The sequence below is a fragment of the Arvicola amphibius genome, chromosome 11 (assembly GCF_903992535.2).
Source record: "Arvicola amphibius chromosome 11, mArvAmp1.2, whole genome shotgun sequence".
Taxonomy (NCBI): Eukaryota; Metazoa; Chordata; class Mammalia; order Rodentia; family Cricetidae; genus Arvicola; species Arvicola amphibius.
The window spans coordinates 119,280,036-119,424,214 of NC_052057.2; positions in this window are offsets into that span (position 1 = coordinate 119,280,036).

Consider the following 144,179-nt stretch of genomic DNA (forward strand, 5'->3'; position numbering starts at 1 on the left):
CATGTGTATTCCGGTATGCTTGTCTATGTGTACCTTGGGTGTAGGATTGAGAACAGCCTTGCATGTCTTCCTCTGCCTCTCTGTATCTTATTTTTTGAGACAGGGTCTCTAACTGAACTCATTGTTTAAGTTTGACTGTAGAGAAAAATCTCTTCCCTCCCATCGCTAAGATCACAGATGCTTACCACTATGCCTGGCTTTTACATGGATGCTGGGCTTCTTAACTCTGGACCCAATACTGTACATCAAGAACATTAGCACGGAGTTGGTCTTTATAGTTCCAAGGTTTTGAACTTCCCTGGGCTTTTTTGGGGTATGTTTTTTGTTTTTCATTTTTAAATTGGAGATAATGATAGATAATAATAATCACTACAGGCAGGAGAATTAAATGAAATGGGACATATGGAGTCCTTAGCAAAGTACAGTATTTACTGTTTCTATTGTTACATTTCCTGTTGCTACCTCTAGCCTACTATTTACACTGGCGATGTGTGTAAGAAGATTGGGGCAGACATTATGAAGCAATTGGTGAAGACCTCACAGGTTGTTTGGATATAGACCAGCTCTTAAGGAAATAAAGAACAATCTAAGCCAGTATGTCCTAAGTGCCAGTTCAGAGCCACAGATGGACAAGCTGCAGGAGCACAGCAGGGAAAGGCACCTTGGCCACATCCCCAGGAGCTCACGAGGGTAGAATGGGACATCCTATCATTTCCTTTGGGAACTCTTCTCTTAATAGGCTCTTCCAAATGCAGATTCCTGATTGCTGTTGTGACTCTCTCCCAGCTGCCTCTGTTTCCTCCAACTCTACCAGCAGCGCCTCCAGTCCGCTCACTAGCGAGCACAAATGTGCTCCCTGGGGTCGCCGATCCGATCGCCTTCTCCAGGTCATGTCAGAAAGCATCTTGCTTTCTGTGTCTTTCTGGACACATCTCGAGACTCTGTTGATCATGTGTGTATTCTTTTTTTCAGTATGTGGAAGTATGCACCTGCATAGCTCTCTCCTTTATGTTCTTGTGGATGTCAGTCCCGGGACTTCTCTTTCTGCTCCTTTTTTAAAACTCTGTTTTATACTCATTCTTTAGATCATTTGTAGGAATGTTTTTTGTTTATTCACCATAGATATTTTTGAACCCTTTAAAATAACTCCATCCCATAAATCATTAAAATAGGTTCATCTTTTATCATCATAATTAGCTATCACTGAGAGGTATAGCCTGTTAACGTTGTATACGGGTGAGAATATGGTAAGACTCTCACTGCATACTGCCAATGAATTAATAACTCTGAATCTAATGTCACACTTACATTGCAATGAACCAAGAGAAGGTTAAATCAAAGTAATGTTTTCAACTAATTGAATTATTTGGCAAGACCGTAGACGGAAGTTTCTGTCCCACCTGGTCCCTCAGTCATTCAGTTCCAAAGAAACACATAAAGACTTATATTAATTATAAGCTGTTTGACCTGTTAACTCAGGCTTATATTAACTAGCTCTCACATTTAAATTAACCCATAATTCTCTTCTATGTTTAGCCATGACTTGGTACCTTTGCTCAGTAAGGCATTCTCATCTTGCTTCCTCTGTGTCCGGATGGTGACTACTGACTCCGTCTTGCCTCTCCCCAGAATTCTCCTCTTCTCGTCATTCCACCTATACTTCCTGCCTGGAATTTTATTAAACCAATATGAGTGACAAATCTTTACAGTGTACAATAACATTATCCCACAGCACAAGACTTTTTGCTTGACCTATGATATAGGTCTCTCACTATTCCCCTGCCTATGTTATTAGAAAGTGTAAACTTTAGTAACAAGAATTGAAAAACTCTGTTTTTCTGTTCTCTTGGTTTTGTTAGAGTTACATCCGTTGGCCTGATCTTAACATTTGATGAAATAAATACATACAAGGAACTATACAGGAGAACAAGGCTGGGGATTTATAATTTGCTAGCATAAGAGTGCAGGGACATTCTCAAATAATATAGATAACCTTAACCATTTTGTAATAAGCAGGTATTCAGAAAGCCAAGGGCAAACAAACCTTTCTGAACCACCAAATACAGTTTCCTTTGCTGGGTGTTAAAATGACCAGGATGTACATCCTGGCCTTCATCCAAGTTTCATGTAGTATGAGAGTGTCTTCATGGTGTCAGGGTAATAAATGAGTCTACTAAAGCAAGAAACTTGTTTTGTGAAACAAGCAAATCATTAGAACTTAGGGGCTTAAGTAACAGGTTTTAGAAAAAAATATTAAAAATACAACTTGTGGGCTAGAGAGATGAGCTGGTGGGTCAGAGGGCTCATGCCTGATTCCTGGCATCTACGTAGGACAGTTTGTAACTGTACTCTGGCTCGGGGGAAGCCATGCCTGTGGTCTCCTCCAGCAGCTGCACTCTCCAGGAGCTGCTCTCCCACACAGACTCACACATACATACACAATTAAAAAGGAATCTTAAAAATAGCCAACAAGCAAAACACAGAGTTTGGTGCTCTGCCTGGGAGCACATATGACTTGAACATTGATGAACAATAAGATAAAGCCAACTGACAGCCAGTTGATTTGTTTTGGAATCAAGGCTAAAGGTGTATGTAGTTCATGAATTGCATTCCTGAGATGATTTCATTTCAGTGGGATCTTTACCAATAGGAATAAAATATACTGCAACTCATATGAAGTTTCTTCATTCTCCGAGCTTCTTGCTATGCGATGAGTAGGGTTGGGCCCAGGGGACTAGGGTGTCATGTCGGCCTTTCAAGGTCGCCAGTTCTTCCATATGCTAAAACATAAGGCCGACATCCTTCTATTGTCAATGTTGTGGTTTAGATTCATGTGGGTTTGCCTAACATATTCTACACATATAGATAAAAACCCATTATTTTAATTATCTAACTTTTATAAAATATCCAGCTTTGAAACAAAAAGTGAACTGTGTTCTCACATCTGCCTATCAATCAGAAATGTCTATTGATTACATATATATGTAACCATATATATGTATATGATTATATATGATACACACCCACACTATTTTGACAGGCCAACCACTAGTATGTGTTAATAGACTATAAGATGGCAATGAGGAATAGCATGAAGAGAAATATAAGCTATCCCACCATTATCTCTTGAGTTTTTATTTGCACTAAATAGATAGCAAAATTCACTTCTAAGCATTGTATCTGAATTACTGGTCCTCCAATGGGGGTGGGTGGGTATGTGCGTATACACGTGAGGATGACTTTCCTGTCTCTCGGGACCAACGTTTGCTATTGCTGGCCAATTTCTATGTCTCAATTATTAAATATTTTTAGGTTTACTTCTCCCTTTGTTCCTAATGATATTTCCCAAACTGTTAACCAGTACTTGACATGTCATCGATTTTCCCATACACTGTTATTTGTGTTTGCTATTTAACTATCTTGCACTATCTGTTATGCCTTCCATAAGCAGTATGCACAGCAAACTTGAAGAGTAGCAATGAGAATTCATGTCTCAAAATGCCAATGTTGTGTGTTTTTCTTGTTGTGTCTGCAAGTTACTAATCATCCGGATTAAAAACAAAACCACTAAACTGAAATTATTTAGAAGTATGGAAATCTGTTTTACCATTGCTTATTAGTATCCTATGTATTTGTGTTTAAAATGTGTGTTCACTTGTCAGCGAATACCAGTGTTAGCCAATATCAAGTCAGTTGTTCTTATCAACGAAGGGAACTTGCAGAGTGGCTCAGCACAGTCCTTAATCCTGCTCTGTTTTTGATTTTGATATTTTGGGAGATTTCGTCATATTTACTTAAATGGTGATAGATAGGTAGGCACATAGGTACGTGAGTAGAACCAAGAAAAGGGCAAATGTAAATATGCTCAAGAGATTAGTAAGTGTGCAAAAACTGGTCACTGAAGGAAGGTGATATTTCTGTTCAATGGTGCTAGAGCAATCAAACATCACTGGCACAAACACACACATGCACATATACATATCCAGACACATGTGAATTCACACCTACACACACACACACACACACACACACACACACACACACACGAATGTAGGCCCAAGCTTCATAGCTAAAGGAATTAACTCAAGATATAACTAAACCTGAAACCAAAGAAGAGTTTATATGAAAAATAGGTAAAATCTTGGGATCCAGAGCTGGAATCCTAAGAATTATTACAAATTACTAAATTTGACACCAAAAATATCTTTAAAACTGTAAGATTGCTAAATCAGACTTTGTCATAATTTATAACTGTGAGAGGTAAATTTAATTGTCAATTTGTCACAACCTAGAATTACCTGGAAAGAGCATCAGCCAGGGATCGTTTACATTGGGTTGGCCCGTAGGGCATGTCTGTGGAGGATGCCCTTAATTAAATGAGTTGATCTGGGGTGCCCCAGGCTCCAGCTGTGCCCACACCGTTTCCTGGGCAGGGGGTCCTGAACCTAGCCCCAGTGGAAACATCCAGCGGAGCACAAAGAAGTAAAGAAGTGGTTGTGCGTTCATTCCTCTGTGCTCTTGACTGGATGCAGCGTGACCAGCTACCTCAAGCTCTTGCTGTGACTTCCCCCAGTGAGGGACTGTGACCCGGAACTGTACTTAGTGAGGGACTGTACCCCGGAACTGTACTCGGTGAGGGACTGTGACCCGGAACTGTATTTTAAATAAAGCCTTTCTTCCCTAAGCTTCTTTTTGTTGGGACATTTTATCACAGCTACAGAAATGGGCATTAGACCAATAACTTTTTTTAAATGATATTGTGAATATGGAACTACAGGCTGGTTAATGTATGTGTGTATGCATTTACAAATTAAAACCATTTTCTAGAATATATAAAAATTCTCGAGACTTAACAGTGAACAAAGACAGGATTAAGAAGTAGCCAAAGACATTTTCTAAAGAGAACAGAAGGATGGCAGCTGAACACAGGAAAGTATCCTTAAGTCCTTAAGGAAACGGGAATTAAAATCACATAATTCCTTTGGGGAAGGCTTGGTTACAGAGGACCAAAGAGGATGGCCGGAGAATGGACAATCGCTACTCACACATTGCTGGTGGGATCCAAACGGCAAACCCGTCTTTTCATTTCATAAAGCAGAAAGTGGGAGCCATTGAGGTGGTCCAGCCTGCGCTGTGCTTGCCTGAGGGAATGAAGAGGGGAGTCATCATGGCATCCGTGTCAAAAGCCAAGTGTGGTGCTGTGTCTCCAGAATCCCAGCAGCTAAGAAGTGAAGGAAGAGGATGGTGATTCCATGGTCAGCCCGGGGTATGCAGCAAAAGCCCATCTCGAAATAAACAAAAATAAACAAACAAAAAAATAACACAGAAAAATCTATAGCTACCACCCTGCCCAGAAAGTGTGCACATAATCACTTAGCGTACAGAAATAAAAACTGTCACACAAGATTTCGTACATGGATGTTTCATGGTTTTTTTAGTGGCTCACAAACTGAAACAACGCAGTCCTTTGACAAGTGCATTAATAAGCAGCAACGATTCCTTCCTATCACAGAATATCCCTCCACAATGGAAAATAGTTGACTATTGATATATACGCAATGTGGTTGCGTCTCCACAGAATTATGCCAAGTTACTCGCTGAATAATTATATTTACATAGCATTCCCGTGTGTGTTGTATACACAAGTGTGCCTTTGTCTGTGTACATGTGCAGGAGCTAGAGAAGGGTACAAGGAGTCCCCAGAGACACGGCCTAACTAAACCGGGAGCTAAAGTGACTGCCAGCAGCCCCCTGTGATCCCCACTTCTGTCCCTTGCACAGTCCTGTGCTGGGGTCACAGGCCTACATGACCATGACCGTGCTTGGTGTTTTATGGGGCTTCTGTGGATATGAACTCATTTCAAGCACGCTTGCCCACCGTGTCATCTCTCCAGACTCTATATAATATCATAAGATGAAAAAGGTTATAGAAGAGAAGAGAAGATTAGCCGTCATATCATCTGAGATGGTCGGATGAAGTCGTTGTCGTTACAGAAAGGTAGCAGGAGGCATCCTGCGTGGAGGGAGGGTACAGACAGATGTTTCTGTGTCATGTTTTCCAACTGCATTTAAAACTTCAATATTTCAAAATTAAAATCTCCACAAAACTTCCCCGTCTCCTGGACTGCCGAACGCACCGTGATGTCTGAATGTACTTTGAAGGCAGTGCCCGCCCCGCTCAGTTGTCTCTAGTCTACCCTTGCTTTGGCACAGAAGTCAGCAGGAGGGGTTGGTGGCGTGGTCCTTGGAAGTCTTCCCTTGTCTATGGTTTCAGAGGAGACAGAGTTCTTCAAGATTTTATGCAAATGAGACAGCAAAGGCGATGGAGGAGAATGGAAATCAGGAAACTTGAAGAAAGGGTTGGGACTGAAAACTTAGGATCATAAATTTCTTCTCGGCTTTGTGGGGAAGCTGAAATGGACGACGTTATGCAAATATGGGTGTTTAGTGGAATCAAACAAAGCAAGATGTGTGTTTTCCTCTGTCACTGCCTCCCCAGGCTGTGATTCTGACCAGGAGGAGTCTGAACTGCTGATGTCTCAGGACCTGAGTCAGCAGTGATGATGGCACTAGTGGCCCCATTGGGTTCTGGCTCACCCCTTTGCAGCTCAGTCCTGTGACTCTCTGCTCCTTCCCAGCCTCCAGGAGCTGAGCTCAGCAACAGCCAGGGCCACCTTCAGCCATCAGATAATAAAACTCATGCTGCTTGAAATAAAATAATCAAGGAGCAGATGGCAAAAGGACAGGCCGTGGCGTGTTTAATCTGTCCGTGTTTGTGAGGAAGTGATTGTCTTCTCAGACCCTGAAAACTGTAAGGCAAATACTGCAGCTGCTGTTTCCACGGCACATATGACACTGTTTACATAGGTGAGTGGAGTTTGGTCTCACTGGACTCTTGCCTTGCTGATATCTCTCTCTTGTAACAGGGAAGGCGAGCTGACCTGTGTCTCTTGCAAGGCACCAATAAAGGGAGGAAGCTGGAGAAGCTTACTCAGTAAAAGCCAGTCAGCATAATGGTAAGAGCAGCATTGGACGCTGGGTGCCTCCCAAGACTGTGCGTGGTCGTTCATATCAAGAGCTGTCAGAGCAAATGGGCAGTCAGACTAGATGGCCACCACTGTGGAAACAGTGTAGTCAGAGTGTCATGGAGATTTTATTCCAAGCTGGTTGCCAAACTGCAGGACGGATACACAAATAATGACTTCGCCTCCTCTGAAAGGGTGCTTTGCCACCCAAAGCTGGAAGGTTGGCTAGAGTCTTTTGCCTGGAATTTATTCTTATTCCAGTTCCGATGGTGGTTGAGTAGATTTTAATGATGTGTCAACTACGGCCCACTGCAGACCGCCAGAATGGAAAAGTCGAGGAGGACTCTGTGCCTGGGAATGAAGCAGAGCTGGGCAGTCAGAATAAGACGTGTGAGGAAGGAGAGGCTGGGAGGCGTTGGAGATCACCTTGCACCGGCATCTGCTTCACCCTTTTCAGGTGTGGGAAGAGGAGAAGCACAGTCTGCACATCCTGCAAAGGAGTGCATTCAAGTAAAGGAGCTTGGGGACGGCCAAGAAAAGGAAACCAAGTCCAACTCTGTTCCCAGGGTCCTGTAAGGTTGAAGGCAGAAGTTCCAAGCAGAAAGAGACCAAGGGGGACATCAGGAAATGAAAGACTTTCCCTTTGGGTACATAACTGGGCTGCTACTATGAACGAAGAGCACAGTGAAGAAATGGGCTTATGCTACCTGTTAGACCCCTTTTCCTGAACACGCTAAGTCCTGACCCAGTGCAGCAACCTTGTTGTGAATTTATCCCACAGGAGACTGAGCACCTCCCTGGGAAGTGTCACACAGCTTTCTCCTGTTCTAATTGGCACAGGCGTCATTTGATCATCTGTATTTATTTTATGTCTTTGTGACAGAGCTTAGTATCAAGCAGGGGTACAGCTCTCTGCTAAAGGGCCTGAAAGACAAGGGCCCTTCCTCCATTCCATGATTTTTCAAAAACTTTGGGGTTATGTTTAGGCAACCTTGTTTTCAAATAAATGATCTCGGGCGTTCACTGAACTCTCCGGACTCCTACAGAAGCCTGTCCTCAATGAAACACTGGCAATGCTTATATGACTTGAACTGCTTCAGAGTATACATTGTCAGGCTTTTAAAATTAGGTTTATAGCAAACCCTATGACAGCATGGCCATTAAAAGTGAAATCACCACACGGTCTAATAAAAGTAAAGCTTGGAACGTATCTCTCCTGTGGTTCTCACTGAGATGGGTGGGGTGGAACGGAGGCGTCTGGTCTGGGTAGCGTAGGAAGGATGGTGTAGAAGCTGAGAAGAATGCTGGCCAATGGCACCACTTTGCTACCCTGAGGAGAGTCCAAGGATCCTGGACTCCAGTTGAAAGCAGGAGTAGTCGTGTTATCCATGGGGAGTTGGCTATGTTTCTAGGACTTCCTGGCCCCCCGCTGTCCCCCAGAGCTTCATTCTTGTCTGATTTCAGTCTGTCACTTCACTGAAAACACGGACCCTGACTGGTAGCAGCATTTTCCCCTTTAGCAGCAGCTCCGAGTCTCACGATGGCTCTCTGCGACAAAGGAGACGACACACCTGATTTCAACAGGAGCAGAAGCACACAGGAATTCTGGCACAGCTTCCCGTCTCAGACGGCTAAGGTGGTAAGCTCAACGCTGAGCCCTCCATCCCTGTCATAGAGCTGCGTTCTTCCAGGAAGCCTCCTGCCCAGTATGCCATGCTATTCGTACAAATGGACTGTGCGCTTCGCCGGGGCCCATCACGCAGCCTTCAGTTCTAAAGGGACTCACACCCCCTTCTCCTGTGCTGAATTCTGGGGCTGCATGCAGTTCGGATACTCAGCATGACGTCAGGCCCTGCTATCCTCTGTTACCCAGGCATGCCCTGATAGTATCACCACATCAGGAACTGAAAAATAAAAGGGCCCAGAACTCAATGATCCCCTTTGAGCTGTTGAGAGTATCTGCTCTAATCCCCAGGGCAGCTCTATTCCCCAGGGCAGGCTTTCAATTTTCTCTGCATGGGAAAAGGAACTTGACGTTTAGAGGTGACCAGGTGGCTTGTCAAGACAGACTAACTCTTACAGAGTGGAACCAGGGCTCGAATCCAGAGCCAGATTCCAAAGCCCATTTACTGAAAGCAGTTGGGAAATGAAGTATTTGGTTCACAGAGAGAACAAAGATCAATGGACAGGCTCTAGACTCTAGAAACAGAGAAAGCCCACGAGGATGGTCGCCGACTCTGGATGCTAAGTCTCAACATGACCCTATGCATACCATTCTGGGGCTGTGGAAATAGGGTGAATGCTTACACAAATGGTTCAAAATTCATTTGTACCCACTCTAAGATTTGCCCCTACATCTGTGCGGAAACCCTCAGGGTGGGTGTCCTCAGAAGGAAATAAAACGCTTCCAAAGGAAAGCAAAAAAAAAAAAAAAAAAAAAAAAAAAAAGAAAGAAAAAGCAAAGCAGAAAAGACTGTATGTATGTATTTTTCAAAATAGGAGTTTATTTTAAAATTATAAATATTGAAATCAATAGAAATTTAAATGCTTTGAAAATACAGATTAATAAAAGTCACTGTAAAAATTCAATCCAAAATACCTGCCCCAAATTGGCATTGTAAACGTTTTGTTATGTGTGCTTCCTTGTGACACACATACACAGATTCCTTTGGTGGTTGCTGCTGCAGCAAACAGTATAAAAATGGTTTTGCAGCCAGTGACTTTCTTCTTGACAATACGTTGTGCATATCCATCTGTGTTAAGGAACAACTGCATTTCTCTCCTAGCACAAAGAAGTAATCTCTGCACAGATCTAGAAGTTGTGTTTCTTATCTACTGTTTTCTCCTTACCTCCCCAACCCCCAACCCAGACCCATCCACGAGCAAAGCGGTACGTGATGAACTGGAGTATTTAGTGAGCTAATGTGCACTGTCCTCAGCAGGGGGCCGCACAGCTTGGCTGATGAGAAATGAACCGCCTGGAGCAATCTTTTAATGGCAACTAATTTCCCATATTTGATTCTCAGCTTAGCCAGATAATACGTAGTTCAAGCGTGACAAAGCATTCATGACACCCTTTGATAGTTTTCTGTCTGAGAAGCCAAACACAGTGTTCAGGGATCCAGTGACCCTCTGAGATCTTGCCTTGGTGACCTCAGATCCAACTTTGCTTGGCTAAGGTTAGTGATCTCATGAAAATCGAGTTTAAGGATAAGTGCCTTCAACTAGAGGTCTGTCTCATTTTAATTCCGTTTTTGGATATATTATTAATGAAAATTATTCAACAGCAAAATTTATAAATGGTAAAGAAGACTCTTTAGAGAAATTGTCTATCTTACCCTTAATATTTTCATTTTCTTTCTGTTTCCTCCCAAAGGTTTTGTATCCATTGATCTTTTAAATTCTTAATGCATTTAAGGTATCTAATGTGTATTAAGCTCTTCCATCTTTGCCTTAAACAAATCCTATTACTCTGTGATTCTATCCTATTACACAGTGATTACTGAACAGAGCTCAACTTAATTGGATATGATCATGTCCTGGTATGAAGAATTATCTGGGAAAGTTGCTATTTTTTGCTGCTGCCAGCAACTCTACTTTATATCTGATTTTTAAAATATCTGTAGATATTTTATGTTGTTTTAATAATAGTTGTAAAATGTCTCTAAGTTTTTCATAGCTGTAATAGATTCAACAGAGAATAGTTTCAAAGACCACGCGATTGCAAGTTATATATGCAGGGAGATGGATAGAAGGTGCCTTCTATTGCCCTGCTGTTCTCTGTTTATGACAAAGCATCAACGTGTGTGTGTGTGTGTGTGTGTGTGTGTGTGTGTGTGTGTGTGGTGTTTGTATACACTTGGACACACAGGTTAAAGACTTCTGTGTTATAGGAAAACACCTCCTTCCATCTATACCCCAACTTCCCACCTGTTTAACATCCTGTCTCTAGGAAACAGAATTGCAGATATGTTTACATTGTACTAGATTGCCATTTTTTTTTTTCAATTCTGAGACAGTCTTACCACTTGGGTCAGAATAAAAATCTTCAGAAAAGTTTGCAGAAGCCTGATCTGCTTTAGGAAGCATTTTAAAACTCAAAATAAAAAAATTCAATGGACTACTAGGGGCAGTACTAGCCCCCAAACCAATGCAACTTTGAGATGGACTTCAGCAGCTGATTTTCAAGCGTTATCCTTCACAGGGACCTAGACTTGAACGGTTTGTTCCTGCTCTGCAGAAAGACTTATGGCCAACCTTTGCTTAGAGAAAAGTCAGGTCGGATGAGCCGCTGCCTGTATCCTCTCCAGCATGGACCATGAGGCAGGCTCCCTGTCCTCAGACTCATTGCTACTGACTCTTTCAAAGAGTTAGTTGTCCTGTATCAAAACTTTTTCTCTCCCTTAAGAAATTGTAAGGTTTTTCTAGAATATCCCTAATTCTTCATGCTGTGGAGTCACGTTGACACATGACTGTGGGATTTCTGGAGTCCAGCATGTCTTGCTTTGAACCTCAGCCCTGTTCCATGTTCTTGTTGCAAACTTGGGCAAGTGCCTTTGGAAATCTGTTTTTTAAACCAGTAAAAGTGAATCATAAGAATAATAAGCATCACATAAAGCTGTTATGATGAATGAATACACAAACACTGTATTAGAAACATATTGTTTTATAGTTGGCTTTTCTTGTTTCTGTGTTATTTAGTTACTGTGTTATTCTCACACTTTCAAAGTTCAGTCAAATTAGGCATAATTTTAGGACAGAGTACTTAAGAAATTTGTCTAGGTTATTCTGGTGTTTCTTTTTCAACTAAGGCAGTTTTATATATAATTGTCACTAGAGAGCAGATGCAGGCATTATCAACTCTAAAACAGCTCTCCCACTTAGATATGTCAGATTGCAGGCATTATCAACTCTAGAACAGCTCTCCCACTTAGATATGTCAGATTGCAGGCATTACCAACTCTAGAACAGCTCTCCCACTTAGATATGTCAGATTGCAGGCATTACCAACTCTAGAACAGCTCTCCCACTTAGATATGTCAGATTGCAGGCATTACCAACTCTAGAACAGCTCTCCCACTTAGATATGTCAGATTGCAGGCATTACCAACTCTAGAACAGCTCTCCCACTTATATATGATGTCAGTGTTTCTTTGTTGTTTGCTATTGTTTTCCATTTGATTTTATGTAATTTTATTCATTATTGAATCTGTGTGGTTTTGTGACTTATTAATGATGACAAGAAACAGGCAAGATAATGATACAAAAAATGTCAAAGATTGCTGTAGCAAAGGAAGACTGACATTCAATATTTTTAAGGGGTAAGAATACGCAATTGTGAGCAGTAGATGACATTCATAGTCCATGAAGTTGAAATATTACTTCATAAACTGTTCAGGGTTTTCCCCATTATACTGACGAATGCCATGTATACCTATATGTTAATTATAGAACAAACATGCATATTTGACAACATAGGAATGGATATAGAAACTGGCACATATTTGCAATGGAATTTTTCAGCCATAAAAATGAATTAAATTGTGTGTAAAGAAAAGTGGGTGTTAATGATGATAATCATATTAAGTAAACTAAGCTAATACCAACAAGTCTACCATTGTAATTCTTAGGTTTCTCTATAGATATGCAAAATCATGACTGTACATAAGTCTTGAAGGTAAAGATGAAACAACTATCTAGGAAAACCAAGAAGACCAACAGAAGGGTGAGAAAGGTGCATGCTACAGGGGTACTGAGAATATGCTCAATATGTAATATATGTGGCATAGTTACTGTTCTATTGCTATGAGGACATACCATGACCAAGGCAACTTATAAAAGAAGGCATTTAATTGGGGGCTTGCTTATAGTTTCAGGGGGTGAGATCATCATGGCAGGAAGCATAGCAGGAGTTGGGCATCGTGCTTGAGGAGAGAAAGAGAGAGAGAGAGAGAGAGAGAGAGAGAGAGAGAGAGAGAGAGAGAGAGAGAGAGAGAGGGAGAGAGGGAGAGGGAGCGGGAGAGGGAGAGAGAAAGAGAGACAGCCTGATAATATATTTCTTAAACCTCAAAGTTCACTCCCGAGACACACCTCTTCCAACAAGGCCACACCTCCTAATCATTCCTAACTGTTTCACCAATTTTGAACCAAACTGTCAAATATATAAGCCTATGGGTGCATTCTTTTTCAGACCTCCACAATATGCATGTATGAAAATGCCCTTATGTAACATATACAATATACCATACACAATGAATACAACAATTTAACTAAAATTAACTAAACAATGAAATATCATTCCTGAATTCTCATCAACTATACTTGAAATGCTCAGTAACCACATATGGCTAGTAATAACCACGTTGGATGCTTCAGGTAATGGAATATTTCCACCATTACAGGAATTTCTACTATACAATGTGACTTCATAGAGTACAGGGGATGTTGGAACAAAATTATCTCAGGGCCTGTACCTCGAGGCCTGTAGGATAGAGAAAAGCCTGCTCAAGTTTGAAGGAACCTGGTGAGGATGAGACAGCAAAATCTAGGTAGATGCCCCTCTAGCTAGAGGGAGGGCTTGGCTGTCTCTCATTGGCTGGAGGTACCCTGACACTACATCAGCCCTTATGATGTCACTTAACCTATATAAACTGATGCTCACAGTAATAAACTAAGTTCTTGCTTTGACTCGACTCTCTATCATGTCGGGTTGTCCTGCGTCATGGGGCTGCAGAATGGGTAAATATTGCACTCACCGTTCCCTGGGGAGTAAGACTAGGGAAGCCCGGGAGGGGGAAATTGCCAGGTTCCCGGTGGGTGGTGCTAAATGTGCAAATCTTCTCCACCATCCAACAGTATTTACATGACCTAGACTAAAGTAGCTTGACCACTTTTCATATTTGGAAAACCAATTTTTGTCAAGTCTAAAGGAAGCCAGGTAATTTGGCCAAGATGACTTCAACTAAGTTGGGCTACCTTTCACCAGGTGATGGCAATAGTAGGGTCCAGGTTGTCTACCCTCCCTTGTGGAGGAAGGGACAAGGCTTAAACAGATGTCCCCAAGGGTTGGCCTTGATCTAGGAGAGACATCAGAATGGTTGACAGCTGGGCGGTGGTGGCACAAGCTTTTAAGTCTTTAATCCCAGCACTTGGGAGGCAGAGGCAGGAGGATCTCTATGAGTTCAAGACTCGCCTGGTCTACTATAAAAGCTAGTTCCAGGACAGGCTTCAGAGCTACAACAAAACCCTGTCTCAGAAACAAAAACAAAAATAGTTGACTTAGCATCCACACTTCTAACACAAGATACGTTAGTTAATAAACAGATTTTTATTGTTTATGTGAAGAATATCACTACCTTCATTTTGAAGAACTAGTTGGTATTTTTAACTGAAATGCACCAGTCTGCCTATCTAGGATTGAAAGAGTAGCTACACAGGATTTTGATACTGGTGTTCTTAGTACAAATGCTGGTTTTCTGTTTTTATAATTAGACATGTTATAGCTTAGTTTTTTGTTAGCTTGGTCTGAGAGGGTATTTTACTCTTGAACTAATGACTTGTGTTTCATTAGCATAAAAATGCAGTTCACACATCAACCCACAATTCTAATAAGGATAGCACACAATTATTTCATTTTTCAAGCCGGGGTGCAATGGCTACAAAGCAAATTGTGCATTTGTTTTGTTATCTCCCTAAAGCTCACCTGGCATATGCCAATCAGGTAATTGCTTGTGCAAACGGATCATTAGGTGCACAATTACCTCATTTGAAACCCAAATTCAGGACTGAGTGGAAGCAGCCCCTGCCTGTGCAATTTTGTGGGTGTACTGATCATTACACCCAACGCGGAAAAATTAGCCCTTGAAGTCTCTTCCCACCCATGGCTTCCTGTTGCCTTCACTGATGGTATCTATTAAAATCAAGCAAACCTGATGTGTTTTCTGGACATAAACAATTAGTTACTTTCAGTCATGGAAACAGAGTAAACATATACATAAAACCAAGTTGTATATGCAAGCTCCACCTCATTTAATCCAGGCAGGGTAGTTCTCCCCTTACCTCGGGCTTCCGCTGACATTCGATTTCATAACTGTTTGCATGTAAATGATGAAGGCTTTATTTTATTTTATTTTTTCCCTTTCCAAATACATTTGGCAAAATCTTCCAAGCTGTCTTCTTTACAGCAGAATATTGTCCCTGGCCCATTTATATGCTAATCACTGAAGTGTTACCTTTTACTGACAAGTATTTACATGTTAATTAACTTTGCAAGGATGGTTAGAAATACTAGTTTGCCCTGTTTAACGTGATAAAGGGGATGCTTTTTCCTTTCAAGAAGAGAACAAAGACAGTATCATAAAAGGAAATTATTTAATTACCTCCCCCTAAGAATGAGAAATATGTTTTCCAACCTTTTTCTCTGTAGAGAAATTCTCCAGATGTAACCGGGGCACAAAAGGAGCAGAGGGTGAAGAGTCTTCCTTTTAATCTGGGTTCCAGGTGAACCCATTTGGTGCAGGAATCTAAGTCAGTGAAGGATGGGAAGGCGGGAGAAGAACACAAGATGGGAAATCTGTGTGTTCATTGCAAATCCCTGAGAATGAACTGACTGAAAATCTGTATGAATGAGCTAGAAATAGTCTCTCGCTCTCACTGTCTTAGGTTAGTATGTTGTGGAATGTCCTCAGGTTCACTGAAGGGGAAACCTGAGATAATGTGATAAAAATACCGTAGGTTAATGTTAGGAATATTTCCTAACCGTGCCTCTCCACCGATGCAAAATAATCCTAACCAGACCAAATCAGACCAAATTAAAAGATATCCAGGTTTAATTAGACACCTGCGCTCTCTGGTGACCCCGAGGAAACGGAAAGTCACCAACACAACCGCGACCACTGGAGAGAAAGAGGGAAAACCATGTGTTATTTTCTGGGGAGCAGTTTAAATAATCTGTCAGAGTGGTCTTGACCTTTCCTGGAGAGGGGCCAAGGTTTGCTGGGCACAGGGGAGGGGCCTCCAAAGATGCAGGCTGGAGGCTGGGATTACAGTTAAAATAAACAAACAAAGCAACTAAAGTAGGAGTAAATGTTGTTAAAAGAAAACAAGAGTATTTAAAATTTAATGAGCAGAAGCCATCTTCACTGTCACTTGAAGCCTATTAAATAATGAGTGTATTATTTAAGATACAGCAAAGTATATCCCTTGTTACCATAAAGATTCTTGTAGAAACAGATGGTTTAGTGATGGCCAGCTCTAATGTTACAGTAACTTTACTAGCTATTGCTGGGAATCTCCAGCTTGGGCCCATTCCACACTGGGCCCTCAGAAAATCTGCCAAGCAGTGGGTCCTCCCCTCGTCGCTGCTCAAGGTTGCTCTTTCCTGGAGCTGGCACCTGATTTCACTCCCGCTTCCCCCGAGAATCACCCAGGAGTTGCTTTGCTCATTAAACCTAGACTTTTAATGAGGCCTGATCTGACTCCTTGCATAGGCGGAGAAACCTACTACTGGGAATTTCAAAATACTGATCAGCCATTGAGGATGGGTATCAGGAGTCTCTTGAAGTTCATTAAAGGAAAGCTATTTCTTTCTGGCTTCTGAGTCTGGGTAGAGACGTGACATTCTGATTTGCTTCAAAGATTATAACATTGTGTACTGCTGTCTCCTCCCTTAAGAGTTAATGCACCTGGGCCTGTCAATCACTTGGACAGGAGATCACCCCTCTCAGGCTGATTCATTTAAATCCATGCAAAGGAAATGGGAGGAATAATTATCCCTTTGATGAAATAGAGAATTATCTACAGTACATGACAGTAAATATAAAAAACATAAACAAAATATTCCAGCAATCTTTTAGAAACAATCAACAATTTCAGCAAAGTGACAGAATACAACATCAACTTGCTAAAATCAACAGCCTTTTGAAGAAACAGTCTGCCTCCATCTTAGGCTGAAAGTCATCTTAAAGTGAAGAAGACAAACTAAATTCCTATTTATGATTAAACCTCTATTTTGTGTTTTGGGCTATGACCAACCTGTAACCTTAACTACAAATGGTTCTGTACTGAATGTTCCAGGAAGGAGCACCATGTTTTTATTTCAAAAAGTTGTTTATAATTATCTTGCAAACCTTTGTTTCAAAAGCTTATATGACTTTCCATGACTCCCTGCATGGCTACCTGTTATGACTACCTTGCTTTACCCACCTTGCAACCATGTCTTTGTTTCAGGAGGGACTGACTTGTTAGACTTCGCTCTGCTCCTGTAACCCTGCCTTTTTTGCCTACCAAATCCCCTGTTTGGAGACCACTTGCCCCTGAGCTCTCAAAGCCTTGAGCGCCATCTTGAACCCTGCCTCAGGAGTGGAAGCCCCTGAGCTATCAAAGCCTTGCGTTCTATCCTGAACCCCACCTCAGGAGTGGCAGCCCGTGCACATGATTTTAAGAGCTGGCTTTATTTAGTTTGGAATGATGACGAGGATCCTGGTCTTCATCGTCCCATCTTTGGTATCGCCACTGTCTCTACGCCGACAGCAAACACACTGAGAAAGAGGTCATGGACACACCTCCCTTTACAATGCCCTCAAACACAATAAAATACTTTGGAATAAACATAAGCAAAGAGATGAAAGACTTCTACAATGAAAACTTCAAATATCTGAAGAAAGAGATTGAGAAAAACACTAGAAAATGGAAAGACATCTTGTGTTCAAAGATTAGTAGAAGTAATATTGTAAAAATGACCATCCTACCAAAAGAAACTTACAGCTTTCTCCTCAAATAACACAGATGTGTACAACAGACAGAAGAATCTGCAGTGAGCCACTGGAGGAGAAGTGAAGAGCAGGGACTCACAATCTACCCCTTCCATGCTCAGCTCCTTCGTCCTTAGACCCGGGAGTTTAGACTAGTATGACCTGGTAAGATGGCCGTGCAGTGGGGGTGCATATTTATGTTCAGAGAAAAGGGGAACAGAGACGAGAGTCAAGGGATTGTGTGGGTGCATGAGGAGGAGAGGAAAAACAAGGAAAGTCTCAAACAGAGGAAAGAAATGAAAATAAAGTAGTCCCTTAGCAGAGATCGTGAAGAGATGCCCAGTAGGGACTTCATCTCCATTCAAACATGTCTAAAATGAATCTCTGGCAGTAGGCATCACGTGCAAGCAGACATAGGCATGTCTGTATTGACGGCTGAGCCAACTCTCCAGTCCTGACAGGTCACCTTTGAAAGGTTCTTTGTTGCTATATAGAAGCATGCTGGCTAATATTCACCTATAAATCTAAGCATTATATGATGATATTGGTGTTGACATTTGCAGAAGGAAAGCCTTTTCTGACAGTGTTCTACACAGAACAGAGTTTCTGGCCTGCTGCTTCCTTATTTCCCTTTCTCCCTTCATCCCAAACCCTCCTTCCTTCCTTCTCTTCCTCTTTCTCCCTCTCCATCTTCTTTTCCCCATACACATTTTGTTTGGTCTTGAGACAAAAGAAGAACGATTTCAGGTACCCAAACTCAGAAGGCTAAGTAGGGCTTTCCCTTCACTGGGTGGCTATGAGCACACAGCAAAGATCATATTCTAGGAAGTAGAACTCTGTAAGAGAATGAGGAGCAAGAGATTTTGTTATTTTGTATATACATCAATGTAGCTATAGCTCAACTCTGGTGGTTTTCCCCTTCCAGAGGACATTTGTCAGGACACCAGGTCCCTGTAGTGGGTAGCAGAACTGTCTTCCCAGGTCTTGGAGAAAGCCAGCAGTAGGTAAGCCACACGTAGACCGTGATTAAACAGCAACTGACCATCGCTCGATTTGACTGAGCTTGAAATATAGTTTTTGAAAGTGTATTTATAGGTATTTTGACAACAAATACTTCATGACAGGTGCCAGATTATTTCATAGTTGATGGAAATAGTTCCATAAACCAAGCCATCTGCTGTATAGAGAGCACAGAGTGGCGGATACCTAGCTATCCCTATTATCTAAGCAAAGTCTTCTTTCTTAATATAAACAGGCGATACTTGGTGTGTTGTATTGTGATCATTAGCTCTCATTGGGAGAGCTAATGGCAATATGTTCCTTTTGACCGACAGTAGAAAAGCTGGACCCAAAGTGCTAAGTACAGCCCTCTCCCACCTGCTTCTGCTGTGAGTATATTCGATTTGAACATAAAATGTCTAGAAAAATAATGTGTTTATCGTCTGCTCAGGGCCCCAGATCTAACAGAAGAGAGGATTCACGACAGCACAAACTCTAGGGACGTGGAAAGGACAGGATTTCTCATTACCCAGTGTTTTGCGATGTTCCTTTCATAACCCACATACATGCATAACGTATTGGATTCTCCTCATTTGTTCTTCATTTTTATCTGAAAATTTATATGTGAAACAGAAGATATTGCTTGGCTGTTGGGGGCTGTGAATTTGGAGTGTCTTTCTGTATCTGAGAGGAGAGAGGGCACATTTCCCTCCAGGTCCAGTAGTCGTAGCTGTGATAATTACAGAGTCTGGCGAATGCGCTGGGAGATATGAAATTAACGAACAAATGTCCTAATTTTCAGTAAACATTGTTGTCTTAAGGTTTCTCTCTCTCTCTCTCAGAGGCTTCTTTTGTTTAAATTTTATCTCCTTTCCCTTGAATACTAGAGCTAATGACTGAAGTGTTCACGTCAGAATTTCCTCCTTTTACATAGCCCTTCAAAGCCCACAGTTCACATCCTCTTGAAACCCACATAATTACAAAAGACGCGAGGCCGCTTATTATCTCCCCTCTATCCTGCATCCTCACAGGTGCCCAGTCACTTGAAGAGTGGGGTCTAATCACCGGGAGGGGGGGGGGAGGCTTCATTCCCAGCTCAGCTGCCTCATTTGATCGACTCAAGACTCAGCCCAACAACAGCGCTCCGTCTAATAAAACTGATTGTCATTTTCTCCTCTTTACTGCATACACGGTTAAGAGTGTGACAAGACAAAGGAATAAAGCATAGAATGCCAATTACAATCATCTTCTCTGATTGTTTTTAATTTTATTCCTCCCGCCTCTTCCCTTTTCCGTTTTTCTTTTGCGGCGTTCATTCTTTCTTCCTCTTGACCTGCTGATGCTTTTTCTCTAGTGTTCTCATCTCAGAAGAGGGATCCGGAGTCCTGGCTTCTGAGTGCTGAGGCTGTCTGACAGGTCTGCTGGAAATCGGGAGTATAAGTACCTTCCACCCAGGATTCCCCTCTAAGAACTCCTGGGAAACATGTCTATATGTATAAAAAATAAATAGAACAATCAAGCCATGGCCAGGTTGTATATTGCAACAAGAATTCTAATTGGTACTAATAAATAAAACCTGGAGCCAGATATTGGTGGGTGAAAGCTGAAGAACCAGACAAGCAGTGCTGCCAGCCACTAGAGAGACCTTTTACCTCTACCAATGCTCAGAATGAAGAGATGATCCTGTCCTCAGCCTGTCTCCTCAGACTGCATCCTCAGACTGCAACTGTCCCCACTGCACTGAGCTCCTATCTCTTCCCACCTTATAGTCCTCTCTCTGCCCAGCTATATCACTCCTTTATCCACCTCCCTAGTGCTGGGATTAAAGGCGTGGGATCCCAAGTGCTGGGATCACCACTGTGTGAGCTCTGTTTGTCTTTTAAACAGATTCAGTCTCGTGTAGCCCAGGGTGGCCTTGAGCTAACAGAGATTCCTCTGCTTCTGTCTTCCAAGTCCTGGGATTGAAGGTGTGAGCATCCACTCCATAGGGACTTAGCTCTACGCTTTGATCTCCAGGCAAGGTTTGTTTGTTAACACACAAACAAAATATCACTACGGTATATACATTTGTATTGATGTCCAGTTATATGATGATATAGTTTCAGTTCCACACAATAATTCTACTTCTCTGAGTTTTTAAAGACTCCTACTATGTTATTAAAATGTGCCTAATAAAGAATCAATTCACTTTTACAATCCATTGCTTATTCTCTGTGACATTGAAAAAACTGAGAAGTACATTCTTTTGGAAACACATTCAGATAATATGTGAGAGAACTCAAGAATCTTATGTCAAAACCCATTTAACTACAAGTAAATGAAAACTTATAACCAACTGAATTTCTACCAAAAGATTAGGAAGTCTGTCTTGCACAAAGGTTCAGAGGTACATGTGATTTTCCAAGGGCTGCCAAAATCTCGGTGGAGACCTCCAATTGCCGATATCTCAGTGGGAACCTCCAACTGCCAGGCACTGTCTGCGTTCGGACGCAAGTTGCAGCAGCGGGGAAGAGGTGGAGGCTACACCTCCCCACCAAGCTAGAAGGTGGAGGTGTGGTGGAGGATCCCACCCCGACCAGTTGCCCCTTTATTGTGTTCAGGGGCAGATTATATAGATATAGCCACGCCCCAGCCAAACCCACCAGAAACCACTCTCCTGCCATCAGGAACTCCTGAAGGTCTCATGCTCAGAGCAGCTGTAGGCACTCAGATCAGGGGATTACAAGAAATTCAGGATCTGGGGTCTCACTGCTCCCAACAAAGGGCCAACATGTCATTCACGAATTCTGTTCTTCGTCCTCTTCTCTTTTTTTCCTAGGGTTAGAAAATGACTACTTCTCATTCAGATTTGTCAGGAAGGGATAGTGTCTCTTGTACCATTTCTTTTGGAGACAAGCAATTAAAATTATTCTTTATGTCTTGGATAAATGTATTTGAGCATTTGGTTGACCTAACTGGTCATATTCTTGGAAGCAGTCACTTAGTCGGGAGGATAGGTTCTGAATGTTGATTGCCTGAGCCAAATAAGATACGCAGATGGATGAGGGAGGTTGGTGTAGACAGGATTAATAATACACTGGCTGTGCAGGTAGAAGATGCTTGCATTGTGGGGAAATGTGGGGCATGTTGGGAAGTTCAAAATTTCCACTTTAGGGCTAAAAAAGTCAGAAAGGTCAGACCATCCTCAAAATGACATTGTTACACTTTGAAGGAATACAGGGAGCTTCTAGACTGGCTCACAGAATGGTAGATAGGAGGTCGCAAGCCATTAATCCAGTAACACAGTGGGATTCTAGGTAAATGAGTTACCTTTGTGTGAAATGAATTTTTGCAGAAGATGAGTTTGACATATGCACGGTGAATTAGTGGATTCAAAGAGAATGGGCTTTCAGATGCCAGGACTCAATGGGAGCTAGATTTTAGAGCTATCCATGCCATTTAACAATGACTAGTCGCGTGCCTTGTAATGACACCTGTATGTGGGTGTAGAAATCCCAGGAGAGACTGAAAACAGAGGACTGTCAGAGCCCCTTGAACATGTTATAGTCCAAAGATGCCTTTAATGGCGCCATTTTCATATAAAACGGTGAAATTTTTACTACAAAGGAAAGCTATAGAGACATGTGTGGGACAATTCTGTATTTTGTCAATTATGTTTTAAATAAACACTGATTGGCCAGTAGCCAGGCAGGAAGTATAGGCAGGACAAACAGACAGGAAAAGAGGTGGGGCAATGAGAACAGGAGAATTCTGGGAAGAGGGAAGCTCCCTCTGCATTCCTCCCCAGTCATATTCCAATCACAGAAAAGTGAAGATGTGATTGCTCTGCTGAAAATGATACTGAACCATGTGGCTAACATATACTAGAATAATGGGCTAATATAAGTTTTAAGAGTTAATAAGAATCCTGAGCTAATGGGCCAATCAGTTTATAATTAATATAGACCTCTGTGTGATTTCTTTGGGACTTAATGACTCTGGGAACCGGGCAGGACAGAAACCTCAGACTACAGACATGGAAATATCTTTAACCAATAATGATCTTCCTGAGTATGCAAATCTTACTCTATAGAAGTGTCCCAACCTTCCTAATGCTGTATTAAATAAATACAGTTCCTCACGTTGTATCCCCCAACCAGAAAATTATTTAGCTGCTACTTCATAACTGTAGTTTTGTTGCTGTTATGAATCTTAATGTAAATATCTGATATGCAGGATATCTAGTATGTGACCCCCCCAAGAGGTCATGACCCACATGTTGAGAACCTGCTTAATAGATACAGAAGCTGTAATATTCCCCAGTTTTCTACAAACAAAATTTGTTGAGTTTCTTTGCTGATGACAGATGATGCAGTCTCAGCTATTATTAATATCTATCCTCTCATTTCCTTTTCTTGTTCCTTTTCATTTGGGTTTGATCTGCAGTGGTCTTAGCATGTGGCATCATTTTGAAGGCTGTGAAGGCTTCAGGAGGTGGGGTCTGTCTTATGGAAGGAGGTCACCCTGGCAGAGCTATAAAGGTTTGCCCTATCCTGGGTCTGGGCTGCCTCCATCCTTCCTGGTCCATACCACAGACAGTCCTTCTGTCATGTAATAATAGCCTTCTTTGGCTCCATTTGCCCCAACACCCTTTCCTCCCTGTGATGGTGAACTTTATCAACTTGACACCTTTTGAAATCAGCCAAAACTCTAGCCCCAGGGCCCTTCTGTGAGGGAGTTTCTTCGTCAGCATACGTCTGGGCCACAGTTTTTGGTGGCAGCCTTGACAAAAGGCATAGAAGTAGGAAAGTTTGCTCACTGTCTTTTAGTCCTCCCTCTCAGCCAAGCTCGTCTATCCTGTTGTGAGTTGAGTTAATCCAGCCTCTTCAGGATTTCAGATTAAAGACCAGCTCTCCTCCAGGGATGCTCTAAAACTCTAGCATCAAACTGGGATTGCAGAGACATCCAGTCTCATGGACTGAACAACTACTGAACTTTTGGTCTTGTAGTCAGCAGACAGCCATGTTTGGGCTAGTTGGATAAACACACGCACACGCACGCACGCACACACCACACACACACACACACACACACCACACATTCTGCTCCTCTAAAGAACCCTGGATAATATACCCTCTGAAGTTGTTTCTGTCACACAGTGGTCACAAAAGGAAACCCCTGTATTTTACTCTGTTTCTTTTCTGCAGCAATAGTCCCTTCAAATTGCTTTGCCTTCCAGAGTTCAAATTACAGCAAGGTTGTATTGGACTTTGAAGCAAAGATCTTATCTACAGTAAGGAAACCGAAACGATGGGCTGCTTCATTCAGGAGAAGGAAATATGCAACAAGAAAACATAAATCAATAATTGCAATCATATCATTTTATCTCTACAGGTTACCAGGAGACATTCTCTATAAAACAGTCAAGTTTCCCACCCTGTGTATATATCTTCTTGTCCCCTCTAATATAGGCTGGTAAGGGAAAGTGTATAAAATCCTGAATATTTTAACATTTTCCATCCTAATGCATATAGGAAGGTCTTTCCCCCCAGTTATCCAAATTTATCCTGCTTGCTCCAGCCTCTAGGCTGTTCCCTGGTGGTGGCCCTCTAGAGGAATGCTTTCTTCCCCATCTTCCCTGAGCTTATTCTATGCACCCCTGTAGCCTCAGCAATAATCCCAAGACCAGCGGTACCATTATAGGGGAGTCATGGGTTCCCTCTCATTTTGGTGTGCTTGGTGGCAGCATCCCTTGAGTTAGAACCCCTGTCAAATGTTTATTTTTGAACCGTGACTTCGATAACACCCCAAAGAAGTGTGCATGCCATACCTGCACATCATTTCCATGGGTTATATTGATGTGAAGGAAGGGAAATATTTACAGTTCAGAAAGATGGGAACCTCGGGATTAAGTAGCAAGCAAGCTGAATGAGCTTTCTGGGCTCATTATGAAGCACATACTTCATATGTGTCCATTAGATATTGCTATTGAACTACAAAAGGCAAGGAGTTTTGATTAAACTGCAGTTCAGCATGTGAGTGTATGCATAAATTACAGGGGGAGCCTTTGCTTCATTAATTATGTTTCAAGAACTCTTTGTGGACGTGAATAAATAGAAATGCAGTTATAAGGAAAAAAACAGCAGCTATGGTGTTGTTAGGTGAGGGATGTGGAAGTAAAAATGAGATAACAAACCATGAATATTGTTAGAAGAATAAAAATAGAACTATCAATGTGTTATAGAAGTATCAATATGTAATACAAGTATCAGTATGTTATACAAATACCTATGTGCTATAGAAGTATCAATATGCTACATAATATTAGAAGTTTTATAGCTTCAGAGACACTTCAGTGTCTATGGAGGAAGATCCCCAAAATGATATTCACATGAATTGAAATGAGAGACTACCAATTTTCATCTGCCATATAGAAGATTCTCTCTCACTCTCTTCCTCTCTCTTCCTCCCTCCCTTTCTCTCTCTCTCCCTCGCTCAGTCCCCTCCTCTTTGTGTGGTGTGTGTGTGTGTGTGTGTGGTGTGATGACATGGTGATGTGGTGAGTAGATATACCCTTGGAGGTCAGAAAGGAGCATATATTACTTTGGAGCTAGAATTATCAGTCTTCATTAGCTGGTCCTCTGCTACAAGCAACTGCTTACTTATATTCATGTAGTCATCTCTCCATGTTCAGTTTGCAGTTTTGAAATGCTCAAGATACAAAGAATGGCTTCCTATCATTCCAGAACACCTTAGAGAAAGAAGGCTAGCATGCTACTATCATTCCTCAGGGAGCCGACAGTTATGGTACCATCTGCTCTGTCTTTGCCCATGGACAGATGTCGTGGGACAATTGTCTTGTACTCTGTAAAGATTTGTCACTTGTATTGGTTTAATAAAACTGATTGGCCAGTAGCCAGTCAGGAAATAGAGGTGGGGCAATGAGAACAGGAGAATTCTGGGGAGAGGAAAAGTCAGTTTGCAGTCATCACCCAGATGCAGAGGAAGCAAAATGAGAATGCCTCACATGGTACCAAGCCATGTGGCTAACACAGACAAGAATTATGGGATAATGTAAGATATAAGAGTTAAGAAGAAGCCTCTACAGGCTTCAGGATCTTGAGCATTGCTTCTGGGTGTATATTTATGCTTTCGAACTCTCTCTCTCTCTCTCTCTCTCTCTCTCTCTCTCTCTCTCTCTCTTTCTCTGTCTATCTCTATCTATGTATACCTCTATATAGATAGATATACTTACTTATATCTGTCTCTATATACATATTTATGTATATATGTACACATATAGTATATATATTTACTATGACATGCTTAATATGTGATCTGAAACTTAATATTAATACCTGTAATTGGAATATGAGATCCTGTGCTTGCCTTAGCCAGCTTCCAGGGGACTTAGAGTTACTCAGTAAGATGGTTTCAATTAGGCCTTGCAAACTTTATGATCTTTAGGAGTTTGTTATTGTTTAATAAGTTCTGACATTGTGGGAAGATGTGAACATGATCATCTGTGCTTCTGGTAGCATGTTCACAACATCTTATTAACTAAAGAGATTAATTTCTTTTACTGTGTGTGGATGTTTTGTTCCCCTGTATGCCAGTGCACCACTTTCATGCCTGGCCACAAAGATCAGAAGAAGGCGTTGGATTTCTAGGCACTGGAGCTGCAGAAGGGATCTCTGAAAGAGCAAGCAATGCTCTTCAGTGCCGAGTCATCTCTCTAACTCCTAGCCAGTCTTCATTATCCCAATTTCATTCCATGATATCTCTGTTATTCCTTCAGTATTTCCTGATGATTTTAATTAAATATATGGCTACTTCTTTCATTTCCTCTCATCACCTTTAGGAAATCATTAATTATGCTCGCATATTTAGCCTTTATTGATATTTACTTGCATAAAACTGTTTGGTTGAGACCGTGGTGTCAAAAATCCTTGATAACTTTCCCATTCATTTCTTTTTCTTGTTATGCTTCTTTGCCCTTGCCTAAAAGTTTGTTTGAAATTTATCTGGAGTGACTTTATAAGATGGAGTTTTTAACGCATGCAAAAATACAATTCTTGCCTCAAAGGGAATATAACGTAATTTATCTGAAGCCAAATGTTAGCAACTGTTTTCATCAATATTCTCTTGCTGTGAAGAGACACCATGACCACAGACACTTTTATAAAGAAAAGTATTTAATTGGGACGTGCTTACGGTTTCAGAAGTTTAGTCCACTTTCATTAGGGCAGGAAGCATGAGAGCATGCAGCAGATGTGCTGGAGAGGGACCTTGAGGGTTCTGCATGCAAATCCGAAGGTAGTGGGAAGAGAGAGACTAGGTCTGGTTTGGGCACTGAAACCCCAAAGCCCAGCCTCAGTGACAAACTTCCTCCAACAAGGCCACAGTTCCTAATTCCTTTCAACTAATGCGGCTCCCTAATGACCAAGCATTCAAATCTAGGAGCCTGTGATGGCCATTCCTATACAAACCACCACAGTGATCACGGCAGAGACATAGATTCAGATTTCTCCAAATACACATTCCAAGTAGTTACACTATTAGTTTTCTTAGTTACAGAACAAGGGAAGTCATAACTCAAGTGTTTCTAACACACTGATGAGGGCTCCAGATAGGTGTGTTAGGACGATCTGCCACAGATTTCAGATAATACCTGCTGGTATTAATTTTTGGATTGGTGAGAGCTAATGGTTCCCTAAGAATTTATTATAAGGCTCCGGTAATTGCAAGAGTGTTCAGTCAGAAACAGGTGCAGGCAGTGGATAGCTTTCAATAGGACTAAAAATAGCCCGACAATTAGATTTTCGTCTGTAGTATTTTAAATGTCAGTAATCCTCAAGTTCAGTCATTTTAGCCTTCTTGAATTATTAACATGGATGCAACCCCCACTTCTTCTCTTAACAGGGGTGCACCCCCACTTCTTTTAACATGGGTGCGAACCCCCACTTCTTCTTTTAAGATGGGTGTAAACCCTACTTCTTCTTTTTCCCCCACATTCTGGGACTTGAGTTCACAGCTTCTATTTTTTCTTTTTCTATTTCTTAAACTTTTTGTTCCATAGTTTTTCCTCCAGTCTCCTGCTGAGTTTGCTTTTAAATTCTTATCTATTGAGACTAAGAACCTGTAACAGGGAATTTTTATTTCCCATAAACAAAAAACTTTCAGTTTCAAGTGCTCCAACCTCTACTACACTGAGATATGACTGAAGTGAAAGAAGAGATATCAATTATTAAAATGTGAAGGACCACTCTGGTATATTGTTCATACAAGTTTAGAAGAAAGGAAAAGGCGTGGGTGTCCCAGTCTTAAATTTGCCAAGCTAAGTCAGATGGTGGTGCTGCACGCCTTTTATTCCAGCACTCGGGAGGCAGAGGCAGGTAAATCTGAGAGTTCGAGGCCAGCCTGGTCTACAGAGTGAGTTCCAGGAAAGGCTTCAAAGCTCCACAGAGAAACCCTGTCTTAAAAAATCATTAAAAAAATTGGCAAGCTAATGTGGGAATGAGCTTTGCACTCAGTGGAGTACTGACCAACAGTATGGGCATCTCCTAGAGATGCCTGTTAGACTTATAGTCTACCTGAGGCTCACACAGCCAAAATCTGCTTAGCTAATTCATTAATTTTATACTGCAGAGTCTTGAACCCAGGGCCTTTCACACCCTGGGCTAACCCTCTATTGACTGCTACACCCCAGCCCAGGATCTGCATTTCTATCAGATGTGTGTGCATTCAAATCAGAAAGCACTTGATTGATGAAGTACCCTTTAAATTCAGGTCCAGCCCACTTTCACACTGTTTAGACATCTCTGTGATGACTTAGCACATAGTAAGGAAGCACTGCAGATAATAGAGAGGAAAGGTGTGCTCCATCTGAAGGCAGTCAACGCCGGTGACGATGCTTCTCATGGACACTTGAGAGAACCAGATGGGGAATGTTTTTAGTTTCTCTGTCTGCTTATTGGAGCCAAAAAAGGGAAACATACCTGGATCCCACTTTTCTCCGCATGTAAAACAAAACCCTGCATTGTCCAAGCCATGCGGCCGAAAGCTAAATGACTGTGAAATACCAAAGTTTGTACAAAAGAAAGCAGCCAGTGGCCGCCACCCATGAACAGTTGGGGAAATGGAGTACACAGGAACTTTCTAACAGTATTGTAGGAACTCCGCTTTAGTAAGGAGAATGTGATTGGGTGGCGCTGGAGTCATTCTGACACAGAACCTCCTCCAAAGCCCTCAGAGTTTGGGAACGATGTAGAGACCATGAGTATTTACTCTTCCTTTTCAGCAGGACTTAGACTTTAGGAGAGGGAGTTGGGAGGTGACTGGAGGCAGATGGGGTCACAGGGCTGCCTTACAGCAGGAAGCAACCCCTGGAGCAGGAAGAACCCGACTATACACACCCAGGCAGGATCAACATGGCCCACTAAAATGACAGACAACTCTCTTTGACTCCCCAGCATCTCCGCATCACTAGGCTGAATACATCATTTGTTCCTATCATGTGTGTGATATTCTGTCGCGTTACAGTAAACCCACCGTGGAGTAATAAAGGGATGAAGCCTGCTCCTAGAAAACCCCAGCCTCTTTGTAGAAGTGCCACGCCTCCTCTCTCCTTACATATGAGCAATCCTCCCTTCCATTAGTTTGCACATAAAACTGTGTGGCTCTTAAGAAGCCCGCATCCAGCCCCTCAGCATGTACTTTTGCCCAGCACTGCATAGGGTCCTACGTCCTCACTTGGTCTCATCTTTATTCTTTTTCTCATTGGGACAAGAACTTGGAAACCCTGATCAGGGTTCTCAATGTGGTCCATCCTCAGACCACCCCAGTCCTTCCCCCCTAGAAACACTTCCGTTCATTTGGCAAAGACATAAATTTCTAGTTACCGTCTGGATACATGGACAAATGGACAAGACACACTGTTGCGCTGGAGCGCTTTCCGTTCCTTCAGCCAATAGCCGCTGAGATACCAGCCCATTGGGGCGTGGTCTCTCTCTCTAAAAAAAAAAAAAAAAAAAAAAAAAACGCGGCCACTTCCCTCCACTCATGCTCTGGCTTCTGGCTTCTGGCTCTGCTTCCGGCGACTAGGCTCCCTTCCTGATTGCACAGAGGGCTGTTGGCTGGGATGGTGATCTGTAAGTTTTTCCCTTTTAAAGAAATAACCATTCTATAAATCATAATTCCAAACTGGTGTGGGATTGTTTGTGACATACGCCTTCAACACACACCTGCCTCGGGACTCACTCTCTTGACACGTGTGTGTGTATGATCTAGCTGCCATAGTGATAGAGCACACCAAAACACAAGCATCCTGCTAAGCACAGTGTGTCCCTGGGAAAACCGAGGCTCAGAAAGGCAAGGCAACATCCTTGGGGCATTCAGCTAGAAAATGGCAGGTACAAAATACTGTGAACCCTGCTAGCCTAGGTCACAGAACAAGCACGATGCAAGATTTAGCTGTTTGTAATCAAGGTATTCATGTAGAACTGAGAACTAGGTTGTTCCTTTGGAGAAAACCTTGCCCTGGGACTTGCCGCTTTGCATCTTTTTCTAAAGAATTAATTCCTTTTGCTGTGCACTGTTTCTCTGGTATAGATGCCTCCCAGCTGGATCTGGGACTAAGAAGTCACCTGCAGAATGTTGAGGCTCACTCTCCTTCCATCTCCTGGAGAAAAACAAACAAGATTTTTGTGCTTAAATCTCATCCACCTTTTAACTCTCTAGGAACCATTTGGTCTCTGCTGTTCCTGTTTTGTGGATGAATTTAGTTTATGTGTTATTTCCCCCTTAAATTTTGAGGACATGTATCTTCATGAAAAGAACAAAGGAAGAAAAACAACTTGTAAATTATCGCAAGAAAAGCCCCTGCTAAAAGCAATAAGTTTGCTGACAGATGGCAGAGTTGGTTGAAAAGCAAGTACCATATTTACTAAGTTTACCCCACTTAGTAAGCCAAAAAAGTGTTATCTAATTCTGTCCCCTGTGTATGTGTATGTTTTGGAATAAACAGATGCCTAATGAGGAATGTGTCTAGTGTCGTCTTAGAGGAACCTGGATAAACTCAGGTTCTCATGCAGGGCTTGCTTTTGACAAATATCAGTGTTCAAAGCCGAGTCTATTGTAAATAAAGTTGTCAGAATGAAAACAGCATTAAAATGCTGTCAAAGCAACATTATTTAAAAAAACACTGGGTTATTATACTACATAAATTTGTGTCTTTAAATCTTTCGATTATTTATTTATTTAGCTTTTAAAGTAACAACTGCAAAGTACTAAAAAGGACACATGCCCTGTCGTCGTTGGGAAATCTGGATGTGTACATGGCTGGCGTGGCTAATGAGGGTATTGTTATGCTTCTGAAGCACATGGAGACAGCTAACCAAGACACGCCGTTTTTTTATATTGTGTGGAATGAGCTCCTTCCCTTGACTGACATCCTCTAAAACTATAGCTTTCTGAAAGAAAGAGGTCTTGAGGCTGTGTAGGCAGATGAAGAGGGTACCGTTCCAGCCACAGGGAATAAATAGCCTGGGATGTCACACTTATGCAGGATCCTGAGTGAATTCAGATGCCAAGTGGCTGTGTTAACCATGATTTTTTAGAATATGGGCTAATTGGGTGCTGGTTAATGCACCATGGGTTTCCTCAAGTGAAACACCGAGATCTGCAACCTGCACAGGAGCCACAAGTGTCCTATCAAAGGTCAGCATGGCTTACAACAAAGGTTCACATGGGTGATATCACATTGTGAGAAGGGGATGGATCACAGAGTCAGCATGGCATATCACACAATCAGCATGGGATATACCATAGGGCTATTATGGAATATATCACAGGGTCAGCATGGGATATAACACAGGGACAACATGGGATATAACACAGGGCCAGCGTGGGATATAACACAAAGCCAGCGTGGGATATAACACAGGGCCAGCGTGGGATATAACACAGGGCCAGCGTGGGATATAACACAGGGCCAGCATGGGATATAACACAGGGCCAGCAGGGGTTACATCATAGGGAAGCATTAGCTTTTCCCTGCCGCACTGATTAACACACAGGAAAGTAAAAGCCAAGGAAGTTTGTACTCTCTTCCTGCTTCTATCCCTCTCTTTGTTCCTCCTTCTGGGCTCTCTCTTCCCTCATCTTTTTTCTTTATTTCTATTGATACCAGGCATAGAAATATGGTTGCCAACCAGTTAATTAGCTTGAGACAAAATAAACTTCAAATTAAGAAGTCTCACTAAAAATTAATATGCCACAATGATAAAGGATCCAGTTTTGATAACTCCATAGCTATGAATGTGCATACCGTCTCATAACACATCACAGAGCCAGATGTAGGTGGGGGCCGGAGAAAGGACAAATGAGCAAGGCCCTGACCAAAATCTGAGATTCGAACATTCCACAGTAATTGAAAGAACAGGTAGATATCAGAGCAGAAACATACAGCCCATCAGTTGCACTGAACTGGCACTAGTGACTGCTACTCTTCCCTGCATATAGTACACATGTAAATCAGAGGGTTTTTATATGTTTTTATAACTGATGGGCTAAACCCAGGTCTATGCCTAGATCCCCTTTCACAAGGACAGGATACAGCTGCTCTCATTTCCCGTTGCAAGGGTGGCTGTTGGGTGAAGGGCACCACTGGCTCCTTTAGACACTACCTTGCTTCCAAGGGTTGGTGGCTGAGTGGTTTGAGAGACAGCATGCCTGCTACCTCTTTGTATGGGGTCATGCTCCTGCTCCAGAACTTTACAAAGCTAAGGCTGAAGCTAGATGGACAAGAGGATAGGGAGGAGGGAAGAGAGATATGGGCAGGGGAGGGAGGAAGAAAGTGCTAGGCTCTTCCTTTTCCTCATACCTGTTGGGCAGTTTGTGGGGCAGGAGGCGGGGCCTCTGTGGGGTTTTTCCAATTAGGTCTCACTGGAGAAGCTGTAAGACAATTTTCAGCCTCTGCCATACCTTTCCTGGTTTCTTTAAAGTCTAAATTGCTAAAGAGAGTGAAATACCCATTGGCTGCTCTTTGTCAAGACAACGATGCACCCATCATTAGAGGATCAGGAGAGGCTCCGGGCATCTGCTCTCCAGTCCTGAAGGCCCTTAAGACTCAAAAGAAACAGCTGGGTTGAGTTGCCTTCCTCAAGTAGGAGGTGCTAATTCTGCAAAGTCTCTTAGAAACACATTCCAGGGGCCAGTTGGTACCTTTTCATCCTTTTGAAAATCCAAAGGTGACAGAGAAAATTCCCGTTATTCTTTTGGTTTGACCAGGATTCATAAATTTGCCTTTTTTCTTCCTTCCTTCCTTCCTTCCTTCCTTCCTTCCTTCCTTCCTTCCTTCCTTCCTTCCTTCGCTCCTTCCTTCCTTCCTTCCTTCCTTCCTTCCTTCCTTCCTTCCTTCCTCCCACTCTCTCTCCTTCCCTTCCTTCCTGCCTCTTACCCCCTCTCTCCCTCCCTTTTTCCCTCCCTCCTTCTTTCTCTTTCTTTCTTGTAATTTGCTGAGCTGAGCTGTGCTGCTTGTCAAACTAATTAATTTTTCTGAACTCAAATTTAGAAACTTCAAAATACTTCAAAGAATTCTCCCAAGGCACCAGTTAAATTAGGAAATGATTCAGCAAATGTGTTTACGATTCCTGGAAAACTTAACTCCATGTTTCTATTTCCCACCCCACCTCTTCTTTTTTGTAGAGGATAATATAAAATAAGTGCTATCAAACACTTTGCTCATCCATCCTAATGTGTTGTTTTGCTCTATTTGAAGTGAATACTATGCTTTTCTTTGTTGCAATGAGGCTGGTTTTCATCCTGGCCGCCCGGCTAGCTTAGTCCCGAAATAACCACACAGAAACTGTATTAATTAAAACACTGCTTGGCTCATTAGCTCTAGCTTCTTATTGGATAACTCTTACATCTTTATTTAACCCATTTCTATCAATCTGTGTATCGCCACGAGGTTGTGGCCTACCACAAAAGTTTCAGCATGTCTACCTCTGGCCACAGATCCATGGCGTCCCTCTGACTCTGCTTTCTTCCTCCCAGAAATCAGTTCTGTCTTCTCCGCCTACCTAAGTTCTGTCCTATCAGGCCAACGCAGTTTTTTTTATTCATTAAACAATACAAGCAACACACAGAGGGGACTCCCACATCATTTTGTCATTTATGTCTTCCTTCTTTCGAGAAGGGTAGCCTAAACAGCCTTTGTTGGGGAAAAAGGCCTGGAAAAACCAAACCCTGAACAGAGTACATAGCATACTTAAGGGTTAGCAGCTTCTATTTCTTATCTTTCTGACTATGAAAGAAAATAAATTTGATTTTTAGGTACAATTTTTAAGAAGCACACAAATGGTCAGAGGCCAAGTAGTGAAGTTTTCCAACTTGGAAGGTCAGAGTCTCTTTCCCAGCTATTCAAATATGCTATGCAGTAAAGGCAACTCCCCAAAGACACAGCAGAGTGACCAGGGTTGTGACTGCCCTTCAAAAAGCAGACAGGAAGTTGGGTGTTCTACAGGTATAAATTAACCAACTTATGTGATTTCTGTGGACGATAGACTTATCCCCTCTCTCTCTTGTCTCTGTCTCCCTCTGTCTCTCTCTTTTTATATCTATCATCTATCTATCTATCTATCTATCTATCTATCTATCTATCTATCTATCATCTATCTATCTATCTATCTATCTATCTATCTATCTATCTATCTATCTATCTACCTACCTACCTATCTATCTATTACATTACACAGAAAAGGCACACACACATTTATATGATTGGACTACTATAACCCAATTTTGACTCTAGTTATTCTTTTAAGAGTTATTTTACTTTTATTCTTGTATATATGTTTGTGTCTGACTGAGTGTCTTCCACATGTTTGTGCAGGACTCAGACGAAGTCAGAAGAAGGCAGCAGCTCCCATAGAGCTGATTGCAGATGGTTGTGAGCTGCCCAAGGAAGGTATTAGGAAACCTGCCTCAGATCTTCTTCAAGAGCAGCAAGTACTCTTAACTGGTCAACATTTCTTTAGGCCTAATTTTTTTAAAAATCATTTTGTCATATTGACAATTTGTTTTTTTCAAATTATGTATAACTCCAGAACTCAGGGATCCGAGGCAGGGATGATGAGAGCTGGAAAGCTTCTGGGCTGCATATGCCTCCGTTTGTTTTTAAACTTTCTATTACTAAAACTGTCATTCCTATAGAGAAGAGCAACAAATATGTACATGGATGCTCATCTGAATTCACTTCTTGTTTATTTCATTTATTTTATCTCTTTCAAGTAAACTATAAACAAAATAAAAACCCAAGAAACATCCCCTTCGAACATTTTCTTACACAAACAAGAAACCACCAAACTAGCAGTGACAGAGTTCTGTTATTTAATGCAACTGCCCCCCAATGCCTTCTGCTGACATTCTCCTCCACCCCACCCCCCATTCCGCACCAGGCCTGAACTACAGTCTAATTAAATCGCATGCAGCATGCACATGGTATCTTCCCTTCATCCAGTACAGCTCCCTGGCCTTTTTTTTTCTTCATGCTTTTAAATGATCTAGATTAGGTATAGGATGTGCTCAAATCTAGATTGTCCCAATTGGATCATTCTTTTATGAAAGGCACATATTTCGGCAAGGTAGCCAAACAGAAAGTTTCTCAGCACAGCCTTCCTCCTTTGTAAGGCAGGCCACGTCAGCATCAGCGTCAGCCCTGAGACTGCTAACCAGCGTCACTTGTAGCTGGGGCAGGGCTTCTGTGTCTCATTTTGCAATGGAGCATCTGTTCTCTGCTGTGGTATTCTAGCTTTATGTAAGGACTGGAAAGACGACCCATTGGGTAATGGTGCTCGCTGCGGAGCCTGGTGGGCTGTTCATTCCCAGAGACCCATGTGGGGAGGAGGAAGAGGACTTGGAGGTTGCCTTCTGACCACTGCATGCTCACTGTGTGCATCCCCAAAGCAAACGAATACATGTAAAAACTAAAATGATTAAAGTCGTATGACTGATCTGCCCTCAACATTCAATCCTATTGTATGAGCAATACTATGATTTTTCTAATTTTTTATTTTTCCACATTTGTTAGTTGTCATCATTATTTAAATGAAAACTTTAAATCTTTCTTTTTTGTGGAATATGGTAGCCAGATTGACCTTTTTTTCAGTATTGTATGATCAATTACTATATTCTTTTTGATGCTTAACTTGTTAGCATCTGGGTCAGTCTGAAGCCCATTCTGTGAGCTTTGTGTCTTTGGTTCATGCCTCTGACACTGTCTGAGCTCCTCAGTGCAGGGCTGGCTAGGCTTATTTTGTAGTTCCTCTCTGTACTTATAGTCAAGAAAGAAGTTATCCCAGTCTCTAGTAGATAGAGGTAGGATTTAGGACCAGCATGTTAGCGTAAGTTGTGCCCAATGCTATTAGGGCCCTAAGTCAAGTCTCTAGATTCTTTCAGCAAGTAGCTGAGAAATAATATCTTTAAAAGTATCAAGTATATATGTGTCTTTTCAATGGTTCAACAGAGATCATTTTTCTCTTGTTCATATTTATGTCATTTTTCCCACAGTGAGACACTTTTTTTTTTTTTTTTTTTTTTTTTTTTCGATACAGAGTTTCTCTGTGGCTTTGGAGCCTGTCCTGGAACTAGCTCTTGTAGACCAGGCTGGCCTCGAACTCAGAGATCCGCCTGCCTCTGCCTCCCGAGTGCTGGGATTAAAGGCATGCGCCACCACCGCCCGGCTCGAGACACTTGACTTCCAAACATATAATTTTATTTACCCATGGCTTCTATATGTCTTATCTGGTTTTGAATATTTTTATATATCTTACATATATTTTCTACCCTTAAATTTTTGTGTGAAGTAAGCTGTACAGTTGAGTCCTATGCTCTGTCCCTCAGATACCTTGAGATTTGGAAGGAAACAAATGGGAAAATTCAGGCATGGAGAGCAAAGAAGCTCAGGAACCCAGGTCTTGGGCTGCAACGAATGCCCTGTTGGCTGAACAGACCTGGGAATAGTCATCCCGTGCTTTAGCAGAGGCCCTCTGCACAGCTCCACCCGAGTGAAGGCAAGTCCTGTCTCATTAGTGGTTGTGACGGAAGTAGACATCAAGTTTGTTTCCAGGTCCCACAACTTGCAAGCCTCTAGAATGACTGTTTAATCCAGAGAGAAGAAAAAGGTTTAAAATCTGTGACTGAACATTCTACTTCTCAAGAGAAAGAGAATATGATGTGGCTTTGACAGAATATTTCATTGTCTTTACTGTTGTGAAATAAACATATATTTTCCAAAATCATGTTCTATGTGCATGCACATGCCTGCATGTGCACTAGAAAAATATAGCATTTTAATAATTTTGGAATGATCTAACTTCTTTTTCTATGTCTTCCTCTTTTCACCAAAAATACATAGGATATCCTGCATTTTTGTTTTCTACATTGATGTATGTGCTTGTTGTCTTGGTATTATTGAAATAAGAATTAAGGCATAAGCTAATATTACACCGTTTTTAAAAACAGTGTCGGCAATTGATAATGCTTAAGAAAGTTTTAGCTCTGAGAAACTTTGCGATTGTGTTTTTCTTTTTTGTGTTTTTCTTACAGAAAAAAATGTGCAATATTCTTCATATTTTTCAAATACCACCAGATGGTGAAAGAACAGCCCAGGAGGAGGAGGGGTGACCCAGGTTGTTTCCACAGCAGTAGAAAAGATAGCAAACCAAGAAGAAGGCATCTCTAGTGCCAAAGGCTAGCCCCCTGCCGACTCATCTCCTTCAAACTGATCACAGATTGCATTGCTGAGTTCTATGGTGTCACTTTAGAATATAATAATGCCATTCTTTTTTTTTTTTTACCTCCACATGGAAAAAAAGTATCTTAGCATATGGAAAAAGACTTTCCTAGTTCATTTGAGGTTGAGAGTAATTGGTAAAGGAAATGGTTCAGAAATCTGTCATATCACGGTAACAACAAATGGAAAAAGAGTATTTCAGTTTACTACTCAATATGAAAAAGCAAAAGGAAACCTTCCAATAAGCATATTTTTTTTATGCGAGCTTCAAGAAACATACCAGCAAGAAGTTAGGGAAAATGTTTATGTAATTTCTCCCCCCTGTGACAAATGAAGACTGAGCTGTCGTTCTTTGCATGATGCCAGACTTGAATTGTCAGCTGATTAAACAATAATATTAAGAATATTCTGCATTGCCAAAGGAAATGATTTGGTCCATTTTTCCTTCTTATTTAGCATATTGTGGAACCAGTTAACCCAACAGCCTCCAAGCTAAAAAGTCTAAGTCATATGATTCGCATATATTCCTGAAAAAAAAAAGATTTTCTAAAATTGAAAAATGATTTTTGTGTAAAGATGGGGGTGGAAGAGGTATACGAATGTCACAAAACTTATCCACGTGTGCGTTCATATATCTCTCATATCAAAAAGAGAAGGCAGAAAGTTAACAGCAGCAGCCGTTGACACAGGCTGTGCCTGGACAGCATAGAGAAATGACGGACTTGTGGGGAGGGTAACGGTTGTCTTCCGTTGGATCCCCACTGGTGATCACACCAGGCTCCACCAGACAGTTCCACATCTGAGGAGCTACAGATGATCTGGTCAAAATCAGCAGGTCACAAAACAAAACAGAAAGACAGGAATTTGGGGAAAGGCAGTAGGGAAGAGGGGGGTTGGGGATGTTGACAGAGCCGGGAGGGGGCAAGTGAGCTCTGGGGAAGAGTAACTAGTGGTCGGACTGCAATGTAGACAAGTGTGGGATTTCAAAAATTTCCAAAGAACAAGCTATAAAAAGGTTTATTTTTTCTTTTTTAAAGAAATTAAAATCAGGGAACTTGAAAGTTGCTTTTAATTTGGTTACTAGGTGTCAGCAGGTCACTTTCAGCATGGCTCCTGTGGCAGTGGGTTAAGCTACAGTCCTTGTCCCCATGAATGTGCTTCTCTTCACAAGACTTACACAGGAGAAATGCTTGTTTAAGTAAATGTAATGTCATTTAGTGCACCCCAACTTTCTCTTCTATTACATATTTCTAAAATATTATCAGTTGAACAGTCTGGTTGATATAGCTGTTTATTTCCATAGTATAGCTGATAAAAATAACAATATTCATATCCTTCTTAAAAATATTGAGATCATAATATAATTACATCATTTCCCCTTTCTCTGTCATCCCTCCCAGCCCACCCATGTGTGTGCTTCCCTTGCTCTCTCTCAAATTCATGGTTTCTTTTTCATTAATTGTTGTTAAACGCTTATATGTATATGTGAATATTCCTATAATGGTACTTGTATGTATATGTTTTCAGACCTGACCATTTAGTATTAGATATCCAATTGATGGGTTCTTCCCTGGGGTAGACTATTTCTCCTAGTCTGAGCATTTCTTAGTTGCTTATAGTTCTTCGTCTAGGGTTGAGGCCCCTGGGTTTTCTCTGTTTAAATTAGCATGTTTGTTGGTGTCGTCCATTGTAAGCCCAAGTTCCCTATACTACAGACATGCAAAAGCAATCCAGAAACAATGACTACGGACACTTTTTTTTTCCGATCAGAAGATTTTGCTTAGTGCATGCTAGATGAACTAACACAGACTGAGGACTCACACCTTAGCAAGTTTGGAAGGAAGAACTCTGGGATCAGTCACACCTGAGTCTTCATTTGCTTGTTGCATTGCTTAGCTGTGACCTGGAGGAGATTCTAGACCTTCTCCTGGCAGAAAGTAGTTTGTTGGAAAAAAAAAAGTCCGGTGTTTGAAGATGCCTTGCCTAAGAATGCTTCAGGTGGCATGGTGCAAGTATGCTTAAAATGTTGTCTATGAATCTCAATTATTGGGACAGACTTTTAGCAAAAGTTTACTTATAATAAAACAAATATCCCACTTATCTCTAGAAATGACCCAAATCATTGCCTTGTCCAGTCTTAATACAAAGGGAGGAGAACCTAGTCTTACAGCAATTTGACAGCCATGTTTGGTTGATTTCTATGGGAGCCCATTTCTTTATTTCCTGCATGAGTTTGTATGTTATTTGCATGGATACACATGCTTGTGTATGCTAGGGAGGGTGGAAATCAAAGATCAATCTTGGGTGTCTTCCCATGTTGCTTTCTTTGAGACAGGGTTTCTCACAGAACCTGGAACTCACTGAAGGGCTAGATTTGCTGAGCTACTGGGATCTGCCTTTGCCCCACAATGCTGAGGTTAGAGCAACATGTAGTCATGCCCAGCTTTCTGTGTGCATGATGGAGATCTGAATTTGCGCCCTCATGCTTGGATTGCAAATATTTTACCTACTGAGCTGGTTTTTGCAAACATCTCCTCAGTGGTGCAGGTTTGAATAGAAGCTGGATTTTCCTTTTTAAATTATGTATGAAATTTTCTGACTGAATAATTCTCATGGCTTCTCTTGTATTTAGAAGGAAGTACAGAGTTTGAGGATATCTGACTTCCTTTTCCTACCCATTATTTCATCTCTTCACATGCCTGCGTGTCTGTACATCTCAGATATATGTATATTTCCTTCTGTCTGCATTACTTGCTGTGTAGACGGTTTCCAGTTCCACAATGCTCTCTTCTTGTTTACTCGGCCGCTAGCTCGTCACTCACCTCCAATGAGACCCCTCCTTCCTGCATGCCCCTTCTACTTAAGTCACCCACTGTATTTTCTTGACATGAGTTGCATCTCTCAGCAGTAATTCTATGTATTGTCTATACCTGTGTTCATTTTCTGTCTTCTGCCGGGATGACACATGCCATGTTTGAGGGTAAGTGCCAAGAATTCAGGAACCATGTTTTCCATGCTTATGCCATGATTACCATTACATAACATATTACATATTACATATTACATATTACATATTACATAACATATTACATATTACATAACATATTACATATTACATATTACATAACATATTACATTACTATTACGTAGCATGGCAGATATCCAATGATTAATAGCTGATTCAGTAGATAAATGACCCATATTTCCTCTTTTTTTTTTTTTTTTAAATCTACTCTTATACTCTCTTTTTGTTCCCACTAATGTACCTATAGTAAAAGCCTCAAGACTTTGGAAATGAAATAATCTATAATACCACCCTTCTAGGAAATCTTTCTTGTTTTTCCCTCTAGGTTGGAAGAGGTGTTTCGTGTGTTGTACTAGCTACATTCATCTTACTGTGACCAAATACCTGGCAGGAGCAGGTTATGGGGATGCATTTTACTTTGACCCGTGGTTTCAGTCCATCATGATGGAGAAGACATGGCCAAGCAGTTCAGTGCATGAAGGCAAGCACGGATGGCACAGACTGCTTATGTGGTGGTAGGACCAGGATGCGGAAGGAGTAGCACAACTCAGGTCCCTAGTAACCTACTGTTGCCTGTTAGGTCTCATCTCCTAAAGGATTCCAAACCTCTCCAAACAGTGACACCGGTTGGAAACACTAGCGTGTGCGAGGCATTTCAGATTCAACAAGGAAGATATTCTCGGGCATCACGGTTCAAACTCACTGGGCTTATCATGGTGGCTTCTACTGCATTTTGAAGCCAAGGAATTAGAAAATGTGTTTGGAGAAAACCCAGAAGTTTCAGACAATCTCTCAATTCTCCTCCATGCTCTTGTCTTTGAAGAGAGAAAGGAGGTTCACGTGTGCTACAAGTGAAATAATCTCAGGACTTTCACCAAGATCCAAACACCTCCACTGACTATCAAACCACACACTTAATCCTCAGGTTTATAAGGCACCTAACAATTAAGGTCAAGACTTACACAAGAACTCTATTTAGGATGAAAGTACCACATAAAAGTAGGAGAGATATCATAGTGGTTGACATGCATTTTGAACTGCCCCTCAGTGACCTTACGAAATCTGGTCAATTCTGAGAGACGGTGATAATTCTTGCTGCATCATCATCATCACCATCATCATCATTATTATTATTTTAGCTAAAATAGCCTTTCCCATCACCTCTTCTTTTAGTCTTAATCCCTGAGGACAGTCATGTTGTTCCTTTTCTCTTTCTCATCTTAAATGAGGCTTAGCAATCAGATAAATTATCCTGACTTTGTGGCTTTGAGGTGAAACCTGCTTGTTCAGCAACATTTTGCTATAAATTACTCATGATCCATCTTGGCAATTTCTGATTCACTAAACTGTATTCAATTATACATTGCCAGAGGCAAATCAAGACGCCATTTCAATCAGACCCCGCAAGTACAACCTTTGTTTTCCTTGTGGAGATGCGTACCTGAGAGGTGTGTGTCTGATCTCATAAGCACCCACAGAACCAGAGGCCATCTAGACGTGTCAGGCAGGTTCTTTGTGGCTTTTCACCGCAGACAAAAAGTCAGGTGTGACAGAATATGGGGGAATCTCTCATAGTTCAGGATTTCAATTGTAACAGCTTGGGGTTTTCTCTCGTCTTTGCACAGAATACCTCTCCAGGGTCTTGATTTAGGGCAGCAGGAAGTCCCATTATACTCTACAGTGGGGCTGATTGCTAATAGGTGCTAGAATAGACTGAAGCACACACGAGACCCAGGGTTCCTCCATTCCAGATCAGGTATCATGTTATTCCATGTATCACTCTCCTTTCCAGGAAAGTGAACATGCCACATATGTGCTTATTATAAGTGAACACATCACATGTGTGCTTATTATAGGTAAACATGTTACTTGTGTGTTTATTATTTTATTGCTTTAAAATCACAAAGCAAATCTCTAACGAGGCCTTCAAGTAGTGATCATTCATGCTCCTGAGCAAACCGGGATGCTCTTGCGTGACAAGATGAGCTGCTGCTACCGGGAACAGTCGAGTAGCCGAGGCTGTTTTAGAAGGGGGTGCAAAGCGTTCGCATTGCTTATCCCTGCATCTCTTCTCTGCTTTGTGTTTCCCTCGCCAGCCCCTGTTGTCTTCCATCCCTCAAACTAGCCGTCTTTAACATCCTCAGAAATAAATAGAGGATATCCTCCTTACTCCAGATTGTTCTTGCGTCAGCCCAGCCTGCTTCTTCTCTTGCATGGTTAATTGTTCTTCCTAAGTGCAATCTGACTATAAAATTATGCCATAGCGCTCGGTCGTGTCATCAGCGAACTCCACACCCTCAGCCTGATTGAGCCCTTTCCTCCACTCTGCTTGCACCCACCAGGGACCTGGCAGATGCCCTCACACTCTTCTCAAGTTTACGCTAATGCGTTTCAGCAGGTTCCTCTCCCCTACTAGACTAGCAACAGCACCATTATTCCTCTGCATCCCATAAGTGCCAGACACGTGGCAGAGCCTGCTCCACCAATAGCTGTTGAATAAATTGATTGGTGCCGTTCTTCCTCTCCTGGGTTAATGAGGGACTTAAAGCATACACACGTTCACACCTGATTAACATAATCACCAAATATATTGTGTTTTTGGCGTATTTTCTTTTCATATTTTAAAAATACTAAATTCTCTCCAAAAAAAAAAAAACCCAAGAAATACTAAACTAAAGGTATCAAATATTTACTTCTACATTTCATATATACATCTAAACTTTTCTTTCTCTTGAAAGAACAATGGAAGAAAGTGAGCTTTTTGGTCTTTATAGGACAGGGTACCTAGAATGGAAAGTGAGACTCATGGTTCAATGACAGTATTCTACATTCATGCAATAAAAGGTCTACAGAGTGTGTGGTATTTAATTTCAGGCACATTCGCCATCAATACTGATCACCACGTTCTAGTCAATTGTTCAGCGATCCATGTAGATCATGATGACAGCGGAATTCATCATTTTGGTCTGTCTTATATAGGCTTTGTACCTCTGGGAAAACCATTTTGGGGGGAAGCAAGACAAGGCTTAGGGCAATCTCTGAAATAATTGTCAATTTTTACACGAGCCCTCCCATGATCTTCCATCCCATGGGGCTCCTCCAGTCTGAGTGCTGTCTCATAAATTCTCCTATCTAGAGCCAAACTTCCTTTAGGAAGACTGGAAATTGTGTAAATTATAAAAATCATTCTTCAGTTAGCATATAGAAACTAGAATTTTAAGCATTGTCTTAATATGTTGAAGGAGTGGAATATTGGGCATAAAACTTTGTTGTGTGAATTTCTTCTGGGAATTGGTCAACAGAAGACTACTCAACCTATAGAAGGTACCATCAACAGACCAAAGAATTGGCTACAACAAAATCTAATATGGAAAAGCAATAACTTTGTTTGGCTTGCATATAGCAGTCCAGGTGACCCCTAAATAGCCGTATCATTAAAAGTACTTCTCCAACATGGATGAAAACTGCCCTATAACTCCAGAAATGGAGTCCTCCCCACTTCAATTAACTTTCTACCATTTAACTACTACCTTAGTTAGCAGTTCCTGAATCCACCTCCCCCCCTACCTCCCCCCCCCCCCCCCCCCCCCCACCCCACCCCCCCCACCCCCCCCCCCCCCGCTACAGCAGGATTTAGTATAGCTGGGGACACGGGAGTTAGGTGGTGAAATCTAGACAGCAGGTCTCAGCACTCTCCCTACCTGCTGTGATGGAGGATTCCCATTGGCTAATAAAGAAACTGCCTGGCCCATTTGATTGGCCAGCCCTTAGGTGGGCGGAGTAGACAGAACAGGAAGAAGGAAGTGAGGTAGATGGCTCAGTCAGATGCCACACCTTTCCTAAGTTAGGCAGACTGCCATGCCTCTCCTCAGAGAGCGAGAGATGCAATGAAGCTCCAGCCCAAGATGGACATATGCTAGAAACTTCCCGGTAAGGCAACACTTCGTGGTGCTACACAGATTATTAGATATGGGTTAATCACGATGTGAGTAAGAGGCTGAAACTAATGGGTCAGGCAGTATTTAAAAGAATACAGTTTCTGTGTAATTATTTCGGGGCATAAGCTAGCCGGTGGCCGGGAGCAGGGCGGCAGGAATGAGGCCCGCAGCTCACCACTACACTGCTGTGACTTTGAGGGCTCCTTAGCAGAGCTGCTCTTGTTGAGTGTTTGCTACAGGCGATTGCTGCTGCTCTGACTACGTTATAAAGACTTAATCTAAAAGAACCCCATTCTACAACAGACTTCTAGACCACACCAAGGGCTTCTGAATGAATACACCGAGGACTCATAACGAGTCAGCCTCCTTTAAGAACAGGTGTTCGACATTCAAAACTCTACATTCATATTTGAATAATGCTTCCATTCTTTACAAAAATTAAGAATTTCAGGCAGATCAGCTTCCTTTTTTTCCCCCAGAGAAGGCCAGTTAATTTATGGTGTTCATTATCACATGATTAGCCAGTGCTGTTTTCGGTGCAAACTTAAAATAAAATTACATGAAATGTCACGTGACCCGACATTTGCTGTTTTGTAAGTTAGAGATTTTAAACTCTGAGGTAATTCCTAAGATTTGGTTATATTCAGTGTGGAGTCAACCTTGGTATAAAGCATGTGACAAGAGGTAGCACAATAAAGAGTAGATAAATTTTCTATCTTCTCCTTTTTCCCACCTCATAGCTCAAACACATACTCACACACACATGCACGTGTGCACACACTTGAAGCAGGCACACACATCGTCATGGCCTACTTCCTGTCATGTCACCATTCAGAAGAGAACGTAATTAGTTAGATAAAGTCAGTTAGAAATAAATGGAGTTTCTTTCAATTTTTGTTATAGCAAATAGAATCTGTCAAAATGTCTGGAAGTAGAGAAAATTTTATTGAGAAGATAATATTTATACTTTTAGACACCCTGTGATGTACTCATAGAGCTCCTTAGCTTTAGACTCATGCTTTCTTGCATCAAACATGGGGAAGAACAGCTTACAAAGGTACAGTGCTAGACACAAAGACACAACACGCTCCTGTGAACACAGCAATGGCCATTCAAAGATGAAACGACAAGATCCCAGGTTGAAACGGGGAGTCCGATATGTATCTCAGCTTTACCATTTACTCTAGCTAGCTTCATTAGCCTCTTTCTAGACACATGTGAAAATAATTTCAGTGGTTTTTTTTAACCTTTTATTGTGTGTCTGAGGTTTCTCTGAGAAGGTCTCATGTAGTCCAGGTTGGCTCCTAACTCACTGTGTAGTGACTACTAGCCTGGGACCATCTCTCTGCCTGCATCTGTCATCCCCCATCAAGTTCTGGGATTGCAGATGTAAGATTGGTCATGCTGTTTTCACAAGCATGCACAGTCTCTAGTATTCTCTCTCACTCTAGGCATGTCATGAGCAGGTAATCACAGCTGCGGGGAGTTCATGACCATATCATGCCCAGAAGCTGGGTCCCCCATCACCTCACCCATTTCTCTGTCTCTCGCACTCCTTCTCCTACTCACACTGTTTTTTTCCCTGGGCCTTGGAGACAGCAAAGTAGATGTTCCATTTATTGCTGTCCAGCTACTAATCACTCGTTATCATCATTGTGACCAGTTATTCACAGAGCATGGCCTGTGCTCCGAATTCTATCAGTTTGGCTTTGGAAAATGGAATCGTATAGTTATAATATGTTTTTCTCATGATGTTTAATAAGGTTGCGATTTTTTTTAACAAATAGACTATTTTTTTTTCCGTATACAAAATGTCTATTAATACTCAACAGTATACTCAGCCATGAGCCCCGTGGCTACATTGCTAACTTCCCAAGAAGAATGTGCCCACTGGTAAAATAGCTGCAGATCTGCTGTGGGGGGGGACCAAATTTTTTCTCACTGGAATTGAGGCCTGATCCACAGGAAGAAATTCACTGCCATTCTTTGGATAAATAGATATGTCATCCTATTTAATTGCCTTCTAAATAACAATTTATGTCCGGTGGCTACTGATGTTCTCAGCCTTGCTTAGAGAAGTTGCCACAACAAAATGGAAAGTGGTTACTTTAGAGACTCATACTTGGCCAAAGTGTTGGGAACAAGAGATTGTTGGATGCTCAGTCATACATGGATCATCTGATTCGCCCCTTCCCAGGTTCAGGAATCGCTGTGGAAGCATGGTGTCAGGGGGATGTAAGAGGCAGAAGAAGGGGTGACGTGTGTGGGGTATTGTTGTTGGGTATGGCACGGTCCTTCCACTCACACCCTCTCAGAAGCTGTAAACTCATGGACACTTCAAGCCTGCGCAAAACACGGCCAGTCCATATCTGTCATGGGTGAGGCAAGGACTTATAAGGTTCACTGATTTCTGATTATCTATAGAATTAAAGACTTCTTGGAAGGGGGGGGGGGCGATACATTCTGCAGTAATGTAGCCACTGGTAGAGTTCTCTTGCTCCTGTAAACAGTCTCTCACACGAGAACCAGGAGGAACTGGTGGAATGGATGGGTCATCAAAACCAAACACTGTGCAGGGACTGTGTGGTGGTGTCCCTGGGGGCTGGAGATATTGCTGGCTCAGCATCTAAGAATGCACATTGCTCTGACAGAGGAACCAAGCTGGTTACCAGCACCCACATCAGTTAGCTCACTCTGGCCTGCAATTCCAGCCCCAGAGCCTCCAATGACCTCGTCTAGCCTCTGGGGAGACTTGCACTCATCTGCGTAGAACTACACACAGAAACAGGTGCATATATGTAATTAAGCAATAAATATGCCATCCCCCCAAAGAACATAACAATAGAGACATCAAGGAAAAGGGGGGACGAGTTAGGACATTCAAATGGAGACCACGAGTGGGAGGGATAAGAGAAGGTAACAGTACCAAATATGATCACATGCAGTATATGCCTGTGTGAAAATGTCATGATGAGACCGTTATCATGTATAATTCATACATGTTAATAAAAACTGAAACTGTCTCTAAAATATTCATGCATTTAATACACCCAATATTGATTTTCAGTTATGATACTGATTATGGATTCTATTTTCTACTCTTTATCAAGTTTTTTGAGTCTTTTCAAAAAATTGGATTTGCACCTTAAACTGTGTATTTTAGACTTGGACAGGACACAGTGGCTCACAGCTGCAATTCAAGTATTTGCAAGGCTGAAGGTAGAAGACCACAATGCATTCCATGCCCCGGCCATAGAGTGAGCTCTTATTTCAAAAAAAAAAAAAAAAGATCAAACAGATCAAACCAAACAAATGAAGAAAGAGTATTCTCAGCATATCTCTTTCTAAACTAACTATTCTATTTGCTGTATTGATCAGTCTTAATACATATACATTGTAATAATTACTACAGTTTTAGAAAATGTCTTAAAAACTAATAATGAGTTACATCTAATTTTAAATCTTAATTATAAATAGTATATTTTTTAATTTGGTGAGATCTTTAAAAACATCTTTCAATATAATTTTGCAGATTCCTACATAAAGTCAGTAGTCATTATCTTCAGATCTATATCTTCCTGTCACATTTAGTAATAATACACAAAGCTAAAACTTATTTTTCTTTAAATTCACATATTATTTAATATTTCTTAAGCTTTTCTGTTTCTTTGTATTTCTTTGTATTGAATATGTAGTCATTTCTATTAGTCTGTTAATTGATGGTCCTCTTCAGTTCTATTCACCTGTCTCTTAAGTACCTAGCGAGGTTCAAATTTCTGATATTATGAGTTCAACTTAGAGAATTTTATTGTATTATTCAAATCTGCACAACAAATCATATTGTTGTTTTAGGCTCCGTAATTTCAGTCTATCTTTCATTTTCAGTGCTCAGCCAGTGGAAGAGAAGCTCTCCACCGACCTTCTCTGTGGACTTCACGTCCTGAGTTTGTTCTGTCATCCTTGACTGTGAGCTCGGTGCCTTAAGTGTGGAAACACTTGGATTCTGGTGCCGTGTTCCCTGGAGAAAACCATCCAGAAACTCAGCATTGAGATCACAGTGATACAGAGAAACACCGTGCTCCTCTCAGGAACTGCAATATTCCCCGCTGTCCATCGTCCGCTGCTCAGGCAAGGTTTCTGTTATTCTCTTATGCAATGAGTCTAATTTTTATTATCCCTTCTGTTTTGAGTTTAGCCACTCAGGATTCATACCTTGTTTCCTATTAAACTTCCTACCTCAGACTTCCAGGCTCTAAGACTTTCCTCCGGTCTACGCCAAACATTAAAAGGTGCTGACAACCTTCCTTGCCAGTGTATTGGCTAGATCAGGTCAAGCACGGCTATGGAGCAGATCTGACACATTGAATAGGATGAGTGCTTCCTTCCCGCTGTAGCTTGTTACCCACACAGTCAAACAATACATTAAATAAACATGGTGAATAATGGGAGTCAGTCACACAACATTTCTCCTGTGAGGCTCCATTGATAGGATCTTTTAAAGATGGACAGAACCAAAGCCTCTGTGAGAATTAATGGTGAGATGAGGGTGATCACATGAACACCCATGTGCAGTCACCTTCCACATGCATGAGCACACACAGACGCATACACTTGCACACAGCATGTCTACACACACACACACACAAACACGCATACACATTTGCTAAGTAATCCATTTGCAGTGTCCTGTATTCTTTCTCTCCTATACATCCTTAATCGAGAGTAAAGGAGACACACACACACACACACACACACACACACACAGAGGGAAAGCTATCTGCATGATTGCAAATCCCAACTCCAGGAACAGTTGCCCAGGGTGGGTTTTCCCTTCCCAAGTGGCATGGTCTCAGCCTAGATCCCGGCTTCTGCCTTCAGACTCTGCCAGCTGCAGCCAGAGCAGAGGCTCATATCTGCATTTCCCACACATTCTTTTTATCTCTTTCTGTTTCCAGACACAGGATGATTAAGTGTTCAAAGGCTGGAGTCACACATCCTGGGTTGGAATCCAGACTGTGCTTTCTATTAGACACTGTGGGCTAGATACCGACTTTCATTAAACCTCGCCCTTCTCATTGGCAAGCTGGGAATAGTGGTAGTACCTAAATGAAGGGCTGTTGCCAGGGTTGAGACATACGTATGGTCAATTTTAATAAAGAAATGTTATTTGATTCCTATTTATCTTGATTTCATCTTAGTTTCTCCTTAGCCTATTAGCACTATGTATTTAGTCTCCTGTTTCCATTTTCCTTACCCTTACTCCCCTTTCCAGCACGCTGTAGTCCAAAGTAGATGGTGGCAAAGTGCCCAGAGACTTTTATGATCTCAGAGAGTAGGCTCACAAATTGAATAGAAGTAAGTGATAGCTTGATCGAAGGAGAGCGAAAACCTTCTATAATACCTTCCTCAACGTTCTGTAGTAGATTTTACTGTTGAATAAAAATATATCTGATGAGGTTGGTGAGAGAAGTCTGTGCATGCCGTCTAAAAAAGTCACATAGCAAAGAATGACAAAGGTCTGCCTGTAGGGACTTGGGCAGTCTGACAGGTGTGTTATCATAACCTGATGACCTCAGGGTTGACCTCTTGGGGCAATGCGTAATGGAGAAAGGACAGAAACACATGCTGAAACCTGGGATTGGGTGGACCATGAGCTTTGGCAGAGATGCACCAGCATCCTTGAGAATACATGCAGTTATTATATATGGCTGAAAAAGGAGGTGGGTTAGCTAATTTTAGTAGTGGCTCTATGTAGGGGGTCAGTCTCAGCATGCAGTCGTCTGGAAGGGAGAGGCTGTGTTGGGTACTTTCTGCACATTCTGTCTACATCAGTCCCCAGAAGAATAGAAGGCCTTGCCATTCCCCTTAACGTGACCTGGGGAAGACCTCGCCTTTTCCACAGATCTTAGGCACTGGGGTACTCAGAAAGTTGTGCTCATGTCATGAAGTCTCATTTGTACAAGAGTCTGTGTGCTCCCCACAGTGTATGCATTTACTACTTGTGCTGTTTGATCTTCAGGTTTCAGTCTGTTGGCGTCTGTAAATTATGAAGCTCCATGAGTAAATAAAACAACATGTCAGGAGGAGATAACTCCAGTCTCTAAGATGTTTCTGTCTGTCATAGCTATACACACACACATAACACACACACACACACACACACACAGAGAGAGAGAGAGAGAGATTAACCTAAAAATGGCTAATGCCTATACTAATATGCTACAGAATCATTACAAAAAGCAAAGGAACTGAGTAAGTACTCAGTAGCTGTGGATTCTTCTCAAGCATCTTTGAGAATTGATTTGGAGACATGAAGTGACAAGAGACAAGGAAGGACACTCTGAAGCTTTGTCACATCTCTGAGTAGTATAGCTTTGTGCTCTTCCAGAAATTGGGAGTGGCCTCAAGTGGGAGGTGAAAAGATCCTGGTGTGTGTGTGTGTGTTGTTCCAAGCTGAGGACTACAGATCCCATTTTATTCAATGTACCATTTCCAGGTCACAGAGTATGGTAATTAGCAGACTGTTAGTGACATTTCTGTACGTGGATTACAGACTGTGGTTGTGGTGTGTACAGAGCTTATTGGGTAAGTGCCTTTAAGAAAGGGGAAGGTATTAATCTTTCGAGGATCAATAGGATAATAAATTGTGTTTTGTTCCTGAATCTAATGTTTACCTTTAGGATAAATGTTCAGCCTGCTCGCTGCTTCTCCGGTGATCAGTACTTGTAGTGTAGTGAAAGAGTTACTATCCTCATGAACTTTAAATTTCCTGCTTCTCCGATGGATAAATGTCATGTGAGCAGAGACCCGCTAAAACGGAAAGAAGATAAAAGGTGTGGAGGTGGAGCAAGCATGCAGCCGACAAGGCTTCAACAGTACTCATTCAGCAGATGTGAACCCCATCCAGGTGACCAAGCAGAGGCATTCTGTCCAATCTATGAACGCATTCTTAATTCCCTCCAAGATACGCTTTCAAGGATTGCCTCTTTCCCACATTCTCAGTCATTTATGAAAGCCAGATTTCTGGCTACAAATTACTTAAGAACAAATGCAGGTGTTTTAATTAATAATAAGCTGCTCATGTTCCACTTCTTTTATCCCTCTTGAGTCTCAAATGTGAATTTGGCTTAAGCTAGTGAAGGAGCCATGGTGAATGCATCCACCAATAACAAGGGTAGTAGAGGGGTACTTCTTTCCTTCCTTCTTTCTTTCTTCCTTTCTTTCTTTCTTTCTTTCTTTCCTTCTTCTTCTTCTTCTTCTTCTTCTTCTTCATTATTATTATTATTATTATTTTGCCTCTGTTGAAGGAGGCCACCTGTTAGTTCCCAGCTGATCAGCAGCTCAGACCCAAAATAATCACACAGAAACTGTATTATTTAAATCACTGCTTGGCCTATTAGCTCTAGCTTCTTATTGGCCAACTCTTACATATTAATTTTACCCATTTCTATTAATCTGCGTATCACCACAAGGCTGTAGGTTACTGGCTGAAGTTCCAGTGTCTGTCTCTGGTGGGGCTACACGACTTCTGTCTGACTCTGCCTCCTTTCTCCAGCATTCAGTTTAGTTTTCCCCACCTACCTAAGTTCTGCCCTGATATAGGTCCAAAGCAGTTTCTTTATTTATTAACTAATAAAAGCAACACAGAGACAGAAGGACCTCCCACACCATGTCTCTCTTTATCTAAGTTTCTACACTGAGGCAACAGCTTTCTCATGCTGGGAAAGATACTGTTTCAACCATGGGAGTGAGGATTAGAAGAGGAAAGGCAAATGTAGCATTATTTTAATTTTTCTTCACTACTGAAAAAGAAAAACTCCTAGAAATAAGACTATTTTTTTTAGTATTTTTTATCTACATTGATATGGCTACAGAAGAAGCTATTTCCTCTCCTTCATCCCATTGAAAAAGATTCTGTCCAATGCTGGTTGCATATGCAGGAAAACATCAGCAAAATCTTTGTAATGTTAAGGTCATACCTTCTCATTGGGGTCAGTAGTTCTCCCAGAGAAGTATGTGTCACAGAGGTATGGAAATGATTTAGCAAATATGGTATGTTACTATGTGCTAGACAGTCTGCTCATACCATTAATCTGACTGGCTGGTCAGAAGAAATGATAATTCAAGGTCAGAGAGGAAACCAAATTGCTGAATGGTTCTAATTTCTCCACTAACAATGAAAAGTAACCTCCTACACTATTGAGTATGTGGATACATGAATGTAGATAAATGTACGTGGCTTATATGGGCTGCATTTACATGTCTTGTCATTCCTACATAAATATGTCCAGCCTGGCTTTTGCTAATTGCTATTTGGAGTGATGGTAATTAAAGTAAATACAGGAGTACAAGCCAGAAAGCTTTAAAATAATAGCATAATCATTATTAATTCATTTTTATTTATTGTGGTATTAATGCTAATGAACTTTCTGGATATTAATGTTAGTGTTATAAGTACTCAGACTGAATTTTTCACTCTGTGTCAGTACTAATTAAATGAATGGTTATTGTTATCTATGTAATGAGACTGGAAGGGACGTTATTTTGTTGTTTATAAAATCAATGGCAATACGGTAACAATAAAAGCTTGTTCTTATTCTTTTGTGTTGATTATCGGTGCTTCCCTAATTAATGCATGCTTATTGTACAGTAATGGTGCAGTGATAATTGTTTCGCAGATTACAAGCTTGTGACCTATAAGATTTACTTGTGTGACTTTCTTCCTCAACAGTTAGAAACCCTACATAAGTCATCTAAATTGCATTAAAATTCTTAGTTTTTGTAACATTTTTATATGGTAACCTATATAGACAGTGAGTGATATGAGGGCTTAAAAATCTGTAAATCCATATCTCTCTTCATACAGGGCAAAATGCAGTAGGGATGCCTGGTCTAATAACGTAAAGTAAGAATAAAGCTTTGAGAAGATAGTTGTTAGAATTCAAAGACTTTCAATAACCACTTCTTTACGTTAATTATTATTATAACAACATCATTTTGAATAAGAAGCAATTTGTTTAGTTAACAGCAATTAAAGTATTTTGAAACTGGGCATGGTGGTACAGACCTATTAATTCTAGCTGACAGAGGCCAGAATGACAGCAACTTCCAGGGCAGCCTGAGCTACAGAATGAGAAAATGTCCCACAGACAACGTGGAATGAAAGAAACAAAAAGAGAAAGAAGAAAAAACCAGAAAGACAGACAGAAAGACAGAAAGGAAGAAAGACAAACAAAGCCACAATAACAAAAGAAAGAAAATAACTCAGAATATTGTTTGAAGGCCCTGAATGTTAGTTCTACTAGTCTTTACAATGTGACTTCACAGTATTAAAAGGCTAAGTGTTGTTATTTGTTTATTTGGTGTAGGGTCTCCTAAATCTAAAGCAGGCCCCAGTTCACTATGTAGTAGGGATAACTTCAGACTTCTGGTCCTTCTGCCTCCGTCTCTCACGTGTTACAGCACACTCAGCTTTATGTGTTGTTTATAAAGGAAGAACAACAAATACACCTCATAACTGGGAAACACTTTCCTTAGCAATTGGCACACCCAAAGCTCGCCACCTGGGTTAACTCCTCCAATGACCATAAACAGCTGATGAGATGGGGTGAAGCAGGGGCAGATTATGGGCCTGCTAAAAGCCAAGGAGACATTCAGGTAACATGCAAGGTTCATGGCTGTAGAATGCGGGAGCGAACATCAGTAAGGGTGAAGGATGGAATGTCCACTTGCAGACAGCCCGTATGTGGACGGCAGCAAACTGGTGAAGGAGAACAGATACTGGATTTAATTGGGCTTTGCTTGACTTCACTGTAGAAGAAAAGGAAACGCACCTTAGAAACTCAGGAAGGTTTAGGAAAAATAAACGCCTGGACCATGAAGAAACGTGACCACACAATCTTGCACTGGGTGAAGAATCTGAGGCAAGCATTCAAAAGGGCAATGCCATTCTGAGAAATAAACTACCTGGTAGGGGCTTGGTTTTTATCTCATTGTAAACACCTGAGTTAACTGATAGTTCTACTTTCTTTATGAATTAACATGAAAATGTTGGAAGGAAATCATAATCATTCATTAAATGATACTTCTCATGTGTTTTGCATTAAATACAATTAAGATGGATGTCAAAATTTATAAGATATATACTTTAATAGCTTGTTTGAAATAAAAATTATAATGTATTTGTTCTATATCCATGTGGACTATGTAATACCAAAAGAAATATTAATGTAAAATATTAGAGATTTGATCTTATTTAATGTGAAATGCAACATGAGATTTCTTAATACTTAGAAAGTAATTTTTTGCTAAAGAAAGAAAAGTAGGTTTTATAATGATTTAATAACAGAAAAAAACATTTACTCTCGCTTAGCTGTAATATGATTGCATTTCCATTAGAGCATGAATTAAATTTTTACCATATTTTGAAATTAATCTTAATGAATCAAGATTGTTAAATAATATCTTAATTCATGTGTCAAATAAACACCAGGTTAATTTATTGTTTCCAAAGTTTTAATGCATAATGGCCAACAGTATAATTTAAATCATGGTATAAATTCTAATACTTTCAATAATTAGACACAAAGAAAAGACTAATAGTGGAAAGCAGCAGAGAGAAAATTGCTAAAAATGCAGGTCAGATTTACAACACCAGCTCTTCAGGGTTAGAATGAGCGTTCCCCAAATCGGCCAAGGTCAACCAGCGTATGAGATTGAAATGCGGACTAAGACGCTGTGATGTTTGGCTCAATTCTAATAAAGAAAACAAAGTTCTCTCTCAAGGTCACTCTTTCCCTTTCTTCTCTTAGTTCTCCTTTTTTGTTTCTTATCCTCTTCTGATCTTTTATTCTTATTCTTGAAGAAAAATAAACTTATTTTTGCCTAACCCCCCTCTGTCCCTCTTTCTCTCCCTCCTTCCCCCTCTCTCCTCTCTCTCTCCTCTCTCTCTCTCTCTCTCTCATACAGATTACAGTGATAGTGAATTGTCTTATTTTGGTAGTAAAGAAAATGAATTAGATAAAGAACAGCCCAGTCAATGAGGCGGAGGTTGATAGTGAGAGATTCCCAGAGTGGGTTTATGGAATTAAAGTCCTGTTTCAGCGCTTTGTAATAAAAATTAGACATGTAATTTAATTTGCACAGTTTTCTCAACCATTCTCTATCATACCTTACCGTGTAGAGTACAGGAAACATGTCCTGGGATTCCGTGTCGGAAATTGCTATTAAACTTTTATAGAATTTATAGAATGAGGAAAAAAAAATCTCGAGAGTGTAGTGAATTTTCAAACTATCTCATTGTTCCTGTGCCTATGAACATTTTATATACTAATAGTATTTACAGATTTTAAAGTTAATTTTGTATGTATAAGGGTAAGAGACCAATGAAAAGACGAAAGCTGAAACCGACCCCTTCTTCAAATACAAACAAACGACAGCATTGTCCTGTGCTTACTTGCAAGTAAGTCTGAACTGCTAGAGAAACTCAGGTTTTTCTCTACCCTGAATTGTTAAAGTCTCATTTCCATTGTTCTGAAACCAACGCCGCACTTTTCTTTTGATCCCGCTACCTCTCTTTTTAATCCAAATGTAGCAAAGGCAGAACCTAAAGACCATGTCATCAGAATAGCTATGGTTATTTAAAAATAATTGCTTCCCAGGGATAGCTGATTCAGTAATTATCTGCAATAAGTTTGGGATCAGATATTTGTTTCTTTGGTTGAGTGGGTGTTTGATATTTTAGAAGCATGGATATTGCTACTGATAAACACAATGTGGTCTGATAGGGTTACACGGGCGAGCATGCAGCCACAGGCGAGCATGCAGCACTCCCGCAGCCTCTTACAGGAGCAGTGACAATGACTTTGTGGCAGCCGTTGTCCTATACTTACCTGTGTGCAGAGCTGAGTGACAGATAAACAGCACCACAAGAGTAAATGAATCTGCAGATTAAACCACAGTAACTCTTCAAGCCTGGCTTTGTGTCTTTTTAACTAAACTTCATATTTCATTTTTCTTTGTATACCTTGCAAATATATAAGGCTATTCTTTCCATTCTGTCTGTCCCTCCTTATCCAACTATCGTCTATCTGTCCATCATATACCTGTCTGTTTGTCTACTTCCATTTTTTTTGTTGCTGTGGTCCAATACCATGACCATGTTCCCATCTGCACCCACCCACTGCCCACTCAAAAAATCTCTTATGTCCCCTTTTCAGGGAGATCTGTATGTACCCCCATGAACTTTCCTTGTTACCTAATATCTTTGGGTCTGTAGATTATAGCATTGCTATCCTTTATTTTACAACTAATCAGTTTGGGGTGGGGAAGACACTACTAAAGGAAACCACTGGAAGGGGGGCATTCCAGGGTCAGGCAAAAACCTGGCTCAAAGGAATCTCCCAGGAATTCACAAGAATGACCTACTAAGACTGCTAGAAAAAGCAGATATGTAGCCTGAACTGGCCATCCGTTGTGACCAGGCAAGCCTTCAGGTGGAAGAAATGGGAAACCAACCCAGTCACATAATATCTGACCTACAGTCCATCCCACCTATGGGGTGTGCTAGGGTACATATAGACTGAGGGAGTGTCCAACCAATGGCTGTTCTAGCCTAAAACCCAAGCCAGGAGAGTCAGTCCACTTCTGACACTGCACCAGGACCCACAGGCTGGACGACCCAGACGTGTAGGATAGAACCAAAAAAGACTGAAAGAAAAAAAAATAATAAAACATCAGTCTAATGATGACTAATGACATTCTGTTATACTCATAGATTTATACCTATCCCAGTAGTCATCAGAGAGGCTTCATCCTGCCACTGATCAGCCAAACATTAGAGGGAGCTGGGGGAATCCTGACAGAATGGGATAAAATGTTGTAGGAGTCAGAGGAATCAAGGACACCACAAGAAAAACCCACAGAATCAACTAACCTGGGCTCATAGGGCTCACAGAGACTGAACTCACAAGCAGGGAGCCTGTGTGGGACTGATCTAGGCTCTTTGTATGTGTGTTACAGTTGTGTAGCTTGGTCTTCCTGTGGGACTCCTATCAGTGGGAGCAGGGGCTGTCTCTGACTCTTACTAGCTTTTGAGATCCCATTTCTAATGCTGGGTCACCTTACCAAGACTTAATATACGAGGAGGTTCTTAGTCTTATGCCAACTGGATGTGCCATGTTTCAGTGCTATCCAACGGAGCTCTGCCCTTTCCTAAACATAAACAGAAGGGGAGTTTGTTTTGGGGGTGGAAACAGAGGAGCCTGGGGAAGCAGTGGCTGGGAGGAGAGGAGGGAGGGGAAACTGAGGGCAGGATGTAAAATAAATAAATATGTAAAAAAAATCATGACCAGAAGCAACTTAAGGAAGAAAGTTTATTTTGACTTGTGACTTTAGAGAGTTAGAGTCCATAATGGTGAAGACAGCATGGAATCATGTCAAAGAGTACCAACAACTTGGATGCAATCTCTGTCCAGCTCTTTCCCTCCCTCTTCCCCTCCCTTCCACCCTACGTCCCCTTTCATTCATGTATTTTAGAGTAAATTAAGAATGCACTTTGGGCGTTTAGTGTTTAGTTTACTATTCCTTTGAAGCTTGGAGTGTGCTATTACATAAGTAATTAGATGTATTCTAATTCAGATGTATCCTAATTAGATGTATATCTAATTCCCACTCAGTGAGTATTAAAGTATCCCCCTTAATTTGCATTACAACTACATCTTCCTAATACTTTAGAGATTGAAGCAATAGAGTATCACTGTTTCCTTCAGTGGCCAGGTATAACAGGTATTCACAGTGATAACAGAGTGTACTTCCTCCTAGCTTCCCAGGCAGGCATGACATTTGGATATACCCAGATGGATACAGAGTTGCTACCTACTCATTACTGTCTACTGCCCAACTCCTGCAGCGCAACAAACATGAACATTGGCCTTTGATTTTGTCTCCTAAGCACTTGCTTGGTCTTAAAAGACACTGCACTGTCAGGTATGGCCTTTGTATTTCAAGTGGATGGATTCTTTTACCAAGACTTGGAAATTGCTGTCACACACAAAAACTATGCAATTTTTTGTATGGGTTCAATGCTTTTATTGTATGATATGCAACATACTATTTTTGATTAGTAAATTATTTCTTATCTCTTCTCACCAAATATATGGCAAGCTGGAGAGAACTATGGCATACAAGTCAAGTCAGTCCATCCATGAGCCAAACTCACTGGCTACTGTTTAATAAACCTAATAAACCTCTATAAATCTAAACATAAATATTTCTGCCTAAATATAGAATAGCGATGACCTTGCATGGGAAATGAGGCATTGAAAGTCCTGAGTTACTTTACTGGTGGACCCAAAGATCCACTTCCCATTTATCCATTCCATGTTGAATAGGCTTACTGCCAGCTACCTGCTGGTCCAGAAACAAGAAACACCATAGTAGCTCCCATATTTAATCAACTACCAGAACCTGTTAATTCTCTATTACATCCTAAATAACCATCAGGGATAAAGTAATGCCACCTATTTAATCTAGTCTTTGGCATAAAGTAATTTATAAAAATGGAGGGCAACACAAAAACAATGAGATTCCCCAACACTAGACACTGAACCTCACAGTCAGCAGTTTCTGGAGTCTGGGAAGAAAGGCCTTTAGCTCAGAGTGAACTCATTTCCTATTACTTTCTAAAGCTCATTTCAGCTGCTATGCTGAGCATAACCAGGCCCTCAGAACACTTTATCCTTCAGACAGGAAAATGTAGCTGAACAGATACCATAAAATGAAGGGTTCCTCAACTAAGTTAAAACAATCTGGTACAATAAAAGAACTGCCAAAGTTATCACCATCTCTGGTCTCAAGATCTAGTACAGAGCTACAGTAATTAAAAATAGTGTGGTACTGGAATAAAAATAGACACATGGGTCAATGAAATTGAATCGAAGACCCAGACATAAATTTGCACACTTAGGAAAACCTGATCTTTCAAAGAGAAGCCAAAATTTAACCATGGAAGATAGAAAGGTTATTCAACAAATTGTGCTAGCGTAACTGGATGTTGTCATGTAGAAGAATGCAAATAGATCCATGTATATGGCCCTGTATGAAACTCAAGTCCAAGTAGATTAAAGGTCTCAACTTGAGGGATTGGGTTAGGGGTGGATGGAGTAGGAGAGTACCGAAAGAGATGGCTAGAAAGGGGAAATTTAGTGGTCAGGTGAAACCAGTTGTGAGGGAAACGCCCATGAATCTATGAGGATGACCCCAGCTAAGACTCCTAGCAATAGTAGACTAGAATAGTAAAATAGTAGAATAGAGTGCTGGAATAGTAGAATAGCCTGAACTAGCCCTCTCCTATGATCAGATTGGTGACTGTCACCAGAGATTGTTCATACAGTAACTGATGGAAACAGATTCAGAGGTGCACAGGTAAACATTAAGCTCAGGGAATTCTGTTGAAGAGAGGGAGAAAGGGAAGCAGGAGCCAGAGGGGTCAAGGACACCACAAGAAAACTCACAGAATCAACTAAGCTGGGATCATAAGAACTCACAGACTCTGAACCAACCACCAGGGAGCCTTCAGGGAACTGACTTAGGCCCTCTGCATATATGTTTTAGTGTGTAGCTTGGTCTACTTGTGGAACTCCTAACAGTGAGAACAGGGGTTGTTATTAACTTTTTGGCTGGATCGTGGGAACCTATTTCTCATAATAGGTTGCCTTGCCTGTCCTTAATACAGAGTACAGTGCTTAGTCTTACTTGAGGTCTGTCCCTTTCAAAACAGAAACAGAGGAACAGCGGATGGGGAAAATAGAAGAGAGGGGGAAGGGAATGGGAGGAGAAAAGAGAAGGAAAATTTGGTTGGGTTGTAAAATGAACAAATAAATAAATAAATGTAGAAAGGAAAATGACTATATAGATTTGCACCAATAATTGTTGAGAAACTACAATCTCATGCATTGGCTATGAGAATGTAAATTGAAATATGAATATGGTAAATATGAAAAATTATCTTATAAACTTAAATATAGCACAACCTCCCCACAAAACGAAGCAGGTAAACAAAACAAAACAAAACCCAGAAGGGTTAATTCTCCCTGGTAGTCTCTGGTGTTGACATAAACACATGAAAGAATATTGTGTGCTCTAAGGGGCTCAGAGGTGTCCAGGTTTGACACTTCTTTTTCTTCATTCATTCTAAGATATAACTCAGACAAAGCAATATTTTTTCGATCTTGCAGGTTGTATCAGGCAGCTGGAACAGAGGTGAACATAGACTGGCCTCTGCTCTTTGTGATTCTGCATGGTCTTTCCCTCCCCATGAAGGACTCTCCCCTGAGACACCAGAGGCTATTGCTCTGCCACCAGCCATTTCTCTTTTCAGCAAACTTGCTGTGAGCTCTCTCAGAAGAACCCTTCCTCTCTTTCAATCAGTTCTTGCTCCTGGTGAGATCACAGCCAGGCCTGGTCATCTAGAGTGAGCCTTGCTTTGGCCATCCATAATTAATTAGGCTAAACACATATGGGTTGTCTTGGTAAAAGGCACTTAATTCTGGAACTTACCCTGAAATCATTGGGAGCAAAGGATATTCTAGCTCCAACAGTCAGTATGATACCACGAGAGTATGATACCTTCAGCCTTTGTGGGAATGTTGAAGAGTCTTTTAGGACATCGAGACAACAAGGATTTCTGTTTGGAAAGAATTGAATACTCTACCTGGGCCAAGCTTAACTTCTTGAATTAATTGATATCCTTTATTTCAAGGTTATGTTTAGAATTTTTTGTTATAGCTTTTAAAATGTTCTCTTTATCCTGTTAAAATTGATTTTATTGAGCTATACATTTTCCTCTGCTCCTCCCACCCCACCTCTCACCTCCCCTTTAACCCTAACCCATGGTCCCCATGCTCCAAATTTACTCAGGAGATTTTGTCTTTTTCTATTTCCCATATAGATTTATCCATGTATGTCTCATATGTCTCTCTTAGGGTTCTCATTGTTGTCTATGTTCTCTGGAATTGTGAATTGCGGGCTAATTTTCTTTGCTTGTGTCTAAAAGCCATGTATGAGTGAGTATATATAATATTTGTCTTTCTGGGTCTGGGCTACCTCATAAATATAATGTTTTCTAGATATATCTATTTGCCTGAAAATTTCAAGATGTCATTATTTTTTTCTGCTATGTAGTACTTTGTTCTGTAAATGTACCACATTTTCTTATTCATTCTTCAACTGAGGGGCATTTAGGTTTTTTCCAGGTTCTGTCTATGACAAACAATGCTGCTATAAACATAGTTGAGCACATGTCCTTGTGATACGATTGAGCATCCTTTGGGTATATACCCAAAAGTGGTATTGCTAGGTTTTGAGGTAGGCTATTTCCTTATTGTTGAGAAATCACCATACTGATATCCAAAGGAGTGTACTAGTTTGAACTCCTTCCAGCAATGCAGGAGTGTTCCCTTTACTCCTTTCCAGCATAAGTTGTCATCAGTGTTTTTGATCTTGGTCATTCTTACATGTGTAAGATGGAATCTCAACCACACTAAACCTCATAGAAAGTAGAAAGTACACCTGAATGCATTGACACAGGAAACCACTTGCTGTCACTTATATTTTAATAAAATGCTGATTGGCCAGTATTCAGGCAGGAAGTATAGGTGGGGCAACCAGGCAAGAAGTAGAGGCAGGATGTTGAAAACAGGAGAATTCTGGGAGAAGAAAGAGTTAGTTTACAGTCATCATCCAGACAAAGAGGAAGCCAGACACAGAGGAAGCAAGATGAGAATGTCTTGCTGATAAAAGGTACCAAGCCACATGGCTAACACAGGTAAGAATAATGGGTTAATGTAAGTTAAGAGTTAATAAGAAGCCTGAGCTACTAGACCAATTAGTTTATAATTAATGTAATAGACCCCTATGTATTTCTTTGGAACTTAATGGCTGTGGACCTGGTGCGACAGAAACCTCTCTGTCAACAACCACTTCCTAAATGTAACCCCAGTAGCACAGACACTGAGAGAAACAAATAAATTGAGCTTCCTGAAACTGAGAAGTTTCTGTAAAGCAAAAGACATGGTCAACAAAACAGAACAGCAGCCTACAGAATGGGAAAAAATCTTCACCAAACCCACATCAAACAGAGGGTTGATTTCCAAAAATATACAAAGAACTCAAGTCATTGGTCATCAGAAGAACAAATAATCCAATTAAAAAATGGAGTCCAGACCTAAACAGAGAACTCTCAGCTGAGGAATGTAAAATGGTTAAAAGACACTTAAGAAAATGTTCAACATCCTTAGTCATTAGAGAAATGCAAATCAGAATAACTCTGAGATGTTTAGAATTTATGTGCAAACAAAACATGCCATGTTCACCGTCTTTCTTATCCCAGCTCCAGCACCGTGTGCTCCTTGATGCCTGCTCAGACACACCCTTAGCTGTAACCACACTTGCCTTGCCTTCCTCAGGTTGGCCATGCAAGGATAGCCATTCTTTGATCCTGTTGTGGGATTTGGCACTCGTGAATGTTATTACTGGGTTAAGACTTGTGTTTCCCTCTAACAATGATGATGATGATGATGATGATGATGATGATGGGGGAGCCATTATACAGTGCTTTGATTGTATTTGAAAATTAAGGAGCAAAGAGTGACTTTTTCTACCTTGATCAACAGATCGTTGCCAAAGGAGCGTTTAATCTAAACCAGGGGAATGAGTAAATCAACCATCAGTTTATCCACAAGATGAAATCTGAGAATGGGATTGAGAAACTCTAAGCTTTGGAATATATGTTAGAAGGACCAGCAAACACAAGCAACACATACATATGTAAATGTCCACTACATTCAGAATGATTTAGCTGTGATACAAATTGGTCACACAGTAAGTTCATTGTCTTTCTCTTAACTAAACTATCTTTCTCTTAAGTAAAAGGAAATGCTAAGAGAATTCCTGAAGATGGGCGATCACATCCATGCACAGATTGCTGGTCTCTCAGGGAACCCACCAAGGATGGTGGAAAGCATCTGTCTCTTTATGGGGGAGTGACAGTGGGATGGCTCTGGTTTCAGGAGCACTCGTAGAAGAGAGACCTTGGAAAAGAGAGAAATGAGGTAGTCCAATTCATTCTGGTGGGCTCATTTCCAACAGAAGGACTTTCTTCCCTGTGGGAGTTAGTATGACTGGAGGGCAGAGAAAAGGGAGGACAATTCTGTCCTCAGAATTTAACCCGAGGAATGGCAGGAAGACATCTCAACAAGACCCTTGCTGAGTCAGTGGTTAGAGAGTTACTAGAGACGAGCCCTGCAGGGAAATCCAGAGACAGTACCATAGGACCATGGTCCGCAGAATACTAAGTATGGGGGAAATTGTAAAATCAGAATTCAGGTGAGCCACATAGAAACAAGCTTGGTACCTACAGTTGCGAGAGAGGCGGTCCAGAGGCGGTCCAGACCCCCATACTAATACTAGGGACCGCATACAGACACTGGACACTAGCTTTGATGTCTCAGCCATCACTCCAACACACAGAAAACAAACATTGTGGATCCTACCTTCCATCACAGTGAGGGAGAGAGAGAGAGAGAGAGAGAGAGAGAGAGAGAGAGAGAGAGAGAGAGAGAGAGAGAGAGAGAGAGAGAGAGAGAGAGAGAAATCTTCACAAAGTGGAGATTCAATTCGGTAGTCTCTGGCTGTTGAATTTAGGCAAGCAGTGTGTGCTTTCATCAGTTTCCTATTATAGGAACTGATATCTGAGGGACTTTTCACTTAAAAGTCCCAGGGCATTTTTTTTCCCTGAAGTGTGTGAAGACAGCAATACCAGATCATTTACCTCGCCACCATCACATTAAAATGCATGACACAATTCTTTAATTACCACCTCAATCTAATTCTCTAAGAAGTTGGTCCTAATTGCATTGTTGTTATGCACGGATGCAAATAAGATGTTGGCTGTTTCCCTTGTAGCAAATGACTGCTTTTAATAAGTACCTATTCTCTTGTTAGAGAGGGTGGGGTGCTGCCACTGCACCCACAGAAGCGGTGTCTCCACCCCAGACGATATTGGGTAAACTCAGAAATCAAAGAGTACATGGCTCCTCTCTCCCAGCTGTCCCCAACATACACCCAAATACAGGAAAGCAGTGTCCACAGGTAAGGCAGTGAACAGCCTAAAATTCCCCGTAGACAGCCACAAGGGAGGTGTGAATTGGACATTTGCTGAGAGAATCTTGCCAGAAGGGATGCGAAACAAACAAGCCCCAGCTGCTATGCATTGCTTTTCTAAAATGAACTTAAGGTTGTTTCACAAGCACAGGTGTGAGAACGAGGCTAGGGAAGGAGAAGAAGAGAGAAAATGATGCAGAGGGGAGGGACAATCACAAGAGCGGGGTGAAATTTTCAAGGACGGAAAATAGCTGCCTTGACATGGAGCGCGGCATCTGCCTCCCTCTTGGTAGCTGGTCCTGCTTCGAAAGGCGCCTTGCCAGGTCTAGTGCTGTGCTGAGAACTGGGGTAGACATTACACAGTAGAAGAGTTTGAAGACTGGCTAAAACGTATTGGAGCAGGCAGAGACAGGAATCAACCAAATGGAAGATCTATAATTCGTCAAATTACTTCATCAAATCATACTTATGTTTCTGTAGAGAGCTGGTGTCCTGGTTTCCTTTCTTTTGCTGTGCTCAAACATTCTGGCCATATTCAATCTGGGGAGAAAAGAAGTTATTTGGTTTACGCTTCAGACCGTAGCCGTCACTGAAGAAGTCACGACAGGAACTGATGCCTAGGCCATGGAGGAGTGCTGCTTACTGTTTTGCTCCTCATGGCTCCCTCAGCCTGCATTCTCACATAACCCAGGGCCATCTGCACAGGAGTGGCTCTGCTCACAGTGTCCTGGGACCTCCATCACCAATCAGGAAAATGCTCCAGACTTGCCTACAGGCCAGTCCAATGCAGGCAATTCCCCAACAGAGGCTCCCTCTTCTCTGGTGACTCTAGCTTGTTTCGAGTTGACAAAAACACACAACCAAACAAAATTTAACCAGCATGAGAAATAAGGGTAAATATTTCTTTATAGGATTTTATATCAATATATACTTAATACTTCATTTCACTTGAAACGTTGTCTATTTGCAATATAAATTTGTTATAGAGGACACAGTTTGCCAATCTTCTGTTTTCTCTGATGCTATATTGGCTTGGAAAGTCATTTAACTGGTTGGGTAATGTACATGGCCAGGAGGGTTTCAGTTTTGTGAACTTGGGATCAGATGTGGTTTCAGAGTCCATTTTAAGCAGTCAGCTTCTACTGCAGCTTCTAAATGTCTAGAACACACCTCTGCTTCATTTGACTCCCCAGGATTATTGTTTTAGTCATGTGAGCAGTTTGAGGATTAACTTGATGACTGTTGGAACAAATCATCTTCTCCTCAAATGCTTTAAAATTTAGGATTGTAAACTAGCATGTGTAAGTATGGTATTTGTTCATCCCGAAGAGCAGTTTCCATCCCTGGATGGCAGAGCAGAAAAAGGACTGAGTGACATATAGTCAGCCATCAATGATCGTGCTGGTTTTGCAACCACAGCTTCCATAATCTTTGCTTTTGATTTTTAAATTACATTTATAAATAATATAAACAAACTTTTTTATATCATTATTTCTTAAGCAATCTCACATCCCTTTTCACATAGCACCTATACTATGTGTGATTTGGAAACAATCGACAGGCAATTTAAAGTACTACCTACCCCATTCGTACAAAGGCATCCATGGATTTTGGTTTCCGCAGGGTTCTGGAAACAGCATTCCCAGGATCCTTAGGACTGGCCCCAGCCCTTTCTCTCGCATGCTGCTGGCAGACATGCACATTTTGTACTTTCCTCAGCCAAGCGAGCACCCATTCCACCATCCGTAATAGATCCTTATTTATATTCTTCCACAGAGGTGCTCTCCTCGGGATTTCTACATATGCAAACCTCCGAGTTAAATCTGAATTTCAGAAAAAATAACAAATGACATGCTAATATAAATATGCCTCAAGTATTTCAGAGATATCTTATACCAAGATACCATTGCTCATCTGAATTCAAATGTGATTGGATTACTTTTCTTTTCAGGCCACTTTTACTTTTAATCTGGCCACCTAGGGAGAGGGAAACTGACTAGGGCCTCACTTTGTAATTCAGATGGCCTGTGAGTTCACTTTGTATCCTGAGCTAGCCTCAACTCACAAAAATCCTCCGCCTCCACTTCCTTACTTCTCGGATTACAGTATGCATCTGACGCCTAACCTTGAAAATAATGGTAATTCTAATTCCCTTCCATACCTAGTTTATGTGGCTAATACCTGGTCAATACTACCAGACAGCTTTAACAGCGAGAAATAACCTAGATGTTCCCAATCAGGTGAAACATTTTCTGTTGTTGTTGGTTGCTTTGTTCTTCACACTTTTGGAGGGTCATCCACCCAGCTCTCAAAAATCACACACACATTGAGGGTTTTTTATTACTTATAAATAATTGCCTGTCCTTAGCTTGGCTTGTTTCTAGCCAGCTTTCTTATCTAAAATTATCCCATCTGTCTTTTGCCTCTGAGCTTTTATCTTTCTCTATTTCTGTATATTTTTTCTTTAGACCTTACTCTGTGTGTGGCTGTGTAGCTGGGTGGCTATTCCTGATGTCCTCCTCTCCTTGCTCTGTCTTGCTCCTTCTCCATCCCTCCCAGATTTCTCCTCCTGTTTATTCTCTTTGCCTGCCAGTACCTTCTAGCTTGTCTCCTGCATTCCTATTGGCTGTTCAGGGCTTTCTCAGGTGTTTTAGACAGACAAAGTAACACAGCTTCACAGAGTTAAACGTAATATAAAAGAAAGCAAGACATTTTTGGGTTATTAAACAAATGTTCCAGAGCATAAACAAATGTAACATCTTAAAATAATATTCCACAATAATTTTCCCAGCCTGCTTTGGTGTGTTCAGTACAGGATATACTTGAAAAACAATTTGTGTCACCTAGCTAAAATTACTGGGCATGATAATGGATCACAAGACACACAACAGACCCACTTTAAGAATTTATTAAGAGGAAGGAGTAAGAGAAGGAGGTGCTCAGGCCTATCAGAAACTTGATGAGGGAAGAGAACATGGAGTGGGCGTATCCAGCTTCTAAAGGCTGTCTAGGACGTGCACATAAGGGCTTACAAAGCCGCAACATGCATAGATCCACGCTACATGTTGATCATGGAGGATTTGAGGACCCTGGGCGGCTATGAAAGTTGCCTGAACACTTGATGACGCATGCACGTCCGGCCAAGGTACCCGGAAGTGCCCGTGCTTGGGGTGGCTAGGTATTTTGGCAACTTCGGGTGGTAGAAATGATAACGCAAGCACTGTGTACAATAAATAGCTACCAATACATCTTTTGAAAAGAAAAACATTCATAAAAATAAAATTTTGTGAAACACTGCAAAATTAAAAAAATATATAGTTTCTGAAAAATATTTTGGGCAAAGCTTGGCACCAATTGCTCTGGAATTGCCCCGTAGTCACTGCAGTCTCCCATGTATATCTCATAGTTCCTATGTACTTGTGACCACTTCCTTGTTTCTTGTACATCATGCTCTGGGTGGTCAGTCTATGCTGACAAGCTTGCATTTCTCCAATGCTCCCTTTAAATCGGAGTAAATTCACCACCAGCAAACTGCCATGCACCTTGAATGCCATGCTGGAGCATCTGATGTTTACATCCCAATGTCTCAACTAAGTCTTTGTTTAGATCAGAGGCTCTTGGGGCTTTTGCCCTGTGCTCTTCACTACAGCAATCCGTGCTTAAGGAGCTTTCCTCTGTGGCAGTTGCCATAATCATCCAGCAGTTTGTAAAAAAATCTCTCTAAGCCTTCTCTCACCTAAACATAAACCGTTTATCTTTAAATGTCTATATTTCCACACTTACATATCTTCATTACACCACGACAACCTAAATGGAACTTCACCCAAACCGGCATAGATATCGTCCCATGCAGGGAAGAAAAATACAGCTTGTTATCCAAAAGGATTTTTAAAGTAATTGAAATAGTGCAGCCACTGTGGAAAAAACAAAAGAGACTTTCCTCAACAAACCAATGTCAAACATTCATTTAAAATTTGTCAATGTATCTCCTGAATCTTTTGAAATGTTATTATGGCAACGAGACCAATATTTCTGCCTTGGCAGTTCAAAACAAAACTCCTTCAAAATAGTCAATACACCATTCTAGACTTTTGCTTGACTTATTTAGAACCCCCTTCTCATCTCATTTATAAACAGCTCTGCACTGTTTGTATAACGAATCAAGCAAATGAGAATCTGGGTTTCCCAGTCATTCATTCCCTCCTTTCTACACAATAAAGCCTTAGGAAATTATGAGGTCGTTTCATAGCTTGGGGAAGGAAAAGATAATGTATATAATAACATACTAATGTGTTTTTAAATTTTTTAATTTTATTTTTATTTTATAGATCACAATATTTCAACCTAAAAAAAGCTTTTTTACTTTCTTTATCAAATGACCCCAACCACTGGTCTTGAATGATTATCAAGGCATAACTTATCAGGTTTTAAGTAGTTTCTCAAGACTTCATAAAGGAGCTCAGCAGCAATTTTGATTTTTTTAAAAAAAATCTATTATGAGCTCTTCTAATGCTCCAATAAAGAAATTAAACATGCTGATACCAGAAAAAATAAATTCATCACTGTGATCCCACAAGGCAAAGAAGATGCTCACTTGTATGTAGCATTCTTAATAATTACTAATGTGATTGCATGAATCTAATGTTTTCAAAGAGGAGCCTCTAGACTGTCAGTAAAGTAGACTCAGCAGAGATTTTTGAAGAAAAATGATATCTAAATAGTATTTTTTAACTGTCAGGGCAGAGTATTCTGGGAGGCAACAGAAAGCTGCAAAAAGTGACATTGACACATAACTAAGAGCAGGGTACGCACTTTGAACACAGTAAATATTCAGGTGGATTCTGGCACAAGGACATGACAGGGTGTCTGGGCCAGGCAGTTTTCAGGAGCCTTTTAAGGGATTAATAGAAATACTGTAACCCACTTCTGTAATAGTGAACTAAGACCACCCACATGACTGTTCTGGCAAGTTGGCACTTTTCTTCTTCTTGATTTCTCTTCCTTTTCTTTCTTCTTTTGTAAAGCACAAATGGTAAATATTTCTTGTGGAAGTTATAGTACACCTCTTTATCAGGGAAAATATTAATCACATTAACGCAGAATTTGTCTACAAAAATAGTGAGACAAAATTCCTATTTATCTTATCAAGATAAAGAATAAATGCACTAGTGACTAAACTGTGAACAAAAGAATTACTCATTTTAATTGTCACTTATTCAATGAGGCTTCCTTTTGTGAACATTTTTGTTACTTTCTCTCTACTCATTCACAAATTCCAAACAGGTTCCTTTAAAAATATATCCTGTAGGGTTTCTTTTATCATCTGTAACCTTTACTTAAAACTCTCAGAGTTGTGTAGAAATAGCAGAATTTATAGCAAATGAACCCATTTTAATAGTTTTAGAAGCAGGTGTACTCTTCAGACATCAGTCTCTATAGAACCAGCAAAGCTAGAAGTGAATCATTGGTGTAGCCACACTGAAGAGCTTGTAAATAATCTCTATGAGATCCTTTGCAGAGAGGATTTAATGTGGGGAAGTGACTTACCCAAAATGTAGGCAGTACCATCAAAAGACAGGACCCAAAGGAAAAAAGCTGGAGGAGGAAGTCAGTATCCCCATTCTCAGAACTTGCATGGCGGGTGGGGGGAGCTTGGGAGGACTGTGGCAAGTTCAAGTCTAACCTGGTCTACATAGTGAGATCCAGACCAAGGCTATACATTGCTACCTATATCAAATGAGGGGTGTTGGAGAGGAAGCGAGAGTTGGCTGCTTTCACCATCTGTGGACATCAGATCCCAGTTCCTTCAGCCTCTCAATAGGAACTCAATACCAGGAACTCTTATGGGAACATCCTAGCTTTTACCTGGATCAGACTGGTATCACCAAGGCTTCTAGATTGTTGGAGTGAGCATCTGTCAGGTTTTCTGCATCTCTATCTGGTAGGCAGCCATTGGCAGTATACCCAGGCTGCAGTCATATAAAACAATCATACCAATGTGTCTATACGTGTGTATGTATATATATATATTTACACATATATACATAGAATCGTCTATATACGTATGTATGATATATAAACCCTTAGCTACAAATAGAGACATCTACAACTCTAGGATCTTGAGAGTCAGAGACCATCCATTGATCTTTTAAATGGAGAGGACTATACTTGAAATGCCTATCTAGCACCAAGAACTTGAAAATAAGTCGGAGAGTAGGAGAGGTAGCTGGGCCAGCAGTCAGCAGAAGCTGTGAATTCCAAGCAAAAATGTTTTTTTGGGAGAGACAGAGGTGGGGAGAAGGTGAGAGAGAGGAAAAGAGAGGAGAGAGGAGAGAGAGAAAGAGAGACAGAGACAGAGACAGAGAGACAGAGAGAGAGAGAGGGAGGGAGAAGAGCTATCCATTTTGTTCCCTGCTTTGTTGGTTTTTCCTCGGGCTTTCCAAAATGCTTCATTATATTTCCTAGCAAGGCACATGCATAGCTTTGACTACATTCTTTACTCCTGTAATGCATGGAACACATCTTTCAGTTTCGGTACCCTTTAGTTTATTTTTTTTAAAAACAAGAATGGGATTTACATAAGACGGAATGTTCACATCGCAGCAAGAGTGCAGAAAAACAAGCAGGTGTTAATAAATTTCAAAGAAACATTAATCTGTTACTGCAAATACGGCCTGCTGTTCATTTAAATGGAATGACACTCTATAAATGTACCACTCAGTCATCCTCCGAGCTATCAAATGTAATATATAACACCTCTGATGATCAAAGTGAAAGCAAGTTTAGAAATCCAATTTGCTTTTCTCTCCATTTAAACTCTTTATTTAACTTTTGCATTCAAGCCCTCACTTTAATCAAGCTTCAATTTTATTTACTCACGTTCCTCCCATGCTGTAATGCAATTATAGGGATGCTGCAAAATTGTCATTGAATGCTGCAATTGCCAAAAATAAAGTTCCATCCTAAAGCACATATATAAGAAATTAAGGAAAAAAATGTTCACTGCCTGTCACCACTGGAGCTGGGAGTACTATGAAGGGAACATGCACTGTTGTTTAAAAATGTGTGAAAGCAGCGAAGTGGTGTAAGTCCCCTGCCCTGGTCATGGGTCACCTGGCCAGTAGCTACGCCCTAAGAATGATGGTAGGAAGACCAAGGACGGACCCTTAGTCTGCAGGCATGGGAAGAACCACCAAAGGGACAGATACCAAAGAAAGTTCCGTGCGCTTGCCTCTGGCTGAGAGATGGATCAGGAAGATGTCTGTGGTGATAACAGACATACGGATGTATTTACTTTCTGCCAGAGACCCTCTGCTGTATTTTACGTCTCACTGTGTGCCTATGTGATTTCAATAAACAATGGGCTAGAAACAATGAGATAACTTAGGGTTGGCTTCATTGCAATCATTTTAACTTCTAAATCTTAATGGACAGATAATGAATGAATTGGGATTTTCAGAGTCTTTATTGTCATCTGTTACCCTGTCATTTGGCTTCAGTGCTTTAAATCTGTTACTCTGCTCTTGAAGATGCCCGCGTGGCTTTATTCAGTTCCCTGGAGTCCTGTTTAAGCACAAATGTATGAGACAGATTTTATTTTGACTGGAGGATTTTTCTAGAGGAGGTTTGGACCGACCATGAATTCTCAGGGTTACTTGACTCTGAAACGACCCTCTCTTAGAGCTTTCCTGGCATCCATAAACATTTTATCCAACCGGTTCCCCTCAAAATGTCTAACTGGGCCTCCTGAGCGACAACATGTCTTACCCAAACATGAATATCTTGCTGGTTTCCATTCTGTCTCTTTTTTTTCTCTTCACAGATGCTCTGGAGATCCCCTCTGCTCCTGTGGCTTTGCTCATTCTCATGGATTAAGATGTTTTTCTTACAGAAATAACTTGTTGGAATACTAGCCCTCAGTGCCTCCATTGCAATGAGTTTGTAGGTAGGGTTTTTATAGAGGCAGTTAAATTATATTATGACTTATAACTGTATAAAACAGGAAAACTTGGGCCCAGACATTCATAGAGAAGGAAGACAATACGAATACATAAGAAGATAGCCGTCTAAGAGACAAGAAGAAAGACTGGGAACAGGTCCTCCATTTTTGGTATTTGCATAGAGCCAACACACTGGAACCCTTTATTTCAAACTTTTGACCTTCAGAATTATGAGAAAATAAAGTGGTTTTTGTTTGTTTTGTTTTTGTTTTTTGGTTAAACAATTCAGGCAGTGATCTTACAGTAGGCCCAGCATACCAAGGTATCTGCATCTTCCCAATTATGCTAAGGTAGGGCAAACCTGTAGTTCTTTTCCAAGCTGTAGACCCATGTGGCCAAGTCACCTGACACCTTCACCTGGCTGCTCTACAGATAAACTTATTGTATTGTAGTGAATGCCAAATGTGTCTATTTTCAATTTTCCCTGTGTTGGTAAATTAGACTGGCTTGTCACCTCTCTAAGCCAGGAATGCTGGATGAATCTAAGGGTAAATCTTAGCCCTTCTCTCCTGTCTTGACTCACGTTCATTCCTCCAGTTCTTCTAGTCCTTCAGTCCCGTTGTTTCTTTCTTACCATGTTTCCATCTTGATTGTTGATCTTTCCTTCTCCTAGGTTCCATACTCTGCTGTTAGGAACTAAAGAGTCTACTATGGTGCCTACTGGTTAACATACAAACATACGGATTCACTGTGAGGACTGTGTTAGCAAGAGAATCAGAGGAACAAGCATTGTGGTAAGGACAAATGCCACAGAGCTGTTTTAAATTCAGGCATTTGTTCTGTTGGTTGTCAGACTGGGATCTGTGTATCTGGCTGAGTGCATGGCCATTGTTATTTAGAGTCAGTGTCCTTTAGAAACAGAGTCTGTAGCTCAGCACTACTCAGTTTTAAAAATCTCAATATGCTTGAAAGTGTCTCTAAATTTTTGCTGCTTTCCTGAGAAGCTCCTGACTGCAGACGACCATACCATAAGATCATACCAAGCAAGCTGTCAGAGTCAGCTCACAATTCTTCTGTGAGGTTTAAGTCTTATAAGAAATACATTTTGATTTTAATAGGGATTTTTATTTCTCACAAGGGCATTGCAAATAGTCTCCTGTTTTGGTAAGGAATGAATTCAGGCCTCTCCTCCTGTTGGTGAGCTTCATTGTGAGTCCACCCCTTCTTGTGGTATAAATGTATGCATCACCAGGGGCTCCAGCAGAGAGATGTAGACAAAGATGCTCCTCCATATAAATATCAATATTAAGGTCTTTTCTGCATGAATTATTCTTGAGTGTGAAGAGCAATGGCAAATCAGTTTACAAGTGATTAGTTTTATTTGAATGACAAGTACTTCTGAAATGCCGGTATTTGGTTCTAGAAGTTCCTTGAAAACGCTGGAATTTAAACATCTACTCCCAGGAGCTACAAGCTCAGTTTCCAGCTTTGGGAACTAATTGAATAACATTTGACTGAAATATTCTGAGTAACATTAACTGTCTGCTTGCACTGCCTATTTATTTCCATTCTTCCAAGGCGTGGTCGTTAGTGAAGGTCTTCTGTGAACTCCAGTTTGGACTAGTAGGTTATATTTCTCTTCTTTGCCATCTGAATTTCTTAATTTGGCAATAAACCTCAAGGGATTGAAATTCTTATTTCTATAGCACGCTATGAAAGTGCTGGTCCTGGAAGATGTCCAACACAACTTTGCATATCAGTTTGTCCCAGACTGAATCGACTAAACCCTCCTGAAATAGATGACGGACAGGATTCAATTTCATATCAGGTCCTATATGGGAAGGAAGGGATGTTTAGGCTGGCAGTGAGTTTTACCTAGACTTGGAGAGTGAATACAAAGGAAGGCCAGAAAGCCCTTACTGTGGATCAACACATGTCTCATTCAGTGCCTAAAAAATATCCTTCAAATTCTCGAAGGAGTAGACTTTATCTTCAAGGTCAACCTGACCTCACCGACCTTACCGTAGCGCTGTCTACAAGTAGGGCTGCTGTAGTTGGTTGTATTTTTACTCTTTTGCTCTTTACTATTTGGGGGCCTGCTACCCAGCCCTCAAATAATCACACACAGAGACTTACTATTACTTATGAATGCCTAGCCTTACTAGGCTTATTCCTAACTTGCTTTTCTTGACTTAAAGTATCCCTTCTACCTTTTGCCTCTGGCCTTTTTTTCCTTTTCTTCCTTCTGTATGTCTTCCTTTCACTCTGACTCTGTGGCCGGCTGTGTAGCTGTGTGGCTGGCCCTGATGTCCTCCTCTCCTTACTCTCCTGTTCCTCCCTCCTCTCAGATTTCCCCTCCCGTTAATACTCTCTGCCTGCCAGCCCCTCCTATCCTTTTTCCTGCCTTGCTATTGGCTATTCAGCTCTTTATTAGATTAGTCAGGTGTTTTAGACAGGCAAAGTAACACAGCTTCACAGAGTTAAACAAATGGAGCATAAAAGAATGCAACACAGCTTTGCATCACTAAACAGACGTTTCGCAGCATAAACAAACACAGCACACCTTAAAATAACATTCCACAACTCTGGTCAGCCTAACCTTCTCATGAACCTTATCATAGAGCTGGCTTCAAGCAGGGCTACCACACAGTTCTATTTACCAACCACAGGACTGCACAGACACTATCACATTATAGCTCATGTACACAGGACTGCACAGACACTATCACATTATAGCTCATGTACACAGGACTGCACAGACACTATCACATTATAGCTCATGTACACAGGACTGCACAGACACTATCATGTTATAGCTCATGTACACAGGACTGCACAGACACTATCACATTATAGCTCATGTACACAGGACTGCACAGACACTATCATGTTATAGCTCATGTACACAGGACTGCACAGACACTATCATGTTACAGCTCATGTACACAGGACTGCACAGACACTATCACATTATAGCTCATGTACACAGGACTGCACAGACACTATCATGTTACAGCTCATGTACACAGGACTGCACAGACACTATCATGTTATAGCTCATGTACACAGGACTGCACAGACACTATCATGTTATAGCTCATGTACACAGGACTGCACAGACACTATCATGTTACAGCTCATGTACACAGGACTGCACAGACACTATCATGTTATAGCTCATGTACATAGGACTGCACAGACACTATCACATTATAGCTCATGTGCACAGGACTGCACAGACACTATCATGTTACAGCTCATGTACACAGGACTGCACAGACACTATCATGTTACAGCTCATGTACACAGGACTGCACAGACACTATCACATTATAGCTCATGTTCACAATGTACTTTGTAGTTGTGTAGTAGGCATCCTGTCAGGAAACATGCAGTCTTCAGTTCACAGCTGTGAGCTTCTTCATCCCTTGGCCTTTTTTGAACGTGAATGTCTTTAGCAAACAAGGGAGAACTTCGGGATTTGTAGTAAACTGCTTAGGTACTCAGGCCACAAAGTCACAACCTTCCTAATGGATACTTTCCTAGCCTCCAGGGGGAGAAGTAAGTTGTTTACTGTAAGGAGAACAGTCACTAATGACTTTCATGGAAGAAATGCCATGTAAACCCAAAGAATTCTGGGAATACACGGAAATTTGGAGCTTGTTAGAGTACATATGAGAAAATAAAGTAGGTCACAGGCTCAACTGAGAGTGTGTCAAGCAGCCTTGGCTGAGGATGCGTTCTGAGGGATGAAAAGCAAGAGGGAAGGCTGAACAAGAAGCAGCAAAAGCTGTTATTCTGTAAAGTTGCAATTACAAAACAGGTATTGGATGGTGTTTTGGGTAAATAGGCCTGGCCTCAGGGTGGTGCTGTCAAGAAGTCACCAGGCTTTCATTGTGTCATATTTTAAGAATATTTTCAGATATCTGACTTCTCGGGTTATTTGCCTTTCTTGCCCACTTTGATTGTGTTGCTGAATTCACTGTCTCTCACGCTGTCCACCCTTTATTTTGTGTGTGAGGTCTGAAACTAAGCACACATCCTGTGCCTAGACATTTTCATCTTCATAATTGTATTTGCAAATGGAGTCAGTGTACACCTGGGGGCAGAAGAGAGTGGCAATCTTGGGGTGTTAAAAAAATCTCACCAGTCGTGGCCAAGAGGAACTATGGTGGAATTGATGTGCTCCCTGCATCTGCAGAAAGAGCCTCCTATGGAAATGTTGAGAGGAGCTTTGGTGGAATCAAAGCATTCTCTGCATCCACAGAAAGGACTTCCTATGGGCGTGGTAAGAGGCTCTATGGTGGAATCGATGTCTTCATTTTGCTAAGGCAGTGACAGTTTGTAACAGTGAGTAGGGATCACTGAACAGGGAAAGCTCATTGGACAGAAGCCTATGGACGGTACACACACTTTCGAAAATACACACAAAAACCTGCTCCAAACAAACAAGCAAGCAAAAGGTGATTAGGTGTTATGGAGCTAATATTTTTCTAGATAGATGTAGACAATCTACTGTGAAAAAAAAGAAGACTTTTTTTTATGGAAGGTTCATTATAATTCTGTTTCTGGGACACAAAATCAATTCCATAAAAAGTATAACAAGAATCAGTTTGAAATATTCTGGCCATATTTTGAGATATCCAAATGAGAAATATGATTCCTCATCAATGACTAAAAGCATAAACCAATCTAGAAAATCAAGCTGTAGAATTGCAAAGAACAAGATTATGTACATTCGGCCTTGTCAGTGAGATTGGCTGAAGAGTCCCAGCCCACTTTTGAGTTATTATAAAGTGGGCATGTGTGGAGTCCCATGTAGTTTATCCATTCCAAGCCTCTCTTAAGCATCATTTTGAGGTTTAATGTCAATAACAGTGATAATTGAAAATGAAATTTAATGATCAGCCATAGATTTACTTTGGTTTCTTTTTTTAAAGCAAGTTAAAATTACTTTTCAATCTTGAGATATTATTGCCATTTTTGTTGTATTCTAGTAGACATCAGTGTTTTTATAAATATATATTCATAGCCATCTATTTGAAATGTTTCAAATAAATAGGTTAGCAGGAAGGATTCAGTTTTAAAGGTATTTGTTTGTTGTTTTGGCATTTTCCTAGCTTTTCCAGTATAGTCACAGAATATAATATTATTACTCTTAAAAGTTGTTTCTCCTATTCTACATAATTATATAAATGATATTTATCTTCTATACTTTCTATAATTTTTTTCTGACAATGTCAATGAATAAAAACTTAAAAGTTCTTAGATTTGAGTATTTTATGATTCTTTTTTCCTGAGTCATGATAAATAAGTCTTTCACTCTGTCTCTCAGATATGGCGGCTATTTCTAAAGTAGGGTAGGAAGAGGTGCATATGAAATGTGCATATTTAAGAAAATGCAGTCTGCTTGAAAGTTCCAGAACTCGTGTTCTGTGGAAACCAGTTTCAAAAGAGCTCCATCATCAAGTAAGTTCAGGAGATGCTGTATCTTATCGCCTAGAGATTTACAGCTCACTTTAGATTAATTACAACATTGGTAAATTCTGCAGGAGAGAAATCACTTTAACGAAGCCCAACCTTGTAAAAACTTATTTCACGATGAGACTCATCTTATAAATTCATGAAATTATCATTAACAACCTGCTTATTTCTATAAAAATTAGTGTTCCATCCTTTGTAAAATTATTCTTTACCAGTTGGAAGGACATCCTTAACATTAGCTTTTACACACACACACACACACACACACACACACACACACACACAATTTCTGTGTAATAACCTTTAAAGACTATGGTAGAAGGAACAATTGGAACTCTTTATCCCTCACCTGCCTTAATGGCTTCATCCATTTTCATTATATCCTCCATTATTTCATAAAATTGCTGTGAAAAATAACCAACCAAAAGGTCATTTGGCTTGTCAAATTAAGTGCTATATGAATGTAAAAATAATAGCAACCATTAATTGAGCCCCCACTACGTCAGACCGTGAGTCACTAACTCACACATTTAACAGAAAGTGTCCTTGCTCTGCCGGCAGAGGAAGCAACTCCTGTCTTCATTCTCAGCGAGGCCATGCATCTTGGCCACATGTGCTTGCGACCACAATCTCTCTTCTGTCCCCATGCTCCTGTCGCTCTCCCTACATCATGCTGTCTCCCTAAATAATGGGAATCCAGCTCGTCCCAGCAAGATAATAAAATATGAAGTGATAAGAATAATGATGCCAATAATGGTAATTAATAACAATCAGAGTGGTATTAAAACTCCACATATTGTCATTGTGTGAAATATATAGCACTGCAGTGTTTTAGCAGGAGAGATCCCACTCTCTTCTCTCCTGTCCCTATATCCAATTAATCACTACCTCTGCTGGATTTTTTTTTTTTACTCAATAGCTCTACAATTCTTTTACTGTCACTAACTGTTGTTCAAGTCCTATTTTGACCTGCTCTGCATATTTTTTAAATACCAGTCAGTGCCTAACTGGTATTTTTGTGGTCCCTTGGTTAATTTTATGCACTGAAATGGCATGTACTTTCTAGAATTTAAATCTGATTGATGCTATCAGTTCCACATTCTCAGGGCTGCTCAGTGATGTGTGGTTAAAGTCTGAATGTATGAACTTCTAGAATATCCCATCCTTTGGCCCTCATTACCTGTTTTGTCCTCATGAAAAATTTTGTTGATATCAGCAAGTTCATTGGCAATACAGCCCACTTTTATTTCATATTTTCACACTTCTGAAATTAATATGTGTTTTTACAATCAATGGTTCACCATGCTCAAGAAACTACATATGTAAATGAAGGGAAACCCTGATCTTGACAACTTCTTCATAGATTGATCAAGACGCTACAGATTCACTTACTGACTCACCACACTTTCTCATAAGGAGTTGTGTCCATGACTCTTCTATCTTTGCCTGTCAGGTGACTTTTATGGACAAGAAAGGAATAAATGTCGATTCAATCCAGATAGGACACTTATTGACAGACCAAGGGATGATGTCATCCAAGTCTAGAGTAGGGAGCAGAGAAAGCCGATGAGTGACAGCAGGAGTGGACGTGCATTGTTGACATGAGTTGGCCTTGTCAAGGACCAGAGCCTCACAGAGGAATGGCCAAGCAGTCCCTCTGAGGTGAGCCTCAGAGACACACATAGCAAAGCCTCCCTCTTGTCCAAGTGTAGATGTTTACAGTACGTACAGAAAATGACCATCATCTCTCTCTCTCGTTGGGTATTTGCAGCCTGAAGACTGTGCTTCTGCAGAGACTGCCTCTACCAATATTAGCTAAGCCTGTCTCCTTGATCCAGCTGTACACCATAAACCTCCCCTTCTTGTTTATCTGTATGTAATAACCCCACCCCTTTGCTCAACTGTATGCAATAACCCTGGCTCCCCACTCAAGTCCATTTAATAAACCCAGCAATCTTCCAGAGCACCGTAGTTTCTCTAGAGAGCTCCGACCGTCACACCACAGCATTCTCTCTCATGTCTGTCTGTCTTTTCTTCATTCCGTGATGCCCCGAGTCAGGTTCAGATCCACAGGAGCTGTGCATGAATGCAGCTGCCTGACTTGGTAGATCAGTGAGTTTACCAGGATCTGTTATAAGAATATGGATAAGGGTTTATGGAGTCATCCTAGGGTCTCCAACCTTGAACAGGAGATAGCACTCTGCCTCCAGAACATTTCTCTGTTGCTGTTTTAAAGAATGTCCGGAGTTTTGAAAATATTTATTTTCTTTTGCCATTTTCCCCACACGAGAAGCTGAATTATCCTCTTTTTAAACACAGAGGCTGCTTAGTGGTTTACTTCCAAAGACTTGAAACTGGTAGAAATCTCTATGTAATATTTTCAAGATGAAGCCATAAAAGACATTGTACTTTGTTCCCTGCTTCCTCTTGAATTGCTTCTCTAGGAAAGGTCCTTGTGTGGCATGAGGAAGCTCATGTTTAGTGGGTTCTTCTGTGACAAGTCACTGTGGTTTCTAGACAGAAGCTATGTGAGGCAACGTGAGGAATTGTCTGGGAGTCAAGTTCCTAATTTCTATCCTATGGGTCCTACTATTACAGCCTTGGCTGTCATCTTGCTTGAGTTCTTGTCAGAGATTCTGAGCCAAACTCACCTAAGCCACTCTCAGTTTCCATTATGAAATGGACAACCTTTGTTGTTTATAACCACTGAGTTTTTGATGATTTGTAACACAGCAAGAGAGACCTCCCATAAAGAAAACTGAAGTGAACTGTTTCCTTTCTCCTCTGTACTTCTTTTGGGGTGGAAGCCTCCAGGAGGCCAAGTCCTCTGCCTGGCTTATGCCTTTTCTCCAGTGCTCAGGAGAGTATTTGGCATAGATGATACATTCAAAAGTTGTGCATAACGAACACATGGAGGATCATCTTTTCTCATCCAGTACTTTGGTTTAGACAGCAATTGAGCCCTTCATTATAAGCAAACATTTGTAGAATGATAGGAATGGAGATTTAGTTATTCATGTCATAATGAAGGAAGGAATAGGCTTTTTAAATGCTGACAATTTGCCTTTCCTACAGTAGCAAAGACAGTCATTGAAACTAATCTATGCCTGTCCCCAAACCCTCAGTGCTGTCGCAACATGTTTAGAATAAAAAAACACTTCCTTCTTATGGACAAGGGCTTCCTAAAACTCTCTACACAGAATCTCTTTTGCATGAGGCACGTTTATGACTCCAGACACACATGTACATACAAATCAACTGTTTACTGCTGATACATCATAAAGAAAATTATTTAAAAATTTTTAGTATGCATGTCTTTTACTGGTTGCTAGAAACTAAAGCAAACTTGTTTCCTTTTACATACAGAATTAAATTTTGGCTGAAAGTTTGATAGTGTAGGATACAGAACATCTTTAGTTCTCCAAAGTTTCGACAAATAGTTTGACTTTGTTACCATTAGTGCTTAGAAGCTTTTCAAATAAATATATAGTAAAAAAGAGGCTATTTCAGAAATTATTAGAAATTTTGACTTGATTACAAGACAAAATTGATTTAATGTTATATTTTTAAATGAAACTCAAGTAAAGAGCCAAATATAATTTTAAAAATCAAATATTCTGGTTGGGCAGTGGTAGCCCAGACCTTTAATCCCAGGACTCAGGAGGCTGAGACAGGTGGATCTCTGTGAGTTCAAGGCCAGCCTGCTCTATGGAGTCAGTGCCAGTACCGTTGGGGCTACATTGAGAAACCCTGTCTTGGAAAACAAAGAAATGAAATCAAATATTCTGATACAGGAAGATCCAATTATATATGTAATTGATACTTTGATATTAAGAGTGTCAGGAAAGAACTAGAAGCCTTTGGTTTCCATAATTACATATCACATTAACATAAGAGCAAAAACATCACAATTCATGATACACAATCATTCCAGACCTGAGTTGAGGTGTTTAGGAATTCATTGATTTTCTCTTTTCAGTTCTTTGTGTATCCTAGATATTAATCCTCTGTCAGATGCACAGGTGGTCAAGGTTTTCTTCCCACTCATTGGGCATCACTCCATTGAGTGTCCATTACTGGACATAGCTGTTCTGTTTCATAGTGTCTTATTTGTCAATGCTGGTCTTCGTTCCTCAGCAGCTGGTGTTCCAGTCAGGAAGACTTTGCAGCTGCAGAGATCTCAAGAGGCATTCCTTAAGATTTTCCTCAAGCGTTTTCATGGTTTCAGGTGTTACATTGAAGTCCTCGATCCATCTGGGGTCTATTTTTGTGCATGATAAATGATAATGATCGAGTTTGATTATTCTACATGTAGATATCCAGTTTTCACAGCCCGGTTTCTTGAAGACTTTTTTTTTTGTTTGTTTGTTTTGTTTTTCTCAAAGTTTATTTGTGCCATCTTTGCCAAAAATAAAGTAGCTGTAATTACATAGATTTTTCTTGGCCTTATAGATTCCTCATGACCCAGCAGGTAATGACACTCTTCAGCCCTTAAATATCCCTCTCATCTACATACCTGGAAACTTCAGGAGCCCTGTCTGCGATATTACTGTACCAAGAATGGGCATTGGATATAAGCTCAGCTAGGCAGGGTCTTCTGACAGAGATTTTCAAATTGGAGACCAAAGACTACACTTCAGACCATTTGGCCTTTTGGATAATGAAGGCGCATCTTTATAGGCTGTGGAATGCCATCATAACTCCACACGCTACTACAAAGAAAAAGAAAACGTAGAAAAAAACAAAACAAACACACAGCAATGGAGGGGCAGCAGGGTTGCAGAGAAAATCTGCCTGAATTCAGGGTGAAATTTTCAGTTCCCTGGTCTAGTCTTATGCATTTCTGTGTATTAATTATAAATTTCCCTTTTTAAAAAGTTAAATGAAGTTGTCTTCTAGTCTGTTGCAAATGAAGGATATCTCATACATTCCTGTTTCACACACACACACACACATACACATACACACGCACACATACATACATACACATACGCACACATACACATACACATACACACACACATACACATACACACGCACACATACATACACACACATACACATACACACACATACACATACACACACACATACACATACACACACATACACATACACACACATACACATACACAAGCACACACACATACACGTACACACACACACACACGTAACTGTACTGAGGATGACAGTACTGCTTGAAGAACTCTGTTGAAACCTTGAACACATGGAGCTCATTTCACACACATGTGCCACATCTGCTTTGTCAAACGGTGGAGATTAACGTCAGGGTGGTGACTTACAGTTTGCCAAGAGACGCAGTATATAAAGTAAGGCGAGAATTAGAATCCTGGCAACAGTCTAATAGTACTTGATGAAAATTAGGAAGGTTTAAGAACTCCACACCTGACCACTGTGAAATGTTTATCAATGGGTTTTTCAAATATGGGCCAGTGGAGCTGGTTTGCTTGCTTCTAACTTGCTAGGCTGCTAGTCACATGACCTAGACAGTCCTTTCATGTGATAATATCAGGAACCATTGCTCTTCTGGCTGCACTGTGCTTATTTAAATAAATTCCATCTGTTTAGGAAGGATTTTTCTTTCAGAAGTTGACAGTATCAACTCTCCTCAGCAGACAAAAGAAATTTTTCATTAAGATAAAATAGTGTCCACTTGTGTTATTTCATCCAGTCACCTTTGGCGTGGGTCACAAGGGTCCGTCCTGACTTGTGTACTATCACAACTTTTTAAGCAGATATTTTGGCTACAGCATTTCAATAATGTGTATGCTATTTAAGTTCTATGTTGCCAGTAGTGCACACAACTTCTTTCTCCGTGTCAATCCACCTGTTTGACTAACACTCATGTTCTATTGTAGCAATAACTGAAACCAACAGTATTTTATATACTAAATAATATGCCTTCAAATATACAAATGTGTATTTTAGGTATCATTGTCAAAAATCAGATGGCTGAGTCCACTGTTCTACCCACTGGCCCAGATGTTTGCTTTTGTCTAGCTAGTAATGATACCCTTCAAACCTTAAAGGTGATGGGGGAATTCAGCGTGCTGTATAAGGTGTGTCCCCCCCACAGGGCCACAAATAGCCTATAAGAGACCCATGTGCCTTTGTTTCCTCCTCTCCTTGTTTCCGGAGCTCCTGAATCACTGGAACCCTGGTTTTGTAAGTTCCCCTCTTCCCCTTTATTAAAGTTGAATATTCTTTATTAAAGCTAGACTGGTTAATTTTAACTGCCGATCGATCACACCCCATCATAAAGGTATATCTCATTTACATATCTAAAAACTTCAGCTATGTACTTCTGTGATGCACCGCTAACAAAACTCTTCTGTCAGGGATTTTGGAATTGGAACCAACTAGACTGTTCCTACTAACCCATAATTAATTACACGTTTAGATATAGATATGGACACACATGTATGTAGCAACTGAACAGAACACTTGGAAAGTCTTCGTTAAAAGATCTGAGAGTGCCACTAAGAACAAAGTACAGAATTGATGTTGATAAACTGTGGGTCACTGTGAGTCTTCCTCTGTTTTGTTAGCATGAGTGTATGAATACTTTCTTGATCTCTTAGGGTGCTAGAATAATATTAGAACATTCTTGAGAGTTGTAAGTCCCAGAGCAACACAGCAGGAGGTACAAGGTCCAGAAACAGCTCATGCACTGTCACCTAGATGGTGACCTCCTGTTGTATCCATTCATACACAGTAGAAGCCTAAAAGGGCTGAGAAGACCCCCAGATGTGGTCTACAAGGGGTCTGATCTCCTTCCCAAGGCTTCCATCCTCATGATCTTGTCATACTCGAAATGACTCCTCTAACACCATTGCCCTAGGAGTTAAGTATCCAAGAATGAATTTGGAGATGACAGAAATATTTTTCCCATAGAACAGACCATTATTATTGTTTTACAAGCAAAATACAAAGCCTGAAATTCCTTTGTTTGTAGATTATGGTCATAACTGTCATTACCTTTAAGGACTAATTTTTATGAAGCTTTTTTTTTGACCAAAAATATTCGAACAGCAGGGTAAACTTAGCCTAACTTATGGTTGCCCAATTAAAGAAATTGAATATGTATTGCATCATAGGTTTATATGAGTTCATATAAATTATATGAATTATATGGTTCTATATGATGAGTAATAGTCTGCTCTCAAATTTGCATTCTTTTGTCTACTTCCATGAATAATATATTTAATGCTTAACAAGCTACATTCATTGTCATATATGAAAATGCTAAGCTACTTAAAATTTCTCTTAAAGGATATGTTTCTATAGACATAGTTATATATTTCCTTTTAAAAAAATGATACTCTTGATTAAGATGGTTTTCAGGCAAGTAGCCCAGCTCAGGTAGAAAAACAACAAAACCCGAACACATGTTTAGTCAGGTGTTTCCCATAATACTCTAGGCCTCTTTACAACACTTGGCATGAAATAACTCTTTTGAAAGCCACGTGTTGGGAGGTAGACAAAATGAAAAACTGAACAAATATATTTAGATTTTACTGATAGTTTTTAGGTAAACAGGGCAAAGAACTGTTATTACAAACTTCAGGCCTCAGAGGATTAATAAGATTGTGCCAGACAAATCATCTACAGTGACTTTCAATAAAGAGTTTTAAATATTTTTCGTCAAGCAATTGGCTTTCTATTCATGCATGTTTATTGTCCATGAACAATGTTAGAGAATTTCATCAGAAAGAATGAAGCCACAAACGACTGGAAATTAGGGGCCTGTAGGTGTGGCTTGGTCAGTAAAGTCCTAGCTATGCAAGCACTAGACCCGGAATTTAGACATCTGCTGCCCATGTTTGGAGGAGGAGGGTCTGCTTGTTCCTCCTGGCAGCCCAGAACCAAAATACTCACACAGAAACTGTATTAATTAAAGCACTGCTTGGCCCATTAGCTCTAGCTTCTTATTGGCTAATTCTTGCATCTGAATCTAACCCATCCCCATTAATATGTGCATCACCACGAGGTTGTGGCTGATCAGCAGAGTTTCAGCATGTCTGTCTCTGGTGGTGGATCCATGACGTCCCCTGTCTCTGCCTTTCTTTCTCCCAGCATTCAGTCCAGTCTTCCCTGCCTGCCTAAGTTCTGCCCTATCAACAGACCAAGGCAGTTTCTTTATTCATTAATGGTAATTACAACAAACAGAGGGGACTCCCACATCATATGTCTGAGGGAAGAGACAGGCAGATCCCTGGAATTTGCTGGTAGGCCAGTGTAATTGAATCAGTTAGGTGGAGGGTGATCAAGGAAGACACTTGATTGTAGTGGGGAGGTTGCTTGTTGGTTCCCGGCTGCTTGGCTAGCTTAGGCTCAAAATAATTACACAGAAAAGTGTATTAATTAAATTACTGCTTGGCCCATTAGCTCTAGCTTCTTATTGGCTAACTCATATATATTAATTTAACCCTTTTCTATTAGTCTGTATATTTCCATATACAGACTAATAGACTGGTTGTGGTGTACTGGGTAATGTTCCCAGCATCTGTCTCTGGTGGCTCCATGGCTTCTCTCTGATTCTGCACATCTTTCTCCCAGCATTCAGTTTAGTTTTCCCCCGTCTACCTGAGTTCTGCTGCTATAGGTCCAAAGCAGTTTCTTTATTCATTAATGGTAATCACAGCACACAGAGAGGACTCTCACATCACTTGAAGTTTGATATTGCCCTCTAGCCTCTACATGGGCACATAACATACATACATGAACATGTGCGAGCCACCCACCCCACTCAACAAACAGACTATAATTTTGGAAAATAAAGCAAAACCTTATAGTATTCAGTGCCCTTGGATTTCTATTGTCCTGTGTCCTGGCTGTGCACTCAGGTTAGTGTTCTGACTGGATCACTGAGAAGACCTTTTCGGCAAGCAGCCACATGGCTCATCTTTGTCCTGAGCTTACACCAGCACCATGTTGTTGCAATCTTGGAAGTTCATGGGGCTGAGACTCACACAAGACTTCATTCTGTTTTTAGTAGTTGACTTTACAAGGACGGGTTCAGTTTTCTCCCTGAGAGCATCTACATTTCTGAATATGTGTGAGGAAAATCTTTGTTTCTAGCCTATATTCATCCATAGGTAAGACTGTCCTCAGATTGGCTGACACTGTGTCTCCATAGGCATCAGCTGGAGCAAATGATGTTCTGTGTGTGCAATCTGTTCACCACCGTCTCTTCACATGCAACATAACACCTCACATAAGGACATAGCCATCTCTCTTCCTGCAACAGAAAGGCAGAAGCTTCCGAAGTTATACTTTGAAATTTCAAATTTTCATTTGACATTTGGAAAAAGTGATCTGGGTGTTCAAGGGCAAGTTGTATTCTGTGGGTTATTTTAATCGCTCACAAAAGCAGCCTCTGAATTTTCCTTTAGGTCTCGCCAGAAGATGACCCAAGTGTCTTTCCTGCAGGTTCCTTGGGGATCTTGCTTTTGTAGCTCTGAGAGCACTTATCTCAGGCACCGAAGGAGATAAGGCATCTCCTCCATTCCTCTCTGCCCTTCCAACGCAGCTAATGAAATCAGAGCTGCGTGTTTTATCTACACTTCTAAAGCATCTCTTGCGATAAGATAGCAAGGTCCCCGTCCCTTACCCCCCCTCCCCCCAGCCACAATGAAGGATGGGAAGCCAGGATAGGCTAACCTGTGCCTGTAGTTTACCTGTTAATTAGCCAGAGCCACGAGCCAATCATATGTCATGAACAAGAGCAGGAAGCAAATAAGTTCTAGTCACTTCAAATTAGCTTCCTCAACAGGCCAGGAGCAAGTTAATTCTTAAGCATTTAATTCAGTCAATTGGCCCTCAAACGAGGAGAGGGAGAAAGAAACGATGCAGGCTTGGTGGGGTTGTTAACCTGACCCAAGCTCATAAGAGGAAATTAAAAACTTTCGGTCTTTACTCGGTAATGCTAGCTTTGGGTGGATACACATTTTCCCTGGAAGCTTGGCGCCCTGTTGTGCACAAGCAATGCACCCTCGGCCTCACTTACTTAGGCTATCTGCTTAACTCTTTGAGCCTCGGTTCTGCACCTGTAAAATGGCGCTACAACAGACGCCAGCTTCACGAGGAGGAATTATAAAGTATCTAACGCACTTATGAAGTACGGACAGACACTAGCTAGCTTAACCGTATCCGCACGTTCCTGTTTCACAGACTGGAAACTAAACTTAGGAGTCCGAATCCTCTGCAGAGCCCTGGCTTTCAGTCCGAAATGGGAGGACTTCCTGTCTAGAATGCAGACCTACATCTTCATGGGTAATAATCAGCGACTGAAGAGATGGCATCTATTTTCTGCCAAATCAAAGTAGATATTTGCTATATTTGACTTTCCCTTGTCCATTCTCTAACATCATTAATATTGCTATTTTACCCTCTTGATAAGGGGGAAAAGTTGATCCTCACATTTCTGCACTTCCACAATTCCTCCGAGAGCTGTGCCTCTGACTTCCCTTCTGTGAAGTACCATCTGTGTGCCAGGGATTCTTTTGTTGGCGCCTTCTGTGATTCTCTGTGACTCTTCATTACTGCAACCAGGATGGCCTCCCTCCCCCTCTTCCTAATAAGGAACAGAATCAACAAGACTGGGATCGCTTTGAATGCTGGCATTTCTTCTGCATACACTTCTAACTAGATTTGTATTTTTATGCTGTGGGTGGAAATGCCAGATAAGAAGAAACAGATGAAGCCAGATGAAAGGGTAAGATGGGAGTAGGAGGTTAGTTCTGCGGACTTCCTTAGGTGGGACATTTGTTGCAGAAATGGCAACCAGCTCTTTAAAGAAAAAAAATACATGGGAGTTCAGTACCATTAACAATAGATAAAGGAAGGGGGCAATAGCTATGTGGCGTTAATCTCACCCCTCTCAGATAATGGCACCAGTGACATTTGACCATGTGACAGATGAGTGAGGAGAGAGCCCTGGGACTGTGATAGTGACAGTTTTCTTTTTCTGCCCTTGTAAATTATTCAGCATTGGCACAGCCCTGGGAAAACACACACCCGAGGAAGGGTGAGGGAGAAAAGGAATTCTATTGCAAATGAGAATGGCGACTGACAAGTCCATTAAAAAACAACAGACCAACGTTCAAGCTGCATCTGCTGCCTTCAAAATGTCCTTCAAAAGTTCGGTTCACTAACCTCTTTTAGACATGCAAGAAGGAAGCAGAGAGGAGAGCGTGGTTGCAGCGGAGAGCATCCCGCATTGGTCTCTCTTCTCAATGTGTCTGTCATTACCACAGATTGGATGGTACTTCTCCTAAGGTCACATGTGTTATTAAAGCCCGATGTCCCAACCTTACATTTCCATGGCAGTAATTGCATTCTGCTGGAGTAAATGTGCCTCTCTGGTTTGGGTTAGTGTGACTGCCTTCCAACCCTGTCTTTCTTATAGACTGAAGCTGCCACCCCAGTAGAGGTGGCTTTCTAGAATGTGATAAAATTTCATAGGCAAGTTATAAAAATGCCATGGCACACTCATTTTTTTTATTTTTTGGATACAGAAGATATTGTATTTCAATGAACTCCATCATTGCTTTATTCTCTACTCAGAAGACAGGTAGGGAGGTCTCCCATCTCAGTACTCCAGATGAAACAGACCCCTAAGGAGCTCTCCTGAAGGGAGCTGTAAAAGGGGATTCTAATGACCCAGCGAAGTAGTTGCACTGCCCCAACTTTCTCTCCCACAAACATCTGTTTTGCAGCTGGAAGGCAGAGAAATTGATGTTTTTACATTGGTTGTCCAGCAAGGGGGGCTAGAAACTACAGTTCTGCTTCTCTTGAAGCCAATTCCCCACTGGTATATTTTGCTTACAAAAAAAAATCATTGGTAATACCTTGCCTTTCTATTAGAGATTTTATCTGAAATTTAAAAAATATTTTACATCAGTGTGTGGAACTTCCCCTGGTAAGGTATAATAAGCGAGCACTTCATCGCCATTTTCTGGAAGAGGTAAATGATGCCCCAGCAGGCTCGACGAGGAATGAATCTGCGAAGGCACCAGGGATACCCCGGATGGTCTTCCCTCTACCTCTCCTCTGCTGCAGAGCGCTAGCTAACATCCGGTGTCCTCAGGTTAGTACCCACAGAGTGTGACCTGTGTCAGCCCTGTCCTACCAGGAAAGAACTGCGTTTAGAAGGAGCATCCCAGAAGTTTGTGCGGTTTTCTTTGCTGATTGGCTGTGACCACACAACCACCTGCCACCCTTACAGAGCTCACTGCCTCTTGTTGTGGGTCCCTGTGAGTTTCCTGTGGGTCTGTGAGCTAGAGGTCTTTTTATTGATGTAACTTGGGTCTGCAGGGTAAAGCTCCTGTGGTTTCAGCCTTTGGAATTTTTGCAGTTTCTACTCCCATCCCTTCCCCCTCTCCCCCTCTCCCCCTCTCCACCACCCCAAGTATACCCACCACCAGACTGAAGAGCTTCTAGACTAACTCTGATAATTACTCTCAGTATCACCTGCTGCTGAGGCAGGTTAAGCTGAAGATGTAAAGATACTTCTGCTGAAGTACATCTGTGAGAAGGCAGGCCACGGACCAAATGCCCCAGACCAGGAGGCATTGCCTGCCAGAGCCTTAATCCAAACATCTGTGACAGTAACTTGGGTTCTTTAAGCTGATGTAAAAAAATTTACTCTGCGCTGCTTACTTCCAGTATGGCTGATACTGTGATTTCTCTCCCCTCTATTCACATGTCTCTTTGGTCTCTTTGGAGAACCAGACAGAGATGGTAGTTGGCAGAGAATCAACATGCTTCTGTAGAATGCCGTGTAGGACTTAGGAACGTGAGCAAGCAAGGGAAGTGAGGCATTGCTTAATTCAAAGCACCAGTTTAGTTCATCAAAGGGTTAAATTCACAACTGAATTATCCTTGCTTTTCCTGAAATGTCTAAAATACAGCATTTTTACTAGAATTTAAATTAGGCACATTTTATAGGAAGTTTGACCTTTGAATTTTGTTGAGAATGGAGAGAACATGGTAGAATGATTTTCGGGAGGAATGCCATCCTAATCTCTCCCAGTTTCTAAATGAGTGGCATTTCTTGGTGCTCATGTAGGTTGCTGGGGATACTGGCAATTCCATTGTTGACAGAGAGTCAGACATAAGTCTGCCATGCTATCTTACTTTATATATTAATATTTTTTAAGTCACCTACTCTCAAGGATGAAGGGAATTCCATCTGTATTATTCAGCCCACACTTCCTCAGGTCATATAAGTGTGCAGCACACTTAGTACACTCCTTTAATAATAACAATGAATGACTTTCTGGTTCCTGGGCCTCTGCTCTCCCAACACAATCAGTTGGCTTCCATCTGTGAATGAGTTTTTTTGAGCACTTTCTAACAGTATTCTCTCTCTGACAGGTACACATTCTTAGCAGGTCCTTCCTGTTGGCCTTGATACATCAGGTTCTAGCTCATTCATCAGCTTTCCAAGGCTTTGGTCAGGCTGTGCTAAATGTGGGGCATCTCCTGGCTGCCCCGAGATGTAGTTCATCTGGATCCCTTGTTATACTTTGGAAACATGCCCTTAACGTTTGAACGTGCTATTATTTAGAAAAAGGGGATTTTGTGTTACTGGTAGATATGTATCATCCTTGCTAGAGAGGTAAGCTACCATGTACATAGAAAGAGACAGCTATAATGTTATTTTCTGATGCTTATTTTATTTTTTGACACTTGCTCATTTTGCCAGTTGTAAGCAGGTGAGGCCCTTGACTTGCAGAGGATAAAATTGACACACTCTTTCTCAATTAAAACATAAGGTATTCAGATGTCATTATAAAGCAAAAACAAAAGATGTGATCTTATTTGACAGGCTTCCTAGTGACTCTAGTGTTTAACCTCATATACTGGTGAAACACATGTGAAAATCTGAATTAACTGAATTTAAAAAATATTATTTAACTCTAAAAGCATAATTAGCAGTTTCCTGAATACTGCGGCAGGTCTGTAGAGTTGAAATCACAACTAACTCCACTCAAGATACTTACTTGCTCTTCTGCAGAGTCTATACGTCACAAAGGGGTTCGGTCTCTGGAGAGGGAGCCACAAGGGAATCAACCTCTTAAAGTATTCCTCAGACTAACTCTAGAAAAAACACTGTTCTCTTGGATTATGAATGGAGAATGAACAGCTTCACTGGGAAGCAGACCCACAATGCACTTCATCTTTCGGTGCTGATTACGCCTGTGTATTGGGAAAGGTTTTCAAGTGACTCATGAGAATGAGGAGAAATGCCGTTTCAAGGTCTTGTCGGAAGGAACTTTAGAAATGAACCGCTGGAAGGGCTCAATAGTTAATATTTTAGAGTAGGTTCAAATTTTCTGTCAGTCTTTTATTTTTATCAGGTTGGAGAATTTGGTTTCTGTTTTTAAGCTGAATGGATGATTGGGAGCATTCTTCACATGAGAAGCACATGAGATGGCAATCAAACTGAGGATGGAAACTGATTCTTGTGTTTTCTACACTAGAAATAAAGGGAGAGGGAACATTTATTAATTCAAGATATACTTCCCACATTGGTTTTCAACACTATGTAGTATCCTCATGTAACCAGAAGTTACTCTTGAAATTTACCAATGTTGCTGGATGATAATACATGCCCAAGCACGAGGGACATTTTAATTTTACATTTGTGTCTCTTGTTCTGTACAGAATTTGAAGCTTAATTAGGTCATTGGGTTGCAGAGACTTGGAGAGTTAAGTGATCTCAGCCCTTTATAGAGGAAGTGGATTATCTAAGAAGAGTAAAGCTGAGGATCTAGATGCTGTTCAAATCAAGGAGGAAGAAGCATGAAGTATGCTAAAGGAACAGCCTGCCTTCTATCTGCCTACCGCCAGGAGAGAGTATTTAGGATCGCCACATCAACAATAAGTGCCTATCATGCCAGTCTATTCAGAGATTACCTTTAGTGATATTTAGCATCTGCCATGAGCTATAGCTCCTTACTTCTCCCACAAACCAGCTGGCCACTCTTCATCTCACTGCAGTCATACCTGCCTTTAATTAGACTCTCACGGAGAAGCAAAATGTATGATTTTCCCTGGAAAATAGTTATGGATCTGTAAGTTCATTTCTTAGTTGTCTGATTCCAACTTGGAAGCGTGTCATTAAGAAAAATCTGGGTTCACAATTACTCCACAGGAATTACTTTGTTGAGTTACATTTTATGTATTCTGAAACTGAGTCTCATGTCAGCCTTTGTAATGTCACCTTCCCTATAGCAATGTCCCAGTCAAATCCTTCTGATCTGGACCTTTGTATGTGAAAGTTTAGTAACTCTAACTTTACTCTGATTTCCTAGTCCCCCTTTCACATTATTGACTAAACCAGTGCTAATATTTGGTCCAAGTGGGTCACTACTTTAGTTGAGTGGTTCATTGCTCAATAACACCGCCTAGTAAGTTTTTCTTTTCTTCCAGTAATCTTTGCCCTTGTAGTGGGGAGGCCCTTCTCTTTTCAACTTACACCAGCTTGTATTAAAAATCTGTTGTTCTAAAAATCTACTATGAATTTTGGAATTTTGACCTTTCTGCTTTCCTCTTTGAGGGGTTTTAGCTGACTCAAGATGGCTCACAGTGATACCTCATTTTCTAAATAAACCACAGAACACCCGCCTTGGCATGTGTCACCTTTTGTGGCTGTGATAAAATACCATGACCAAGAAAGGGCTGACTTTGGCTTGCGGTTCTACAAGGATGAGTCGGTCACGGTTGAGCTGGCATAGCAGTAAGCAACAGGCATGGTAACGGGAACAAGAAGCTGAGAGTTCGTATCTTCAAAGGCAAGCATGGAACATAGTAAACAGGATGTGGAGTAGGAATATAAGCATTCAAGATCAGCCTTAGTGACATACTTCCTCAAACAAGGACGTACGTACCACAACACTGCCTCTCCAAACAGTGCCACCAACTGTGGACCAATTGCTCAAATGCCCAAGACTTGTGGGATGTTTTTCATCCACACAACACATATATTTAATTGTCATACTTGGAGTTGATTGTGCCCCTACCATCATAACCAGCTACTAATATTGGCCATTTTATTTCTAAAAAAGGCCATTTCTCCTCATTTTGGGAAAGAGCCTCCCTTCTGTTACTCATTCTGTGTTGCTTGGAATAATTTTCAGTCCTCCATATTCAATGCATGACCCAATACCGTCAACATACTCAACTTCTCTGACTGGAATTGTTGGTTTAGGATTGGGAATATCTAGCCCGGTAAGAGAAAGGGTTGGTAGTTTTGTTTAATATTGCTGGCTTGGATGACAGTACTCTCTTTTGCTGGGATTCTCACTTAGAAAATGCAGGGAACTGTAGGCATCATCTTGCCTCAAATGATGCAGGGAGCACGCCTGGCATGGGGCCAACACAGGAAAGCAGGACAAAGCTGCAAATGATACCGAGTTTTTCTGTGCAAATAATGGCCGAGTTATGTTCTGCTCCTCTTTGCAATTATATTGCTAAAAATTCTTTTCTTTAAGTTCCAACATGAGCTGAGTTTTCAGATGTCTAAAGAAAATTCTCTTATTTAGGTTCGTTTCCTTGTAACTTTCGATATTATAGCAGTCACTCAGAATTCTTATGCTGTGCTCGGGCTTATTCCTCAGTCATACCAAAACTATACATGGCAATCTGGAAACACAGCCACAGGCTGGCCACAATCATTCCAAGATGGATTTCCCAGAGACAAAGGTTCCAGACAGTCTGAGAGAGTAAAACTAAGCAGCAAATCTCTTTTCCTTCATGTATGAAAAATCCATAGCCATTCCTTTGCTGCTTCCACTTCCTGTAAATGTTACGTCCAGAATAATAGACAAGAAATTGCAGAAAACGTTAAGACATGAGTCTGCTTTCCCCATCAGATTGTAAAAGCTCCTTCAAGAAAAGCTCTCTATACAGTTTACAATTAAATCCTCAAAATTTAGGATTAGTACCCGGTGAAGGGCAGGTATTTAATAAACGTCAGATGAGCAAATAAGTAGAAAGAGTCGCTCCTGAGATCAGCAGCTCATTTTTTCCCTCTCTCATTTGGACAAAACCTCACCTGCCTTCAGAGGTGCCCAGGACCCATGTGGTTTCCGTGTAATGTGCCCACCACTCAGAACTACAATCACTCGTGTGTTCATGGTAGCCAGAGTAAAAAGAATCCAATAAAGTCCCATATTCCCAGACACATACTTTCTCATCCACTCTAACTCGGGGGCTCCCTGGGTGGTGGGCACTGCAGCTCTGTCTTTCAGACACCGAAATAATGAACGAGTATCAGAGACATGGCCTGAAGGTAAGTGATGTTTAACTGTTTGTTCTCTGTCTGACAATGGGGATCTAAAAGTTCCTCTCTTTCAAGATGCTAGAACACTTTCAGATATAGTACATGTTCCAAATTTAGCACACTGCAGGCCATAGGGCTTAGAATAAGGGAGAAGGGATGCAGGTTGCTTATATTTTGTGGAGCAGAGAAGCATGGGGCCTCTGCAAGCAGGATCACTGTGTAGGCATAAGAAGTGTTAGATGAAGTGCAGAAAGGCTTGAAGCTGGGATGCAGCCTCCCGCCGGAGCTGTGGCTGGCTCCTTCATGATCAAGCTTTCCCCGCAGTTCATCCGTTAACTTTGCCAAACCAATCACGCTTCTCTCTGGGTTATCCACACTGATAGTGAGGCAGAACTAATCAGCTAACAATTCCCTGGCATCCCAAAGACCACAGACCCTGTAGGATATAGCTGCTGCTTCTTACCCCAGCCACTCTTCCTCATCTGGAGAGTTATTTTTAAATAAAGGAGAATAGAGACCAGGATGTGTGCAGCTGAGAGATGTGCTTGTCTGGAACTTGGCCCAGAACTCCCGGGGCCAGGGTCCAGGTGTTCCACAAGGAGCTTTATTTGCAGGAGGGCAGATGGAAGAAAACACTGGCTTGACTGGTCCCACAAGGCACGGGGTGCCTTTTTGTAGGATCTTTTTGCAATGGGAGGTCAAGGCACAGTCTTGTCTCTGTTTTCCCTTCCCCTCTGATGTCTAGGCAGCTAGACACTAACTGGCAAAATCTTTAGATGATTAGCAAGAACCTAAACAATGGCATCCTTCCAAATCGTGATGAAAGCCTAGGAAATCTTCAAATGTGAATCATTTCCTGGACTCAAGTAGTTCCTTCATACTGGGGGACTAAAGGAGTCACGGTGGCACTGCTCCTAAACTTAGTTATCCCTGCCCTCGCCCACAACTTTTCTTACAAATCAAAACAGCCTTGGAGGTTATTTATTTATTTATTTTTCAGCAGACTGTATCATCCAGACATGCAAGTGGCTGTTTGGAAAGATGAAGAGGATTTCTTGGGAATCCTACGAGCCTGTGCCTGCTGTGTTTTTGCTCAGCATGCAGCTCCAAACTATCAATGTGGTGGCAGAAGGATGGCTCCTTGGAGCTCAGTTGGTTACCATGTTACTTGCAGTAGGATTTGGGATGCTCCTAAGAAAAACAGTCTAAGCATGGTTTTAAAATGAAATGTGATATAAAAATTAGAGGAGAGGATTTCTATATGTTTCATTTAAAGAGTAGTTCAGGGATTTGGATAGAGCAATTTTTAGCAAACACAGGGCCCTGGGCTGGATCTTCATGACCTAACAGGGAGAGGAAGATGGGCTCTAGAACACCCTCGTGGCATAGCTGAACCGGATACCCTGTTTTCTCACAGGAACAGATTAAAGTATGAATTATACATAAAGAAACAAGAATAAGAGTCAGGTGTGGGGTCACATGCCTGTACCCCCGGCACCTCAGAGAATAAAGGGGCCTATGTCAGACAAATAAAAACAGATAAATAAGAAAGAGGGTAATAATCAATGGGACATTATTGACCTTGAACTGCATTATTCAAACACTTGGATTCTGCACAGAAATCCTGAGTTATAAAATTTCTTTTCAGGGGTCCTTACAACACACAACAGCTTCTGGCTTCTTTGAGCCTTAAATCCTTCTGTGGATTCCTCTTCCACTTCATCAAGTGCAGTCTTCCACCTCCGATCTTCTCTCACTGGGCTCTGTCTTAAACATCCTTAGCCATCTAAGTCCTTGGCGGCTGGCTTTATTTCTTGTTCTCACCTGCATATCGTTGCTCTTTTCTCTCAACCTAAATATTCCATATCATCTGAAACCATGCACATCCCACACTTACTACTCTCATTGTCCCTGTTCTGACCCCTCCCCCCCGATTTCTAGTAATTCTTTAAAAATATTTGTGGTGCTCCTCATTTGAACCTTGGGATCTCAGTCCAGTGCTCCAATGTGGGTCTCTGTCTCTAGCTTCATCCATCGCCAGATGAAGGTTCTATGGTGATATGCAAGATATTCATCAGGATGGCTATAGGATAGGGCCATTTCAGGCTCCCTCTCCTCAGCTGCCCAAGGAACTAGCTGGGGACATCTCCTTGGACACCTGGGAACACTTCTAGAGTCAAGATTCTTGCCAACCCTGAAATGGCTCCCTTAATTAAGATATATACCTGCTCCCATATCCACCTTTCCTCCATCCCAACCGTCCCATTCCCCCGAAGCTCTCCCCATCCTCCCCTTCTCACTTCTCTCTCCCCATCTCCCCTTACCCCCACCACACCCCAACACCTAGTTTCCAATTTTTGCCTGGCAATCTTGTCTCCTTCCAATATCCAGGAGGATAACTATATGTTTTTCTTTGGGTTCACCTTCTTATTTAACTTCTTTAGGGTCATGAATTATAGGCTAGAATCCACTTATGAGTGAGTACATACCATATTCATCTTTTTGGGTCTAGGTTACCTCACTCAGGATAGTGTTTTCTATTTCCATCCATTTGCATACAAAATTCAAGATGTCATTGTTTTTTACCACTGAGTAGTACTCTAATGCGTACATATTCCACACTTAGGAGGGAGAACATGAGCAAGGAAGTTAAGACCGTGAAGAGTGCGCCCACCCACTGAGACGGTGGGGCTGATCTACTCGGAGCTCACCAAGGCCAGCTAAACTGGGACTGATATAGCATGTGATCAAACTGGACTCTCTGAACATGGCAGACAATGAGGACTGACTGAGAAGCCAAGGACAATGGCACTGGGTTTTGATCCTACTGCATGTACTGGTTTGTGGGAGCTTAGTCTGTTTGGATGCTCACCTTCCAAGACCTGGATGGGGGTGGGGAGGACCTTGGACTTCCCACAGGGTAGGGAACCTTGACTGCTCTTTGGACTGGAGAGGGAGGAGGAGGGGGATAGAGGAAGGGGAAGGATATGGGAGGAGGGAGGAGGTGGAAATTTTTAATTAAAAATAAATAAATTAAAAAAAATATTTGTGGTGGAAACTCCTTCAGCCAATAACCTTTAAGATACCAGCCTACTTTGGGCGTGGTCTCATGTACCATAAGTGCAGGCAAGAAGTGCTGGATTCGGTTGCAGTTCCCTGCGCTGGCTGGCAAAGGACTGCGGATAGCTGCCCTCACTGTGAATTTATCCCCAAATGAATAAACCTTTGTACTCCACTCCGGGCTATCGTGGATACAAGTGCAAGTATTCTCAGGTACTCAGCCTCAAAGCTCACCAACATAAAACCAGTTAAAACCTAGATTTAGCCGTCTTTAGTCAGACATCTTTCATCATCAGTTCTTTGTGCCTTTTTTTCTTCCGCTTGTCACCTGACCATTGAGTTATGAAGCCAAACCAGACACTATTTCCAGTCTTTTATGTAAAACATGGCAAATGGCAGCAGTTTCACGCGAGTCTAGTAGCTGCCGAGCAACGTCTCTCAGGATTTATGGGAAATTAATGAAGTTTAGATTTTGGTCCCTTTGGGAAACAGCTCAACCTTATCTTAACTCTCAACATTCGAAGCACATTCTGGTGCTCTAGAGTGCATAGAGAAATCCTGGCTTTCGAGTTGTGCATACATAATTAACCCAAGCATTCCTGGAGCCATATCTCTTACCACTTATCCAACATCCTCACTCTGGGATTTGGAGCAGGATACCTAGGGAGTACGTCTCTGGGATGCCACTTCAAATCCTTCACGGGAGGAGCAGACAATGAATGTTTCTTCAGTCACCCTGTTTCCTGCCTCCACCTGGTTTCCCTGCTTCTGCCAGAGACACGATCTAATGGGAAGGCACACGACTAGAAGCGGTTTGCCCTTTGCTCTGACATTCAGGGCACAGCTTAAAGCCCATCTGTTCAATCAAGCTTTTGCCTGATTGACATGGGACACTGGTCCAGGTGAGGGGTCCCTTAGATTATTATCTCCAGCTCTTTGTACATGCAACTGGAGACCTCTCACTCCACAGCCTCCTGCAAGTGACCTAAAAGAATGAATGCATAAACAATGCTTTCTCTCGCAATTATATGTCCGCTCCAAAAACTTCCTCCCCGAATCCTTGGTGGAACAAGGCAGCGTATAAACATATACATAAATAACAAATTCAAAATATTCCAAACGGTACCTTGGAAAAACAGAACAAAACAAAAAAGCACCTCACAGCTTTGACAGGAAACCTTTTATACTCGAATGGCCTTTCATTCCAATTCCACTTGAGGGGTGCGTGTGAAGCATTTTTCCAAAGACTAGTGTTTTCTACATAACCATTTGAAGTTTTTATTATTCAAATACAGGCAAAGTAGAATGTGCCTCCCTCGTTATCTTATAATATTTAAAGCGAAGGAGCCATTTTGATCTGTCAATATTTCGGTCCATGTATATCTAAGAGGTAAAAGTGTTCTAAAGAATAGCGTGACTATACATGTTATATCTAAAAATGGAACAGCAATTGCCCATCTGACTAAAATGCACAAACGCATTCAAATGTCCTTCAGAATCGCACAAGTTAAGAGAAGCTTCTCTCTGGAGACCTTTGTTTGCATCCTCCCCCTCATTCACAATGCTTCGCCTTCCTCCTCCTCCCAGAAGTTCTTCTCACTTTCTGAAGTTGACTGATGACTATACGCTGGTGTTTAACTCATTACCCCATCGCCTGGGTTTCCTGTAAACTGTCAGGGGCCTTTTATTGATTCCGACGTGATGTTTTAAACAAGACCATTTAGTAGATAATACTATATAGGTTTTTCCTATTTCTTTCTATAAAGAATATCCAACTCTCCTAATTATTAATCACTCATAATCCTGCTGGGATGAGATAGAAGAAATCACAAGACCTCTCTTCTCATTTTTGCAGTGAGTGTGGCACACACTCCCCCCAGGCAGCAGATATTTCTAGAAAACACATTCCAAAGCTCTGTACTTGGAGATGTCTGAGAAGTTTAAGAATTCTCCCATTAGCCATGTCTAGTTACGAGATTAATATCCCCAGAGAGATGTGGGAGAGACTACCATGGGACACGAATTAGTAACAATATCAGCTTTAGTGCACGGTAAGAATAAATTACAGTCATGATAAATAGCCAGGAGACTTACAGGTTCTGTGTGGTGTAGTAATACAAAATAAGAGAAAGGAATGTAGTTAGGCGGTTTTCCCACAGGGCGTGTGTTCTGGTTTAGATTTGAAGGAATAGAAGGGTTTAGCAGGTACGGGCCCGGAAAGAGATGTGTGGGTACATGCAGTGACCCAGCCAAAAACCAACGGGAAAGGCTCGCTGCTGGATTCCACACACAGAGTACTTGAGCAGAATGTCTGCCATCAACACGGTTTCCTCATTAACTCTGTACCTGAATAAGTCCCTTATCAAAAGGGACTCGGTGGGTATCCATGCTGACTGGAGCTGTCTGAATCACATGGCTTTGTGCCTGTGCCAGACGCCTTGGAGGATGGATGGGCCGAGAAGTAACTAGTTTAATTTAAATGAACACCGTGTTCCCGCTACCACTACCTCATCTGGGCTTGTGGTTTTCAAACTTAGTAACCCTGTTTAAAGACCAGTCTCCTATCTCACAAGGCTGGTGCCCAGGAACTTGGCGATTGAACAACTGCTCTAAACCAGTCTTATAGGAAGTTCAAGAACTGTGTCTTGAGAAACTGTGCCGGGGAGTGCAGACTCTGTACCTTGGCCTGCATGCGTGACGGTGATGTCACGCTAAGCTTTCACATATGTGCCTTGTCAAGTGGAAGCCTCCCTTTGTTACCTAATGTGAGATACACTATTTTTATTCCCATTTCAGAGATGGGGAAACTGAGGCTGGGAGGAGTTAGCTTCACAGAGGAGGAAGAGAAATAAAAAAATGAAACCTGTATGTGCTTTATTCTAGAAAACAGGCCCTCACGGCTCACTCTACTTTGATCACGAAATGCATCCTCCTTTGTAAGTAGTCGGTTTCTCCCCTCCAGTCCTCCGCACCCTGCTGTGCTCCACGTTATAATGTTGCGCCAGCTCTGCTGGTGCCATGGGGCTGTTGTCAGCTTTGGCAAAGGGTCACGTGTTACTGCACGTCTCCGTGTTAGAATATCGCGAGTTGTTTCACTGATATGCTAACTCTTGAATAAAGGTATGGGACGAAACAATGCTGGAGCCTGTCTTTTGCGCACAGGAAAGGTGTGCACATCTATCTAATTTGCTCATTTTGTTAAAGATGAGAAAGACTCTCTCTCTTCACCTTACATCCGGAAAAATACCTTGATTTCGGTAGGGCTTAGTCAATCTCAGACAGAGTGTTTCCAAAGACTACTCTTGCGTTTCTCACACATGGTTTTATTTAAAGACATGGAGCTGAGGTTGAAAACTGTAACTCTTTCAGGAAATGAAATGCAATTTTTTATTTTCTTGGTGTTTGTAAAATACTTTATGGTATCCTAACAAATGATCATTCTCTCTCTCTTTCTCTCTCTCTCTCTCTCTCTCTCTCTCTCTCTCTCTCTCTCTCTCTCTCACACACACACACACACACACATAAACACACACATTTACATACAAACACATATCACACATGCACATAAAACATTTATGCATAAATATCCCCACCACCACTAACACACACATTTAGGTTCTTCTGAAATATATACTACATTCTGTATAGATAGAAACTGTCAGGGAGAAGGAAATTTGAACCTCAGTAAACACAGCAGCTATTAAATAATTTTTAATAAGATTTTGATGTAATATCAAAATTAGGACAGACATGTTGAAGGGTAGGATTAGGCATTGCCGGTAACTGGTTTGAAAACATACCCTAATGCCCATGTTTAAGGGTGGAAGCCAGTGTAAAAACTTACTGAGCCACCTGGCTTAAATGAAACGGAGTCAGATTTACTTAAAACAAATCAGTACTTCGTGTATTTGTTAGGCATATTTTGTGTCTACTGAAATGAATAGGTGTTTAGAGGGACAGTCAAAGATTTGAAAGAGTCAGCTGGATTTTCTTTTTATGGAAAATGAGAAGAGGCCATGGAGCTGCCAGATTCTGGCATCCTCATGCAAAGACATACACTTTAACTACAAAACAGCATGTTCTGAGGCTGTGTTTTCTCCCGGCTGTAGTAGCAGGAACACAGTGTTCATTTAAATTAAACCAGTTCCTTGGATAATAACAAAGTAATTAAAGAAACCACCAAGGAAAAAGAGCCAATTTATTTGAATCCTGCTTGTAAAACTACATCAAGAGCCTGAAGGTAGAAAATAATGTGGATAAGATGGCAGATTGATGATTTTTTAAAATTCTGCGTGGGATGCATCTTGATAATAATTCAAATGAGTATCCCTCTTCCGAAAGCAATACAAAATGCAAAAATCTATCTTCCTTAAGAGAAATGAAATCCTATTAAAATATCCAGATTAGAAATTGCCACTTATTCCCAAGTCCACAATGTCCAGCAATTCCTTAAGATTAGAATATTTTGATTTGCAATATATTCCTGTTGTACAACATGGACCTTTTAAGGTTAATGATTTCAAGAATCAGAAATTAATATTGATGTGTCCTCATGATATTTCTTGAATACCAAAGAGAGAAGTTTCTTATTTTTTGTCAATAACAAACTTCAAAATGGAGTCAAAACTGTTTGTCATGTTTCTATATAACTGTTAGCACTGAAATTTATTTTAAAGAAAAACAAACCCGTAAAATATATCTTGCTTCTTCCTATTCATTCAGTAAGCTGTCATAACAAAACTGCCCAATTGCCTTTTGTGCATATTAGCAAAAAGGATTACTTCTCTTTACAAAAGAAGATTCTTTGTGACCTTCGACTCCTCTCTCCCTTCAAATACTGGAACTATATATCCACTGACTATTCCTTAGAGTAGTTCAGTCAACGGATCGAAGAAAATTGGTCACAATACAAGATCTGTGGACTTGAATATAGCAACACTATCTATGAAAAATAGCTAAGAGAAAAATGAAGAATAAATTAGTGTGCACTAACTTAGAGAGAAAGAAGCATCAAAGTTTGACTTACCTACTAACAAAAAAGGGTGAAAAAGGTTCTAAGCTTATTTATAAATAGAAAGTAATAAAAATATATATGCCATGGCTATTTCAGTAGGAAAAAGGAAGTAGACTGATCAGAATACCCCCTCCCATGTCTCCATCAGATCACCCCTCCCATGTCTCTTATCAGAACACCCCCTCCTATGTCCCCATCAGAACACCCCCTCCTATGTCTCCATCAGATCACCCCCTCCCATGTCTCCATCAGATCTTGGCTGTAATCATTTTCTCAGTGCTCACTTAGCCTGTATCAAACCTGGGAGCAACTCCTTCAAGAAAAATATAATCACCTGGAAGCCTTTTGTAAGATTAAAGAGCTACACTGTTCTCCAGCCAGCCATAGGGTTGTTTTGCAGAAGTAGGCATAGTTAGATATTTGCCATTAGAAAGTTTTCCCAGTTGATATAAAGTTCAGCAGAATCTAAGCTACCCGCTTATTGTCCAGTCCTTTTTTGGAAATGTTAACAAAAAGGAGTTTTATGCAACCAATGTGAAGTGCCCCCCACAAACAAACAAGTGAGCACCCTAACAACATGGTGTTCCCTCTTTGTTGGCCATAGATCCTGTCCTGGAATGTGCGTGCTCTATAGATCCAGTGCCATTGGACACACACACACACACACACACACACACACACACACACACACACAGAGAGAGAGAGAGAGAGAGAGAGAGAGAGCATGAAGTTGGGCGGCTAAGGAGGGGTGGGGTGGGGATTATATGGGAGGAGTTAGAGGAGACAAATATGACCAAAATTTACTATATGGAAAAACTCTTTGAAATTAAAAGACTAAAAATCCCCCAAAAGAAATTTTGTGTTAGAGATCTCACCTCACTCTTGTTCTGTAAGCATTGTTTCTTTCTGTCTGTTTTAGAATTTATTTATTCAATGAAGACTAAAAGTCATTCTTGTCATTTCTAATACAGAAACTTGTGGTTCTTTGGGGTCTGTTTTGTTTTTGTTTCTTATTTTTATTTTTTCTGAATCCTGGGTCAGGATCTGTGTCCATCTTGTACTATATTTTTTTCCTAATTTATTTATTGCTCCTATAGAAAACAGTTAAGCAATCTTTCATGTTCTAGGAGAGTCTGATTATGTAATCATTATATATAACCATCCAGGCGCCCAAGGGAATGGTGTTCAGTGAAGTATTTACCACAGAGTATATCAGAAGCAATATTTGTCTACATAAACTAGCAAACTATCACGAACACAGTGGCTTAAGACAATGCCCATGTGTTATCTCTTAGTCTTGGAGACAGGAGGATTCTGCCTGCGTTAGCATCAGAACTCGGTGTCGGGCTATATTCCTCTAGGAGGATCATGGGAAAATCTGGGTGTTTCGTTTAGCTACTAAAGGTGGTTCTTGTTTCCTTGGCTTCTAGCTCTTCTCTGTTCTGCAAAGCCTGCAGTACAGCACTTCCAATATCCCTCTTGAGTCCTGTTCAGTTGCCTTTCTCACATCCTCCTCTTTACCCCTGCATTATTTTGAGACAATGACTCACTACATAGCCTTCGCTGAACTGAAACAATATTGGCTAGGCTGAGATAAGTTTGCCTTTCCTTCCCGGCACAGGAAATAAAGGCCTGTGCCATCATGCCCAGCCACCATTTTCTTATTTATAAGGATTTTTTTTTTGTGATTAATTGGGTTTGCCCTAATAGTCTAGAATAATCACACCTCAGGATTATTAATTACATTTATAAAGTGCCCATGATGATGTGAAGTGCTATGTTCACAGCTCTTATGACATAGAACATTGATGTCTTTGGGGAAGACCATTCTATGTGTCATAGAACACATCCGTGGAAGGGACTCTGAAGATCTTTATGCCAATGACTGCTGCCACTCTTCTGTAAGATGCCCCAGGAGGAGCTGGATGTGGTAGAGAGAGAAAAGAGAAAAGAGAGACAGACACAGAAGCAAACACAGACAGACAGATACAGAAAGAGATAGAGAGATAGGGTAGAGGAGAGAGGGAGGGAGGGAGGAAGAGAGACAGAAAGAGAGAGAGAGAGAGAGAGAGAGAGAGAGAGAGAGAGAGAGAGAGATCCCTTCTATCATAATGTTGCTAACTTAGGCTGCGTGGTGCTTTAAGAATTAGGATGCTCTGTAATATAATTTCAATATCTGAATTAATTTGAATAGGAAGAACAGTTAAACATGGATTTTTCACAGATTATTTCAGAAGGCAAGACCTTATTATTACTAGTCTACATGTCACTAGCTGCCAAGTGACACTGTGAATCACATTTCATGGAAATAAAAGGAAAGCGCCTTTGTTAGGAATTCATTCATACACTCCTGGGAAATTAGGAAACACAACAGATGCAAATCAGCCTTTAATCCAAGTCCCAGCGTGGACCGTACAGAGCAGAGAGGTGGCGGGAGTCAAGGGAGAAAGAAAACTGTGTTGTGTCCCAAACAGGCAGGTGTCCCCTGATTCTCCATCCAGGTCGGGGCGTTGCACGCGTCCCCCTGCTCTTCTAGCGCTCCATCATTGCACACATTTTCCTTCTCATTTTCTTCTAGCTGGAAACTGCAGGGCTCATAGAGGGGGCTTATTTTTATGCTGTTCCTCCGGGACTCTCCAACTTCCAGACACAAGATTCCTGCAGTGCAAGACACTTGACAGAAAGCAGAGTTCTTAGTCCGTCCCCTTTCCAGCCGTTCTGACGATTGCACTTCCAGAGTCACACGGAAGTCCTGAAAGCCTACGGAGCCTTTTGGACTTGGGCCTAGAAGCCATCATTCTTTCCCTAAGCACCCTGGGAAGCCTCTCCTGGCCCCTCCCTCCCAAGGCATCTCTCTGTGCAAACATGTTTCTGCATGAGCATCTCAGGAGCCAGGTGAGGCAGTGATAGTGATGCTTTACTGCCTCCGTTGAGCTGCTTGCTAGATAGCGTGTCTCCAGTGCTATTCTATTAGTGTAATCATAGTATAATTCGGCTTGGATGCAAAATTAGCAGCAGAATCATATTTTACGTTTAGCTTCTAATTGGCAACAGTCACATGCTTTTATTAAACTATTTCAATCAGGTCTTCCCAGCGTCATCCATTTTGCTTATCATTGGGCCCACCTGCCGTCAGCTCTCCTCCTGGCCCCTTATCAGCAAAGCCAATTACTTTCTCATGTGCTTGCTTTGTGGTTTTGCTTATAGACTTCACCACACCTCCACAACTAAGCTCGAAGGGAATTAGGTAAATTCTATTCCTGATCCTCCCGTCCCACTTGGGTTTACTACCTTAAGGTAGGATGGAAGGTCTGTTTTGCTCCTCTTTGAAGCGATGATCACAGCCATGCTGCTTTGAAACCCTGGTCTGCCTTGGAGACTCCAGGGCTTGTTTGCCCTCTTTCTTCATTGCGACTTCCTCTTATATATTTTCTTCTTCCCCTTTGCGAAGTTTTCAAAGTCATTTTTAATGTCAACAGAGGATGATTTTCTCTAAGAAAAAAAAAAGTAATAGTTCTCTCCACATTGCCATTCCACATGACTCTATCTTTTCAGGTTGATGGACTCGTCTGAAAAGGTCATACAGAGACACGAGATATGGCAGATGATTCAGCACCAAGTGCAGCTGGTCGTCTCGTCTTCCAGGACAGTAACCATAGTGCTCCTTATCCTGTTTTAGTTTGTTTCTTCATCTCCCAACTGGGAATGCTCTAACAGCACTGGTGTGAGAGTTCCCTGAGCCAGCCAGTAGAGACCTGGGAGTGTTCTCTGCATCAGCTTTACTTTCCAAGTCTGGCAAGGTTTGTTGTTATTGTCAGTGTGGTGGTAGTCATGATGGTGGAGGTGGTTTTGATGGTAGTGATGGTGGTGGTGGTGGTGATGGTGGTGGTGGCAATGGTGGTGGTGGCAATGGTGGTGGTGGCAATGGTGGTGGTGGCAATGGTGGTGGTTTTACTGGGGGATGTCTTTTCTTAGCAATCAGGTAACATTAAACTGAGGAACTTTAGAAGAATATAAACATAAATAAAATTATGTATGGCTTCAAAAAGTTGTAATCTAACCAATAAGATGAGAAGAATTGAAGACAAAACCAGATTTTGAATAGGACCCTATGTACCAGGAAATTAATTGACTTAAACCTCAAATCTATTGTAATCGAAAAAGTATTACCTTCCAGTAAAAAAACTTAGATAGCTATTCACCACCAGTTCTCCTAGCCCTTCACCTGAGCTGTGTGCCTCAAGAAACCATGTAATTAACAGCAATAATATGAACAGTAATGTAGCAAATACAAGAGAAGCTCTCTGAGTCAAGAAAGTAGCATAGGAAATCAGAATTGTGTCTATGTAATATTCACATTAAATTTAATAACTACTTAAATATTTATAAATTATCTTGAATTTTTATTTGCAAAATGCTTCGCAACCAGTTTTTATTAATTATTGGATACCACTTATCCCTTGGCACTCCAGCTTCCAGATGCAGGGGTACTGATTTTCTTTCATTTCTCTTAAAGAAACATTGGGCTTTATCAAGCACTTTCTCGTTTTTCAGATTTCCAGTATTAGTTCACACAGAAAATGGAATCACCAGGATAGACCTTAATGTTGTGACATCTGATTTACCACCACATTAGTATACAGAAAAGTAGGGGGATTCCTCCAAGATTGTATACCTAGTCATATCACTGATTAGATGTGGGGAAGTAAGTCATGATTAGCTTGATAACTATGTTTTTTTATTCCTAGATATATGAAAATCAGAGAAGTGTGTCCATTCTGACTGTGTTAGTCAGAACTAGGATTGGTTGAACTGAAGCAAGATTCTTGTGTTTTTCCCTTGGGAAGGCATATGTTAGCCTTGGGTGGAGATAGTGGTGCCTGAAATTGCTGGGATCTAGACTTACTGAAACTATGAACATGCTCATGCTAAATGTACTTTCCAAAACAGGTCATGTTACCTTAGAACAGCCTGGAGCACAACTTCCCCTCTGCCGCCTGCATCCTCAGGTGCCTCTCTCTTCCTCAGAAAAGGTGGATATCACATGACAAAACTACATTTCTCATTCGTCTCCCAACCCTTCACTACCAAAATCACAGAGGCTGTGTACTATGACATAGTGTATTTCCGTCCCACTTGGATAAATGGTATTTTTTCTGTCTATTGCTGCGCCAAGACACCATGATCAAGGGAACTCAGAGAAGAGTTTATTGAGTCCAGAGCTTTAGAGGGTGAGTCCATGACTATCATGCTGACCTACATGGCAGCAAACTGGTGAGCATGGTGGTGGAGGAGTAACTGAGACCCTACATGTTGAGACAACAATTACCAGGCAGAGAAAAGAGCTGACAGACTTTTAGGACCTGAAATCCACCCACCCCCACTGACACACCTCCTCCAACATGGCCACATCTCTGAATCCTTCCCAGAGAGTTCTACTGACTTCAGACCAAGCATTCAAGCCCGTGAGCCTATGGGTCCGTTCTCATTTCAGCCCCCACAAGGGACAAACCCTGGGAGAGAGGGATGCTGGGCTTCAATATAGTTTCTAACAAGAACCTGTTCCAGAGTAAGACTCTAGCGGATATCTCTTTACAGAATAAATGTAGATACATGCAGACATATTTGTCATTATGTACAAGTATCATTTTATGTTATGTGATACAAACCAAGAAAACAATCATTTCAGTATCAAAGTACTCTTCATTTAAAAAACATTAAAGATTTTTATCTGCTTCCCTTCTTTTTTATCTTTTATTTCTTTTTTTAATTTTTATTGAGCTCTACATTTTTCTCTGCTCCCCTCCCGCCTTCTCTCCTCCCCTTTAACCTCCCCCAAAGTCCCCATGCTCCCAATTTACTCAGGAGATCTTGTCTTTTTCTACTTTCTACTTCCCATGTAGATTAGATCTATGTATGTCTTGTATGTGTGGGAACGTTTTGCTTGCCTGTATGTAGGTATACTACATGCTTTCCTGGTACCTGAAAAGACCAAGGAGGGAACTGATCCCCTGGAACTGGATTTTACGGATGATTGTGAGCTGCCATGCAGGTGCGGGGAACAAATCCCAAGTCTTCTGCAAAAGCAGTAGGTGCTCTTGAGCAGGTGAGACTTCTTCCCATTTCCTGAAATGACCTTTGTACACTAGAGCTGAAACAGACAGCCTTCAGAAATCGGCTTCAATTTGCCGTTAACACATCTGAAGGGTAGAATAAAGTGTTTTTAGTTCCTTTATCTTAATGCTGTAACACATGCACACACACACACACACACACACACACACACACACACACACACAATTGCCTTCTTTTTAGAAGCGTACATAGAGTAGTATTGAGTACTTCAGCTGTGGCATGCCGTTATCCCCACCCTTCAGTTCCAGAATAGCGCCATAGTTTCTACAATTCATAGCATGGCTGTTTTATTCCAGTTGGGGTATGTATGGGTGGGGATGATGTATACTATAAATACAATTTTGATTTAAAGAAATATGTAGGGTCTAATCAAGCTATGAAATTACTTACTCAATTGTAATAAAACTACTACTTTGATTCTTTTATCATATTGATTTGTAGACTGAGTGGCACTTTGGCAAGAGAATGAAATGGGGAGAAATAACTAGGGAGAGAACACCCAGTTGGGATCCTGATGACTTCATCTGTCTGCATGCATCTTTCTCAGGACCTGGAAGGTGGCTGCTAGTTGGAATATCTGTCACCTGCTGGTTTTTCTTCACTGTGGGCATCTAAAGTTATCTCTAACTTTGGACTTTGTGAAGGTAAACAAAAGGACCATGGATTATAACAACCCACTCTGGCACTCCATGCAATTAAGTAAATGTTTAACTATAGCTTGTCTCATGGAGCAAATAAAAAAAAAATCCATTGTGTTTCCTGCATGGAATGCTTCTCTTTACTATCAGGAACAGATGTGTTGAGCTGGCCAATGAACAGATACTTTTTATCTGTCTTTGAGAACAGCCAATGTTTTCTCAGAGATCCAGAGACAGTGGGAAGATATCTATGGAAAATTTGTCCATTAACTTCATTTCAGGACACTGTAGCGCATCTACTAAGTTCATTCAGGTCTGTAAGTATAGAAGTAGTTGGGCTCAGTGTTTTTATTATTGTTATTATTATTATTATTATTATTATTATTATTATTATTATTATTTATTTCCTGCTAACCATCAAGGCAGCAATGGGACCCAGGTCTAGACTTTTAGGCCAAGCTGACATGAAAAGCCGACTGCCATGAGCATCCCTTGGCCACGAGTAGTGATGGTAAGTATCACCTGTTCCACAGATGCAGTTTAACCATGTCATTGCCACACCTGTGCAGGCTAGTCCTTCTCAGTTGCAGTTTGAATACAAAACACCCAGGACACTTGCAAAGACAACTGTTCCTACAATCTAATAACTTTTTCATATCAATATCCCATGTTAGACAAACTTCTTCTCTCATAGAATGTGGATATAACATTCATTGCTCAAACACAAATTGGTATTTCAAGCAAGGGGAGCGTCAAGCACTCCATACTTTCTAAGCACATAATTAAAAAATGTTTTTGTTTAGACATTTTATCAATACCATCACAAACAGCACTAGTCTACAATTGCTCATTTACTAAATATGTTTTAGAAATTGGTTTTGTTAATCTAGGCTTTTCCATTCCCTTCATTCTCTTAGGAAGTTAAGGTCAGGCAGGTTCAAACTGAAGGTCCTTAATCCTGTCTTCCATCTATACTTGCCAAGCTAATTGTTTCAGTCAAGCCTTCTCAGGATCCTCTTATTTCTAATAGGCAAGGTGGTGAATAAAAGTGACCTAAGTATTTAAGAAGGATCTACTAATAAATGTAATTGCATTAAAGGAATGAGTCTTGGGTCCCCTGAGAAGACTGTGAGTAGCTTTCTGGGGCAGAGACAATTTGCTTTTAGATACCATTGTATCAATAAACCCTGAATTTGGTCTAGGATTGCATTTTAATTTTCATTATTTTGTTCATGTATTGATAACTTCCTATGCTTTTTACTCGGAATAGGAATTTCACCGCCGAAGTCAGTTTCCAGCCAGGTCTGGACTTCCGTTGCAGCTCTCTTTGATATTGTAAGCATTGTTCCATACATTTCTCTGAGGAGGCAGGGAGTTTTCAGTGCACAGGGAGTTTTCTTTTCAGCAGGGCAGTAGAGATATTGGTGCCTAAGTCACCTCTTCTGTGTGTGTGTGTGTGGTTTGCTGTTTCTGGAAGGGTCTTGGCATCCATCAATTAACTGGAGCTGTACTTTATACATCTTCTACATGAAGGTTCTCCATTTGTTCCTGCTGCCATGGCATGACCACAGAGAGAGACCACAGATAATCCAAAAGCTGTTTTGTAAGGTTATTTATTGGGACCTTAGTCTCCAACCAGAAACTTTAAAACAACCTCAAACAGCAGTTCTGGTTATATAACCTGTCCCTCTAAAATTTTTTGGAAAATCATGAGTATTTCAAACGAAACACAAATATCAAACAAACCCAAAACTAATTCTTTTAATTGTTCAATTAAAAGAAATCTATGAGCAATATTTTTGAGATACATCACAAAAGGAGGTTACCCTTGGTTATTCACAACGAGTACTTACAGGCTCTAAAGAATAATGAGCGAAGAAACCTATTCAGTGTTACTTAATCTAGCTTTTCTGAGGTATGTTTGAATTGAAACATGGAAGACCATAGTGTGGAGTCTATGAAGCACGTTTTTGGAAAAATCTGGTTGAATTTTACCATCATGGACCAGTGAATGGAGAATTAATGATTATAAAGCTTTAAAGAGAATATAGTTATCTCAGAAATAAACTTTAAAAGGATCAGAAATAGAAAAGCACTTCATTTATAGGGGCTTTTTGTGGTTTCCTTAAATATTTGAGTTATTAAAAAACTAATAATGAATACAAAAGAATTTGATATAGAAATGATTATAAAGGTCAGATTCATACATCAGAATGAAGACAAATGCAATTATATTTCCAAAATCTATTATTGGCTCAATTAATCCATAAGTCAGATAATCAAATATTATTCACCAGTGGGAATTTTGCGTAAGTGAGCCTGCGTGAAGAGAGTGGGTAGGGGAGGAAATGGGAGGAGGGAGGGAGGGAGGGAGAGAGAGAGGGAGGAAGAGAGGGAGAGGGGAAAGGTGTTTTATCTTTTTAATATATGAAGGCATACTTCTAATGAAGTTGAGTTCTCTTTTTTCCCCACATTGTTTTATAGAATGTTTTGATTTGGAAATGAACAGTAATTTGACCTCTCAATTTTTTCACTATTCCATATAATTTATTTATTTGTGTAAGTGAGGATGTGTCTATGTAACCTGACATTTGTTTGTGTGTAGGTCTTACAACAATATCCAGGAGTCTCTTTCCACCATGTGGGTTCTGCGCATCACAATCATAATCAGGCTTGGTGAAAAAGATCTTAAGTGCTTGACCAGTCTTACTTTTAACTAACATTATCATCTACAATTTAAGTACTCAATCTAACTAGCCAAAACTGTTTATTAAGAAAGGGTATTCATGATAAAATTGCATGACTTAAATTATCATAATTAAAATTGTCAACTAAAGCAGGATTTTTCCTCAGTCACAATGCCGGCTGTGGAAAAATGCACGGCTCTACTTACAAAGTTCCTTCCCTTGCCTTGGCAGCACTTATACCAAAGTCAGTCATTATTTCTAGTTTTGTTGTTATTTTAATACAACAGAAGAAGAGAAAGAGTCATGAAGTATGCCATCCATCACATTATAGCTAACACATCCCTGTAACATGTCCATCATGATAATGTCTCTGTAAATTGCAGACATGGATGGGGCTCTGATACAGGCAACATTAGAATGAGCCCATGAGGTTTGGCTGAGTTTGTGATTGGCGGTCACATCAGCTTCTCCCTGTTAGCTTCAAAGCTCTTGGCTTCCTCCGCCTGTCACTCAGGGCAATGGTTAGTTGCTGTCAGATCCATAGCTATAATTGGGAAAGGCACTTGTTAAACACAGAAGTTTGGGGGAGGTGAGAATTCATATCCAGCCTTGCAAGTCTGGGAAGTTTTCCAATCCTCCAATGCTGAGCTAAAGCACAAAGGAAAATTGAATTTTATTACTTAGGTGACATCAAGCCACGTTTATACATGGGACTCATTGAAAATGTCCTTAAAACCCTGGCCACACTGTGTTGTCTTTGTTCTTCAAGATGGTCTTAATGCTTGCACTCGTTCTGAAATCCTTTCTTTTTATGTTCCCTACTTTGTCACAGAAAATTATAGCAGAGTCACGAGCTCATATTATTATTATTAAGTGAAAAACGTTTGTGATATAAATATTCCACAACCATCTGGAAAAATAAGTGCAAAATTAGCAAGTGGAGCTAAACCAATGTTGCGAGTGCCATTTGTTACTAAAATTGATGAGCCTGCGCACTCAGATTTGAAGGCTTATGTTTTTCTTGCTAAGATGAGGTCAGTTGTGACCTTTTGAGACTAGGATTTCTGGTTGAATGTTAGCCACAAGTTCTCCCTTGTAAAAAGTACACATCAGTAAATTCATGGACAGCAAGAAAAATAGATGCCTTGTGGGCTGATTTTTTTCTAGCTACTTAGAAAGTTAAATAGAGAGATTCTTATGTAAAGTAGACTTATTTCTTCCAGATAAATATCTTCTTCAAAATTTGTGTCAAGGAAAAAATATTTATTTTCAAATATTCTTTATTAGAATTTGCTGGAGCACTAGGTGGACATTATTTTTGCTCTTCCTCTTTTGTCGAAGAGCTACCTGTCCTCTTTCTGCTGGGATAATTCTTGTGATTCATCTTGAGTAAATAATTGGAACTTTATTCTTACTATTTATTATACTTAATGCAAGACCTTTTTTCTTATTATACATTTTGGTATGTATAAAGGTTATTTTTGCATCTATATATGCATCTCTATATATTTGTGTGTGTGTGTGTGTGTGTGTATGTGTATGTGGCACTCAGAGGAAAACTTGTGAGAGTCTGTTCTTTTCTTCTACCGTGTTAGCTCTGCGGATAGAACTCTGGTCATCAAGTTTGTAGAAGCTATCTTTGCTCACTAGGCCATCTGACTAGCCTGCACATTTTGGCATTTTTCTATTCTTTTAATCTTAGAGGTTTTTTTTTCCTCAGTAAACTCTGCTCAACTCTATTTCTATTTCTTTGCATGAGAACCTTCTTCCAGCTTCTCTTGAACTCATGACACTCTCTGATACCCATCTTACTTAACTGCTTTGCTCCTTAGCTTACCCGTCAAATGTGTGTTTTCAATGCCAATAATAAATTTAACAGGGTTTATATAAGAGATAATTCCTCATAAAAGCTTTCTTATAGAGATAAAAAATATATCTGAATAATTAAAGAGTATCAATTAGGCGCTAAACAGTAGTGGGGATCCCATTATGTATAATGCTGTGCCCAACACCCTTTTCTAGCAAAGTTGTTCAAACCTGAATCTTTGTCCATCATATACTATTCTTTATGTCCTGGGCTAGATTAGCCAGGTCTACAATTGATTGGGCTGGAAATGTCTGCCCTAGCTAAAGGTTTTAGAGTGAGATGATAGCATACATGGAATGATAGTAGCTTATGCAATGGCCCGGTATTAGCTTTACCCTTAAGAACATTCTATATTCAGGATGACATGTGTGGTATTGCCTTTTCTGGAGAGATGGACTCTCTTCCTCTCAGGTACCAATGAGTTGACTGGGAGAGTGTACATCATGGTCTATCCCACCTCAGCATGTGTGATGACCCAGGAAAGCTAGGTCACTGAACCTCTGTGCAATTGGCAAGCAGCTAGTCCTCCAGAGGAAGCTCCTCCCCAATATTGTTTACCTCTAAAACTTCTGGGAGGAGACTTCTTAGTCTTGCATGTTTCTTACCAGTTTAGTGGACAACCTTTTCAGAGGAAATAGCTACAAATAAGCATGACATAAACCACCTTCACTCTTGGACATTTAGGTGCAGAATATACAGGCACATTATAGCAGCAATGAGAGTAAAGAACCAGAATGGGGAGCTTAGTTTTATACCGTGCTCACGCTGATGGAGCTATAGGAATGGCACTGAGACTTCAATCTCTGGACTTTTTAATCTCTGGAAACAGCCTAAAAATTGGTTCTAAGTAGTGCTGAAATGGAAGTTCCTGCCTCACTAATTTCCTTGTCTGTGTTGAAGTCCTCAACTGCTGGGCACTGGTTTTTGGAGATAAGGCCCTAGTGCAGTAATCTGGACACAGGGCAATGCTTTCCTGAATGGGATCAGTGCTTTTTATAAGAAGAGAGACAATGGTTTGCCTCTTTCTTTTTCTTTTTCTCTATGTTACAAAAACATGACTTCTCTAAGTAGTATGCCCTGACCAGACCTCTATCTAGTAACACAATTATTTTGAGATTTTCAGTTTCCAGAACTGTGATAAATGAATATTTTATGTTTAAGGATCCCAATCTAAGATGTTCCATTGTAGCATCCTAAAATGCTGAAGTCCTGTGCAAGGGAAGAAGTTGGACCCAGACAAAATGTTTGGGAACTTGGAGAACTGAAGTAAAAGAGCAAGATGTATTTATCTGTCTGTAAATATAGAGACATCAAAAATGATCATCTTCTTGGATCAGGTATAGGTGAAAAATAAGTCAGCTGGAGATTTTCTAAATTATGAGTTTAAAATGTATATTAGCCACAAGATTAGATATCTTCCAAGATGATTTAGCAAGCTAAAATTAACTTTTAACAATGTTAATTGTAGAATATCTTGAAAAATCAGTACCATATGTGTGGAGTGACATCTTACTACTCTGCAGAACACTGTTCAAAATCAAAAATCCAAAACAAACAAACAACTTAAGAAATATGACATTCTGAGTGTGAGAGAAGTCACACAGGAAAACACAAACATATGAAATAAGAAAATAGGTTAAGACTAAGACACCCCAGTAAGAACTTTAGGAGAGAGTAAAGACAATTGGAAGAAACTTTTAAAGACAGAATGATGAAAAAATATTGTTGCCAAGGAAAACTCGTAACCCTCTAATTTATAATGCACTTAAGTCTTGGAATGTGTAGATATCATAGAAGAGCTGCATCCTGGGTGATCTGCCCTAGCATTAGTGAAGACTCATGAGAACTGCATCCTAGGTGAGGAATGCAGAGCTTGCAGAAGACACAGGTGACTGAGAGTCCTCTCTTCCCAATAACTGTTTACTGTTTTTACTGTCTGGGGGTGGGGGAGGGGCTTGTGACTAGGGCACCTTTCTGAGCCATGTGAATTTTATCAATTTTAAGCCTTCCTTCTTACTGTATGAGGCAACATTTCAATTCGGAGCAAAGATCTAAGTGCTATTGACAGCTAGGTGATTCTTAGAGATATTTTAAAGATTAAATAAAGGTTAGACTATGAACAGGATTCTAAGGTAAGTTAAAGTTTAAAAGAAGTGGGCACATTGTCAGGGAATTCTTACCAAATGCTTTATGAAACTATGAGCTTTAAGATGCTGACTCAAAGGTTGGAGCTTCCATTGGCGTGCATGGCGTTTGAGAAAAGTGAGAAGTGAGGGAAAGTGAGAGACGTTTACAAGAATGGATGTGGTTCTCAAGAGAGAAGACGGCATCGGGTTCTCTTTCCAGGTATTTTTATAGAGCCATGCCCAAAATTGGACAAAGGCTAAAGCAACGCAATTAGATTGGTGAGTTTTTGGTGATACTGGAAGACCTATACACTTTATGCACATCTTACTGGTCCAGCAAGAGATGTTGCTATGTTCCACGAAAACATCTTACCGCTAGCCCAGACCCATAACTTCCTAATTTCATTACGGGTTATGGAGTTCTGTTGTCTTCCTAGTATAGATGCATCCTATCAAATGGCAGAAAGGACATTATGATGAAGTACGTATTACAAAGAATCAGCACTAGGTAAAAGGCAGAGGAACCTACCAGATGGTTAGATGAAAAAGGAGTATCACCAATTCACTGGTCATCATTCCTATTGGTGGAGGGTGTGGCTCCCAGTCGGTAGGAAGTGGGAAAAGCTGTGGGGAAAACTGCAGACTGTTGTTCTATGCTCTAGAAAGTGGAAAAGATGGAAGCCTTTATCGTTCTATGAGATCAGAGCCTGGGATTAATGGGAAGATTTGGGATTCCGATGACAGAGTCTGCAGAAGTGAGAAGATGGAGTCTTGTGGCAGGTATGAAATAACCAAGCAGGCCAGATAAGGAAATGGTTTGGTCTAGTGACAGCAGCTGACCCTTCTTCCCAAAGCCCTTGAGGAACATATGTTAGATGCCATTGTATATTACATATTCTTGTTTCTAATGTGAGTACTTATAGTACAGTAAATTGTAAGTAATTTGCCTTTATTTCAGGAAAGAAACCTCACATCATCCCAGAGACAAAGTTGAGGAAGAGCAAGGATAGCTACTTCTTGACAGCTGTGAGAACAAAGAGCTTAGCCACAATTAAGGGCATGTGAGCACCTGCCAGATGGAAGGCAGCAACACCAGGGTCAACCACTAGAGTAAGATGTTCAAAGGGGTCTTCACCCATTCCCAACAGGGTGGGCATTACATCAAAAGTGCATAGCAACCTCTCTTGCTGGGCCAGTAAGATATGCATAAAGTGTATAGGTCTTCCAGTATCACCAAAAACTCACCAATCTAATTGCGTTGCTTTAGCCTTTGTCCAGTTTTGGGCATGGCTCTATAAAAATACCTGGAAAGAGAACCCAATGCCTTCTTCTCTCTTGAGAACCACATCTATTCTTGTAAGTGTCTCTCAGTTTCCCTCAATTCTCACTTTTCTCAAACTCTCTTCGTTAATCCTGTGTCCACTTTGCTTATTTCTCCAACAGCATTTGTGTCTTTAATCTTTGGTGTGAGGCAATGAGCTTGGAGCCCCTGTCCTGGTGTTTGTGTCATGCATAGTCGGCCTGTGAATGGTCCTGTTATACTCTACGTCGCTATTTTCTGCTTTTTTCTGTTTATTGTTTGAAGCACTCATCATTCCAGCCATTGACAGCTTACAGCCATGTTAGGAGGGTGAATCTCCTGCCACAGGGTAGAGGTTTTAGAAATATTTATGGTCTTCCTTTGCTTCTGACACTTATGGTGAGATTTATGATGCTTCTTGCCCCAAAATATATAATCTATGATTACCATAACCTGCCAATATTACTTCATATAGGATATTTCCAACCTGAAGGATCTTCAGGGCATGGTTCTAGATCTATAGGCTTAGAATATAATCACAGATGCCTTAATAAAAGGGAAGTGGTAGACAATGTGATGTAGAAGACATGTGACTGTTGTGGCAAGGGGCTACCCTTATGACTTTGAACATGAGACAGCAAGGAATATATTCTAGAAAGTGGAATAGATAAAAGTCATTTTTATTTATTCCCTAGAGATTCTGGAAGGAGAACACACATATCGATGCTTGAATTGTTTTCCAACTCAAAGCATCAATGTGTGCTCTTCGAAGTCACGAAATTCATGAAAACTGTGGCTTCCAGTTACTATTAAATCAGTCAAGACTCTGCTCAAGAGGACTGCCTATGTTGACTAATTGGAACAGTAACATTGCCAGGTAGAATAGTTTATAAATTAAATAATAATTTAAACTAAAAGGCACACTGAGTAGAAGAAACCATTCCATAAAGTCAAAAGAGAAATGCTACAGTTAGCTATCAGGGCCTCAAGAATTAAATAGGCTCATTATTCTAAGTGGAGACATAGACTATATGGAAATTAGTCTCCATGCTGAGCAAACTGTTAGATGAGAGAGATTAGTGCCAAATGAAACAGATCAGGGAGAAGGTACCCACAGTGTGAGAGCCTCCAAAGTCAGATAAGCAATGGGACCTTGATACAGTGAGTAGAAGAATAGTTAATTATTGTAGGTCATTTTGAAACTGAATAATTGTCAGTTATTTCAGCATTGCTTGTATTGGGGATTTATGATCGATGGCTTCCTGGAATTCACTCCTTATTCAGGAAGGAGTTCCCAGGATGCAGACAATGACAGGGCACGCATGATCACGTTTCTCTTGGAAGCAAAAATTTCTCATTATCAATTCAAGACCAAGGTTTTTGAACGATAACAATAACTGTTTTCATGAGGGAAATTGCACCCAACAAAAAATACCCCCAAACCTGGAATATAACAAAGATACAGATTAAAAACCTCTACATGGGAGTGAGTGTAAGAGCCAGAAGCAGTGGGTGACTACAGCAAACCAGTCTTGTCTATTCACAACAGAGCAGCCGCACATACGAGCTCAGTGCTTGCGACATTGGGCACGAGATCTAAACAAGAGCAAGATAGATGAAGTCTCTGTGAAGAGGAGGTGGCACCAAGTCCCAGCCCCATCTGAGGGGATATTGGCAGCAGATGGCAGCTGGAGAAGCAGAGTCAGTTTTCAAGGATGTGGCACTGATGGTCACCCACGACCCAGCAGACGGCCGTTTCTCATGCCCATATTGGTCCCCATCGCTACAGAGACGCGATGGATGAAGTTAGAGAATAGATGGAGGTGCTGGGGAATAACAGGAGAGGGATTGGAGGGATAGGGAGGATAGGTGAATTTGGTCAAAACACATTATATTCATTTATGAAATGCTGAAAGAATAAAGCAAGATCTTCATAATCTTCATACATGCTTCATATGTATTTGCTGTGTGTGCTACGCTGCTGGAGAATGCGGTCAAAGTAAACACCAACAATAACGACACACTACCAGACAGTGTCGAGGAGGGGTACATGATGAAGACCCAATTCATATCTGCAGAAGTAAATCAGCTGTGGAAACTGACTTTCAAAATGTCAGTGCAATGAAAGACTCAGAAGATGTCACTCATCAAGGAAGGATCAGTTGATTTGATGGCAAATACATGGTCTTATGTGTCAGCATGACATTGTGTTTGTTTGTTTGTTTGCTTGTTTATATTTTGCCTTTGGATTTTGGAGATAGGCCATTTGCTGCTTTAGAAAATGACCTTTTTAAAAAATAAAGCAGCTGAATCTCAATCTTACTTAGTTCCATGCTCATGAAATATTACTTAGGAATAAGGAGCCCCGTGTGGTAATTAGCCATTGCCTTCTCCGGCGGTATTGCAGCCACTTAGCTCCGTCCATTGCGAAGAGAGAGACGGCCCATTTGCAGCCCCACACAGCACGTTTGCCAAGGGTTTTCATCTCTTCCATGCTTCCTTTTTCCATTTCTTCCTCGTATCTCTCCCTTGCTTCTTTCCTTCTTCTTTTTTTGAACTGATGCTGCTCCCTACTCTGAGGAAAGCCTGCGGCTATTCACTTCTTACTCCGAATAGAGCTGAACTGATTGATTTAAATATGATCTGGGCATTTGTTTATGTAGTCCTTAGGATCTGTCTTTACATTAATACCCACCCATATTAATAGAGGATAAAGAAGTACAGCCTTCTGCCTTATTTAACTACAAAAGTCAGACTTTTCTGTTATGCTAACGATCCTAGGGAATTTATACAGTTTGCTAGTCATTGTGTTTTCCTTCCTTTCTTCTTTTTTCCTCTGGGAAACTTTTGGGATTTCTTTGCACAAAAGCAGCCAGCATCACAAAGGCCTCAGAGAAAAGGGCAGAGCAGCTTGTCCTCCCTCCTTACCCCATCACCTGTCTTGATTCTCAATAACAAAACTTCAAAGCGACCATTTTCTTCTGAGACCTTCTTGACCGGCAGAGGTGTGACAGAGGTGTATGATCTACCTGTGCATCTTGGACTCAGGTTTCTTTCAGCTGACAACTTACTATACTGTGAGGAAATTCCAAGAGTTTAGACTGAGGAGGTTCACCTGGATTTCACTAAACAACGTTAGTAGGTTCTGTTATCTTAGCACAGGGGCACAGCGGTGGATGCGATGGAGGCTCAGCCTTGCTGTGCTCACCATCCCCACCCCGTTGCCACAGCGATGGCTGTGCCTATCAAGCCATTTCCTCACAACTGATCTCCAAAGTGCTATCTCCCTTTGTGCTTTCCCAACGCTGTTACGTCAGGCTGTGCTGTGCACGCCACTCTGCAACGCCTCCCTTCCGTAATTCCCTTTCCACGGTGCCTTGCTTTACTTGGATGACTGAACTACATTAAACTGACTCTAGACTGCAGAAAGTTTAGTACGACCCTTGTCACTTAGGTCACACATCCCTGATCCAGCCACTTGTGCAGAATCAAGATCGATCGCCTTTTATTTTCCAACCTGACACGACTGTACATGTTTGTGGGGTACTATGAGATGTCTTGAAACATGCACATCATGTGATATTAAAGCCAGAATAAACACCCAACTCCTCAAACACTTTTTCTTTGCAGTGAAAACGTTTTTTTTGTTTTTTTTTTTTTTTTTAAAATGCTTTCTTCTAATTTTTTTGAAATGCACACACTTGTGCATTGTGCAAGTCTGCAGCCATTCTGTCTATTCACAAGTGTTGCGGGAGCTCCTTCCGCTCCTTCAGCCAATAGCCGCTGAGATACCAGCCTATTGGGGCGTGGTCTCTCTCTTCAAAAAAAAAAAAAAAACGGGGCCACTTCCCTCCACTCGTGCTCTGGCTTCCAGCTCTGCTTCCGCCGATTAGGCTCCCTTCCTTATTGCGCAGAGGGCTGTTGGCTGGGACGGTGATCTGTAAGTTTTTCCCTTTTAATAAATAACCATTCTATTAATCATAATTACAAACTGGTGCGGGATTGTTTGTGACCTACTCCTTCACACAAGAACTGCAGAATGTGCTAAGATGTGTCTTGGATGATATAGTTACAGTAGAGTTCTAGAGTCAAATTCACCTAGCTGTATATGATGAGCCTACATTTTTTTTCTTCTAATACTTATACTTTGGGGGTGTATTTTTTGATAGAAATACTATTATATTTTACCATTTCATGGAGCCTGTTCAACAAATTTCTCATCTTATTTTATTTCAGGATTTAAGATACCTATAGGTACATATATAGTGTTTGAATATCCTCACAACAGAGACATCAAATACAAAAGGAAGGGGAAACTACCAGTATTCATTTGTAGTTCAGTGAGGTTGAAGAGCAAGTATTTCAGATTTCCACAGCAGATAATATTAACCAGCCACTTTGAGAATGGCATAAATGATTTATTTTCACAAATTCAAAACTTCAGTACAAGAGCATATTGATTAGTGGATATAAGATAAAAACTAATCTTTTGGGAGGATGAGGTTTCTATTTGATGCTTGGGGATGGAGTACAAGATTGTATTTTTCTTAGCAAATTGTTCTGTTTCCTGTGTTACCTTTCTTCTAGAGTGGTATATGTATGCATGACCACTTTATTGAATTAAATTATAAATTACGACCCATAATTATGAGCATAACTTATTTGAGCTGTGTCTGCTAACCCCTGGAATTAGATGTGATAACAAACCATCTCAAAGGCATGGACTAAATTACTCCCGGCAGCAGAGGCGCGTTGTCACCTCATGGTGACTACAGAAGGCAGAGTTGTTCCTGCTTGTTTACTCTGTTTCAGGCTAGAATTTATCGCTGTTGTCTTTGATGAGATACCACCTTCCAAGCCACCAAAGAAAGTCACAACTGTTTGGGAGAAGAGTTCTCTTTTGTGACAATTTCCTGATTGCAGTCCACAAACTCAGTTTCTAGCTTTCTAAAGGATCGCTGCCTTTTTTTTTTTTTTTTTTTGGATAGGCCTTTCCCTGGTGTGCACATCAAATTACAGAAATTACAGAGAAATTCAAGAGAGGAAGCATAAAGCCACATGAACAAGAAGACAGGGAAAATGTTTAGATTTCACAGGAGATCAGAAAACAAATATTTAGAAAGTCAAAATAGACCCCATGGCCCGCAGCCCCCATGGCCCATGGACCCAGGCCGGTGGCCACACTAGCGTTGCATACAGACCATGGGAACTTCCTTGCCAGCTTCGAGCAAGCGTATGCATTCAGTTTTCTCAGACTTTCAAGAAGATAATGCTCTGGAGGAAAATTGGGTAGGACAAAGGCTTGGCTCTTCAGATCATCATCTTAAATGCCTACGATGACATTTCCAGTATCCACGCTTGGCTGAATGCATAATTCATTTGTGAAAATACTCAATAAACTTGCTAGTCGAGATTCAAATTTCCTATGTCGCCTTTTTGGGAGCTCTATTAAAACCACATTATTCTTTCCAGAGAAACTTACTCACATGAAAACCACTACTTTGATGTATATCCTGTTGTGCTGGAGCATGTGCGTTGTAAATTATTTTGGAATTACTTGGTTTTACCTACAGCGGGAGTGTCAAGGAGGGAGAATGTCAGAGAGACATGTTTTTAAGCTTAAGAAATGCTGAATGCCAACTTCAATACCGATGACATAAATTCATATTAGTATAATTGCCGACAGTGCTTAAAACTTCTACTGTTTCCCTCGACTGTAAGCTTTCTGAACACATGGATATCTCTATAAGAAATAATGGTTTGGAATCCCTTTCAATGATGTGAAGTCTATATTCTCAGGGAGTTCTTGTTGTCAAGAGGAGAATTAAAAGTCAGAAGAGAACCCCGGCCTCCCACCCGCTTAACACTGGGGACCCTCCATTCAGAACACCTGGACTGCATAGCCCTTCATCTTGTTCTGATTCGTTCATAGATCTCCCCATTTCACTTCCTGCTCCTTGGAATTAATGCCAGTGTTGACTTTTCTATTCCTGAAAGAACTATATACCTATGTGTTGACACAGTGATTTCTTTGCTTAAGGGAAAACAGTAACAAGTAAAATAGGGCATTAATTAAGGAGAGCAAGAAAATGAAAATCACTAAATCTTGTTTGTAAACCACAGGTCAGAAACAGCAAGAAATGTGTTGTCTGAAATGTAAAGACTAAAGAAAGGAAGGATGGAAGGAGCCATGTCGTGTTCCCAGCTGGCTCAACATTTCCCTGCGGTGCAGTGTGTTTGAAGCAACAGTAATTCTGAAAGAGTGGGAATTATTAGTGGGAAGAAATCAACGCTCTGAGGCCTTCCAGGATGGACATAACAATAAAAAATAATTATCAGTTCTCTGAAGCATCTTTCATCCGTGGATCTCATGGCATTTATCTAATATTACTTAATTAAAATTCATGCTACTGTATTTGATGGGAGAATTACTTTATTTTATAGATTGCAGGTTGCTTTTCTGGAGGCTTTCCTGACTGTACTCACGCAGCTTATAGTTGAAAGTGGGAGTGGATATCACCGTTTTCTTTTTCTTCTATTTCCCTTTGCTTCTCACCAAACTAAGAAATTAAGTTATAAATTAAAACTTTTATTTTGGTCTAAATGATACAAAATGAACAATGCTGGAGTTATAGAGGTCATGCTCCTCTTTTATGAATTGTCAGAATTCTTTAAGGACATGAATATTTTTATTTATGCTCAGCCATTCTGAAAGCTTGTGAGTCAGAGAGAACCTTCACACAGTTTGGGTTTCTTGAGTGAGTATTCAGGCTTTTGGGTTTGTTTTGTTGTTGTCGTAGTTTTTTGTATCTTGATAATCTTATAATTAAATCTGAGCTCCTTTTTAATAATGTGTTAAACAAAAGTGCTTATGGGACGAAAACACCCCCTCCCTCAGGAGAGAGATGTCCTGGATTTAAAGGAAAAGGACTTCAAAAAACAAAAAAAAGCCTTTGAAATGTAAAACAGTATTTACTCAAGTTATTAAGAATGAACTTCATTGAATCTAGTAAGAAAAATGTACTCGATGGCTATTAAGTGATACCCGTGTGTTAACAGCAAACCTTCTGCTTATAGTTTTGACTGAGTTCGAGTCATAGCAACATCTAAACCCATGGCAACCATGACTCATGGGTAGCTACCGGCCATATTTACCACGTTCCCTTTGTACCAGGTCATTTGCTTAGCCCTCCTGTGTTCTCGACTCCTCCATTCCCGTCTTCTTGTAGAAGGGAAGTTCAGTTGTCATGGGTAATCTATTTTGTCTAAATGTTAGCTCTATGGTTTTCTTCTTGAGAGGAATGACTTCAATTTCATATGTCCTGGGTCCTCATCTATACAATTAAAGAAAGGAAAGCAGATTTTCAGGATTAAGTGATAAGTACACAGGGGTTCTTAGAGACTCCCTGATAGCTGTTGGAGCCTCTGTACACGTTAACTATGATACAAATGAGGACATCGCGCTATAGTGATGTCATCTGCCCAAACCAGGCAAAAATGCGAGTGCAGGATTTAATTTCTCTCCATTCTAAACCAAAATCTGAACTGTTAGCTGGTACTCTTATATTTCATTAGTTTCAGCTGTCAATTGCTCGATACATTTTTGATTTTCATAAAAATAGCAAATGGAACTTGTTATTTATATCCATGGTCCCCACTACTGTACATATATGCTGATGAAGGGATTAATCAATATGTATGTATGCGCTTTTGAGAAAGATGATGCCTTCTGTGAAACTCCAATGAGGAATCCCTGTTAACACCAAAGGAGCCTATCCAGGGGTGACTGAACTCCCAGAAGAAGTCTAGAACCTGCAGGGAGTGGCCTAAAGTACATGGGAATGATTGACCCAAAACGGCTTTCTAGAAGGCATATGAGTTGTCATCCTGTTATTGCTAGCAGTGAAGATTTTGTGGCTGTCCCCATCACAATACTCCTTTTAAATGACTGTTCAAAATTCTTTTCACTGCACATGGGAATTTTTGCACGCGTCTCAGTCTTGACAAGGAAATGAGTATTTTGTCACAGTCCACCTTGGGTCTGAGTTTGAGTGGGAAGACTGGTGACCCCTGCACTTGGCTTCAGGTTCTATCATCAAGTAGTTATCAGAATTTCTTCCTTCCCTTTATTATGAATATTTTGGTCTGGGTCTTTTACCCACAGAACAATTGGGATCAAATCATATTACCTTTTTGGTTATGTCCCAAATATAGTATACAGAAACTAATTAAAGAACCCTCAATTTTTGTTCAACAAAATAAAACCAGACTGTTCTCTTTGCCTTGCGGTTTGCTAAAGCTACTGTGTGAAGCCACACCACTGTACATGATAATTCTGAGTTTCTCGGATTAGTCCTCTTCCTTTGCTCTAGTTAAACCCATCTCCCAGCAGAGCAGATCTGGCCAGATTCTACTTTAGGAATCAAATAGCAGAGGCAGATGATAGGAAGCAAATGCATCCATTGTGTTCATACTGGGGAGACAGTGCATCTGGAGACCTGCGTGTTGTCAAGGTGCTAACTATGACTGCTATATTAGTCAGGGGAAGACAGAGAGGAACAGGAAGTGACGACATGGGAAAGCAGAGTTGGTCAGATGGTGTTTAGATGCTCATTATCTCAGGTCAAAATCTGAGGGATCCTCTTGGCATCAACACACATGGTAGCCTGTAATGTTCTTTATCAAAGGGCAATATGTGAACAGCAGCAGGGTATTGCTCTCTGGAGGCTGAGAAATCCAAGATGGAGACATTGAAAGATTCCACATCTAGTAAGGGCTTTTGGTTTCAGAACTTTGCACTTTGTGGCTGCATCCTCATGGTTGAAAGGCAAATGAGCTTCTTCTGCTCTCTCTCTGTCTCTCTGTCTCTGTCTTTCTCTCTGTCTCTGTCTCTTTCTCTCTCTCTTGTTTTTGTTTTTTGAGACAGGACTTTTCTGTAGCTTTGAAGCCTGTCCTGGAACTAGCTAGTTCTTCTAGACCAGGCTGGCCTCGAACTCGCAGAGATCCACCTGCCTCTGCCTCCAGAGTGCTGGGATTAAAGGCATGTACCACCATTGTCTGAAGCTCTAATTTCTTTTATAAGGCCACCAGCCCCACTCAGGAGGACTGTGATCTCATGACCTCCCAAATGCCCACCTCCTATTGCTACCACATTGAAGTTAGCTATGAATTGTGTGTAGGTGGGGAGGTGTGCTGTGGAACATACCCATTCAGAACAGTACCCCTCCCCCAATAGCCAGGATGGATTATAGAGATGCTACATAGAGGAGAATGACCATCTCCTAGAGAAGATCTGGTTGGCACAGGAAAACTCTGCCTACAGTTTGCTATTTCTAGAATTCTAGAATGACTGGGGGGAAGTGAAGTCCCAGGATATAGGCTGGGAAGAAGAACAGAGAAAGTCAGGGAAACAACTGATTCATTACTCACTATGGTTTTATTTCATCATTTTATTGTATGAATTTATTTGAGAAAGAGTCTCACTCTCTAACCCAGACTTGCCTGAAACTTACAACATACACCAAACTGATTTCAAACTCATGAAGGTAGGGGTCTTCTACCTTAGCTTCTCCTGAACTGGGGTTGCAAGTTTGAGACTATACTCAGGTTCAAGTCACTCATTTAAAAATAACTCCTGTTTCAAACGACTTGAAACTTGAAGGTGCTTGTTTCTGTTATTCTAAAGTGCATATTTATTATTCAAGACACAGATCAATGTATTGTATTTTAAACTCTAACAGTTGATTTTACTCAATGGACCATTAATGATTAATAAGCTAAAATGTGATTTCTGAGAGGTTGTTTGGGAGACTCTCTTGTTATCCTGATATCTCCCAAACAAAATGCAAAACAGGCAAACAAAAACAAAGCAAACAAACAACCCCTCCCCCAGAAGACTTAAAATGAGACAAGAAATAAACCCCAAACCAAAGATCTTCATTCTGGAACTCAAGATAAGTTGAATTACAACAAATTATCTCCTTTTTTTGTCATTGCAATAGTCAGTCTACGGTGGAAATATATGGTCCTTCACGGCTATCTACTCCCCAAGTAGGCTTTCCTCCACTGATGTATGTGTGTATCTGATTCTCACTTAGAATAAATGGTGCTATAGTCCATTTTCCACATGTGTAAATCTGTGATCTGGCCCCAGTTGTGAGACTGTCCATGAGGATCCGGTGTCCATTTAATCTGGGAATTCCTGTTTCAGTTTGCTTCATGAAAAGGGGTTAGCAGAATGTCACACCAAAGTATGCAAGTGAGGTAAGGGGGACAATGAGGTTTTTCTTCTCGTTAGTTTTCCATATCTGAAATTATGAAGCCTACGAGCCTCAGTCCAGGTCAACCTCAGAGTCTGAAGTAGGAGAGATGCCTCTGTGCACTCTCTGTGCCCTTGTCCTCTGCTGAATGCTGTGCCTCATAGCACCGACCATGCATTCTGTTTAGTGTGCTCCATAGGAAACACTCGGTAAATGTTATTAACTGCAGAGATAAAGGATCTTCTTACTGCCAAGAACTAGAAGCTAAGTACAAATGGTTCCAATAAAGTATTCCATCCCTTCCTTTCATAATGTATTTATAATCATTTATGAAAGTGTCTATTATTTAATAGTTCTTAGGAATGATGCAAAGCTTTGGGGGATACACAGAAATTCCGTAGGAAGACTCTGAGACTGTGGATGGTAAATCCAGCATCAGAGTCTGATCTGCTTGAACTGGGGTTCTGCCTGGCTGGCTTTGTGGCTGTTTCTATTTTGCTCTTCCAAGATCAATAATAATGTTCAATCAGATTGAGAACCAATATTAAAATTTTACAATCGTGAATTGTTCCAGGATAAATGAGCCAGGAAATTTAATGCTATGAGCTACATATGGGCAACAACCTTCAGAGAACACAATATAGATAAGTTAAGGCCACGAGAAATTTATGACCTGGGACATACCGTGGAATTTTCACCATCAGCATTATTAAACGGAATTTATTGTGTCTCCTTTCACTGTATTGCCTCTTACGTTAAAGAGCTACAAAGTTGCAGTTGTGTCTCTTAGTGACTGATTAAAAGCATTAGTGACTGCCAACCATATAGTAAAGCATATAGTTTCTTCTAATAAATGTGGGTGCAAAAGACCAAAGAATCATCCAAGTCCCCCACCAATAAATTTATGTAAAAGGAGTCAGATAGCCACCTCTCAAACCCAAAATGTCAAGCTTGTGAAAATAGTGTTCTTGGGAGTTACATTTGATCAATTGTTAAATATGGGGATATAAGATGTGGAAATCCACACGCAATGCTCCAAACCCCTAAGCTGGTTTAAAAGGTCGGTAGAAGCCTAAAAGGACATGACATTTTACCTGTAAGAGTCTAACTTTTGGACTTAAGACTTAACAACGTTTCAGCCCGAATGACCTGAAGGATAAATACAATGCTGGTTTCAGTTGAACTACTTAGGAAGCAGGGGATCTCCTAATTTGTAAGATGGCATTCAGAGAGCTTTTTCCATTAAGAACTCAATCGACTGAAAAGTGATTTCCTTGGGTATTCCACAGTCTTCAGCTCTTGTGTAAATTCTACACAGGAGGTGGGCAATGCGTGAGGTTTAATATATAAAACACGGTGGTACAAAGGAAGGAACTAACTCATGGGACACAGACCGCTGGGGATCACCTGTAAGCAGTGCACGCTGCCTCTGCTTATCGGTTTCTCCTGCACGCCAACAACATTCACATAGCAGAGAGCCACTAGCCTTCCATTTCTTGAAGCAAGTTCAGTGGCTTGGTCAAGTGATTATTATGGTAAATTAATATTTATTGGGTTTCTATTGAGTAGATTTTTATAAGAAGACTAGAAAATAATTATATGACAATGTCTTGCTGTAAATTATACCTTATGTATATGTACAGTATCGTTGTAGGGCCAACTGACTGCCTCTCCCTTTGCATCATTGATATAAAAATGCCACTGTCTAAAATGAATGAAGAATTAGCATTAGAAATCCAGAATCTCTTTTGCATATTGTCTTAGCTAGGGTTTCTATTGCTGTGAAGAGACACCATGAACAAAGAAAAACATTTCATTGGGGTGGCGCACTTACAGTTTCACAGGTTCAGTCCGTTATCATCATTGCTGGGGAGCACAGCTGTGTGCAGGCAGACATGGCGCTAGAGAAGCACCCAAGAGTCCTACATTTCCCAGGCAGCAGGAATCCAACTAAGAAACTGGGTGGTATCCTGAGCACCGGAAAGCTCAAAGCCTCTCTCCACAGGGACACACTTTCTCCAACAAGGCCACATCTAACAAAACCACACCTCTTACTAGTGCCGCTGCCTATGAGATTGTGGGGGACCAATGATAGTCGAAATACCACAATTCATTCACTGCCTCCCATAAGCTTGTAACAGTGTCATAGTGCAAAATTCATTCAGTCCGACTTCAAAAGTCCCCATAGTCTATCACAGTCTCAAGAATATTTTAAAGTTCAAAGTCTTCTGACACTCATATGATCTCTTAACTGTAATCACCTGTAAAAAATCAAAATAAAAAAGCAGATCATTTGCTTTCAACATAATGACACAAGATATATACATTAGCATTCTATAATGTAGGGAATGAAGAACAGGGATGAAATACTGGACCAAAGCAAGACTGAAAACCAGATGGGCGAATTCCAAACTCTGCATCTCTATGTCTGTTGCAAGGGAAACCCTGTCTCGAAAAACCAAAAAAAAAAAAAAAAAAAAAGACCTTATATATCCAAATTTTTCAGTTTTGTTGACTGCCTGGCACTTCATTTTCTTGGGCTGTTTCCACTTCCTGTTAGCAGCTTTCCTTAGCAGGTATCCCATGGTTTTGGCACCATTTTGGGGTCTCCAGGGCAATCCAGGTTTCAACTTCATAGCTTCACTCAATGACCCCTTTGGCCATTATTCAGGGATACTCCTGACACATGCCTGGTCTTAACAGCTTTCTTTAGGCATGGAGGCAAATTCTATAACCTGTTTCCTCTATCTTTAAAGTCATTACCCTGTGACTGAAGCTGCCAAGTTCTGTTGCTTATTGGGGCTGGAACATGGTACCTCCTTCAATTACATCTTCACCTGAAAAGCTTGGCTGCACTGGAACTTGTTCTGTAGACCAGGTTTGCCTCAAACTCAGAGATACGTCAACTGCTGCCTTCCCAGTGCTAGATTAAGCATACACTAATACACCTGGCTCTAAGCCTTTCTTTAATTCGCAGGTTGGAAATCTACATGGGTGGGTTCTTGCCTAGATGTCACCACTCCCTTTATTCCATTTCTCAATCTGTTTATCTCCTGAAACCCAGGATTTAATTCCATTCCACTTTTTGGTGTTCCTTTTCTCCTTAATATTTATATTTAAATTAATATTGTAATTTACCCTGCTCAACTTGCTCATTTTCTTTATAAATCTTTATAAGCATGGGCACTAGTAAACACACAACAGTGTCTATACTAGGCTGTTTTGAGATTTCCTGTGCCAAGGGAATTAATCCAAAACTCTTAATTTTAGCCTCAGGCAGACTCTTCAAACAAGAACAAAAGGCAGCCACTTTCTTCACCAAAATATCACAAGGACGATCTCTAGTCAACCTATTAAAATTCTTCTCCCCTGAAACATCTTCAGTGAGCCCCCAACTGTTCAAATAACTCCTACAACCTCTGTCTTCCATCCTTCTACACATTATTTTATAATTGCAAGCATTATTAATCAGACAGCCCATTATATAAAATCTACTTGCAGACATCAATAGTCTTTCAAGTACTAAAACTGCTCACTACTAATTTGTAGAAAACACAAATGGCAGAGGCTTAAGCTGTCCAATGTCAGGGGGTCCCAGACTTTCACATTTCAGTGTTACAGCTTCATCTGCATAATACAACAGCAGCAAAAGTGGAGCAACATTGTGCTTTTCCAAACCCCAGAGGCAGGCATGAATGGTATCATGGAATTCTTTAGTCTCTTTGAATAAGTAACTCATTCAATGGAAAATAAGAGTAGGTTTTTAACGGTGAAGGAAGCATGCAGGTTGGTGCCCAAACGGAAAAATACCATTTTTCTATCGAGTTTTCCTTGGTATAACTTAGTAGCATCTATAGAGAAGGATTACAATTCACACACTGGGGGTAGGATGAGTAAGAAATGGATAGAGCTGCCCTGTTCTCACCTCCTTTAAGGTATTGCAGATGTACTTCATAGTGCTAAAGGGAGGCACCAGTTGGTAAACATATTCCAAGAAAGGAATTGAACCAGAGCAAATCAAATTCTATTTTTAAAAGCAATTATGTCAAAATCAGTCAATTGGTGTAACAAAAATAAAGTTATTTTAATAGAACATTATCACAGGATCAATGTCTCTCACCTGAAAAAAATAACAGTTTCTCCGTCATTCCGACAGTTATTTTTGATAAATGCTTCTGCTTCACCTCGGTATAATTTCTCAGCCAGGTATTATTATGCTGTGACAACCTTCTATTCCATTGTCATTGTGTCAGGATATTGAAAAGGATAATGGGTAGATATATTTGCCTTTAGAATGTTAAGAAATAAGTGGCATTCCTAATCCTTATTTATAGACACTACTTCTTAATTACGAAGAGTGGTTCTGTGATAATTAGATTTTTATATTGGTTAAAAAAAAACCCTGGAGCATATGGCGGTAATACAGTTTTATATTTCGGAATTATTTTTCTACAAGTACAGAAATTTAGTAATCATCACTAAAATGACTGTATTTATTAGAATATGAAAACGTCTCATTATCCCCCAGAATATCCGATCCATTATTTCCTAATTAAATCATATAGAAAGATGTCTGGAGCTTTTCTCACACTTGAATGGCAGGCAGTTTTTAATCTCTGGTCTGTAGTTTCCACATAATGAAGTTCTTTCTCCCAAACTGTTTCAACAAAGAACAGCACAACTCAACTATTTTATGTACAGTGAAAGCGTTAAAATCCAGTAACTCTTGAGTGGTGTGACAACCTTTGTGATTCATAATTAGTGTTGTGGATGTTTTCTGTTGGTTTGTGGGAAAAATTAAGCAAGGACAGCAGGGAGCTGTGTAGTCACCACTTCTTCACAAGGAAATGACAAAGAAAAACTTCATTAATTACTAGATCTATACAAAATTTAAAAGTCTGTCAAAAATAAATGTTAGTGTAAGGATAAATAAACTCAATTCACACATCATTTTCTAGAATTTAAATTTGCAAAACCATTTGGAGGGTAATTTATCAATACGAATGTAGAGAAGATAAATTTACTATCAAATAATCTATAGAGGTTAAAATAAATTAACTCGATTTTTTTACTTTAATAGTAATAGACACTAAAATAATGCATAAAGAACAAGTTGGAGTGGGATAACAAAAGATATTACTTAGTTAATTTTTAAAGCATGCAAAAATTATGCCATGTATTATTTATAGATACATTTATTTTTAAAATAGCCTGGGATGATGCTTGCCTAGAGTGATGCATCCTAACACAGAAAAAGAGCTAGTTCTCAGGAACACAGCACTGTTGCCATGGACCAGGGATGAAGGAACTTCAACATCACTTTAGTGTTGACTCCTTAAGGGAAAAGAATGTGCTGCGGTGGAAGCTGGGCTAAGCTGCAAGTCTTTCCATAAGTGCGTAGATGCTCAAGACACTGCCTGAATTGCTCTTTATGGTTTAAAACATTTTAATAATAAAAAGTGTTAGTGAGATAGTTGTACTTTTTCCTATGCATCACCCTGAATATTTCCTGCATTAAAAAGTTTTCCTTTATTAATATTTCATCAAACAAAAATAGTGGAACAATTGTACTTGTTCAAGCAGAGGCTACATTTTAGGTATTTGAGATCTAGGGAGATGCCTTCAGTGCCTTAGATGTAGCTACTACATTATGTCTAAGCCCTCAGCTATTCCTTAGAATTCTTCCCAGACTCGATAGCAGCTGTTTCTTTTGTTTGCCAATATACTAATATGTTTTAACAATGCCATCTTCACCTGTGGTTAGGGTTTTCCTGCTGACTGGAAAATACACTAATAGAATTGGGATCTTTTGTTTCTATAGGGATTATTAGTCATTGTAGCTGCAGAGTCTTGAATTAGTGGTTTTTAGGCCTCTGGGTGTTCTAGTGTCTCCCATACATATAAGGAGAGAGGGGGGGGGGAATAGGTGGGCCATTTGGAAAAGACCAGCTAACACACATTTTTCTTTAATATCATTCCTACCTACCACCACTGTCATTTGTTCAAATTTTGGTATAAAAATGTAGAAGTATAGTTCTTTAAACCAAACTAATTTGACTTTAATAATATTTTATTTAATATTTAAACATGTACGTATTATGCTTTGATCAATTTAATCCCTTCTTCCCCTCCTCGGTCTTTCTCTTTTTTTCCCCTTTCAACATCATGTAATGTCTTTAAATATAAGTTCGTTACACTCCTTTTAGCTTTTTTTCTTTCTTTTACATTTTGTTTTGTGAACTAGTAAAAGCCTTATTATAGGTTAATATAGGCTGGATCTTGGTTGTAACAGCCATTTTGCCTACCAGGTTACCAAGGTGTCCATGGGAATCCACATAGGATTGCAAAAATACTGAGCTGGCCAGATGGTTTAGTGATTAAAGGCCCTGCCATCAAGGCTGACAACCTCAGTTTGGTCAAGGGAATCTACAGGATGGAAAGAGAAGCAGTTCCCACAAGTTGCCCTCTGACCTCCATGGGTGTTCTGTGACAAGGTAAGTCTATTTTCATGCATACACATCATACCCATGTACATGTGTGCACACTAAAATGCAATAATAATACATGAAATTGTTTAAAACATATGTTCATGAAGAAAGCCATTAAGACAGTCAACAAGTGTGTTGTGCAGCCCACTGACACAGAGACTTTTTTTTAACCTGATATTTAAATATTATAATAATCTCTGAGAAAGGCCACAACCTGCTTTTGTTTATCAGTGGCATTCACTTTATGTGGCTGTATGGCATTCCAACTTGCCTCTGTCAGTTCTCAGTGAATGGCGATTTATGTAACCTTGCATCTGCCTCTTTATTTGGCCCCATACCCTCTCCTGTCTTTGCTGACTGGTCCTCATACATCACAGTCAGGTTTTCTAAAGCAGGCAAGATTCTAAAGACTATTGCTCTAAAGAATCTCTCTCTCTTTTAATGTATTTTTTATTGATTTTTATTTGAGTTCTACATTTTTCTCTGCTCCCTTCCCTGCCTCTCCCCTCCCCTTCAACCCTCTCCCAAGGTCCCCATGCTTCCAATTTACTGAGGAGATCTTGTCTTTTTGATGTAGACCGTAACTTAGCCAGTTATATTCCCAACAAGGTTGTATCTGGGTGCAGAGGAGAATCCTCACCTAACCGCTATGACTGACATCTTGACAAGCCATGAAGACATGCTCTTCATTCAAAAATTCACACTGATGTCCACATCAAATTCTGCATTTGTAGAGGACTTCTGCTGTGTTTGGGATTAGCACATCATCTCTTTCTAACCAGGGACAATGATAATAAATGCAAGGGGAAGTGTGAATACATAGATTATTACAAGTTTAGGGAGGCTTTGTGTCCAGCTGTTACCATGGAGTTGCTGCTTAAGCAGAAGAACCCGAAGAAACTTCGCAACAACAACAAAACAAGCTGTCTGAATATTTACTCATATCTGCTTCAAATAATCACATACGATTCCCTTTACAACCATGACCTTCTCAGGAGCATCTTTCTTTCTTCTCAGAATGACTGTCCTTGCCTTCTCCTTATGCTCTTGTGTGAGACCATCTGCCTGTGTAGGAGCCAGCCATGATAAGCTAAATATGAACAGATCTCCCAAAGGCAGTTCTTTACTTCCAACCATTATCACCTGCGAGTGTAGAACTCAGCCATCAATGAATTTAATAGAGACCCGCGTCTCAGTAGTTTACCCTGAAGCAATACCTGGTTGCAGGAAGGACAGAACAGACCATCCAAAGGAAATGCCTAACGTTCCAACCCTGTAGATTGGATCACCTGCCACCACACACTCACCAGGACACCCCTAGACAAATGTCAGCCAATTAGGGGCCCTGAACCTCAGAAATTCCCCCCCCCCCCTTACTACTATAAAAACCCAACTCTAACTGAGCTCGGGCCTCTCCGTTTATTCCAATACGTTGGACATGCCAAGAGACCGACTTTGCAAACTTGCATAAAATAAAGGCTCTTTGCTTTTACATATGGGACTCGGTCTCCTTGTTGGCTTTTGGGAGACTTTGCAGATTTGGGCATAACACCTATTTCTCTAACACAAGCTGCCCTGGTTCCTCCTCTAGGCTCCTTCATATCAGTGTCTTAGCCTTCTTCCTGAGTTCTTGAAAACTCCTAAGCTTTCCCATGGTCTGGGCCCTTTTCCTATTTAAATAAAAAAAGATCTGAACCAGTTCCCAAATCTTCTTAATCATTTTTACTTTTCTCTCCGATTTTCTGCCAACTCTTTCCTCTCCCCTCCTCTCTCTCTATTTTTCTGAGCAATTCAAAGCACGTAAGAATGAGCCCTGAAAATCTGCAATTTTCCCAGGGGTGGAATAAATGGGGATATTAGCTAGCACAAGGCAGGGTGTTCTGTGACAAGAATCAGAAAGCAGAAAGGCTGAGAGACAACACAGTTGAAAGTGCAATTCGGGTCATGAGAAAGACACGAAGGACGGGAAAAGACACCTCTATTTTAAGATGCATGCCTTCTAGCAAGGATCACAAAGTTCCCCACCGAGAGGGTGGTCCTGGACTTTTCTGGTGGAGTCCTAGGTGAGTACAGCCAGCTCTGGGACCCAGAAAGTAAATGGGCTCCCAAATATGCCGCTTTGTGTTTAAAGGGCAGGTCACACATAGACACACAGGCATATAGACATGCTGATACATACATACATAGATGCACATCCCCAATTAGTATAGCAAACCTTGACTGTGGAGAACTGATTTTTTCTGGCATGTTGGTATTCATTACCTAGTCTAGTCTACAAGTGATAAGAAGATTTATGGAGAGCAGTGGCATGTAAGCAATTAGTACTCAGAGCAGCAATGCAGCTAAGACTCTAGCTTATTAGTAAGCTTAATGGGGTCATGGCTTCATTTAAAAACCTTGTAGAGAAGTCCAGCCCTTGAAGAGAATAGCGGAGCGTACACTTACTGGACAGGACTGGTTTCCATTTCACTTATTTCTAAGTCTTTCAGAGAAGCACATGTTACTAAAATTTATATTACTCTAGGGCTTCTATACCCATGAAGTATAAACTGGGTGATTTCTGAGGTCCCTACAAAGATTAGCAATGTTTAATAAGAGGAAGTTAAATAATAATTTGTCTTCTGCATTTCTCAAGGACAAAGAATTAAGAAATTGAACAAACTTTTGAAGCTGGTCATGTCAGCGCATATAAAAGAAATAATATAAGAAACCAAAGGGACAACTTTCCCAAGTTCCTTTTCCACAGAAAGGAGGAGATCAGAACATGTAAAATGACCTCCCGACTGTTTGTGCCTTTTAGATGTGGGAGGGCAGGATGTGCAAGGCTCGCCCTCCAGATGCATTGCGTTTTAAAGCACTTCCTTGCAGGAACTTTTTGAAGTTTGGCTGGTACTACTTTACTCATTGACTCATGTTTAGATTTCAGAAACAAATGATCAAGCTGAAAGTCATTCTGCAGGAAAACTCCTTCCCCCGCAACGCAGTCCATAAACTGAGCTGCAGCCCTTGCATTTTTCACCATCTGGTCCACAGCGTGAGATGATATTAGTAGCATGTCAGGGAATTTTCTCCTCCTCCTTTCAAGGGAGGAAAAGAGAGAGAGGGAAAAAAGAGAGAGAAAGAAAAAATAATCCCAATCTCTAACACGAAGCGTATGAAATGAAACATCTGCCTCCCTGAACGAGTCGATGAACTCTGCAGTCTGCAAGCTGCTGGTGTTTGCCAAGCACATGTTTACATTGCTGACTGCTGTAAATTTTCAAGATGGTGACATGAAATTGATTTACTAAAATATCTTATTCAAATTTTTTAAAACACATGTTTCATTTTAATTTTTTTGTCACTTTCCTCCTTTAATGTCCAAGTTGCTGATGAAAGGCTTTGCCAAATGAGACAGCAAGATATTGTTGAGAGCCCCATGATGCTGACATGTTTGATCAGAGGTAAATGATATAATAATGTCTGCCAAGAACTGGTACAGGCCTCTTAATATAATCCTAAAGGCTAATGATAACAACAAAAGATAGAATATAGAGACAGGATGACGTTACCCATGTTGTCAAGGAAAGTTACTGATGCTTGATGACTGATTATAAACTACACAAACTAAGTCATACACAATGAATAAAGAAAAATATGATACTTTTTTCTTATAATTATTTCAGACAAACAGCACACAGCTTAATAAGGAACTTCAGTCTGACTAGAGGGCTTAATCCATCTGTAAACACATTTCTTTGTGAATGCCACTATCAAGACACAAGTTTGAAATGAAGAATTCTTCCTCTAATTTATACAATTTAGTACCCACAAATCTTTGTTCTGTTTCCCTTTCTTTCATAAAGTCTAGATAATAAAATCAAAGCAAGCATTAACATCGTCAGTGGAGATATAACTAATACTGGTTATCCTCTCTACTCTTGAATCAGGATGACCTATCAACAATCACCAGTACAATTTACTACGGAAAACAGTTTCTTGCTGGACATGCATTCTAAGGTTCTATGGATTCCATATTCTACTATATTGCCTTGGGTCTAATAGCTACTTTATTATGCTCCCTGCTCTGTGCTTCCCTTCATGAAACACAAGTTAAATATCAGTCTTATTAATAATATAGGCAAGGAAAGAAACAAAATAAGGCAGAGCTATAGAGTGGGCAGGAAGAATAATTATAAAGGAATTGTAGGATCCCAAAGGAGAGGATATTAACCTAGATATGGATGTCATAGCAGGTCTATAAAAATAAGTATATGTTTAAAGAAGGATACAAAGAAAAGATGTGTTTGGCTATCCAAGTAGAAAGATAAAAGTATAAAGGTTTTAGGTGAGCATATAATTCAAAGGACAGAATGAAGAAAGAGTAGAAATTACTGGGAGAGTCAAAAATAACCCAGTGTAGCTGTGTTCCCTGGCATATACGCAGAATAACTCACTGTATCTATATAGCCTGGCACATAAGTGGAAAATGCAAGCGATGTTTAGCTAGCTACTCATTCAAAGGTGACTGAAGGCCATGGAAAATTATTGTTAATATTGTATAATCAGAGATTCAATTGTTCAACCATCATTGGTAGATCTTCTGTTGGGATAACAAGTAAGGAAATCACGCCAAGATCTAGAAGTAGATGGTAGGGTAAGTAGGATGATATTCTAGGAATTGAGACATGGAGAAGCGTGAATTAACATTGGAAGTGATAAGGTTGGAGGATAGGGTTCAGCCTTGAACCATGTGGACGGGGCTATATTTATCGCTCTGCAAAGAAGAGAGAAGAAATAGAGTCTGTGTTACCCCTGCCACCATTATCCTTTGCTGAAGTCAGCAAAGCATAGCTCCCTCCACAAGTGCTTCCTGAGACGCAGGAAGCAATTCCCTCCAGGCCACCCAGTGGCAGCTCAATGAGCATGTTACTTGAGGGCCAAGGTGAAAACACCTATGTGCCCCGAGGACCACTTCTATGGCATCTGCATACGCATTTGGCAATGTTGCAGATGATTCTGGTTATAATAATTCTGCTAGTGTACTTGTTCTTCATGTTCTTTTTCTCTTTCCACACCAGTGGCTTCTGAAATATGGATATGCTGTACTACAATTATGAGTCTTCCTGATCTGATAGAGCAGACAGGCATTGAAGCTGTAAAGCAGGTTATGAGGAAAAAAAAAAAAACCTGACTAATGAAAGAATTGGGGAAATTTGGGGAAAATGCAGAAATTTTTCTTTGCCTGATTATAAAACTTGACAAAAGAATTATGCTGAAACAGAAAGAAGCTTGGCTGTGATGAAGAAAGTTTCTGAAGAACCTAGAGCTTTAGGGTTGACTGCCTATGGCATTATGAATCAAAATTGGAATTGTGAGGAACAACAATGGGAAGGGTATGACAATGGAGTAATACCTACTGAACTATGCTTCTGAGGTGAAAGCCTCAGAAGTTATTTTATGATTAACTCAGCTAAGAATTAAAAATATAGTGACTGGCATGGGACTTGGGAACTGGGAAAATGTCATAATGAATGAAGATGTTCTGATTTCAAAGAATCTTTATACTTCTTGTGATCTGCTTTGCCCATGTAATGATTAACCTGTGACTAGAAAAAAGAATCATTTTCCTTGTCTAAAATTTAAAAATTTACAACAAAAGACTGAAGTTTGAAGCTCAGAAGAGGAGGAGGAAGAGGAGGAGGAGGAGGGGAAGGTGATGGAGAAGGAGGAGAAGGGGGAGGAGGAGGAGGAGGAGGAGGAGGAGGAGGAGGAGGAGGAGGAGGAGGAGGACGAGGAGGAGGAGGAAGAGAAGGAGGAGGAGGAGGAGGAGAAGAAGAAGAAGAAGAAGAAGAAGAAGAAGAAGAACAACAACAACAACAGCAGCAGCAACAATAACAACAACAACAGCAGCAGCAACAACAACAACAACAACTTTCCCCACAGCTGCTAACTTGCATCAGAATCCTGTGTTCGTGCCTTCATTTTGCCTTACAGACATTTCAGATTCGAGACTCCCTTCCCTGCTGAGGCTGGTCCCAGCAATCATTGCTTCCAAACACTTCTTGAAACTCTTGAAAAGCATCAGATATAAGCAGGAAGCTAAACCATGCAACAATATAAACCAACATGGTAGCAAATCATACTGAAGTCTAATCCATAACAAATCCTGCATTCTCTTTGTTTACAGCTGGGCTTCAGGTCTGGCTTGAATACTACTCTGGCTTTTGCCATTCAAGAGCCACCATTTTTGAGAGTAATGCTTAATGTAGTCTGTTGGATAGTCCATTATTTCTCACAAGTTTCTGAGACATCCTTTAGAGCCCTGTTCTATATGTCTTACCCCAGCAGCTTGTACAGAGTAGATAATCAATGAGTGTTTGTTAGGTGAATTTTGATGCTCCCTGAGGTCACATACTATAGGAAACACAGCATTTCCATAGTTGATTTTAGGAAAAGCTTGTTCTTTATCTTTTACTTTTTTCCTATCCAAAAGACTAACACAGCAAGGAATTGAACAATAACTGAAAAAGATAGGAATGACCAATAAAGTGGCTATGTTCACCCACTAGGATTTAATCTGTTATGGTCTGGACAAGTGAAAAGTAATGCTCTAACCAATGTGAGCTGGAGGGAAGTGGTGGGAAGAACAGGGGGGTGTACGGATTATTTGCCAAGGATCAAATGTTGTTTCTACTCATAGTATCTTCTGATTTCAAATACTGAGTTTGGTATTTATGTCTTTTCTTCTGCTTAAAGAATGCCTTCAATGGCCATACTACCTTGATCACATCCAACTATGTCTTAAAGCAGCGGCTTAGTCTTTCCATATGTGTGGAAATGTGTTTGTATCCTCCAACCGAGAAGTTCAGTGATGGCCAGAGGAGACAAGCACATAGCTTTTTATGTAAGCCAATCAATGGCCACAGCTGTGGCAGTGAAGATGCTAATTTCTTCACACACAATACTGGAAAATACTTTTCTATAGCAGCTCAAAGTCCTGGTGTTTCCAAAACTTTCCAGAAAGTCCTACAGATTTGAAAGAGTTGCCCCTTGAGTTTGTTCAGGAAGGAAGAAGGGTTGTGATTGACAGGAAGCACTGTAAGATTCCCACTTGCCTTTCAGCCTGGCCATTTATTTCTTAACTTACATTTTTATTTCTTTGAAGAAAAATTTAAGGGTGTGTGTCTGAATTTTAATTGAAGCTACCCTTCTCATTGAATATGTAAATGTTGCAGTCTGGACAGAATAAAGTTGAAACACCATGTAGGACTATGTAGCAGAAAATTTCCGAATCTGAGTCTGAGCAAGGCCGCTTGCCAAACTTCTTAGTCTCTTCTAGGCTGCAACAACAAAAATATTATGAATTATGCGGTTTACAAACCTCATGCATACAGTTCTGAAGGCTGAGAAGAAACAGAGAGAGTGTGTTCCAGCTCTGGAGAAGGCCACTATCTGACTAAGAGAGTGCATCTTTTTGTTGTGCCCTCAGATGGCAGAGGGTGAGTCTTCCCTTGGTTACTTTTTCTGTAATGGTGCTCACCCAGGAAACTTCAACCTTATGAGCCAATCATCCTCCAAATTCCCTACTTAAAGGGTCACATTAAATGTTAGATGTCATTATTTGAATTTGTGCTATAAGCAAATATCTGAGGGCCTAACCTCAAATAAGTCACACTTGAAAACCAACAAAAAAGAAAACAAAACCAACTTCTCAGGCTTCAGGTTCTTACTATGTAACGGTATTATGAAAAGATTAGACAAAGTAATAATGTAACACGGGGGCTGTTATATAATTAATCAAATTAAGTCATGTTTTTATTTTTAGTTAGTAAGTGCATGTTACATGCTCACCACAAAAGTAACATTAGCTGTTATAGTAAATGGAATGCACAACAAGCTCCACTTGGTAGCAGATGTTTTCCGGCAACGTGTAATCACTTGGCTGGTACAATAGAAAGGCGTAACTTAGGTAAGTGTCTAGAAACCAATGCTGAGGTCTTCTACTAACAAGAGCTTGTTTTTAGTCAAGGAGGGCTTGTGTTCATCTTCAATTTACATTTTGAGTCTGTGCAAACCATCAGTTCTATGCTGTGCTTTCCTCCCGCAGAGCAGCAGTGTTTGCCTGAGGATTGGCGAAAATGAATCAGAACTCCTTGGAGAACTTAGATTTCAGAAAAGTAATATTGAAAGATTTAGAAACTTAAAATCTCTGCTTTGCTTTGCTCTGGACTTATGGTCTCTGCGCATTTTAATAAGTGATGCCTAATTTTTATTACCGCAGTGAATTAGCTTTGCCATTCTAGCAGAATCCTTCCACAGTTTCATCAAGGAGTGTTCATTTAGCATCATCTTTCAAGATTAGCGATGCTTCAGATACCATATTGAAAAGGGAGTGTATTTAAAGAAATGACTTTGATATTTTGAATGTAATCTATATATAACATTTCATTCTCCCAAGGAGAGAAAAACGTCTACAAATTTATTGAGTTTATATACACTAGTAATAAAATTGGTATAATTAAGCTTTAATCATATAATTAAGTTTTAATTGGTATAATTAAGTCATTTTTACACAAATTTGAAAATCCTTGTATAAGGCACCAAAAATGTTTTTAATGGTGTTGTTTTGAAAGAATTTATTGAGGGTAATATTTAACATGTAAAATGTATTAGTCTCACTAGACATTCAAAGTAAAAAGCAAAAATGAATGACAATTTTTTATAGGGCATATGTTTGCCTGGATTAAGAATGATTAAAATTTCCAGATGAACTCAAGGCTTGTGTCAATGTTAACGCTGAGTTCACGTACACCCAACAAGCTGAGGTAGGTAATATTGCTCCCACAACATTGTTCAACGTGGAGTGTGCTATCAGAGGTTGAAATGTCGAATCCACTGAAGCAGAGAACAGAGCGGTAGGGCCAGACCAGGTGAAGAGAATCTTGGAACTAGGAGGATGTTGGTTAAAGGTAATACACGTTTAGTCATAAGCTACATAAATTCTGTAGTTCAAGACACACCCCAAGAGGACAGCAACTACTAACAATCTCTTGTAAGCCAAGAGGAGCATCACAGTGTTGTCACAAAGGCAACAATGAAACAAATCCGGGTGAATTAGCCGTCACCGTGTGGGGGGGTGGGTGTGTCTGAGCTTGCTCATGACCATCATTTTACAGTACATCTCTGTGTCTCAAGATAGGGTTCATATCCAT